The sequence below is a fragment of the Tyto alba genome, unplaced genomic scaffold (assembly GCF_018691265.1).
Source record: "Tyto alba isolate M040663 unplaced genomic scaffold, T.alba_DEE_v4.0 Super-Scaffold_13, whole genome shotgun sequence".
NCBI classification, from domain to species: Eukaryota; Metazoa; Chordata; class Aves; order Strigiformes; family Tytonidae; genus Tyto; species Tyto alba.
Window position 1 is genome coordinate 21,118,541 of NW_024881275.1, and position 119,952 is coordinate 21,238,492.

The 119,952-nt window shown below is 39.7% G+C and overlaps 1 protein-coding gene across 1 annotated transcript; it reads left to right on the forward strand.

The window, feature by feature from the left end:
- The first annotated feature begins 4,907 nt into the window (after nucleotides 1–4,907).
- On the forward strand, nucleotides 4,908–79,660 carry PRDM6 (PR/SET domain 6). The gene is made up of 8 exons (XM_042787876.1): nucleotides 4,908–5,205; nucleotides 5,890–6,423; nucleotides 15,514–15,821; nucleotides 54,565–54,692; nucleotides 58,412–58,536; nucleotides 61,714–62,056; nucleotides 71,605–71,781; nucleotides 78,843–79,660. Exons 2-8 carry the CDS (start codon nucleotides 5,898–5,900, stop codon nucleotides 78,955–78,957), a joined length of 1,722 nt encoding a protein of 573 aa, XP_042643810.1. The 5' UTR covers nucleotides 4,908–5,205; nucleotides 5,890–5,897; the 3' UTR covers nucleotides 78,958–79,660.
- Nucleotides 79,661–119,952: the final 40,292 nt, after the last annotated feature.

Sequence of the window (119,952 nt, forward strand, 5' to 3'; positions counted from 1 at the left end):
GGAATGAAATTAATGCAGATTTGTCATGTTTAAGTTCAACTTTCTTTGTAGCCTGACCTGATTTATTTTTACTTGGTCTTTACAGCTGAGTAATTCCTCTTCTCCTCCCATCTGCAGCGTGCCTTGCTTGGAGCAGAGTTTGTTTTGTTGATGGACATAAATATTTGAATCTGTCTGCAAGGGGGATTTGGTGGCTTGGGGAATTGGTAATAGACTATAGAGCGTTTCACCTCAAGGGTCACTAGTTCACATCCGTATCAGGTCAATAGTGGCAGAAAGTCATTATGCATCTGGCTGGCATCTGCGTGGTGGCCATTGCCAAATCATTTAATAATCTCAGTCTGGTTCCACGTGGCCAGGTGCTTTCTCTTCTCCCCAAAGCAGTGGCCTGCAGCAGACCTCCTCAGCCAGTCTCTCGCTACCTGCTCGCAAGGAAGGATCCCAATCCCCTTTTTTGGGGGACCCCCTTCATCCCCCAGACACCCCAGAGCGGGCCCGGCCAGGGACCAGCCCTGCCCAGGGTCTGCCTCACACCAACACCCCCGGAGGGAGGGCGCCGGCTGCTGCAGAGGCGGGGGAGCCCCGAGCCCCCTCTCCTGAGCCCCCCTCACCGCCCCCCCGGGGGCGGGGGGTCCGGGGGGATGCCCCGCAGCGCCGGCAGCCACCGCCACGCCCGCGGCGGCCCCGGGAGGGATCGCCTCCTTCGGGCCCGTCGCCACGCACGGCGCTGGCCGCCGCCGGCCCCACGCAGCCCTTCCCGCCCCACGGCCCTTGCTGGACGCCGGGGCCGCGCAGTCAGCCAGGGGCGGGCGCGGGGGGAAACGGATTTTTTAATATTTTTTTTTTTTTTTTTTTTTTTTTTTTTTTTTTTTTGGTCAGTGTTACCCACTCCTGCCACGCTTCGGTTGCTTTCTGATGTCGGGGAAGGAGAAGGGGGGAGGGAAGCGGCTTGGCTTCAGTTCAGGGAACGCTCGGGAGGTGGCGGGTGCCGCCAGGCCGCCCCCTCGCCCGCCGCTGCCCGGGGCCGGGGCCGGGGCCGGGGCCGGGGCCGGTGCGGGGGCGGCGGGGGGGCCGCCCGGCCGTGCGGGGCTCTGCGGGGTCGGTTGACCTGCCCCGGGCGGGTGCTCGCTGCGGGTACCACGTTTTAACCACGTGTGTGGAAATAGGTCCGTGCATTGTGTAGAGCCTTCCTCCTCCTCCCCCTCTTCTTCTCTTCGAGGGAAACTAAATCCAAACGGTGAGATGTGGGAGAGCGCGAATCCCCGTGAATCCCATCTGAATAAATGTCTATATTAATGAATTATTAACTCAGCCGCTCATGACCTTAAAACTGGAATGAGGAGACGCCTAGGGCAAGAAGGAAAGCTGCTGAATCCTTTATCGGACTCCTGTCAGAGGTAACCGACCATTTGTCTTCCCCAGATCAGGGGAATTAATTAATATGAAAGGCAAACTTTTTAATTGTGTGTCAAACGAAATCAGATAGGGTGTCCCCGATTCAATCCCTTCCTAAAAGGGGTTTAGCTCCCTTTTCTGCCCCCAGCCTAAAGCAAAACCTTCTAGTTTCCAAAGAGACGGGCATCATTCCTGAGGGTTATTCACAATACAAAAAAACAAACAAACAAACAAAGAAACCCAAAAGAAAAAAAATCGCAGGGAAAATGATGAATTTGGGTAGTTAATTTATCGATCTTGGCTCCTCTTCCCGCTTGTTTTATTTTAGAGGTCATTAATCAATGAAGAAAAACACCACCGTGTTCCCCCTTTGCATTTAATACATTTACTCTCCTTATTTATTTCTTTTGAACAAATTCCTAGCAAATATTCACCAATCGATTTGTAGGCGATGGATTTTTATAAAGGTTTGATCGCTTTCTAAACGGTCAATGTGATTTGTTTCAGTGCTCGTCCTCTAAATAATGAAAAAGCCTGAGAGAAGGGGAAGGAGGAGGCAGTAGTTAAAAACTCCTGTCTTTTTTTCTACAGCTTTACACGCAGAAGTCACATCCAGGAGGGAAAAAAAAAAAAAAAAAAAACACAATAGTTTTTTTAACCCCCTCCCCCCCTCCCCCCCCCCCAAAAAAAAACCCAAAACAAAACAAAAAAACAAAACAAACCAAAACAAAAAAAAAGCCCAAACCGAGAAATAGTAACAAATAGACTGTAAGCAAACTCGGGGGAGACAAAAGGGACGCGGAGGATCCGCTCTGCCTGGGGCGGCGAGACCAGAGGTCAGGGCTGGCTAGAGCCGTCCCGGGGGGGGGCAGGTTCGGGGGCTGGGGTCCTGCTCGCCGGTCTGCCGGTTCCGCTCTTCCCGAGGGGCTGAAGGGGCCGGCAGCGGTGATGTTTCGGAGAGGCTGGTACCGGAGCCGTCTTCTGTCCCGAGGAGACACGCCGCTGCCTCCCCCCGCCGGCCCGCCGCGCAGGGACCCGCGCAGCCCTCCGCGCTCCCCCGCGGCCGCCCCCTCCTCCGCGCCCAGCTCCGGCCGAGGCGGCCCGGGGCACCGGGGCTGCTCGCCGTTAAAAGGACAAAGAGCCACCGGGCGAGGCTGACGGGGTCCGCCGGCCCCCGCCCGAGCGCCGGTGCCGCCCGCCCGCCGCAGCGCCCCGACCTGCGGGCAGAGCCGGCGGGAGCGGGCGTGGGGCCGGGGTGCCGGCGGGACCGCCGCCCTCCTGCCCCCCCTCCCTCCCCCCTCTCTCCCCCCCTCCCTCCCGCCGCCCGCCCGGCCCGGCCCGGCCCGGCCCGGCCCGGCCCGGCCCGGAGGACGGGTGGAGGCGGTGAGCCTTGCACTTCTTTCCTCCGCTTAGGCTGGGTCCCAAAGTGTCGGGGGGAGGGGGGGGGGGGGGGCGGGGGGGAGGGTGTCTATAAATTTTATTCTGCCACCTTGACCACTCGAAGCTCTACTTTTCTCGCTGTAAAAAAAACCCAAACCAAAACAAAAAAAGAACACCAAAAAAACTACAGTAATAGATTAAAGTCCTCCTAATATGAACCCGCATGGAATATTTCCGTTAACAACTCAAGGCAAGTGCAGATATTGACAATGTACTTAAGCCCATTAGCTAGGATCTTTTCCCCACTTCATCACGTTTTTCTAGCGTGAAACGAATTTCTAGGGATTGCTGTCACTAAAAACAATCCAGTATTTTTAAAACATGTCCAGTAAGGAAAACAATACCGCAGAGGCACGCGCTTTTTTTTTTTTTTTTTAATAATAATAATAAAATGAAGAATCAGAAAGAGCGGAATAAGATTGCCACCAAGAAGAAGCTGGCCAAGGACGAGACACTATATTAATGCCGTGAAAACAGAGAAAACACAGCGCGCCCATTCGCAGATGAGTGTGCTCAACAACACGCTATGTGCAGGCTAACGAGTGTTCCAACAGGCTCCCGCCTCGCACCTCTGTCCCTCAGAGGGACGGCAGTACTTCGGAACTTCAGAAGGAGCATTAATGGAGCGAAAGGGCTGAAAATTCATTATATGTTGCACAACGGAATTGATCAAAGACATAAAGAAGGTTTTTACAGCCAACTTTATAACCCATAAAAATCGGGGGTTTTCCTACTCGTGTTTGCCTTTAACTTAGGTGTTATCAATCTATACAGCAGATGACTGATGACCTTGTCAAAATGACGCCAGTCAAAACATTTTTTGCCTCAGCCCTGTTCAAATTTGTGTTAAAATGTCCTGCCTTAGACACAGACAAAGTCTAAACAGCAGCAGCTTTCCCAGGCTCTGCGACAATGAAGGGTGGGAAAGAAATAAACTAGAAAAAGGGTGGGGGGAATGGCAAAAACAGTTCACACGCGCACACGTTATGTTTGTAAGCAAGTGTCCGTTTAGTGGCAGCGTGACACCTGACAAGGGGAGCTTTCCTGACACTAGAGAGATGCTTCGGAGACATAAACGCTTTGTGCAAGTATTTTGTCTTAAATGCATGGGACAGTAAGTACATGCGATATACGTAAGAGATCACAGTTCTCCTCTAGTTTTTCATACGGTGTAGGAAAGAGACTGAAAAAAACTGTTACATACTCACTGATATGTGAGCTCAACAACTGAGTAGCGGGGCGGGAAAAAGAAAAAAAAAAAAAAAAAAAAAAAAGCCAATTTTTAAGCAAAGTGTAGAGAGAAAGTCTCTAGAGATGAGAAGTTTCCCGCCACAGGTTGCATCTCCGTCTGCACGCTTCTTGCTCTGTTCCGTAACCGAGCACGGAAAGCAGGAGGGAGGCGTGCTGGTGCTCGAGGGGACAAGGTCTGAGGAGAAGTTGCAGGGCGGTGAGTTCCCTCACCCGCGCTGGGACCTCCTGGGGCAGATCCCAGGTAGCCGGGAGGAACGGGAGGCAGGTCATCCCGGGAGACGTGTTAAGTAACGGAGGTGGGAGAGTATCAGTACAGCGAAACGGGCCAGGAAGGTTTCTAACATTCACCTCGGCTCCCGAGGGGCCAAAGGCAAGTGAGGCGAGGCCACGGCTGCCGGGAGCCTGGCGGGGTGCGAGGCGCTGGCTTGGGCCGGAGCCGGCCGGGAGCTGCCGCAGCCCGGCGCTGGGACCGCGCAGCGGCGCGGATCCTGCTCGGCACTGCGCGGGGCCAGCGCTCCCCTTCCGCCAGGATAAAAGCCCAGCTCTTCCTGGGAGCGCTGTGCGCCCGGAGCTGGGGAGGCAGAGAGAGAAGGAGGGAGAAAGGGAGGGGGAGGGAAGAAGGGAGGGGGAAAGAAAGGGAGGGAGGGAAGGAGGGAGGGAGGAAGGGAGGGAGGGAAGGAGGGAGGGAGGGAGGGAGGGAAGGGAGGGAATGAAAGAAAAGGACACCTTTAAAAGTTGAGCAAGGAACAAAGTGGGGGAAGTTGCCAAAAAAAGGGCTCTGCATTCAGACTCGCTGGTAACTTCCCGCTCCCTCCCCTCCCTCTCGTACACACCACACACACTTGTATTTTGCGCTGTCGTAAAACCCACGTGTCTAGCCCGGAGTCTGCCAGAGCCGGGGAAAGAGCCCGGGCGCGACTGCGATGCGCAGCCACGGCAGAGGGAGCCCGGCGGCTGGGAGCTAGCCGGCCCGCCGGCCCCCGGCACCTGGAAGAGGATCACCCCGCTTCCCCGTGGATAAAGACCGGAGAAAGCCTCTCCCTGCAAGCCCTCCTCCGGCTCGAAGGCTCCCGGGGCCGCCCGCACCTCCGCACGCCGACCCGGCGCAACACCGCCCAGGTAAGGCGGCGAGGGGCGGCCGCGGCCCCCCCGCCTCGCCCGGCACAGCCGCCCCGCCGGGGCTGCAGCGGGGTGCCTCCGCCCGGGGCGAGGGTCCTGCCGGGCCGCCTCCTCCTCCTGCAAGCGCTGGCGTAGAAAGCAGCGGCGGCTGGGGCGAAAACACGCGCGCGGGTGTGCGTGGGGCTGAAGTTTCCCCCCCCCCCCCCCCTTCTTCCTCCTCCTCCTCCTCCTCCTTCCTGTTGTCAACTTGGAGCGCCGCTCGCTCCCGCGGAGGGAGGGCAGGGAATGGAAGGGAAAGGTTCTGCCTGTGCCGGGGACGGGGTGAGCGGCGCGCCTTTTGGGGCGGCCGGCCGCCCGTCCGGCCGCGGGCGTGGGGGGCTGCCCGCCGCCGCTTTCTTCCTGCCCGCGCCCCGGGGGAGGCGGCGGGGGGGAAGCCTTGTCTCCCCGGCCGGCGCTTCTCGCGTGTCCGCCCCCGGGCTCTTCGGGCCGAGGTTTTCTTCTGCCGAGCCTGGCACGGGCAGGGAAGCGGGGCGGGGGCGGTCCCACCTCCGACCCCGGACAGCCGGCGCGGAGAGCCCACGCGTGGGCCGCCGGGTCCGAGCGCAGAGAGCGCCGCGGGGTCGGGGCGGCCCGGCCGGGGCGGGGGGTCTCACGTCTGCTGTCCCCCTCTTCTCCGCTCCACAGGCAGCGCGATGCTGAAGCCCGGCGACCCCGGCGGATCCGCGTTCCTGAAGGTGGATCCCGCCTACCTGCAGCACTGGCAGCAGCTTTTCCCGCAGAGCAGCCAGCTCAAGAGCAGCGGGGCCCTCGCCCAGCTCCAGCCGCCCGAGAGAGCCGAGCCTGCGGCTGACAGCCTCCGCCAGCGCCCGGCCTCCCTCTCCTCCGCCTCCTCCTCCTCTTCCTCGTCCACTCCGTCTTCCTCCTCCACCTCCTCCTGCGTCGCCGCGGCGGCCGCTTCCCTGGCCGGCCTGACCTCTCTGCCTGTGACCCAGCTCCCTGTCTTCGGGCCGCTGCAGAGCACCGAGCCCCCGGCCGGGGGAGCGCCCGCTCCCCTCCCGGGCAAGGACGTGTGCGGGGCCGGCAGCGGCGGCAGCAAATGCGGGGAGCGCGCTGCCGCTCGGTTCCGGTGCACGGCCGAGGAGCTGGACTACTACCTGTACGGGCAGCAGCGCATGGAGATCATCCCCTTGAATCAGCACACCAGTGACCCCAACAACCGTACGTATCGTGTCCCCTTCCTGCAGCCCCCGGCCCCGCCACCCTCCGCCTCTCCCTGCACCGGGCCGGCCTCGGGACGCTCCGGGCTGGGGGACCGCAGTCAGTGCCTGCACCGCTCTCTCCCCGAGGAGCCTCCTCCGCCCTGCCCGTCCCTCCCTTGAGCTGCTTTCGCGTTCTTCCCGGTGCTTTTGGGAGGCGGGAGGTAACCCCTCGGAGATCGCTTTTTTTTTTTCCGCCGGAGACCCAGGTCCTGGCCTGGAAGGCACACTTCGCCGGGGAGGCTGGTGTGGGGTAGGTTTCTCTCGGAGGGCTGCGTAGGAAAATGGATTCAGAAATAGTTCAGAGCAACTTGCTATAGAGCTGGTCCTTGCCCGCCTTTCTTGTCTCGCTCCGTTCCTGCCTGGAAAGCCTGGGTTTCGCTGAATGCCCAGAAACCAATTACTCTTCCGAGCTGGGCAGGGAAAAACTTGCAGTTTTCATCAGATAGTCTAGGGCAAAGTTTTCCTCCCTCATACCTCGTAGTATCGTTTTCCTTTTAGACCTCCTTAACACCTCGCTGGTTTTAGTTTTCACCCCTATGGAATAGCATGACATGGTCATTGAATAAGAAAAAATGGTTTTCTAGATGAAAAAGGTCATCTGCATTAGTGTCAGAATTCACGTAGGACTTGGTGATTAGAAAACGTTTAAGACTGCTGTCGCAAATTATAGAGGGTTTGTGTTTGTGTTTTTGTTTGGGTGGGGGGGGTGGGTGGGAAGGAGGGCACCCCTATTATTAAACATCTGTATCGACTAGAAGTCTGTAATTTTAGAAATTGGTTCTGCCTGTCTTTTATTCCTGTATCTGTCGATACTACGCAACTGAGGAAATCCATGGAGTGAAAATGACTAGATGAACTATATTAATTCATCAGCTTTATTACTAACATTCAGAGCACACAGATCTGCCCCTGTTAAAACACTGGAACATGGCTTTAGCGTGTGCACTTTTTTCCATTGCTTCAAACGCCCTCTCTTATCATGAGGTTTCTTAAAATTCTTTATTTTTTGTTGTCCTTCCCCCCTCATGCCTATTTAAGGAAAGCTGTTGAACAGACAAACGATACCCCGATTCAGGGATCCATAAGCACATGCCCAAGCAAAATGCGGATTCGTTTAATTTAATTTCAGATGCTGAGATTGTTTTGAAAGTTTCCATGAAACTCTGTTGTCCTAAACTGCGTGAATGCTAGCAGTCTTAATCTTTGTGCATACATCTTAAGGAGCACAAGGAAAGTTGACTCTGAGTTTGGTGGGGATTTCCTCTCTCTTCTTAACATTGCAAGTTTTTCTATATTGGATACCGACTTTGTTTAGAGTGACTTCCTCACTCTTAGTTTTACCCTGTAGTGAAACTTGTTAGTGTATTTTCTATTCTCGTGTGCAGAAAATGTGATCTCATAAATTACATGCACTTAAACTGAAACGCACTTTGAATCGCCACCCGAATCGTTCAGACAATAGATGTTTTACTTCTCGGAGCAGCTCTGTAAATCTGCAAGATAAAGGTTTTAAAAAGAGAAAGGAAGATAAAAAAACAATTTGGGGGCAACCATTCTTAAGGAATGATTTGAATAATAGCACGCTGCAGAGTCGCAAGCGAATCTTCTTCCCAACCGCGATATTAAAGGTGGAGTCGAGAAAGCAAACGGGGCGCTTGCAGCGAGGAGGCTTGTGAATCGCGGCCGGCCGGGACGGGGCAGGGAGCTGCCCTCACGGCCTCCCCCTCTTCTTCTGCAGCGAGATCTAAAAAGTCTTATCACTGAGCGTATTTACGAGGCGACTTTCGCTCCGGCGGCTATTAGTCGTCTCTGAGCAAAACTTTTAATCTGCGCGTTTCAGCCTTCTGGGACCAGGTGCGTTCGCTTTGGGCAACTCGTTCTTAGAAATAAAGGAAAAAAAAAAAAAAAAAAAAAAAAAAAAAAAGTGAACTGTAAGCGAGGAAGGAGTAGAGGCATTGTGGTCGGTGCCGGGCCACGCACTCGCACGGTCAGCGGCGCCGCCGAGCAAGCTGCGGGGCAGCGGCCCGGCCTCCTGCGCGGCTCCCCGGGCGCCTCCGCGGTCGCGCAAGGAGTCCGCGGGCAGGCGGGATTTTCTGCCGCTTTGACTCCGTCCTCGGCTCCGCGTTCTGCCGCGGAGGTGCCCGTCTGAGATGAAGGAGGCCGGGGTTGCGGCTGAGGCGAAGAGCGACCGGCTGCGGTTTGAGTCGCGCTAGCTTGCTTGCTGCCCCTTCTAGCTGCGGACAGCCCCACCGACACTCTGAGGCTGACAAACGGGTGCCTCGCGGGCAGGGGGGCTCACCCCCGCCCGGCGCCCACCCGCGGGGCCCGATCCCCGCCCCGAACGCGGGGCGCAGGGCCGCCGTCTCGGCCTTGCCCGGCGGCCGGCCCCCGGCCGCTGGCCGTTTCTCGATTTTTAGGCGCACCCTGTTCGCGAACCGGGCCAGTGCCCCGTCTCCCCCCGTCCTTCCCAAGTACGCAGCCGCCCCGCTCCCGAGCATCCCCCTTTCTTCCCACTTCCCCGCCGCCTTCGCCCCCGCCCGGGGCCGGGCTCTCCCGCCCGGGAGCGGTGCTGGCAGGCTCCGCCGGCGCCCCGGGCCGCTCTCCGGGCGGCCGCCGCGGGGCAGGGGGCTGGCGGCCCCGGGGAAGCCCCGGAGGCGGCGGCGGTCCCGACTCCCCAGCGCCCGGCCCGGCGCCGGGCGGCCGCCGTGGAGAGATGGATGGGCGGCGGTTTCCCCGTAGCCGCACGCCTCGATCGTCAGATATCAATGAGTACGGCACGGCCTTGGGCGAGGGAGGGGGGCGAGGGCCGCCAAGGAGCTGTGGGTGAAGTGTCTGTATGTAACTGTTTTAAATTGGAAGGGGTTTGGTTGGGGGGCGCGTGGGGGGGGGAAACCCGACCAAGAAACAAACCCCCAATTAGGGCCCTGCAGTCTTTACTCCCAGGGAAGTAAAGGGGATTATGTTAAAACCCTGATAATGTGGCAGGCGGCTGGGGACCGTTTTCTTCCCAGCTCTGAATCTGGAAGGATGAGGGTATTTCTGGGCGCTGGGGGAGGGGCGCTTGCGCGGCGAGGAGGAGATCTCCTGGGGTGAGTTTTGGGGGGCGCGGGGCCGACTCGCTCCCGTGTAGGCTTGCCCCTCGCTGCTGGGGAGAGGCTCTCGGCAGCGAGAAGTCCGCGACTCCTCTTACCTTCACCAGAAAGCGCCAACCTGCCACTGTAATAAATACGCTGTGTAAAACTGAAGTGTCACGCAAGCAAGCAGTTTGCACGCCTCTTCCCATTCAATTTACGGGGAGACAGTGTATATATAACATGCCGTGAAGTAGATCGGTGCGGGGAATATTTGGATTTTTTTTTTTTTTTTTTTTCTCTAGGCTGTTGGTAACCTGTATGATTTAGCTATTTTACATCATTAGTTACCCAGCACCCTTAAACATAGCAGATAGCCATACATTAGATTGAGGTTAGAGAAGGTGGTGACTGTTTATTTAGGGTGATAAAATGGTCCATCAGCAGTAATCTCCATCGATATGTGCCACCAGGAGATGAAGGATGAGGGGACAAGCCACAATTAATTGCCCTATAGTTTTGTAGGAGAGAGTGGAGCCGGTGCGGACTGAACTTCGATCTCCTCTCCCAGAGCCTATTCATCATCTCTACATTGTATATGGGGGTCTCTCAGGGGCAGGGGGTGGCAAGGTTTATCTACACACAATATTCTCCTACCCTTCTCATACCTGACACGGAAATTTAATTCATTCATACCTTCAATCGAAGGCAGGGAAAATCAAACCCACATCCTCCAACCCGCCCCCCACCCGCCTGGCAAAAATAACCCCAAAGCGGCTCTGCGATCGGGACGGTCCCCCCCCTGCCCGCCCCGCGACGCCCAGGCGGGACCTCACACACCGTCTCCCTCCGGGGGGAGCTGGGGTGGGGCGGGCCTGAACCCCTCCACTCAACCCCCTCCACGGCCGGGGGGCTCGGACCCCGCGGCGGCTCCAGCGCCGGTGCGGCAGCTCCGCCCGGGCGGCCGGCGGGGCGCGGCGGCCGGGCCCCGGCCGGAGGGGAGCGGGGGGGGCGCGGCGAGGGGGGGTAGGAGCCCGGGGAAGGGGGGGTCGGGGCCCCGGGAAGGGTCGGGCCGCTCCGCACCCCGGCGCCGCGGCTCGAGCCCCGGGGCGGCAGGCTGGGCTCGGCCCCGCTCTCCGAAATTCGGGTCGAGAACAGGTAAACGAGCACGTGGAAGGGACCGGGGGTGGGGATTGCATCTGCATTTCCCTCCCCCGAAAGCCCTGCCCCAAGTCGGGCAGCCTGCGAGAAACTGAGGTGAATTTCCCAAAATGAGACCGATGTCAGCTGGTCGGTGAGGAAACTGAGGCACAAGGAAACTGCGATCCCCCGGAGAGCTCCAGCCCTCAGGAAAAGAAAGGGTACTGTCTCACCCAGCCCACCCTCCCTCTTAGCTGGGTACCCGAGCCCCGCCGCAGTGATTTATACTTGCAAGTGAGTAATACCGTGTGAAATGATGGCCACTTACACCGGATACCTGCATGCTTGCAGTGAATTATGAAGCAGAGGGTCAGAGGCCACCCTTCTTTAATACCAGCAAACTGCAGGTATCCAGTATAACTGCACCTTTGAAGCATATTATTGCTGAGACAAAAATGTATTTCTTTCATTTATTGTTACAGCTGGTTTGCTGGTTGAAACACTGTGTTGGACCCCACCTTTCACTGACAAAAGCTTTCTCCTCTCAGATTTCCTTTAAAATATTCAGTAGTAGTATTATTTAGGTTGGAGAGTGTCTACAATTGTATTTTGGGGTCAACGATGTCTCCTCTTCCTTTTGATTAGGTTTAGTACTTTTAAGTGTACTCACATGGAGTTATAGTGCTGGCATTACACTGTGTTCATTTTTATGGAGGCAAATAAACGATAACATATTGCACTCCTCCCAAAAGAGCCATACCAAACAGCTCCACTAGGAAATCGTTTAATTTTTTTTCTTGCTTCTTCCTTGCCTTAATCCTTCCATCTATAGAGCATGAAGGCATGAAGTGAGAAACTGATCTCCTTCCAAAGAGTCTGGATGCATCTGGGCCTGCAATGAACCATTCCCTCACCTTCTATGTCTCCCAGTTTTATCAGGAGACACTCTGCTCTGGCTGCAGCCATTCCTGCTTTTTCCATTTTTAGCAAATCCCTCAATTTTCCCACATTTCTTGCTTCTTTGTCTTGATCTGAGGCATGATGGGTGCTAGTACAGCCAGTGGAAGTATTAATTTCAGCAGTCCTTGGAGGAGGCCTGTACTCACACAGCTGCTCTCTGAAGCCAAAATAGGAGGAAGGGCACAGTACATCTCTCCTTGTTGCCCTGTGTTGCAGTCTTCTGGAAAGCTTGCACTTGTCCCACCATGTCCCTTTTACGTGAACTTCCCACACCTGTGTGGGTCTTAACAGTTATCATCCAGTTTGGAGACTCTAGTGATGTCAGAGGACCACAGTACTCTCCCTCTCAAAACCCCCTCTCCTTTTCCATGTATTATTGAGCAAGTTGGTGCACTGTATCACATCTTACTTTGCAGTATCCGTGAAGATGATGCTGTTGATCCTTTCTGTGAGGCAGGGTAGTGTGCAAGCCTTGGAGTTCCTCTTTTTTCCCCCTATCTGTTATGAAGGACTTCTGTCTCTCATCTTCTGAGGCAGAGGATTCGACTAACAGTGACTGTCTTTAAGTGGGTGGTATAACATCACTGTAAGAGTGCTTGGGTCAAAGCCTTCCACATATAATTACACAAAAGTTCATCACAGAATAGGAAAAGATGGATGGTAAACTTTTGACTCAAGGCATGGTGAAACATGTGTAGCAGGGCTTCCACTCCTTATAACATTTATGAGGAATTTTTAAAATTTTATTTGTACAATTGCATAAAAACTAAAGATAGATGTATAAAGCATGCAGCTATGAAGAATTTCAGTACTGCTTAGTATTAAAGATACACTCCTTCCCTCTCATCAACAAGCCATAAACCAAAACAATTTCAGAAGATGTTCCATTTTCCAAATTTTCAGCTTTGGCAGGACAAAGGGAAAGGAGCACAGCAGGAGATCAGATGCTGCCTCTGCCAAGCATTAAGACATTACCAGTGGTTCTGGATAGTGGAAAATAAATATCACCATGTGTGACTTTCTGTAATGGTAAATGACAGTGTCACAGGGTTCATTTATACTCCTTGTCAATGTATTAGTTTCTTTTCCTTGAAAAGGTAGAAATAAAATGTTTTATCCACTTGAATGCACACATAATGTCAGGATAAAGTGAAGAGATCCTCGTACTAAAAGCTGTGTGCGTGGAAAGCTATGCATATGTAGGGTGGCAGGATACAAGAAATTGACACTGAAATTGCCTGATCTGAGTCACGAAGATGCTTTAGCATGTTTAATATAAGTCTCTACAGAGACATAGTGTCTCCAAGAAAACCATTAATAATCAGGTAGTTGGAAGGAGGGTTATGTGTCTAGAAGCTGGTCAAAGAGTGCAAACAGGTCGGATTCAAGGGGCTGCCCTAGGTGCTAATTGATATCATGGTTAGACACCCTCTTTCTGTGCCTTCAGTTTTCCCCTCAGATGTTTTCTTTCTAATTTGCCTGGTAAGATGCTGGATTTGTTTGACGTGTACGCATATGCCAACCTGTTTGGTGTTGTTTTTTGTTTTGGTTTTTTTTTTCTTTCTTTCCTATTTGAGATCTGTTCCTGTATGTTCTCCAGTGCCAAACTCCAATGCAGGCCTTGAGGTCTTTGGATATGCCAAAACCACAGGGTTTCTTGATGACTGGTTTCAAAGAGGAAAGAAAAGATGTTGTGGTGATACCTCACTTTCCAAACTAGCTATGGAAATAACAACAACTAAAATAACCCCAGCATGTACTTGCTGCTTTTTATTCATCATGCCTGGGAATGACTGTAGGAATATCTACTGCATAATAATCTTCTCTCAGGACTAGCCAGCAACCTTTTCCCTGGGGTCCTGCAAATCTTATCCTCCAGCCACCTCTAATTGACATGGCTGAGCGAGCAAAACCCCTCTGCAGTTGTGGCTTAGCCTGACAAAAGAGTCCTTCTGCGACAGGGATTATATTGTTGAGGAAGGGCTTTAACCCTCCAGCCAAAAGGCACTTTTCTGGCCAATCTAAGCACGGTTCTCACCAGGGGGCTTTGTCCTGCGGCAGCAGTGCCAGCAAGGGCCCCCTCCCCTCCCTTCCCCTCCCTTCCCTTCCCCTCCCCTTCCCTCCCGCCTTCCTGCCCTGGCGTGGTGGGGCATGCCAGGGATGGCATGGGGCGAATTCCACACCCAGGCTGCCTTCTGCAGGGGCACCCATCGCAGTAACGCCCAGCTCAGGGCTCGCTCGCTCGCTTGCTTTCTGCTAAGATCTGTAGTCAATGTCACGGATGGTGAACTTGAACAGACAAGCACCAAGTAGGGACGTATGCGTTTGCTGCGAGACTTGAAGGTGTAATAATTTCAAGGGAAATTATCTTCCACTTGTAACTTTCAAATATTTTCATATTGCCGAATGCATCATTTTTGTATGGTACAATTTAAAAGAGGATGACAGGAAATATTCACTAGAAAGTGTGTCTAAAATTGGAGAATGCAAATAGTGTCCACATTTTGAAAATGTAGCTTTTGATATCCTTTAGCAGCTTTTACTGAATAGAGAGGAAGATTTTCCTTTGAAGGCTCTGTAGGAAAGGCCTACATAATACATAGTATACCCACCTCGGAAAGAAGAACAGCTGTGTCAGTGCCCCTGAGAATTGAAACTCTGGTTACAGGCAGCCTAGCAAGTCTAAATCTGTGGCTTAGACCAAGAAGCTTTGGCTTCTATAGTGAATACTGTGTTTTATTAGAACGGGTGTAGGTTGTAGAAAAGTATTAGGGGAAAGATATAGGACTTGCTACATGAGTACTATGGCATAGTTACTGTTTTTCCTTTGTATTTCTGGAATAAATTTATATGAAAACTTTTACTGTGCTACAAAAGTGAAATGTGCAGAAGACGGTAACCTATTTCAACAGATTTATTGTTATGTTAACTCAGCATACCTCAAGAGAAATGGATTTCCTGAGCATGAAACATTTTCCTGGAAGTTGTACACTCATGGCATGTGCAATAGTACGCAGTGGAAACATTCAACCAAAATTTTCTTTGCTCAAAAAAGAAAAATCACAGCAGGATCTTCCCAAAATAGAGAAACATCATCAGCTATTAAGAGCTGTTAGGGAAATTAACATTTTTACAAACTGGTCTTTTTCATGGGAGCTGCTCACAAAAGCAGACATGCTGTTTTTTTTTGTTTTTTTTTTTTTCTTAGCCTCAGCTACATGTAGCAGGCAAAGGACATGAATTCCTATTCAAGAAAAAAAATCCCAACTGTGTGCTAGTAATCGGTAATATTTGCTACGTAATTTCAATTTAAAAATTAAATTCGGCCATAAGAAAGTAAATGTCTATGCGTGCTCCGATTTGTCATTAATGAAGTTCTGCTATATTTATTTTATTTTCTAAACAGACAGGCATGCACACACATGTTAATGTGAACAGTAGAGCAAATGTTCATTTAAAATAGTATGAAATTAGATCTTGTTCCAATTAAATCCTTGGGCTGAGCTGTGGTAAGGCAAACGGGGGAGGCTTGTAAGGTGTTACGACTGTGCTTTAAAATGTCTCACCAAAACACACTGGGATGGTTTAAATGGTCTATTTATATTAGTCAAAAAATTAATCTTAAAAAACTGTGTTAAAATAAATGAGTTTTGGCAGGTCTGTGCACACACCAGGCTTGCAGGATTGTCTGCAGGATTTCTGCTCAGCTTTCGGAATTTCTTACTATGGGCTTTGGCAGTACTATGAAAACCATCCTCGGCAACATGCAAAAGGGCAGGGTGTGTATGAGAAGAACAGAGGGATCTTGCCCGTGGCAGTGACCGCGGTGGTGGCCAGCAGCACCCCACTGACGGTGTTTTTCCCTCTTTGCCCCGCAGGATGTGACATGTGTGCTGACAACCGCAACGGCGAGTGCCCCATGCACGGGCCCCTCCACTCCCTGCGGCGTCTGGTGGGCACCAGCAGTGCTGCCGCAGCAGCCCCGCCACCCGAGATCCCGGAGTGGCTCCGGGACCTGCCCAGGGAGGTGTGCCTCTGCACCAGCACCGTGCCTGGCCTGGCCTACGGCATCTGTGCAGCGCAGCGGATCCAGCAGGGCACCTGGATCGGGCCCTTCCAGGGAGTCCTGCTCTTGCCAGAGAAGGTTCAAGCAGGAGCCATCAGGAACACTCAGCACCTCTGGGAGGCAAGTGACCATCTTTCTTTCCTTGTCAAATTTGACTGTTTTGAAGTAGACATTGCGTGTAATTCTATCTAGTACTAGCACCATTCACTAGCTGTAAAAAAAAAAAAAAAAAATCTAAGTAAGCTGACCCAATGAGTTTGAACACGTAGCTGGTGCAAGCAAAAACCTTGCTGCACTAGAGGTAGCCAGAAAACCAGCGGATGCCTCAAAGCTCCAATTGGTTTGCTTAGAAAAAGCCAAGTGTTGCAGGTGCTGTGATGCAGAACAGAGAGACGTGGCCAGAGAAAGCTGAAGGCTACAACACACAGTGCTCTTTACATTTTGGCCTGAGTAACAAGAGCGGTTGCAGCTCTCAGGTCACAGCACCAGCGGTATTGTTTTACTGTGAGCAGCACATGTGGGTTGAGATGGCGTGTTGCACCATCACTGGTCTACAGACAGGCCATGAAAGCTGCTGAAACAAACGCAGAAGACTATTCTACAGCCCTGCTCTTTGCACAGTGAAGGTATTAGAGTTTGTTCACCTTTTAGCTCAACTCTGACCCTGCACTGGCCGTGCATCCCCCTAATCACGCTTTCAGTGATTTTGTGTGAAAGTCACTTTCGGCATTCTGATGCTCTTTTTTTGTATCTGTCGCTGTATTAGAGAGGGTAGCAATGATAACTGATTTGAAAACGTTCAGGCTGTGATAGTTTGGTCAGTTCTGTGATGAACGCTGGCTGTGGTTTGGCAGAACAGATCATAAGCCTGCTATTGTATTCCTTTGGCCGTACGGGGACATCCATGTCTGCTACTGTTTGCGACCATGTACATTTTCTCCAGCGAAGCACTGGAGTTTTGTGCTAAGGTATACTTTGTATGCCGATGCTAACAACAACAACATCCCCTGTTAAGTTAATTTAGAAAGAAAAGACAGTATATACGCATTTTACACACTGATCTGATAATAGGGAACACGTATAATCCCTCTGTGTGTGTCAGTACTTACTATTTACAGAAACAGCCTACTATATATTGTCTAGTATTTTGCCATTCATTTCTTCGCTTTGTTCTGGAAGGTGTAATTTCTTAGTTCTGCTTAGTCCTCTGTAGCTGCAGCTTCTTCTCAACTCAAGACTAGCTGCTCTGGAGAGTCAGTAGAAATGTGCCTTTAGATCTGCAAGTGATATTTACTCATCTAGACCAAATCCGAATCTTTAGGATATAAGGGGATGTGCTTGCTGGTTAGAAATCCCACAAGGAATCCATGAAGATGCAAAGAGTGTTTTTGCTGTCTTCAGTGGATATACAGTGAAAATGAATGGATTGTTGAAAGATATTTGGTATTATTGAGCCAGGATATTGTGTATAGCACTTGTTCACAGAAAACCTGTGTCTATTTAGGTTATCAGCTGTTTGGCTCTGATGATTACCTCTTTTAATCATTATGTTCTATTTTTGCATACTATCTATTATGTGTGACTTCTTGCTATGAGTGGGAGCTCCTATGCATTTTCTATATGCAAACAAATAGTAAATAACACATCAGGGTCTTTGTCTCAAAGTATTTACTCAAAAGAGTCATTGTGACAAGTGGGGAGATTTTCACATTAAGGGGTAAAAGAATGGTCTCAGAATGCACCTAAATGTACCCAGTAAAGCTGGATGACTTGCAATCATTTGGAGCTTTGTTATAGCCTTCAGTGGAGATAGAATTTCTCTTGTATAGCAGATATTAATAAATTGGACTTAAATCTGTTCCTACCAAAGCCAGGTGATTATAATGAGAGCATTTTGGGATGCATTATTAATAAAATATTTTTTAATGGAATATTCTAAAATTATGTTGGAGGCTTTATTTTCATTGTTAGGAGGGGTTTTGTGGTTTAGACAATTCTAATTAACAGAATATAAAATAATAAAATAAGCTTGCCAGATCAAGTTACGTAAAACATTCAAATTAAGCTAAAATAAATGGAGTTAGAGAATTTTATATTATCCTTAAATATTTACATATTTTTTTTGTTATTATGAATCAGTTTTATGCAAGTTAAGTTGCAAATATTGATAATACCTTTTTTCATTAGGCAAGAATTTTTTAGTCTAATTTGAGATGAACTTAAAAATTGTTTTACAGCAATGAAAGAAGGAAGGTTGTTGGGGGAAAAGCCAAAAGCAAAGAAGAAAAACATGTTAAGTAAGAATAAGAAATAGTACTGATGTATGCGCCAGATTTAGACCATCAATTGGCATCAGCTGAGTTTTTGTGTGGGTTTGCTCTTCTGGTCTTAACACACAACACAGATTTCCTGTTGGCTAGCAAAATGAGTGTGTGTATTTTAAGTGAATTATCTTAAAAATAATAATTAAATTTAGGTTTTTTTGGGGGACGTATTGTGAGCAGCTCACGGTCTCAGATTATTTCTGTTAATGGCAAAAATTGTTAGCAAAGAATCACACACTCTAAGCTCTATCTAAAAGTTTTGGCAATTTCTTATTTGTTTTGTCTTTCAGTTTATTATGTTATATCTATCAGAGAACTCATATTTAATAAAGAAAAAGTATAGCAAAAGAAAGTAGCCAGAAAGTGTGTGTGACTGCAAAGCTGATTTATGAAAATAAATAAAAGCAGTTGAAAGTATGCATCTGAATACTCTGTATTTTAGTCTGTATGGCGTAGGAGTGTGGATTAAATCACTGTAAACATTAAAGGAATGTCTCATCATCGTCCCTGTATAAAGTTGTGGCTTTAGTCAACTCTCTCACCTATCTTTTCAAGATAACTGCAAATACAAGTATGTCCACGTATCACTTATTCAGCATTAGGTCTTCGTGGACCTTACAGAGAGACTTCTCTTTCTTAGTACTGTAAATAGTATTCTAATAGTTTTTTTCTCAGCTGCAAAGTAAAGTTGATAGATACTTGTTTTCATTTACAGTTCTTTGTTTTCAGTGTACACCATATAAATAGAAGGGCTATTGCAAAGACTTTTAAGCATAGTTAGTGATTTGGCTTTTTTTTTTTTTTTATTATTCTCTTTGTTGTGGGAAACATCAGAAGCATTGCATTTGATGTATAGTTCAACATTATGGAAATATGCTTCAGCCTGTCTGCACAAGTGTTCCCACCATGCACTCAATGTTTGCTTTGTATGTAGTCCATACAGCATAATGTGGAGCGATTCAGGGTAAATTACATACCATTCCATTACCTCACAACAGGCCTTGACACCTATGGGTGTTCATGGGAAATTATAGAGTTCTCTTGCAATCAGCCAAGATAACTTTTTATAACTTACAGAAAGATCAGCCCTTCAGAAAGCCAAAAATATTAGTCATTTTCAGTTGTAGTTCTTTTCTTTTCTTTTCCCCTTTGGCCCACTTATATCAAATCCAAAGTTTGCTTGTATTTTATAAAAATACAATAAACTCTGATTTGTTTAAAACAAAAACAGGACTGGGTGTATTAAGTAAACACTCTCTTTGGTAATACAGGCATTTATTCCAGCACTGCTTGATAATATTTCTGATCTTTTTTTTTTTTTTTTTTTTTTTGTTCTTTTCATTTTAAAGTAATGAGAACAATCCTTTTGTTATTGCAAAGAAAACAGAGACTTTCTCAGCAATTAGGTCTTACTGATGAGAATGAGATAATTTCCCCCTAATGTGTTTTCTAATAAAGAAGTGAAAAGGCACGCTTGATTCCAACATATATGAAAACATTATCTCAATTATTAATGTGTCCTTACTCCCTGGAGATAAATTAATCTAGTTGCACATGGTTTCCCCTTTCTGTTTAAGATCAAAATTTAATAAGAGTAGACTTAAAGAATGTATACAATACACACATAAATTCTATTAGAATAAAATACAGAAGTTTAAAAGGCTTATATGTTTTAGTAGTCAAAGCTTTCAGGCTCCAAACTTTAAACTGTGAATTCTGGAAACAGCTAGATTTTAAGTGGTCTTTTCCCCTGCAAATGCAGCTTAGATGAAAAAACTTCTACTAACAGATATATCAAAGGATAGAATGTTACAGTTTCCTTTTCTTCATTCACCTGAAAAAGTTTAAAAGTTTGCTGTCTTTCTTGATTTTTTTTTTTTTTTGGTCAAAGGTCAAATAGTTTTTTTTTTTTTTTTTTTTTTTTTTTTTTTTTTCTCCTTTGAATAGGCCAAGAATGACAAATATATTATTTCTCTTTATTCTAACTTGACTTAATTCAAGTTCCGATTTTCTGGAAGAAATATGTTTTCATATATTAGATTTTTTTTACAATGAGCAAAATATATAAATAGCAGGGTGTTCATTAGTAATTACAAAGTGTTAAGCCTGTGTTACTGATTTTCCCCTTAAACAGACAGGATTAACTGGCACTACTAGAAAGTGTGCATGTCATTTTAATAAAGTACCGTTTGGGTACTTATTGGCCTTTTCATGCCTCAACTGAAGTCAAAGAAAACATTGCCTTTGACTTCATCTGGACTAAGTACAGGCATTTTTCTGGGACACAAGTTGGCCAGAATCCATTTAGCAGTACTGTACGTTTCTATACAAATTAATATGCAGAGAGAATCCCTTACCTTTCAAATGAAGCACTCATTCCAGTTATGGTGATAGATTTGTATTCAGATTCTCAAGGCTGTAGTTTTGGACTAAATTCACTGTTACAGCAAAACACTGGAGGATAGAATTATGTGCATGCTGTAGTTCTATTAAAGTGAAAATTATGTTTCTCAGCAATCCATCATCTAGTATTCTAGACTGCTTGTCAGCCCTGTTTCAAATATGTCATGTTCATGAAATTCAAATAATTTTGTCTTGAAAAAACCCTTAGTTATATTACTATTATATCTTAAATTATGCAGAGTAGCAGCTGGTGACGTTCTGTTGTTGCCTTGTTTTGCCTTTTCTGAGGATTTTGTGTGGTGTACCACCCTTGGATTTATTTTCTACTAAAAAAACACAATAATTTTTACTTTCATATGGATTTTAAGTTCACACACTGCCTACTGGAAATATCCCTAATGTTTTGTTCAGTAGCTGTCTCAGCTGAAAGTTCAGTATCAGCTCATTCAGTGCCACAGCTTCTTTAATTTATGTACCTTAGAAGAAAATTGCGCTAAGCTGCTATAAAGCAGCTTACTTTATTAGTATTTCTGGATCACTTAGTATCACATTTTTCCAGATAACTTTTGTAAGTGATGGATTCCTTATTTACGGTCAATATAAAGTTAGTTTGATCCTAAATATAAAAGCTACTTCATGTTTGATAACTCTTATTCTTAGAAATGTTAAACTAAAACTTGATGTTTCTTTTAGAAACTCTGTGATTTTTATAAGACTTCTTCACAACTTATCTTCATGTATCTCCATGTTTTTGGTACGTTTATTCCATATGCACAAGTTATCTATTGTATGCCTGAGCAAACAAATAAGCTTAAGCACACATACAACAAAATAAATCAAATTTGGGATGGGGACTGATTCTCTTCCTATTTAAGAAAGTGAAGTTTGGAATAAACTTTGGTGGGGAGTTGGATACAGCCCCAGAATCTCAACTGTGTTACTGAAAACAGTAATTCTGTGGACTGCACAGAACATGCACGCACCCAGACACACACTATTCCCAGAAAAAAAATATTTCTAAATTGCCAAACCATGCAGGGACTGTCTGTTTTTCCATGGCACATAATCTCACCTTGGAGATTTTATTATGTAATATGCAAAAATACTGAAATGGAACACAAATAAAAATAAAAGTTAATTTCTGTCCTTATTTGACCGCTACCTTTCCATATTGCTCAAAAGTGATCCAATCACCAATATTACGGAAACACTTAACCTTTTTTTTTATTAGTTAGTAAAAGCAATTTCCATTGTTGGATGAAATCTAGTTTGTAAGGCCTGAAATTGCTCTTAATTTATGATACCATTAACAGTGAATTATTTCTATTGACTTTTGATATAAAGTGGGTGAATAAAGGCAGTACTTTAATGAGATATATAGATGTCCAAAATGTGCTGCGTACCTGATGCCCATAATACATTGGTTATAGATTTGGTAAGCTGAAACTGCAGTATACTCTTCTCAGGGTGGCAGTGATGTTCAATATTTTGCAGAACTGTCTCAATCACTGCTTTATACATTCTGGTCCCCGAGGTTTCATGGCATCAAACATGCATGGACTTTAAAATGCAGACTTTCAAGTAACTGCTTAACATAAAAGCTGGAAAATTCAGCCCAGGGTATACTTTCCTTCCACGCATTTGGCACCTTCTTCAGATAAGTTACAGAATTCCATTATCCAAATTGTTACACATGTGTGACAGAGGTTGACCTTTAGTCATGTCAATCCTTTTTGTGTAGGCCTCGGGCTCCAGCCTAATGGCTCAAAGCCTGATTTACTCACTGTAATAAGGGCAGGAGGTCGAGCAATTGTCAGCTTGCCTGCTCGTACTCGTCTCAGAGCCTGGTTGAAGGCTGTTAACACAAAGCTTTTCAAAGTGAATTTACAACCACCACCACTGACAGAGGCCAATCAGTACACCATAAATGTCAGGTTAGTGAGATTGAGCAGTAAGTAAAGTACTGGCAGCCCACTATTGGCTGAAATCAATTGCTTAAGGTTTGACTGAGAGTAGCAATCTGTGTATAACTACGCCTGCAGAACTGTCTTAAGCGTGGAGAGCAAGTTGGAGAGTGGATTAGGCAGAATTACCCACCAGCAACAGACATGTCACCAAGCCCTGCATTTGTTCACCTTCCATACAAATGGTGCCTGCACTGATGTGATTCATGGTCAAAAAGCTGTTGGACCTGCCTCTTATAGAAATAAGATTATTCTTTTTTATGTATGGAGGAAAAAAAAAATTAAGAAGAAAGAAAGGTGTAACAGTATGCTATCTTACCTGGACAAAGAAGGCTAGGAAATTTTAAAATATATTAGTTCAGTAATACTCAATTATTGTTAGTCCTTGGGTCCAGAAAAGGCTTTTTCATAAGGAAACTGTGGCTTTTTGCTGTTGGTTTGTAACTGGAAACTATCACAGAATTCACTAATGAGTGATTATGTACGTGAAGGTCTGAATATCCATGAGATGTAGTTACCCACAAGACTGAATGTTTTTATCATTTTGTGTAGTGACAGCTTGGACAACAATTCATTTGGCTTTGAAAGCATCAGCATTAAAATGTAGGAATCCATTAAAATGCTGTATGCCAGGATTTATAAATTAGGCAATTTCCTTGATTATTGCAATCATTTACAAAATTGATTGTCCCAGTGTGGTATAGGCAGATTTCAGCAATGATCATTGACAACAGGCACATCCTCTAATATCTATACTCATTGTTCCCTAAAAGAAAAGCCACTCTACTATGAGGTTATTCTCCATCTCAAGGTCAATTATGCATTGAAAAAGTCTACTAACGTAGAAGATCACACATCTTTAAAGGAGAACCACATGAGCTATTTATAGACTGTAATGATAGCCAGAAGACTTATTTTTATTTCTGTTTGTAATTTGTTTTGCTGATGGCCAAGGCATTCACTTGAGTCTGTAGTGCACATTCTCTTTGTGATCCATTATTGAAAGGTAAATAATTTTGGCAAATTGCAGCTGTAAATATTTATTTGATTGAAGATTTAAAAGTCAATAATGTGTTTTATTTGTTGCATCTTAAAGTTCTAATCAACCAATAGATATAGTGTATAGTAACTGGATTTGGGTCAATTATTCCTTCAAGATATAGTAAAGACATTATGTCACAAAACAAATATGTTCTAGAAATTTTCCTATATTAAAACAAATACAGTAAAGCCACAAAATACTAGCCACCAGCCACAAAACCACAGTGCTTTCTACTTGCGTGAAAATAAGCAATATGCACGGTAAAAACCTATAAATGCTAAACCTTAAAATGCAGGCGGTTATAGGAGATTCTTCTTGCAAACTGTAGATGAGGTCCAGTCATAGCCAGCAACAAGCTAATGTGTGGTAGGCCTCATGGAGATCATGAGCTTCCAGGACTAATATCCTGCAGTTGTTAATCAGTCCTTGCTCAGACAAGATAGCCATCAACGTCAGTAGGAACTTCGATTTAACGAGGTCTTCAGGCATGACTGAATAACACAGTATCACTTTAATCATAATTTTAAAATCATTTTTTTTATAAAATAGGCCAAATATTCTTTCAGAACCACAGACCCACCTGCATATTGTCTGTCTATACAACAACAGTAACATGCAGTTAACGTAAAGGTACCCTTGTATAAATGCATCCATTTAACCTAAAGCTAATATTTTACTGTGAAGAAAGAGAGGATTGAATTGCCAGTGACTGTGTAGTGCATTGTATTTAGTTAGATAAATACTAGCATCAAAGAAAAACATTTTTTTTGGTATCTTATAAAAAATCTGTAACTCATACATTTATTGTTTGTACTACATATTTGTTGCATGGATTTAGCAAGATGTACGTAAACAATTCCATATTTTAACAGTAATTCAACCTGGTACTTTCTGTGTAGAGACCTACTGGTGTATAAGCAAGCAAATTTAGTGACCCCAGGGCATTTCTAAAGATGTTTTGGTTTCATCTGTGGAACTACAAAGTAGAGAAAAGTGGTTTTATGATGAACACAAGAACATCCTACTAAAACAGAGGCCATGTGAAGGCTCTGTTCTTCATGTTGTTCACCTGTAATAGAGCCCTGCACTTGGAAATAAAGTAATGGTCAGTATTTGTTACAGTCCTAAACTGGAAAAAAAAAACAAAAACAAAAAACAAAAACCCCCCAAACCTATATTAAGTGAAGTGTCATGTATAAAGCAAATGAAGTAAGTAAATCTAGGGGTCTCTATTTTTACCTAGGCTTATCTTGCAGTTGTGTAAAGGTCAGTATTTTAAAAAAAAAAATGTTTAGATGTACTTTTTGCCTGATACCATGTCAGCATTCACTGTGAAAAGCAGGCTATTAGTTTTTATCAATCTGTCAAAAGAACTTTTACAGCAGTACAGATTGGTGACTGATGCTATTTTTAGGCCACCATTTTACAAAAAGAGCTCAGCATAGAATTAAAAGTATGTTTTAAAAATTGTTCTATTTTCTATATATTGTATTCTATTTCTATTTGAAGTTGGCTTTAATTATGTCCCCATTTCCATTGCTACAGTAAAAGCAGGAGATGAATGAGATGCACATTTACTTAGAGAAAAATGAGGACTCAGGTACTTTTTTTCATTTGTAAGATCAGTTGCTAATAAAATACATCTTAATTTCCAATTGCAGATGTGAGGTATTGGTGAGCTGCATATATTTCCCTGGGTTTGTGTTAATTCATTTTATTGTGACCCGCAAAATTTCAGTGGCAGCTACGATAACAAAGTAACATTTGTCCACCTCTAAAAAAATGAGTTGTCTTTCAGAGCCAACATTCTGAGAAAGATTTTATGTTTGATGAAAAAAAACCCCAACTTTTTAAAAAATTTGATTCTCAACCACAACATAGGGCCAGTCTCCAGAGCAGGAAAGCTGGTGTACAGGTTGTTTAGATGCTTCTAGATGGTATGTATTTGGAAAGTTCAGGAAGAAACACTAACATTTCATAAAAAAAAAAATATGTTTCTTTTCAAGTAATGCAAAAATATCGTCAGAATACTTATGCAAAACTGATAGGTTCCTGAAAAACATTTGATTTTTAACAAGATGTTTTTTTCATGTGGAAAAGTGGAGGTTGCAGATTAGTTTTTAACCACCTCTAGCAGAAACACACAAAAAGTTACACAGGCTTACAGATTTCACTTAAAGCTGCTGTAACCCTTTGGGGTAGTTGGCAAAATTTACCAAGCTAAGACCTCAGCTGTGTTTTCAGCAGTGTTCTCTTTTCCATGGTCCCAAGCCTGCAAATTGCTAAGTACCGTACTCTGGCTCTGGCATTTTGATGGTGAAAGGCATGACCTGAGAAATTTGAGGTCTTGTTTCCATGTTGGGATCAAAACTTTTCACCCAACTGAACCTCTTTTGTTGTTCATATACCAACACAGTTGAGTTTAATTTGCTGTAAATCTTGCGACACATTTAAAAGTTGGGTAAGGAGTTCAGGAAGCTCAGTTTCTGATGCAGTTTTATCACAAAGGTAACCAAAGTGAAGATGAACACTGGCATTTCCTTAGACCACATACTAATTGTGAAGATGTTTAGGAAGAAGATGGGTACCATATTGATGTTAAAATCTTTGTGTCAGTGTTGTCCCCTCTGAATTTCATTCTCTCTTCTTTCCTGTTCAAGCCAGGATCACAATTAAGTTATGTGGAATAAAAGTTAGTTTTTTAGTAATATTAACTTGCTTGTTTGTCCAGAATGGTACCCGGGTCTAGGGATTTGGTGAATTTCCAACAGTGAGAGTTCTCCATCAGAAACTGCATGGCCTGGGCTCAGAGGTGTCTTTAGCCCACCATATGGTGGAACATACATTAAAGTAGGCTATATATCTGAGCTTGGGTGGGCTCAGACAGTAACTCTGGCTGAGTAGCTATTTGACCTTGGGGTCTGCCATTCCCAACAAAAGATGGCTGAGGGTCAGGCTAAGGTCTGCATCCTCCCTTTCCTCCAAAGACTACATTTGTCTGTCTCTTTTCTTAACCTTTGTGGGTTTTTGTTTATTTAATAAAATGTTAATTTTTATACCCTAATTACCTAAAAGTGACATGTCCCAGAGGCAATAATATTGCAGAAGTTTTACTTCTTTGTTTGAAATAGATTTTTCATTTACTTCTAAAATGCTATTCTGTGTACAGTTTCATTGCTGCCAAGCCAAATCAGATGGCTTCTTTTTTAAAGATATAACAACTGTCACGCTGGATCACTTTAAGGACTTCATAGGGTCTTAATCTGCTTAATCCTTCATTCCGAGTTTGTATTTCTTCCACATTATTACTTATCTCTTGTGAAATCTCACAGATCCACATACTATACTTTACATTATTCATTTCTACTCTATGGCCCGCATGTCATAGTGGCTGTATTTATCATCAGAAATAGCTCACAGTGCCTCTCAGGACACTATCAATCACAATCTGAAATAACAACGATTACCACTGAAGAAATTTGCACAAGGCCTTCTCCCCTCTCTGATGCTGAGCAGCACACTGCTCTCATATCACACCCAGTCACTAGTTGGTGGGTAGTTCAGGAAAAATGCTCCTTTCTTTGTCACATGTAACTTTCAGATCATCTGTTTTAAAGGATGAAAAACATCAAGAATTTAAAATTGCTTCTGCATCCATGGAGAAAACAGCTGGGTACTGTGAGAGTCAAGCCATGATAATTCCATATCTTGGCAATAATTTATGATTAGAGCCAACCTAGTGAAGGTACGGACCACCATGGTGTTTGTTTTACTATTTTTCACTTTTTGTTATTTTTGTTTTATTATTTTTATAGTTCTTATTTTTATTACTTTTTATTACTACCTTTTAAATTATTTTTATTTTGTATTAAATTCTTATTTATTTTATTATTTATTACTGTAACAATTGCCTGCTGTGATTTCTGAAAAGATATGCATTTATCTCAGTGCTTTCTACAAAGAGTGCAAACATTCTGGCATTTCCTTTCTGTGTGGAAGGTGATTTAATTTATTTGGAGATTTAGCAGTGAGTTTGCTGTTGAGAGCATCCATTTCTAGTTCTAGCTGTCATCCCACATTAACTGTGGAAAAAATGTTTTCTCTTTCACAGGCAAAGCTAGACTGGATGTACACTAATATTTTGATAGTTAATTCTATTGCTTTATTTAAATAATGCTACAATTACTCATTGCATCTTGATATTAACTTTTCTGGTAAATCTCTAAAAGAAGTAATGTCAAGAAATTTCTATGTGAGAAAGATTTTGTAGTGCTGTGTCCAAGGATCAGATTGCCACAGACTGAAAGTCTGACTTAATTTCTCCCTCCTTCATACTCCTTGAAGGTCTCACCATAAAAATCAGAGAGCAGGATATCTTATCTTCCACTTTTCCTCAGCAAATTTATGTATCTATAGAGGCTGAAAAAGTGGACCTTTAGATCATAGGGAAAATTGGGGCAACAGACAGATGCAGGCTGATAAAACAATGTGTTTGAAGGAGATGGAGAATAGGACAGCAAGGCAATGTAGTGCCAGTGAGTTTGGAGAAAGATCCAGGGCTCTCTCAGGATATGAGTCCTGTAGAAGATTACTGCCATTCTTTCTCTTTGTTCTCAAAGATTACAGGTAATTTTACCACTCTCACAAAGCAGCCTAGGTTTGTCTCATGAGCATTACAGTGCTGATTTATCTATTATTCAGTTTTTGAGCTGGTGCTGTCTGATGATGAGTTGTGGATATCTCACAGAAAGTCACAGGCAAAATGTTAAGAAATGATAGCATTCAGAGTTAGTAATTTTCTCCCTCGTGTTCTCATGGTTTTCTGCTATGGATTTTGCCCACTCTCTTGTCAATTAATTTGGATATTTTATCTAGTTTAAGATTTCAAAAACTTGCAACAACTATAAAAGGTAGCTTTGTGAATAGTTTTGGGCTTTCGAAGCTTTTCTTCGAGGTCTTTTAGTGTGTCCTTAGCACTGCACTAGGAAATATGATACCACGCCAAGGTGGACCAAGGGCAGGCACAACTGGGCACAAGCTTGCTATGTCTGTAGCCTAAGCTGACCAGACAGAAGCCTGCTGTGGACTGGAAGCCATGTGGGAGTGTGTCTGCTAGCACAATGCCATGCCCAGGGGAACAAGTCCTAGCAAGGATTAATTGTCTTATGGGCTGAAACTGGATTGTACCCAAGTAGTGTTAATTATGATTAGAGTGAGCTGGATGTCTGTGCCTTCTGACATGGCTTTGTCCTGTGCCTGCTGAGGAAAATTTCTGTGACTATTTGACCAATACCTTACTACATTTTCTGACAACATAAAGACAAGATAGGCTTCCACTTTAGCTGCAGGTGATTTATCCTAGCAGTAATACTAACAGGGTGTCTTAGTGGCTCCAAGTCAATCATGAGCAAATGGTGTAATTGCAAATACCAGAGAAGGTCTTATATTGTGTGCTTTATAATAGGGCAGTTTTGCACATACACACAAGCCAATTACTCATGTTTGCTAAAACTGTTTACAAATCATATGGTTGAAAGTTTAATAGTTTCATATTAATAACTTGAAAACTCCTAGTAAACTTCACTATTTAAACAAAACAGAACAAAACAATCAATTGCTGTGCCTAACTACAATCAGTTGGGTAAGATATTCTTCTCTTGTGTGCATGACAGCTATAAATAGTACAAATGGAGGCCTGAGTGCTGTAAGCTTACACCACAGTGTCACTGCGTAATTGTGAGCTTTCATTTACTCCTTTCACCTCTGTTGGGAATTGGTGGTGTTGAGAACCTTACAGAAAGCATGGAGTAGCTTCCAAGATCAGGACTCCTGAGCTTTGTCTCAGGGTCACGTTGCAGGATTTTTGAAGTCTTTTCATTCTTATGTTTCATGGTGATTGTACCTGCTAGTGAATAGAAAGACTCCAAGTTTACTCCCCATTTCACCAAAGCAAAAATGGTAGGAGTTTCAAAGAGGGAAAATACTTTAAATTCATACATGAGTCCCCTAAACTTTCCATTCTGGAAAGGCATCAGGGGGTGAGGTGAAAGATCTTCAGTATAGAAATTTGTGTTTGAGCTGCCCATGACCATTGCGAGATTTAACTCTCCAGCAGAGGGGTCATGGTAGCTATAAATTGTATAAAATGAATAGTACATGACTGAAATATCTTTGAAGAGTTACCTTGTGTTGAGAGACCACAACCAGAGAACTCTGGGAAAAGAGAAGAGAATATATGGTGGCTGTGGAGGTGATTAGCTTCTGGAAAAAAAGCCTTTGAATGGAATTCTTAATGGAGCTTAATATATTGTCTTCATTACAGAAGAGGTTGGAGTTGATTTGGCTTCTTTGTATGGACACTTACATATAGAAGAAACCTGAAAGCCTGGCAGGTGGCCATTTCTATGCAATGGGTGAGACCAGATAAACAAAATACCACAGCTAGAAGTTGAAGTTAGAAAAAATTTTGCAATAGTTAAGCATAGGAATATCTTACTAAAAGAGTTAGGTACCTTACTCTGACTCTTTAAAAGGTCATTAGATGTGTTGAGTTCTGCATCTTTGAGTTGGAAGATCCAAGCTTCTGCCTTCACAGTCCATGAACTTTCAAATCCTTTGCTTTACCTCCTAGTCCATACACGAGGAGAACAGGACAGCCTGCATCTTCCTTGTAGCACTTTGCATAAGGCTCTCATCTTTAGTGGGGCATTTACTGGGAATTTCTATCCTCAAATGTCCAGGTAGATTCTGCTTTCTCATTGCTTTTTTTTTGTGGGGTCAGAGAATTGCCACAGGGATTGGGCCAGGAGCAGTGGTTTGGGGTATTAGTCTTTTATTTCACAACTAGTGTATTTGTGCACTGGGCTGATTGCCACCGACCTTACAGGTTTGTCATGATCTCAGCAGCTTCAGATCTCAGCAGTGGCCATCCTGGCTTGATGGTTTATCTGGGCATTTCTTGCCTTAGCAATTCCCTGTCATTATGGGGGCATCAGGTACTCATGGAATGCTGATCCTCTTCTTCTTTTCTGTTCCTTTTCCTGGATGGAAGATAGTGGCCTATGAAGTACAGTCTGGAGCAGATGATCAAAAAGTCCCTTCTGGCTTTAAAACCCATGAAGCTATGAAGCCAACCAAGAAAAGTTACTGTGTAAACCTTATCGAAACTGAGCTCTGCTCATTCTCCCAAGTAAGAGTTTCTGTGCTTATAAATTCCTCTCAGCCTCCTTTTCTGACAGAGTGCAGCACATCAGAGGAATTGTCTGATAAAGAGAGGGAGAGAGGAGAGGGATTATTATAAAAGCCAGCCATGTGGCTTCTGCCCGGAAGTCTGCATATTTCCCTTATACATGAAATGGCATATACAGACTGCAGCTTAACCCAGAGCTCCAGAGAAATAATAATATGGAAGAAAGAGCAACAGTAATTCTGAATTTTCTTGCAATGATCCTATTGCAACAACACTGAATGGACATGCAACCATCTACCACAACCCCCACAGCTGTCACTTGGCAAACCTTTTGATGAATTGGATCTTGATATTTACAGAATCTATTAAAATACAGCCCATCATGTGTTTGTTTATATGTTGACAAGATGATGTACACCCTGCAGGTCAAGGGTGATGTGAACTGTTTTGGTGTTCTTGTCAAAGCAGCTAAAAAAAGAGCATTTAAATAATTTTTGTAGAATAATTGTCTAAGAATGTAAGAGCAACATACAGAATTCTTACTTTGAAAAAAAATCTCTACTGATCTGACACAAAAATCTGAGCTTGTTATCAATCAAAAAGACTTTCCGAGTTCTTCTCTAATATGTTAGAAAATTGGCAGCTCAGATAGAAAAACAAATAGCAAAATTAAGCAGAAAGGAATTGATTTAACTACTTGGGTGGTTTATCCAGTACAATATAAAATTTTTCACTTGGGCTTGTCACTTATTAAATATATTTTTTTTAACAAATGAGGCTATACAGCACATACACTATCTTGCACTATTTTGCTATAAATAATCTAAGTTAGAACTAGCTTTATGATAGTATCAGATGTATTTCATTGAACATCATTCATACGTGTTTGATTTTTGTTTGCAGTTATGAAGAAAAAATATTGCTTGAATTTAAATCATGTCATTCTAGTTGTCCTCATAGATGTGTCTTGTAAATCCAAATGTGGCTGTATCAAAGGCGTTACCTGTGTAAAATAGGACCCCAAACTCATATGCTGAAGGATTCCAGAGCATTCCCCCAGCTTCATGGTATTGTTTTTAGATTATATTGTCATGAAGTGGGCTAAGAGCTAAGACAAGGTATTATAGGAGAATCTCATTCCATCCCGCATATTTATTACATGTTTTTTTCAGTGTCTTGGAGTCATGCACCTCGGAAATAGTTAATTCCTGTCCCAACATAAAGCTAGCACATGGTCATTTTGGTGCCATGAAAGAAATTATGGAAGGGAGCAGAAAAAGATGAGTTTCAAGGGAATAAAAATTCTACGGTTTTCTCAGTTTTGTTATGTCATGTTGCCAAATTGTTGAGGTATCCAAATGCTTCACTGTTTTAGAAAGTGCAGTTGGGTGCATTTGGGGCACAAAATGGAGCTGAGATGAAAAGCCTGAGAGAGAAAAAAGGTGTGTGAAGGTGAAAAATAAAGAATGGGTGGTTAAAGGGTGGGAAAGGAAGAACTGGATCTAGACAGTGTGAGAAAGGAGGGGTCAGGAGTGTTGTGGATGAGGAACACAAGGTGACTGCTGGACTTGAGCTGTCCTGGGATATTGTGCTGAAGAAGTGGTAGAGTTTGCCATCATGTTCCTCATGTTCCTTCATTCCATGAAGAGGGACCTGAGAACATCTTATGCTACTTTCAGATTTCCTCTTCCTAAAGGGAAAAGGCTATGCTGGTTCGACTCTGGTGAAAGCTTGTTCCTGGGCCGTGGATCCCTCAGAAGGTTGCCATTTGGATCAGGTTTGAGAAAGGAAGAAGAGCAGCCTGTTCTTTTATTCATATTACAGAAAGGAGGTTCAGGACTTTTCTGAGCTGAAATACTGATAAGTTGTTTTTTTTCTTCTTCTTCTTCTTTTGTTATATATTTCTAAGACTGTTCTGGCAAAGAAAAGTGCTTATAACTCTTTCAAAATGAAAGCCAAGAGCCTCCTTCACATATTTAGGGACTTCTCTCTTCCTCTTTATTCCTTCAACTTGCCTTAACCTTGTTCCAAAAGCATTACTTTAGATATTCCTCACCCCTCCCCACACTGCTGATTTTTTTTTTTTTTTGACTTTTATGTGGGGACTGCCAACAATAAACCAGTTAGAACTAGGTGAAGCTGAGCTGGTCCACCAAAAGCAAAGGCATGATCATTAGATGCTAGTGCCCTTTGGTCACAAAGCATGTATCTACCCTCTACAATCAAGAGTTGGGCTGAGTTATTTCTATATGAGCTATTGCACCTGCATAGCACAATGTAGGTGAGTTTTCAATATTGATAGTCTGGATGCATCTCATAATGTTAGCAAGGTTTGAGATTCTGCTCCTGGCACCATCCAAATCAGTGATCAAGTCTCTGAACAGAGCTCAGTGGTTAGACTGAATGCAAGGTGTTAGTGTTCTAGGAAGAAAAAACAAAGTGTCCCAATCTGTCTGTTGATCTGAGCTGTTTATTATGATGGTTTCTAATTAGATGCCACAGATCTTTCAGGCACATGGCATGTGCAAACCTAAATAAGAAAATCTGAAAATAGATGGCATTCTTTTTTTTTTTTCCCTAAAACTTAATTTTGAGTGTTGAGCTCACAGCAGAATCAGAAAAAATGTTTATCAAAACAGTGACAAAACTTGTGCTTCATTTTCTGGAACTTTACATTAAGTTTTGATATGTAACTTTTAAAGCATTTAAGCAGTACAGTGTAAAGCAAAGGAAGGAGGTGAATGTGATTTGAAACTGAAGGTATATGCAAAAAAATCCAATTCTTTTACACTTTATTTTATTCTATTTTATTCTATTTTATTTTTATTTATAAACAGCTAATGAAGGTTACAGTGTGGTTTATACCCCTTTAAACTGGTACATGAATTAGAGACAAGTGTCACACTTCCATTACATTTTCCAGATTTTCGAAGTTTGTCAGACTGAATGCTCTTTGGACAATGTTTCTGACAGTTTAATTAATTATAATGGAAATATAACAAAATGCTCATGCCTTTGACTGTATTCTTTGGCAAGTACTACGCTTTATGAAGAACTTCATAACTGTAAAAAGGAAAGAATCCAATATATTAGTTAAACTTTTTCAGTTTTATTAATGGTCTTTGTTATGTGCTTTCTTCTGTGGGAAACAGACTTTCAGGCAAGAAGAATGAAGACAAGAAAAAACCCAAAGAAATGTCTCTTCCAGTGTCATGCTAATGGGCTCTTGTGAGCCTTATGAGCAGATTAGTTCTCATTCAGTGAGCGTGTTTAGAAATAAGGTGCTATGGTTCAAGATTTAGTCAGTGGTTATAGATACGTAATCCTTGGTGTTAGGGTCAGACGTTAAAAAAAAAAAACAAAACCCAAAAACAAAACAGCTAAACTGCCCACTTGTCACTGAGGTTGCTTCCACCAGAGGCTACTAAGCTGTTGTCCGTGGATCCCCGGTGGTCTGCAGGACCTTGCAAAACGTTCTGCAGATTACATGGAGGACTGAGTTCAAAGGAATCTCACTAGGTGGTATATTCGTGAGCTGTATTTCAGCACCATCATGACAGATGCTTTCCTTGACACAAGGCAGGACCGGCACCATGCCTGGTGGTGGCATTCCACTAGGATTTCCACATACGCAGTTAAGGATGTCCGTGTGCTCATCAGACCCTCATTTGCAAATACCCTATTTGTGTATGCGGGCACTCAGTTTGCCCATGAAATCTTGTCATAGCTGAATGCCAAGTGTCGATATAGAGTAGGGGCACACCTTACTTCAGCATTGTAAAAACTGGTCTTCTTGTAGTTTATTGCACTGTCTGGATAAATTAGATTATGGCAAGAGTCACTAGATGACACTGTAACATAGTTTCACACAATCTGTTTCCTTAGTGCCTGTGTTCAGGCTTTGAAGATACACTGTACTGTCACCTGCACTTCAGTTCCAGTTAGATTATACTAGAACGATTTTCTGCCTCATTAAATCTATCTGACTAACTTTGTTGAAGGGCAGGGTTTGTTCTTCAGCTTGGACAAGACTGGATATAATTTACATCCCAAAGACCCAACTTTATCAGCAATGATTTCTCCTCTGTTAAGAAAGCGATCTGCAAAGACCTCTGTCTTTGGAAAACTCAGAAGGTACTCATGTCCACCATGGGACAGTGCTGTGGTGGCAGAGGGACTGTGGGGTGACCTGGTGTGGTGTCTTTGGAGAGAGCAAGTCAGCAAGGAGAGCCACAGTTCCTTTACTGGAAGCCCACCTGCCCTCCCAGTTCAACCTGGTTGTGCCATGGAGTGATGAACTGTTTGGGCCCACTGTCCTCTTTCATGTGGAAACTATGCTTTCCCTTGGCCCTTCTCCCAGCTGAGGGGTAAGAGCCTCTGGCCTTAAGTAAAGCTTTTTTTCTCCTCCCTCTGATAAGGGTGAAATAGTTAGGCACACCAGACTCTATTATTTTATGCTGTCATTTGCAATGTCAAGATTTTGCTGCAATGCAAGCAGTGGTATGCAATTATTGTCAGGCTCCAGGCATATTCATATTCTTGCCACTTGCACATTATCTCAAGGCTTCCAGAGAATGACTTGAGGCATCCCAGCCATTCAAGTCTTGAAATCAAAAATGAATGGAAGTGGCGTGCTTTTAGATGTTGATTTTGTTTTTCTGTTGTTTTTTGTTTGTTTGTTTGTTTGTTTGTTTGTTTTGTTTTTACTTTTAAGTATGTGTCTGAAAAGCTTTCCCAACACAGTAGTTTTATGAGCAATATGTCAGAAATGGATTTTTTTCTTTTTTACTTTTTTTTTTTTCCTTTTGCTTTTGAGTTGCCCTGCTGGAATCATTTACTGGGTAGGAAAGGTCATTTTAGGGAAGCAGCTTTCAGCGCTATTACAACCACAGCTCTCCTAAAAGCTGCTGTTGCTGCTGCTCATTGTATCAAAAAAAAAAAAAAATCAAAAAAAAAACCCAAACCAATAAAAGGAAGAAGAAAAAGCAATAAGAAAAAGCAAGAAGTATATTTTGGAAAGATTAAATTTATAAAGGGAAAAAAAAAAAAAAGGAAAAAAGAATGATTCCTTGCATCATTTCTCCTGATTGGTTGACAGCATGCTTTCATAGTTCAGTCATAATGGAGGCTAAGAATTTTTAAGATGATATGATGCTGTACATTTACTTATAAATGTATTTATGTAAAGAAGCTATTCTTGGTTTGTTAGTCAAAAATACACTAATCACACTTGAATGTTAAGAACATAAAAATTGTTTATACTTTTTTTATTCTTAAAGAGCATGAGAAAACAACCAATATAAAAACAATACAAAAATGATTGACTTTTTTGTGCACTAGTCTTAGTGAACTCCACCCAGGGTGTGGCAATTTATAGCAGATCATATTTGTACTCTCAGTCTGGATACTTGGTATCAGTAACTTAAGTATCTGGTCTAAGTCAGTTGACCTTCCTTATGATGTATTGCTCTGTTTCTCTCCATTGTCTCTACAAGGATACTGGGTAATAGGGTTAGGTTATATACTTAACCTTAGTCGGTAAATGTTATGTGAAATGAATCCTACCTTCAAATAGCTAACAAACTTCATTTTACAATGCATGTGAACAAAGGAAATCATCAATAGTGCCCTGATATTTATTATCACTTTCCCCCATTGTAAATTCACTAAGGACATGTTACATTGCAGCCAAAGATGTGTCTGCGCTTCTGGGCAGCCAACTAGCTTTAATCGAGGTAATTATTTCAGCCTCATAAATAAAGTAACTCCAGCAATACTGGGTTTACCGTGGGTTGCAAAACTCACAATAGAGCATTGTAAATAGCCTTAAGTACAACCCATGCTGCTGTGATTGCCCTGCTGTTGTGACCCAGGTAGGTAATTTACACCTCGAGAACAGATTTGTCTGTGACAGTCCCATCACTTTGATTGCAGTGTTGACATGTTCTAAATCAGCAGGATTTTTAATCTGTGATTACACTTGATATTTATGAAAGCAAAACTGGGCTGGTGTCTTTTCCTATGCAATGCATCTGTTACATCTACTAAAGCAAAGGCCGCTTAATTTAAACATTCTCTTTCGCGAATGCAGAGCCACCAGTATTTTTCTTGGATAGCATTTGTTCCCAATTGTAGCCATCAGAAGGTCAGAAGAAGTTCAGAATGACATGATGGAGTTTATCTATTTGTTTGGAAAAATGATCCGGTTATTGCCATAGCAAGTTATATTAAATTGTTTTGGTTGTGTGATATAGGATTTTTATATTCATGTCATATTTTAAATGTATTTATAAAAAAGCTGAGCTTTTACTCTTATAATTCAGATCCATTCAGTTTTATAACTGAGACATTTGCAAATTTACGGTTAAAATTATTTTGGCAGGGACCAAACATAGATGTATTTTAAAAGAAAAACTTTGGATAATTGCATCATGATGGATCTTTTGAGTCCTGTTCATTTCTACTCCCAAAGATATTAAATCAATACGAATCTCAGAACTGACTGTATGCAATATATGAATGATGTATGTGATGAGGTTTGGATTTTTTTCTCATTTATGTGCGAAGTATATGTAGATGCGTCATTAAATTTGACAGAGTGTTTAAGCAGAGTTGCAATGTTAATGGCATGGTTTATCTCAGGTGTAAAATGGGAATTGCAATACATATCTTTTGTAATATTACAGGTGAAAAGTACTACAAACATTTTTTATGAGGTAAGGTCTTCCTGCTCTTTCTCTCCCATCACCACAGTAATTTAAAAATTTGCCATCTATCTGCTTGCTGCTGGTTATTATTGGGCTGACTTTTAGAGGACTTACACCATAATTAAGAGACTGAAGCATAGATGCTCTGTATTGTGGAGCATGATGTCTTTTGACACTATTTTTAGTCCTTGCATGGAATTTTTTGTGTTAAGAGTTGCTCATGTCAGTATGACTTTGGGTCTGATTCAGATCTTATTTACAATATTAACAAATTTATTACAAGTCGAGGAGTTTTTTTAGTGTTTGTTGATTTTGAACATTTTTAGGGAAATCACATTTTAGTTTGAGAAAATGTCACAAAAAAGACATTTAAATTTTATGAATATGAAATCTATCCACAGTTCAGCTATGTTACTGCTAACGATTTACCTGTTGCAACTGGAACTGATTTAATTAATAGTTTTAAATATAGTACTAGGACGACAGTAATCCTTCTTTCATTTTCACTAAATTTGATGTACTAAGTATATTATTTAAATCTCCTGAAATGTGGAAAATGTAGCTAAAAAATAAATGACAACAGGAAATGTCATTTTCTTCTTTCAGGACTGTCAGGCATTCTGTATAATATAGGATATCCTGTATATATAGTGAAGTCAAATATGAAAAGCATATAGGGCACACTCTTTTCTGTACTGTCGTGGCAACTGTACTTTTCCAAACATACAGCAGCTTAAATTTCCAGAGATTCAAGAAAACATCAACTGCATCTGGACCTATTGCCTGTGCAACTGGTCCAACACATGAGGTTTGTCAAGAGTGAGCAAACTGTACACTGTGACTTTTCTGTTAGCACTGTTCCAGACTTCACCTTCTTACTACTTCACATTTCATGATGTGACTTCTAAAAGTAGTTAAATGCTTTTGGGATGCTGTCAAGAAGATTATTGAAGATGCAGATGGGTATTAATAGGCATCAGCAAAGGTTACTGACCCAATCTGCATCTCACTGTTGAACAGAAGTTACTGGGTTTTTTTTGTGAGCATTTTTTGTCATCACCATTCCTCTTCCTTACATACACATCACAGGGCCAGCTATCCCTGAACACCATTTCTCCTGCATCTGCAGTGAGAGGCTCCACCACACATTTTGCTCTTCCATGTGCTGAACTTGCAGTTATATCAGCAGCAGTGCTAAGTATGCAATAATTGAAAAATATTTAGGTATCAGTGTTACACACTGGCATCAGTGTAGAAGTGGAGATTATTACAGCAGTGAAGGTTTTGGGGACAAAGGACACACATCTATACTAAACCCAGGCTTCATTCATCCTGCTCAGTGAGTAACTAGCCTTAACATTACGGAATGCTCCTGAATGTACCTCATTATTAAGCCTCTGGTAAGTGTCTTTTCCTCTCAGTCAGTTTGTTTATTCATCCTTGATTCCAAGGATTTGCTCAATTTTCTAGTAAGTATAATATATTTCCTATCCAGATGCCACATGGGATTACTAGACAATTTACTTATCTGGACAAAATAAATGTCTTTCCTTTGAAGCCTGGAGTAACTCACATCCTTCTCTGCTCTATGCTGGAGAACGAAAAGTCTTTGAGAAAAAGAAGCAAAATCTTCCACAGTGACATACTATCATATTCTTTTGGATGATCCTCAGTATTTTTTGACAGAATGAGTCAGCAGAGAGTAGAATCATAGTGCATTAACCTCTCCCATTTCACTCTTCCCATACTCCCAGTATCTTGGAGAGTTTTTAGACAAATTTGAACAGGCTAAAATGACAATCCTGGGATTGCAGCAGCTGTTTGGTCTGTCTCAGTACAGTGTCTTATCTAAAGTTGGCTGTGACTCTATAATAGCAGTGACTCCCTAACGCTAAAGTACTTTTTCATCTTCTCCTCTCACCTTTTACTTTGATTTTTGGCTGAAAACACTGGCCTCTCTGGTTTACTGTTGTTAGGTGGAGTGAGTTCAAGATACTAAGCAACCAAGGGGTTTGAGTTTAGGAATGTTTTCAAAATAACTATAAAATATTAAATTTATGTTATCCACAATATGTTGGAGGTCAGTTCGCCCTCAAAGCATAACGTCTGACAATTGTGCTTTCTTAGTGTGGGTTAGAAAAAGAATATAGTAGACTTAGGAAAACATCATAATTTAAGAAGTGACACATTTCAACAAAGACATAAAACTGTAGGCAGTACAGAAAAGAAGCAAAACCTTAGGAAACCATTACTTCATTAGGACAAATATTTTATGTCTTTTAAAAGACTCCTTATTAAAAAGGGTGAGCTCTAGGACATTCATGTTTGTATGAAATCATAAATCTGCCATTTGAGAACAAGAAGTGCTTCTTTCTATGGATAAATTGATTTTTATTACAGCTTCATCAAATTCTTTGAAAATAGTTAATCTGAGTGTATAGCTAAGAGTCAGGAGTCAGCACGCGGTTATTTTTAATATTCTCTCATCTTACAAGTGTAGTGGTGAAGCCAGTTAGGAAATCCAGAACCATACAGTAAGTATGTAGCCTGTGAGGTACAGAAAGGCAGCTGAACAAGGGCTCATTCGCTTGCTATTATCAAGAACACGTTCCTCTTGAGGAACCCCTTACATAAAATATAAAAACGTACTCCTTTATTTTACACATTGTTTAGCTTCTCCTGCCGTTTCTTTAATATGCCTTCCCCTGTCCCTTTGCCCTCAAATGTATGGGCTAATATTTATCTGACTTAAAGTTACATACCTTCCCTATGGACTGGCAGCCAGAGGATATTAGCAGGCCAAGAAAGGGCTTAGATTGTAACTTGGCTGCATGTAGATTCAGGGTTTATTTTCTCCATGAATGGGAGGGAGCTGGTAAAGCTCTGTACACCACTGGGAAACCCAAGGCTTTTCTCTTCTGGCAGAGGGGAAGTGCGGCAATTTGTGCATAGCTCGGGAAAACTGTGAAGTTGCACTCCCTATTAATGTCTTTGTATTTAAGTAGAGAGTTTTTGTGATTATGTGTGAGGGAGAAAGAGACAGGAAAGGAGTGGGGAAAGGTTATGCTTTCGTCACATTTTCTGGGTTTCCCAATTCATTTAACCTTATCTGTGTCTTTTAGATTGCAAGCTCTTAGATGCCATGACTGTTTTTATGTATGCCTTTAATAGACTTGTGCACAACAGATAACTAGTTACAAATTGTTGGGGGTTTCCAGGGAAACTTTTTTTTTTTTTTTTTCTAGAGCATGCTGAGAAACTAAAACTGTTTGCATAAAAATGTCAGTTTCAAGGAAACTTCTGATCAATAAAACTTTGGGGAAAATGGTTCAGAATAATCTAAACATGTTGTTCTCACATTTTCTAAACAGAAAGTTCATTTCTCAGTTCAGAACTCCTTTCACATTTAAAGTTCAGTAAGCTTACAATGAAACATTTCATTATGATTTATAAAATCTTGGAATAATCTAACTGACTTTTTTTAAAATAAGAAAAAAAAGCCTTGCTCCAAACATTTTGTTATTGTTATTGCTTTACAAACATTGTGAAGTTTTGGCTATATCCAGTAAAATAATTTTGCATACAGCTCTGCTAAATAGTAATTAATTTCCCCTTTGTGTTAGACGCTGAGGATGGTGGGAAAATAATCGAAATAAAAACTGGTTTATTTTGTTGTGTTTTTAGAATTTAGACTCCGGGAAAAACTAAAACTCATTTTGGATGAATCATTTTACTGTTAAAATTTTCTATATGGTTTGTAATGTCTGGTTCTATTGGTTTCTAATTAATCCATCCGCTTTGAGTTCCTTCCTAGAAAAGTCAGCATTTAAGGTCAGTACACTTGCTGCTCAAACTACTCTCCTATTTCTAAAATATACCCACTGCATCTGTGTCAGCCTACATAAGCCATCTAAATATTTTCACTTAAAACTGTTTGGGATAAAAAAAAATTGCCCTTTTACTTAAAATTATTTTGGCACAGACAGGAGAGTTGAGAAAGGCTGGAGGGATGAAGGTAAGCTGCATAGTGTTAAAGATGAAACAGAAAAATGCAGAATGGAATAGAGAAAAAGAAAAACACAAACCTTTGCAGTCAGTCCTTGGTTTTCACTCTAATGAGGTGTTCTTGGGTGTTTTTCTGGCGCCTTAATAAAATGAGGGACCGAAAAAAGCAGCATGATGGGACAGCGGCTGGTGGGAGAGTAGAGGCAAGTAAATAGATTTTTGAAAAACACTGGTTAGATATAGAAGAGAAAGTTGTAATTAATAGTAAGAAAATGTCTTACTCTGTTTAGAAATAAAGACAGAGAAGAACCATAATAGCATAAATGATATTCTTGTAACAAAGTGCTATACAGTCATGGGACAGCATAACATGTAGATCCAAATGTAACCATTTATAGAGTATATATACGTGCTGTATATAATTTTAAGAGTGGCAATGTTTGATTCATTCCAGGAACAAGGAAAAATTCCTCCTGTTGAATTGCCAACACTATTACTGTCAGCATCTCTGTGTTGCTTGGACATCTCCAGTCCCAGTACTGTCTTTGTTAGACACCAGATAGCTTCTAAGAATTGACTGAAGCCCTGCAGAATGTAGCTTGGCTCCATGCTAGCCTCTTGGAGAGAAGCTAATTTATATTTATTTGTAAATCTGTATCATTCTACAATTTTAAAAACTGAGTTCATGAGTTACATGTAGTGCAAATGAAGAGTAGGCTACAGCTTTACTGCTTACTTCTAGACCAAATCTTTCTAGTCTGTACTTTGTCTTGTCATTAATCTAGAATGTGGATACCTAAAGGAGAAATGCTTTATTTTTGATATCATCCATGTTGTTTTCCAAAATAAGTGCTTCCATTCTCATCTGTTGAGGCTCTCAGTCAGGTTTGAATTTTCACAGAGTGAAGATGTGATTAAGTACATGAGCAGTTACTCAGATTTGCTGGTCATAGACCGAGATTAATTACAAAACATAGGCTTGAAGCAACAAGCTTGCCAAAATCTATCAAATATTGATCCTTTTCCATGTCAGCAAATATGGAAATGAAAAGGATGAAGGAAAGCTTGAGCTGAATAGCAGTTGGAACCTGTTGTGTTTCATACACCCCAATAGATAGGCAAAACATTGTAATGATGAGTCCACCCTTTATTTACAGTATACACAATTCGTGACAGTGGTTTTTATAACTCTAAAAATTACACTTAATAAATATGAGAAGATACAGGTTTTCTTGATTACTTAAACCTAAATGTTTATTCAAGCTTTCATGAGAAGTTTGTCTTAATTTAAACAGAGCTAGGGCTGCTGAACGGATGCCATTTTTTTGATGTGGACTCAGTACACATGAAACAAGTTTTAATAACATCCACACTCATTTAACCAGTAAATGTATTCTACAGAGGCTTTTCTTTGCTATGATTTGCCTGCTGCAATCAGAATGAAACTGAACCTGACTTTTCATAGGTAGATTATATTTAAGGGTTTTATCCTTCATTTAATGTAATAAAATAATTGCTGGCTTTAATTTAAAAAATCAGAAGAAACGTGCGTAAATATTGCTGCTGTAGTTTAGAGCAATGGAGCATTACTTGTATTTTCCTTTTTGGTGTTGATGTTACGTAGACGTTGGAGACACTAACACATTGTGGATATTGCTGCTGAGAAAGAGAAGGGAAAAAGATAGGCTTGAAACACAGCCTGTGAGATGGCACAAAGCCAATGCACTGAAAAATGGCAAACGTCACATTTAACAGCTGGACGCAGAAATATTTCTCTTTAATTTGGAAGGAGAAAATTTTTTTCACAGCAGGGCACTCTCAAAAGAGCACAACATCAAAGAGGGTGGGTCTCCCCAGTCAAACATCATCTGGCTCCAGTGATGGAGCAAAATGAATGAACTGTCAGGACTTTTTTCCAGTGTGTATGTTTTTGCCAAGTGGAAAGTAAAAGGTTCAGTGGCTTATTCTGATCACAGACCAAAAGCTGATAATGGAAAGCTGATTCCCTAAAGTATTCCTCTGATCAGCTGACAGGCAATGTCTGAAGAAGACCCCAGATTGATTGATGGTCCACTTTGTATTGATGGCCCCTGCCACCCTTAGAGATAAGTGAGATATGCCAAATGCTTAACAGCTCTGGAGGGCTCCTGTGATTGTGACTCAAGCAATGTTCTAATCTAATGTTATAATCCTCACAGAAACAAACTCTCTTCCAAAGAAACTTAACATGATACTTACCAATACCAGACCCACAGTCTGGCAAGAAAAGAAACCCATTTCACATTCTCCACCATGCATCCACTAGCAACACCAGCACTATTCCTTAATGCACCCTTTTCATCTGCTTCTTAACTCTGACTTCAGCCCCAAAGCAATTGCAAACTAACCATCACCATGCTGGTTTTCTGACAATTCTACGATCTAACAAATTTGAAGGAATAATACAGCGCAGTCATTTTTTCAATATAAAAACATGGCGACACAGTTTGTACAGCCATTACTCATTTGTTTTATGAGGAATCTCAGGCATAGTTTATCATATACTTTATTACTTGACCTTTTAATTATCATCTGGGGAACTTGGCATTCCAGACATTCCAAAATATTCCAAACTAAAAATATCAGTGTGCCTCATTATTTAAAACTCACAAAGGAATTAAGTATATTTTCTAAAATACGTCATTTTTACTGAAATTCCTCATTTATGGTGAGCCCTAATAAGACATTTAAAAAAGGATTGAAAGAATTATCTGTGCAGTCCATACTGTAGTAGCAAATGGGTGCTCTGCTGTGATAGGTGTTCTACACACACACTGTAAAGACATCCCCATATTTACTTACAAACTCAAGAATGAAGATAAAAAAAAAAGGTGCACCAAAAAATATCAAAATCCCTGTTTTATGTAGCCACAGAATCAAGACACGATGTTCACATGCTGTAAGTCATGTGACAAACATTTTCTGGAGCAGGAGCTGAACCCTGTCGTCTGCAGAGCAATTACAGTGTCTGAACAGGGATGCTCGTTGCCATTTTAAATCCTGGGAAGTATCTAAAACATACAGACAGGGCTGTCGGGTAAGGCACAGAACATAGGCAGATAGGCCTTCCTTCTGGAGAGCAGTCACTGGAGGCTCAGTAGGATATGAAGGGCCATCAGAAACACTAGTGGAAACTTAAGTTTAGACACCTGAATATCACTTTACACCCTCGTCCAGTGCCAAACTGTGGCATAGTGGTGTGGGTCACAACCATTACACAAGGCAGCAATGCTTTTGTCAGTGTTCTTGACATTGCCTGAAAGTGAGGTTACATGTGGACAGGCTTTTACTTCATGTGTTTTTTTTTACATGTAATTAATTTCTTTTTTTTTCAGTTCCCTTTTTCTCATAGAATGCTCATGGACCATGGGTCAGGAATTTCAAAGTCAAAGTGGTGGAGGTCATTACTATCTTATGAGCTGATGAGATGATCTCCAGAGATCACTTCTAACATCACTGATTCCGCAATTCCCTGAAGTGCCCTTGACACCAAGCAAGACCATAGCCTCTCATGACACATGGAAAGGAAATAGAAGAATTCCCTGTCACAAGTCAAGAAGTCTTGCTTAGAAAGTTAGAGCAAATGATATCTGCTTTTATCTGCCTAAAAAGCAGACAGGCATGTAGAGTTCCAAAGTGTCCAAGTAAGTCCCATTGACTTCAGTTGCAGTTTTAAGTTTAAGTTGCTGAAGGATTTTTGCCTGTTTTACTACAGGATTGATAGTGTCTCTAGGAGCACTGTGCTTGAGAAGATAAGTACCTTTCTAAACAGGTTCTTAAAATGCTTAGGGAGATATGGTGGTGGAGCTTTAAAAAATCCTGAAGGTAAAGAAAAGAATGAGAAGCCCCAAGTGCTTCGAAATGAAAGCAAAAAAAATCCCTGATCTAGCAAATTTCATTTACAGAGCGATCTCTGTGCTATATATTCTATGTGCCATACTCTAACATGTCTGAAAGTATCACTAAGCATTGAGGCTGGGACTTGTAAGTCTAAAATCTGCTACCTTCCCAGAAGTGGTAATCCACACATAGACAGAGTTTTATGCACAAAGCTATGAAAACGGCTTGGAACCATGTTTTGAAAATGTACTCAATAGAAATTACAGGAGTGAGGGATAAAAAACTGGTTTCTCTTTGTGTCATCATCTTTCACTTAGTCAGTAGTAAGGTAAGCCTCAGGTCACTTTTGAACAACAGACCTTCCTTGCTCTCCCTGCAACTTCCTTCCTTCTCACATACTAGAATCAGGGCAATTTAGAATGATTTCCATTTATGAATGACTTTTGCTCCTTTTTGACCTTTCTCTAAGGTCACTCAGTTATCAGTAAGTCACCTTAGGAGCTATGTATCCACTTGTTTCAGCTGCATTGCCTAGCTTGATGCTGAGTGATGAAATCTGCCAAAACTTGTTTTTGTACATGCTTCTTTGGAGTGTTGTCCTCTGTCACATTATGTTCGTGGTTAGCTATTTTGCCCTTTTAATTCTTTGTCCAACTGGATGGGTGTATTGACTATATGGAAATAGGCTGAAAGAACATCTCAGCTGAATGACAGAGGACGCTTCTGGAATATTTGCGTGCTTGTAAAAAAATGAAAAAAAAATGAAACAAACACTTTCTAATTTCACTTTGCAATGTCTAGAGGTTTTTGAGAAGCTGCAAGAAAATGGCCAAAGCTCTGTCATTAACTTGCAAAAGAACCAGTCATGTTTTCAGAGGCACCCGGGGCAACAAAGATCATAACTGTCTTGATTCCCTGGCTCAGAATATCATCTTAGAAGCTTTATTACTGAGTAAGTTTGGTGAGGCTTTCTAGATGAGTGAGAGTTTTCAGCATCAGACCCTTATAGTCTTCTTGTAACTCCCTCCCTGATATGTGTACTGGGATATACATCTACCAGCCAACTGGTGTGAAAGTCCTCTGTTTGGATTATTTCAGCTTTGATCATTTGCCTCCCTGTTTTTAAACCATCTTTTCCTTTTTATTCTGTTGGTGTTTTTTGTTTTTTGTTTTTTGTTTTTTTTTTTTTTTTTTTTTTTGGTTTGGTTTGGTTTGGTTTTGGTTTTGTTTTGTTGTTGTTTTTGTTTGTTTGTTTGTTTTTCCCCTGGTCTCTGGAAACCAAGCACAGATTGGCAACAATTTTTCTCTTCATGCTCCATGTCCCACATAGATGAGACTGCAGAGAATAACTTCAGTCTGTTACCTACCCAAGGTCTTCTGCTACTAGGTCTGCATAGGAATGCAGTGCAGTGAGCAGGGTGGAAATACCAATGCCAGGCAAAAATGTCTCCAATGCAGAATGGTCCATGGCTGGAGTGCCACCACTTTTTTCTGTCCTATCACTGGACCTGTCAGGAGAGTGCAAGTGCACACACCGAGACCATGTTACGTCAGTGGATACTGCAAGAACACTGGTCCTTTACAGACCTGCTTGCATGTGTGCAAGTTTCCAACTTCATGTATGTTTTTTCTGCTCTGTGTCTTCGCCTTTTTGCTCTGTGTTGAGTAACACTGGTTTGTGTTACATGTAATTCTTCCTTATTCCAGGACCTCCATGGTCTAGTGTCAAAACAAACCATTGAGACTTTACTTGAAAAAAAAAAAAATAATGAAGTCCACACAATCAGCAGGGCACTGCTCTCATGACACTTTATGGAATAAGGCCCCAGTCCTCCAACCGCTTACACAGATGCTTGATTTCACACACGAGTAGTCCCATTGAGATCAATGGGACTACAACATGTGTGTAAGTGTTTGCTGGACTGGGGTCTAAGTGAGAGATGAAGCCTTTCACCTAGCACAGACAGTTCAAAACAATGTTTATAGTTTCATATGCTATAATCCTTTGAGAAACATTAAAACTAAATAGTTTTTAATATTAGTTGGCAAGTATTCTGTTTTATAAAATTTGCTAGATGATGCCTGCTAGATTAAAGAGAAGAAACATTAAGCAGATATTACAAGATGTACACTCCATATCAGATATGGCTAATTGTAGAAAATTTCTTTGAATACTGTGAGCAGTTAAAGACCATTGGCTGTCAGGACATATTTCTCTGCATTTTCACAGAGGTGTTGCATCCCAGGGATATTATTGCCAACAAATGCTGGAGAACATTTTAACCATTGAGGCCTCCTGATGTTTCCTCCTTGCTCATTTATTTGAGATTTCTATTATGCTAATAGTTCATAACAGTTCGTAATGTTCAATGCATTTAAAAACATTTGGAAAACTTCATGCTAATTCAAAGTATAAAGAAACTGACACCATTTTGCATGTAATACAAAAATTGTGAAAGCAAAAATCATTCTTTAAATGAACTATTGTATTTTCTATATGGCAACAAAATATTATCCAGTTATTTAAAAAAGTAGAAGCACTTAAACTAGTTATTGACCTAAATTTATTTCAAATACATGCAAAGACTGTAGTAACTAACTTTCACTATCTACATAACAAAAACAAAGCGTTCTTATTTCATCATAAACCAACAAGTTTAGATGTTATCTGCAGCATATTTATATTTTTAATTCTGATATCTGTCCATAAAGAATCTGAAGGCATATTTTAAGTGGCAAAATGAATCAGTTAGTCTTATCAAGAAACAGTGGAATATATGAGAAGTGTTTATAACTAATGTCTTTCAGAAATAATGTCCATACAGATGAATACGGAACCTGTCCAAATGTTTCTGCTTATAGTAAAATGAGGTTGTTGACATGTATATTATTATTTTTTCATACCAGTTTTATGTGTGTAGTTGGTTATTACAGATTCAATAATATTTATTAAGCATCAGAGTTATAGTTATCACAATGTGATAAATAGACATTTCTTCATATTGACGAAGAATAATTTGCCTGTTTACTGTATAGGTAATCTAAAAGATAGTATATCATGTACAAAATTTTTTAATGTTTGAGATGTGGTCTTTGTAAAGAATGTGATTATATAATGTTATTATTATCTATCAACATCAGTGGGTTTTTTTAGTTAAGCTATATTTGTAGACCTTTCCATGAATTGTAGTTTACTTCTGAGTTTTGTTATATTTCATATTTTCTTTGATACAGAGATACTAAGAGCTCTTCTTAAAATGTCTGCTGAACAGCCTGACTTGGTCACTAAGCTAGTGAATGAAAGGAGAAAGATGTGATGACTAAATGCATGATTGTTTCTACACAGCTTTCTCATTCAGTGTGTAACAGGGAGAAGATGCATATTCAGAAGGGCCCTTCTCTAAATCAGATGCCCAGCTCCTAATATTAAACACATTTGAAGTCTAAAAGCATTCATTCTTCAAACAGTTGTTATCATCAAATATGAACCCAGCTGTAGCTTAATTTTCAGCCTAAGTTATGCTCCTTAAATGTAATCTATTCAGGGGATTTTGTCAGTTGTCTCCTCTCTTTCAGTTCCTGCAGCATCTTCTTCTGAACATTTCAAACTTTCTAGATAATGAGGCCCTTTGGCAGTGTGTTGATTTCAAAGGGAGCTAGGCACCAATGTACTACACAGAATCCAATCTAAATGAGTAAGTTATCAGGTCATGCATACAATCTAGTTTGCTTTCAGTTTGACATGATAGGAAACGCTAACAAATGAATAATGTATACATGTCATAATAAACACTAGAGTCCATTGGCATTTTGCTTAATAATCACTGCCTTGGGCAAGTCAAATCACTGAATTTTACTGTGCGCTTACCTGTGTGAGTCTCAGAGCATTTCAGAAAAGTGACTGTTCATTGTTTCTTCTGCTTTACAGAGGAACTAACCCTCCTTGTTATTTATTAAGATGTCTGTAGAGCTCTGTTCTACCAGTAATGTCACTGAACGCTCAGCATGTGTGTATTCAACTTTGCTTACAGTACCAGTTTATTCTAGGGTTTGAATACAATGCTGCAAATAAAAATAAATAAATAAACAAACAAACAAATAAATAAAATGGCCATTTACATCAAAAGAAATAGTCAAACAGTGAGCCAGCCAAAAAAGGACCATATCAGACACACAAATCCTGGGCCTTTTTGCCCCGGCCTTTCATTTCCAAATGTCCAAATGAACAAATGGACAAAGAAACATGGTCTGAGTGGCTAAAGAGTTATGGGTCCTAGGGAGGAAACTGGGCTTTAAGGTTTAGGATACATCAGAAGGATTGCAGTGGGTCTCACTGGCTCTGACAAAGGGACACAAGCAGGGCTGCTCTCTCTAACTTCAAGAATAGGCTTTTTAAGTCCAGACTCAGAATGTAGTTTTCCACAGCTGCCCACCTTTTACAGACTGTCAGCTAAGTACCCAGGCTTATAACCACTGCTCTTTTTGGCATTGTTTTCAACTTCTACTTAGGATACAGTCACCTGTAGAGGATGTTGTAGTATTTTTATGTCAAAAACAAGGTTTCACAGTAGTGGGATTTGCCTAATGTAGAGTTTATTCAGTTCTGATGTCCAAGCTAGCAAAGGAAGAAGCTTTCAGTGTTGCTGTTACTTGTAGGTTCATACACTGTTATAGAAAGAATATAACTTGTATGGATGTTACCATATCTGACAAGTCAGTCTGTTCCATTTTCATCAGATTCTTACAGCCTTATTCTCTGTATTTCCAGTAGTTTAGAGTACACCCATGGTTTTTAAGTACAAGGCTGATGATTTATGAAATGTTTGTACTCATCAGAAGCACTCCTTGCTGTCTTGACTCTTCCCACTGAAGTCAAGGGTAGAATTTATTGTGGGAGGAGAAAGCTAATGCTGAGTGATTTGAAAATTCTATGACCTTACGCATATGATGTCAATGAGAATAGCAGTAAATAGCAAAAAGCAAGATTCACCACTAACGGCAAGAATTAATTTGTGCATATTTTGTGGTTTTCATCACATCTCTTTTGATGTCTTGCAACACAAAAAATGGTTCAAATGTCTACTTTTACAATACAAATGTACATGCAGAAAAAAATTCCACTTTCAGGACCAGAATTTTGTCCCTCTGCCTGCAAGGAAAATGAGAGGTCAATTAAATTGTATGCTAATACCTTTTTTATTTGACTAAATGGAAAAATAAAATGCAGGCAGAATTTCTAAAGACACAATCCTTTAGCAGGCCATGGAAAGAGAACAAAGGAAAGCAACAGATAGTGAGGAAAGAACTCCAACAGCCTAACCATTTTTTCTATCCCTGTCTCTTCTGTGAAATTGTTCTTAATTGCTTCACAGTATGGCTTTCTCTGCAGCTGTGCTATTACATTTGGGCTCCATTATTCTAAAATTCTGTGGCATCTATACCAGAAACTGGAACAGGGGTCTTTAACATGGGAATTACATTTGTCCTCATCTGTCCAAGTGAGCAATACTGACTATGTCAGTACTGAAGTAATTGAGAGTTCTCAGAAGGCTTTTTAGCACTCTGTCTTATCTGTTAATACTACTTAAATCTTACATGGTCCTACCTAGACTTGGTATATTGCCACGGTGACAGATGTTTCAGCAACTGCTGTTTATTTTACTTAGTAATGGTTGTTCATAGATTTTAGAGCATCACTTATATGAGACACTGTGTGCTTTAGAATTTATATTATTATTGCTGTTATGTGTTACTCTTATCATTGTCATTATAAGTTTCAGTATCTACAGCCTCCAAATAATTATCAATAACCAATCCAATAAGTAATAAATCCAGTCCTTCATATTTAATTTATATTTACATGCTGTTACAAGATGAACCTGACCAGTATCAGTACATTGTCATCCTACCTGCTTTTCCTCATATTTCCCAGTTGGAATGTATATGTAGGTCACAAATATCAGTGGCACTCTGTAAGACTTTTATCATATACTTCATGCTTTTCTGTATTTATGTGTTGGGCGTTTGTAAGGAAAGAAATATAAAAAATGGAAAACAGAAGACTTGAATTGTGCTCGTTACACTTTGGAATGACTATATTGGGAAATAAAGCTGTTTCTGTTGTATTCTGAAGTCAAAGGATGAAGCTCATAGAACAATAATATGCTTCACATTTTGAGTATCTTTGTATATAACATAACAGTGAACGACCTGTAAATAGTCAAGAACCTGTTAAGAAGTTAATTGTATGGGAACTACTAAGAAGGAACCCAAAGCATGTCAAATGAGAAGGTGAGTGCAGTCCTCTTTTATCAGACTCCGGTCTCTGCCAGTAGCCAGGTTCATTCCTGAAGATTGGAACAGACCATAAAAAAGAAATCTGAAAGTTTTAAAACATTTAAAGCAAAAGCAAAAAAAAAACCTTAAAACTCGACAAAACCAGTAGTTAACAAGTATTTTGGATCAGAAGAGGGAAAAGATCCAGTAAGCAGTTTAGGTAACACTTCCAAGTGTAACTAAAGTAGAAAAATGAAATAACTGATTTTGTTTCCACTACTTAGATCAATAACTGTTGTGAGATACGGAAGAAAATACATCCGTTCTCCACAGGGAGTTGGAGAAAAGCTATTTTACTTTGCCATGAGCCTCTCGCAATGTGCTATGCCAATGTAGATGGATGTAGTGGTCTAGTGAGGTAGTAAAAGATTTTCAGTAACATCAGTTTATCACAGGATTCAGCAGTAATTTTTTAAATAGATACTATGAGTGTTTAAGTAATACAAATGCAGGCAAATATGTATATCCATGTAGTCTGCTATAGTGTCTGGGTTCACAAGTTGTGCTACAGGTTTGCTTTTCCTCTGTCATGGCAGGCCAGGGTTTGCTACCTCATGATGGTTTCTTTAGGAAGTTATATAGTGTTTGTCAGATTTAGACAACTGTAAAATGAATAAGAACTAATGCACATTGGTAACATGAATAATTCTAACCACATCAGTCGAGCTTTTTCAGATATTAACCTGTATTATGCAATTTGACAAATAAAAAGACACAATGCAGTGTTGCTATTTCCCTTCTAAGGTTCGCGTTTCTGCTTTCTTACAGCTGGCTTTCATTCCTGTAAGAACAGGACTGGGAATGCTGTAGGATGGATTATGACTGTGCAGCTTAATTTGCAATGTCAGTAATATCCCCCTAGGAAGGGAGAGCATAGTGTCACTGATGCACCAGTACCTGCAAGAATAAAGAATTTGAAAATATTTAGTCTTGCTTCTAGTGAAGTCCTTCCTACTCCAGGCCAAGACCTGTGAAAGCTCCAGTCCTGCATTGTTGTGGCAGGTTTTAATTTCTCATGTCAGCTCATGACTGTCCATATACACAAAGTTCTGAGTAGGTCCCTGTGTCTAGATATGGCTGTCAGTACTGATTATGACAGTCTTCTTTGTCTTTTCTGTTTCATATCATCGGGGGATTAGGAAGCTATCAGCTCTTTATTTATGGGAATTGTGTTTGCCTCACGTTAAGCCATATATTGTTATGTTAGTAAGCACCATGCAAATGATCAGATAATAAACACTGTGCTGAGACTGTTTGTATAGATATTGCCAAAATGGTCCCAGCCAAGCACTGTTAGTCATTAATTTTTTCTTCTCTTCCTTTTTGTAGGCTGATTTCCTGTAAAACTTTTCCATTTCCATTACAGATTTTTATTGGTTAGCATATGTTGCCGGTATAGTCAGCATACATTAACATGTTCACATAAGAATAAGTCCTTGCTGATGATCAGCAAGCTACCATATATGAAAAATAAATTAAATTCCTGGTATTGGAGTATTTGTTTGCCTCTGAGGACCTCTTCTGATTTCTCTGACTTTATTCCACCAGTCAGTGCATGTTGGTGTAACATCTTGCTTCTCCAACCCAGGAGCACCTGGCCAAGGCTCCACCTGGTCCTTGTCACAGGCACTCAGGAACAAATGATAAGGATCTCTGCAGACACTTGATTTCCCTGTCTCTCATGCTTTAGCAATGGATATATTGCTCCTGATTACTCCCAGTCCCTCTTGGTCAAAAACAAAAGCAAGGCTGGCTCCTGAATTTGAGACTCTCATGCGGTAGAGTAAAGAACTAGATTCTGATTACTGTGTACGTTTTTGTGTGCATTGTAGGGAACATTATTTTAATAAATCAGAAATATTGAATATAGTCACATAATTTCTGAGATTATTTTCTTGATATTGAAATAGAAATGCAAGATTGTTAATTTATTTGCTCTAGAAATGTTCGATTCAATGTAATGAATTTGCTTCCTCTTTGATTAGCAGAATTAGTATTTTTAAGAAGACATGAATTTAGGCTTATACAATTTCAAAAGGGATAACATTTTTGGGGTAGGATTATTAAAGCAGATGGTGTTTTTGGAGGGGCAAAAGATCTGAAGAACAGGTTTGCTTCAGATAAACACCTAATTATTCAGATGCAATTCTGAAGTTTAACAAAGTAATTGTGTAACAGGAAAAAATCTTGTTAGACCATGTGCTTTAACTGGGATTAGCACTTCCTAGATAACATTTTTTAAGCAATCAGAAGGGCGGGTATGCATGAAAAATGTATCTTTTCATTTCAGAGCCTCCAGAGTAATTTTATTCTTTGACTTCAGAGGGAGCATCTGGTGCCAAATAGAGACATAATACTGTCTTTTTAAAAAAGTACTGTCTCTCTGTCCTTAGCAGGGAATGTCATGTTTAGGAAAACCATGATTCCCTCAGGACTGATTTCTCATTTACTACTTCAAAAAATTATATGTCTCAAGGGAGCTTCTAAAGGCATCTTCAACTCTGTTTTTCCTTCTAGTCTCATTTGTTTTGGTATTATGAATCCTACAACTCCCTAATGTATCATGTGAGGTTGCTGAAGTACATGCTCTTGCTGCAACTGAGATGCAAGGGAAGGGATGCTTGTTCAGAGATTACTACTGCCCCTTGCTCAGATGTTCCAGCCATTTCAATGCATGCTTTACATTCAGATTTTCTTGTTTATCTGGCAGTTCATTATTTAAGGCTAGCCTGTCAAAATAGGTTAAATATTCTTTGGGAAACATGGTCACATCTTTGAGACACCACAAATATGTTTAATACAAAAAGATTGGCTTGATAAAAGAAACGTGATAAACTTGCATCCCCCAAAATACTTTTCTGCTGTTCCATGTAGATTTTTAAGAGCATCAGTAGATAATGACAAATCTCATGGCAATAAATTCCTGGAAAAGGCACAGAGAGGCATCAGCAGAGCAGTGAAAATGATTGTTGATGATTTGTTCTAACTACTTGACCTTGTGACATCTCCCCTAGATATATGATCAAGATGGGACACTGCAGCACTTTATTGATGGTGGAGAACCCAGTAAGTCAAGCTGGATGAGGTACATCCGATGTGCAAGGCACTGCGGGGAACAGAACTTAACAGTGGTTCAGTACAGGTAATGTACGTTTTGATTTACTCAGTGCAACAAACTAAAAACATTTTTAGTTAAAAGTCAGACTATAACTGTCACCAGTACTATTGCCTTTGATTGCAAAGGCAGTAGCAAGGCTTTTGTGAATGTGGTCATCTGGGGCAATATAAAAGCTCCAGAGTGTGTAGTGAAGATGGGTTTAACTATGGTTGCCCTGAGCTGAGGCTGTTCTAGTAAGGAAGTGAGCTGGACCTGGAGCTCCTGGGAAAAAGTACACCCTTGTGTGGCTTGTGTGACCACCACACTGCACGCACTCTGCACATTTTCAAACCTTCTGATCAGAAGCAGACCTGCGCAAGCAATCTTCTGCCCTTAAAGATGCCAGGTACTAGAGGAAGAGGGAAAATGTCATGAGAGGAGTTTTGAACCCAAAGGCTTTCCAAGAGTCAGTCATGAGACATATATATGCCCAAAGCTTATATATTGAGTGCACCTGCTGTAAAAGATTGCTAGTGCTTGTGCCCCTTATGTCGCTGGCTAGAGAAGGTCAAAATGTAAAGAAAAATGTAAAGAAATTAGGGTGCATTTTACTTTGTACTTGCAAACAGGTCCAGAAACCCCAGACAATGCATTACATAAATACATGATCTCAGCTATAAACAAACCTTTTGCCTCAGAATCAGAAGCAACTGCTAGGCCTTATTAAACATGGTAGGAAGCACATCAAAGAATGCCCTGGGCTTGCCAGTCGCAGTGATCAATCCTGATTTTCACTGGTTGCTTTAGAGAGTGGAGTTTCTTTTCTCTAGGAAGAATCTTAAACTTATTTCAAGTACCTTTAAAATTAAAAATAAAACATACAAAAGCAAGCTAAAATGAAATTTATATAAAGTTTGATTATCCCATAGGGTTCCAATTTAACAATGGTGAAATTGTTCAATTGCATTTTCAGCTTTTTTATTCTCTGGCCAGTTGACTAAATAATGCTGCAGTTAAAAAAAATAACAATCTTATTTATACATTACAAAACTTTTATTATACCCTTAAATATCTGATATCTATAGCTAAAATCCCACTGGATTTTAAATAAACACACTGGATAATGAATAAAGATCACTGTGATGAAAGAGTATTTTTGTAGGTATCTCGTGAACTATTTCTCAGTGTGATGGTCTGTGCGTGCACATATATACATATATAAAAATAAGAAAAAAAATATATATGCATACATATATATAGATGACAAACCTAAATGAAAAGTGAGCATGAGAAAGTCATTACACATCTGTCAATATTAAGTGGATTTTACAACTCTCCTTTCATGATGGAGTTTTTACTTAGAGTTCCCTCTGTTGATCTGTTTTCGATTACTTCAGATCTTTATAAAATGAACTACAAAAACACAATTTAAAAAACTGGCATCCATCACCAGTGACTGCATCCAAGTGTAAGAAAATAGAAAAGTTGGATACTGAAAAACCGGCCTAATTTTTATTGTACATGGACGTCCTCCTCACAGAAAGTCAGCTGGTTTAAATTCATTCTGTTATGATTTGTAATATCTAAATGGAATTTTCTTCAAAGTGCTCTTGATTGATTGACCCTTAGCTGAACGTTTTGTTTTTATTTTGAGGCTGACAATAATGTTTGTTGGCATGTGTTCTGCTTCAACTGCGTTGGGACGCCATGAAGCTATCTTTATGAGTCATCCAACCACAATACTAAATACATGTCAGCAAAGGAAATATTATCCGAAAAGGGAAAAATCCCTTTGATGTACTTCAGCATGCAGAGATTTCTGCGAGTTTTGGAAGCTCTGCACGCTTGTAAGGGACGGTGTACGCTTACACTTTTTTTTCCCTGCCTACTCCAAGCCTCACAGACCACCCATTGCTCAAAAACAGTTCTGCTCTTTCAGCGGCAAAGTGTGTCATTTGGTTTTAGCACATTCATTTGCTGGGCTGCTGTGTTTATGTTAGGGGAAGCCAAACTGAGAGATGAAATGTTACAAGGGTGAAGTACAAAGTAGACTCAATTTTTCTCAAGTTAGGAGATGCTGGTAATTTATAGCATGGCTCTGATTTTCATTTTTATGTAACAGTGGAAAGAATTAATGAAACCGACTCTGGGAAGAAAGAGACGGAGAAGAGGAAAAGAGGAGGAGGAGGAAAGGAGAGGGAGAGACACAAAGGGGAGAGTTTTTGTCAGATATTCATAGGCGGGTAGGAAAACCGTTCTGCTTAGCTAGCAGTGCCCTCCTGAGACAGGGTGGCAGTAAGCGAGGAAAATAACAAGATAAATGAAATTTTTGCAGCTGCTAGTAAAATATTGAGAATCTGCACTTTTTTATTGATCTTTATGATCCTGTTGCCAAGAGCCACTTTGCGGTGACAAAATATGTTGACAAGTGCATATCTCACTGCCATGAAAAATGTGGTAAAAGATTCTCCTTATGTCTGCAGTGTTATACAAGGAACAAATTGCATCGCTACAGCCAATTCTTTATAGAAAGTCTAAATTTAAGGCCTACCAACTCTAAACACTTTTATCTTGAACTTCAGGCTAACATTTGTAGCAATTCTTCACTCAGAAAACCAGTTGAGGCCTAACATTTTTTTTTTGGTCTATAGATGGTTTTCTCCCTTACATAAGCTGTTATAAAAAATGGTCATTTCTTGGTACTTTGACTGTATCATTTTGGTATGTAATCCTTCAGCGAGAGTGGAGTGTTCTTCTTGTATATATTGAATTTCTATCCATCTCACAGGCATGTGTTTTACTGTTCCATGTGAAGCCTAAGGGAAAAGCCACTACAAACTGATAACATTTTTCTTTCATCTTGTGCCTGATTCTAACCTTACACAGTTTTTGCCCCCATGTAAATCTGTTCACTGTAGAAGTATCACTCTGAAGCCATTTCGATCAGTGCAAGATCAGGATAAGGCTTTTTTTTTTTATGCTAGACACTCCAGGTTTTTTCCTTTTTACCCCCTCAACTCCCAGTTCAGTTATCTAGGAATATCCACAGTCCTTTCCCACAAAACATTGTGATAAGATATCACATTAATTGTAACACTAATGTATACTTACTGAAGGATCATCGATGTTACCCTCATGTTCCATACAGGGGAACATTTTATGGTTGTATGTTCAGATTAACCCCATTTTTTTATTTCCCTAAGCCAAAGTCTATTCTCCTCAGCAATCCAGGATCTCTCTTTTTGGTGGTGTATTACTGTAATGAAAGCTCACATTATGCTACTACAAATCTTTTTCTAAAAGAATTTATTCAAATTAAAGAACTGTTGTCTATTTACCCCTAAAATATATTAACTTTAGCTTAGATGACAAATGAAAAGCTGTTTAAATGACTGAACTTACTGAACTGTGTGAACCATGCTGATGATTGCACTGTGTGAAGAAAACGTAGCATTTCTAAAATCCCTTCAAAAGGCATGCTGCAGGAAAATATCTGTCTTTTCATAAAATCTTGATGCTTGTAAAATCTTAGTGCTTAAGGTATGTTAGGTATAAAGTGCCCGTAAACTCTTTGTTACTCTGTGCTACTGGAAAAAAGTCCTTCCTTAATAGTAGATTTAGTTTTAAAATAATCAGTAAGTTATTCATGTAGTTATCTGCAGAAATGCTTCCAAAACAAAGGATTTCTACTGTAATACTGTGTATGATAAAAGGAGAATGTTTTATTCCTAAATTAGGCATTTTTTTCTTTTTCTCTTGATTAGGTCAAATATATTCTACCGGGCTTGTATAGATATCCCCAGGGGTACTGAACTGTTGGTGTGGTACAATGACAGCTACACATCTTTCTTTGGAATTCCTCTCCAGTGCATTGCACAAGATGAAAATTGTAAGTTCTTCCTTGCATTTCTACCTGTGTAAACCAGAATTCCTGCCTCATAACTAATCAGCTATATTTCTAGATTATTTTAAGACATATTCAGTGAAAATGTTTATATGCTTAAGGTAAGCTTGATATGTACAAAACAAAAGCCTGAAGCTGATACACTTAAGCTATGTGAAATCATGGTATGGCTCCCTAAGTAAATGGAGGTGTTTGGAAGTGTGCAGGTACGTGCAACTAAACAGCACATTTCCCACCATGGCAGCCCCACATAGCTAGGTAGCATGTAGAATCACTCTTATAAGTGATTCATTCCTAGTCTATTCTTAACCAATTTGCTTGGCTCTCTCTATTGTTATCAGACCTATCACAAGACACTGTCTTGCCAAACCAGTAATATATTGCAGGTCCACAAGGCCTCTGTTAGTGATTCTTCATTCTATTACCACTGAGTATGCTGAGAAAAGCTTTGTCTGACTGATTGTAGAGATAAGATCCTTGTGGTCAAAAGGTAAAAGCCAGCTCCTCTAAATACAAACTGAGTGTAAGTAGCCTGAAATGACAATGAACCTCCATTCCATCCTGGCCATCCCCATTTCCATCCGTTCTTTCACCTCTTTTCAATATTTTATTTTTAGTTTGTTAGGAATTGTCACAAAATTAAGAACGTGATTTGTAACAAAAGACCCAGTGCAATCTAGTGCTGGATACCCTTGTCTGTAATGAGAATGGGTGATCCAAGCATGCCTTTCAGTTTCACTGTTTGTATGTGGAACTTGATTAGAGCTTGCATCAAAATGCTCTCTTCCATTTTGACAGCTATGTATATCTACATGGTGGAAGAAACCAATAATGGATGCCTGATTGACTTTGGTCTAAAGTAACCCTGAGGCTGCCCACACTTAATCAATTATATATGATGTATTTTTTTGGTGAAGTACTTGGATACTTACATAGCAATGCTAGGATGAACTTGTGTCTTGTAGTAACTTAAATACTAAACCATGCAGCAATAAAACAGCAAGATAGCAAGGATTAAACTGTCAAAAATAAACATCCTTTTTCATCTTAAGTTTTCAAATCTGTTGGGCTTGAGAAAAGTTTAAAAGAAATTTAATTACTGGCAGTAATGTTTGCTGATAAAACTCATGCTCCACAGTATATAATATAGAAATATTATTTTTTCTTTCATGAGCTGAAGCTTACAAAACCTTTATTTGAAAAAGCAAAGCATTATGGCTAAAATCTCTAAATAATGTCACTTGCTATTTTGCTGTGAGAGAAACCACAGTTTCATCCACAGAGAGACTGACATGAGTAGATGAAATTCACCTCTGACCATGAAGCCATCTGCAGGCTGGTGTATGACTTAAGTGCTTTTTAAGTCCTCAGAGTAGACCTCCTGCTTATCTTATGCACATGGGTATTTTCACCCACTACAAACTCTGCCTGTGTTCCTTAGGTCTTTAATATCCTGATCTTATTGCTTCTGTGGACTTTTACGTATACAATCAAAAAAAAAAAAAAAAAAATTAAAAAGTGATCTGTTTCTTGTGTGGGAATGTTGGGGCAAAATATAAGTATACAAATTGCTTCCTGTATGGAAGAGACATAGAAGATGTATTATATGTCTGAAAACTTGTGATAGACAGCCCCATGGATATAACTCTACTTAGAAATCAGGCCCTCAGATACTCCAGAAAAGAATAGCCTAAGAAGGACCTCAACTTCAGTAAATTAAATAGCATGTAATATTATAACATTGGAGTTATTATGATGGAAGATATTAGAACACAACTCTGTGAAATAACTCTCATTATTTAAGGTATTATCAACACATTAGTTTGTATTACATATTTACTGTATAATAAATATTTTAAATTTTGTGTATAAGTATTTTTACTGTATATTAAATAATGTTGGATGCTTCCAGCTTCTCATATATTCTCAAATATTCTCATATTTTCTCTTAAAAATCTGTCATCATTTTTTACCTGAACAGAGTTGCCGTTTCTAATCACCTGTTTAGTAAGTGCTATGTACCTACATGTGGATATGTACATATAAACACTTTGTGACAGTAACTAAATATGTGAACTTACATAGACATAGACACGTGCATACAACATATTTGATTTAAAAATCCCCATTAAAATATTACCTCATGAAGTTGAGTGTGACAAAATTAGAAAGCATGAGAAGGTACTGGCCCCAGGTGGCCTAGATTATGCTTCTTTTTGCAGTGGTACAATCTTTCACTAGCTGACCCCATTTTTCAATAGGATCCTTGCTTCATTCACTGCATGATCTAGATGGTATTCAAGGAGTGAGACAGTTGTTCAACTTTCTTCTATACATTTGACCTTCTACCTTCTTTATCATGCAATGTTCAAATTCAGCACTAAATCATTTGTTTGTGAGAAGAGCGTTATTTCATTTCTTGCTGAAATATCTGAGTGCCTCATAAGCCATTGTTAATTGATGATCATAAGATCTTCATAGGACCAGAGACAATTTTTGTTCCTATTTTGTAGGTGGGAAATGGATGCACAAAGATATCTCTGCCAATAGTTTGTGTCGTCTTGTGTTGATCCAACCACTATTAGCCTTAATCATATGAGTCATGGTGAAGTCACTGGCTTTGTACTGTATTGGCTGTGTGACTATCTATAAGATGTAATAGTATAATATCCTTACTGGATGTCATTAAAAATGATAAGAGAACTACTGCTGCAGTAGATATTTAAATCTTGTTGTATCTCAAGGAGTGTCCAAGCAAGGATTTTTTTCCCCATGCTCTCAAAATTCAAGCTTGTCTGTGATATAGCAATTGGATGTGTTGACTGCAACATGCAGAATCAGGGTATCACAAGTGCAGCAGCATTTTCTTTCAGATGACAATCCCACTGTGCAATAAATGTATATCACAGTCAGACTTTTCTGGGTCCTTTTAGTCTCAAACACCCCTTTACATGAGTTTTCATTTCAGTGTCACAGAATCAGCATCATCCATTCAGATCACTGTCTCATTCAAGCCCATTTTTTTGTGCATTGTTAAAATCAAGTTGCTTAATTCTAGTGTCAAGAAAACGGATATTGGTATTTTTTTGGTGTCTCCCAACACTGTATTAGTTTTAAAAAGGCATAAAAAGGGTCTTATTTACTTTTCTTGTTTTCTCCCAGTGAATGTCCCTTCGACTGTAATGGAGGCCATGTCCAGACAAGACACCCTACAGCCATTTAATAAAAGTAGCAAACTATCCCCTGCCACTCCACAACGATCCGTAGTATTTCCACAGACTCCGTGTAGCAGAAATTTTTCTCTCCTGGATAAGTCTGGGTCCATCGAGTCAGGATTTAACCAGATCAGTGTCAAAAATCAACGAGTTCTTGCAAGCCCAACTTCAACAAGCCAACTAAATTCTGAGTTCAGTGACTGGCATCTTTGGAAATGTGGGCAATGCTTTAAGACTTTCACCCAGCGGATCCTCTTACAGATGCATGTGTGTACGCAGAACCCTGACAGGTAAAGCCCAGGCTCTCTTTATTTCTGTATCTACTGATAGCCAGATCCACTGCTTTCTTCTTTTATCAAACTGTTATCATTTCCAAAACCAAACCATTATTAGGAGGAGTCTGTACAACATAATTCATCTGCAGCTGTGTGAAGTAAGCCGATAAAAACCATTGCTTGACTTCACTATTTGTAAAAACATTTGGTGCCTAAATGTGCAGATAAAAGGAAATAGCTAAGGATATAATCTTGTTTTCAGAATGGTTTGGTACATCTGATGGAGGCAACAAAATAGAAGGAAAATTTATGAATATCATAGGTGGAAAAATGAGGTCAAGATAATTAAAAGTCTCTCTGTCTTCCAAAGATAATCTAACTTGCTGCTCAGTGGCTGTCACAGTCATTTCAGGGTTCACCTATAGTGTGCAATGTGTATGAACTTAATTAAGTACTAAGAGGTAATGAATTGGAATTTTTTGCTTAGTACTATTTTTCTTCAGAGCATGCAAACCCATAAATCGTGCAAAGCTGTCAAAAGGAAATACCTACTCCACTAGTGATGTGGAGGAAAACAGATGCCACTTATTCAATAAACTAATATCCACACAGAAGAAAAATGTTGACTAGATACCTCAGAGTCAAAGTTGGTTTGAAAGTTTGTCAATATAGAATTTTATGGCCGTGAACTGAGGATGAAATTTAGCTGAACAAGTGAATTAAAATTTCAGGTACTCTGACCAGTGGCACAGTAAATATAATGGAACCATTATTTATGAATCAAAGCTGGTTTATTTGACAATTTTGATAGCTGGCAGGACAAAAGACAAAAATCAAATTAATTCAATAAAAAAGGCTGCCAATGTTTTGTCTCTTCTTCAGCCATGTGAAGAAAGTTTGAGCAGAACAGCTGAATCCCTGGAAGGGTGTTCCAGAACCAGCATTTAATTGTGAATTATATTTAACCAAAACACTACCAAAAAATAGTCAACAGTCAGTCTGTGCATGTGTTTGTATGCATGTCTATGTCTCTCTGTGTACGTGGTTATCTACGTGTACACATATGCTTGTGTGATTCTGTGGATGTGGAGATACTGGAGCATAAATCCAGTTTTCCAGGAAAAAATGTCAAGCACGGAAGGGACAAACTATTCCACACAAAACTTCATAGAATTTAAACAGTTTACAGTATCATGAATACAAACAAGTCCTTTCAACATTTTCTGAATTTAATGTTGGCCTTAACAGAAACAAATGCCATGTTAAGGAAGCTGTAGGACACAACTGCCAATTTAAATGTCACAATGTAGAACATAGGTCCTGAAATGTCCGGTCTTCTAAATTTCATGGACTCTTATGTTTCCAGTATTAAAGCATCCTAAGCATACTGTAAAGCATAAAATGGTGCATCAGGAAGTCTAGAAAAAATATGTTGTGAGGCTCCCCCACATACATTTTGAAAGATTCATCCAGCCAGGCCTGACACCTCTTTTCCTTCATTTGAACCTGTGTCTTCCTTTATGAAGAACCAAGCTGCAGACAGTAGCTAATGTAAGAAAAGTGTCCCCTAAGGGGCTGTTCTGCACTCTAGGGGATAGTTTCATATTAATTTGGCCAGAGAGAGAAGATGGGGATAAGTCTATGCTACAATTAGGTCTGTCATCTTGGAGGTGAGAGATTTGATTTTTGATTTCTTATTTATTTTCTCCTAAATATATTGTGTCAAATTTTGCCTGAATCACAGGCTGAATTTTGAGTCTTCCCTCTTAGAAGTGAATACCTTCATTAGCAGGTTACTGATGCATGACGTCTTACTGTTTTTTCTCTCTCGTGCCTACCTAATTTGTCCATGCAGAACAGCTTCAACAAGAAAGTGTAGAGCATTTTTAGCTCAGAATACCCTACAGCATAACTGGAAAATTATGTAGATCAGAAGACAAGTTAGCTCCCCCAGGAGCAAAGAGAGCAAAGGGTGATTAAAGAAAGAACTCTGCAGATTTTGGGAGGATTGGGGTTGAGAGGAGGTAAGTAAAGACTCTGAGTTGTAAGTGTTGAATCCCAGAAGTTTTCAGGAAGATTCGAAACATAATAGCTAACGCCTTTTTCTCAATATTGATACTGGCTAATTTAGCTGATTTCCTCTTTAGCTTGTTGAGTTTTGTGGATCCTGTTCTTATGAAACTTCTCTCTCTTAAAATGCTCTTAGAGAGTATAAAACCTAAATGACATTGCAATATACACTTCATACCAATCTGTTGTATAAAAAGTAGATACTGCAGTGCTCTGCTCTGACACCTGTGTTCCCTCTGTATTGAAGAATGGCTTACATCTCTATGTTTGCATTAAATAAATTGTGCAGACTCCTTGTGGAGACCAGTTTTGTAATGCCTTTTTTGTTCCTGTGAGGTGTGCCATCAACATAACTGCTGTAAAAGCATTTCCCCATAAGTTTTCTTTAGAGCATTATGTGGGACGTCAGTCACATGAATCTGTTTAAACTCACTGCAATTCATTCACAGTTTGAAATTACCAGAATAATAATTACTGCAGATCGTATGTGACCTAGGATCTGTGTTCTCATATCCCTGGTTGGAAACATTACATGTTGAGTTTACATCACAAGCAGCTTTTTGTCTTTTAGCAGGTACCAGTAAATCAGCTATTTAGTGATACAGTGATTGGAAAAGAGTTCTCTTTGGTTTCCTAAACATATTGCATTTCTCCAGATGAAAAATTCCTGTAGTGCTATACAAAATTTCCTGGAGAAAAGAAAATAGGGTATGATTTGTGAAAGAATACCTGCTTGCCAGCTTGAAGTACTGGGTACAACTCTCTGGTTTGTATATTCTCAACTATATCTGCAGCACTGCTCCAGCTGATAAACAGCTCCCCATTTATTGTCAGCAATTTGTGAGCACACCAGCTACTGTATCTTTGATGTGACTGAAACAACAAGGCCTGGCTTCTCTAGGAAATGACTTAGACTATCTGTTCTGGCTTAGTATTTGTTTTCAACAATGCTGATTACCTACAGCATGAGGTGAAGGGAAAACATCTTTGAATCTATACAGGAGTCAAAATCATGGACTGAAATTTGAGAAAAGCAGACTACTCGGGGCTTGAGAAATTCAGAAAAATAAATTACTTTAAAGTCACTTAGGTTCAGAAAATATCTGAATTACAACAAACATTTTAAAAAGCTCACAATACACTTAATCCCATTACGCAGTAAGAAAGAAATGGTCCTACTTAACAGGCAGATGATTTAATAAATAAAAATAATTTAAAAAAAATGATTAATCCAGAATAGGGAGAATTATTAAAATAATCTACTGTGTTTGTTATTTTAGATTCAGATTCAGATTAAGATTTCAATTTAAATGAACTGTTAATTATTTACTGGTTTACTTAGAATTTACTTCTCCCTTTCTACCCAGCATTTTTCACTTTGTTATATTTTGTAGGGCTTCTCTTCAAACTTAATGGTAATTGGGGTTGGAGAGGATGTGGGAGGTGAAGATTTAAATCCATCAGGATTTGATTTCTGTGACTTTCTGGTCCTTTGGGACTTGCCCTGATGGAAGTAGTTTGAGCAACTATTTCTTGAAGCAGGGCTCAGAAATTTATTTTGTCTTCTGTTTTCTGTTTTTGTTTTTTTGGGGATTGTCTTGTTTTGTTTTTTTCTTCCCCTTGATGCAGAAGTTCCCAACATTCCTATCTGGGGGGACTCCAGAAAGGGGTAACTAAAAGCCTTTGATCAGAATGACTAATATTTAGAACAATATTAGTATTTTCTTTTTTTAACACCAATCACTTTTCTGATAATAATGCAGGCTCTTTTCATGACATCTTTCTTCTTTCTCACTATGATCACCAGACTCAGGATGTATTAGTGTTGAGGGTAGTCAGATGGCTGCAGTTCTTAAAAGCTGTCTGTGGCACATTTTCATATAAAATATGTATATCTGTATGATGTATATTCTCACTGATTGCCATGTATTTAAGCTGATAATTTGAGGGAAAACCCACTCTATATCTCTGGCTGATAGACTGTGGATCTTGTCTGGCTCTTGCAATTCTTGTTTACTCAAAAGATATGGTTGTACTCATGTTTTGCTGTAGCATCTCAATATTAAATTATGAGGTTTTCTTAAAAAACAGGAGCTTGGAGTTTGAAGTTGACAATTTAATAGATCCTCTTCTCTAAGATTATGGTTCAGCCCATTTTGTATTAATCTTTATAGGTTCTGTGTCTTCATCCTTGATGTTCTCCCCAAGTCCACTAATTAATTTAAACATCTCCCAAAACAGACCTAAAAAAAGTAAATGTTGTAGGTGAATAGTTGTCTATTTCTGTTTATAGAGTGGCTATGGAATATTGTTCAATTAAAGTAAACAGCATGTTGAATTTAATGCTTGTTCTTGCACAATCTTTTCACAAAGGTTTGCAGCCTCCCAGTACTCATAGTTAATACCAACAAAGGGTGTACCAAGCAGCACCTCTCCTGACAGCTTCAGAAGTTTGAAAATGCTTCACCTGTGCTAGCTTTCCACTCTGGTTAGTTTCTCCAGAAACATTTGTAGGAGATGATCCCAGAACTCCCAGTGGGTCCAGCTCTGCCATCCCTGCTGCTGCGTGGTGCCTGGTGTGCTCGGGGCAGTAGCCGTGCTGCTGAAGGGGAACACGGAGGCAGGAGGGGATGTAGAGACCAGAGGTAGTGAATGTAACTCACCCGTGGCCTCGTTGATGCTAGGGATGCTTCTGTGTGCAAGCCAGTTGTATCCTTAGGTGTCACTTTGTTCTCCAACCCCCTAGTACAACTTGCTAGAAGAAGGCATCCCTCCAAAATACCTTTCTGTAAGGATAACTGTGGCTTAACTCCTCTGACTGCAGCTGTGCTCTTAACGCTGTATGTTGTATGAAGGCCTGGCCCTGAAAGCTCATGCTGGCCCCATTTCAATGTGCCCTGCTTTCATTTTTTTTTCAGAGGCTGTGGTGTGACAGCCTTCTCCCTATCATGTTGCGAAACCCACACTTTGAGACCCTGACATCAATCAAATTGGTTTTTTACTTCTTCTTAGTCCTCAATGAGAAGAAAAGCATTTTCAACCCATGTCAGTCTCTTTTTTTTTTTTTTTTTTTTTTCAATTGGTGCTTTTCTAGGTTTTTCTAAGAGTAAAAGATTACAGCAACGTGTTATTTTGTCTCCCTGATCTGACAGTGTTTAAATGATAGAGTTACAGGTATTTAGGAACTCAACCATTACAAGCAAATCCTTTTCTAAGGATTGCTCTGGGATGCCACATGCCCCTTGAAAGCAGCAAATTCACTTCTGAAGAGGCCTTATTAGAAACTTTTTCATCATAAAGGAAAGAATTTTAAAATTCAGTGGAAAATAATTGTAAGATTTTTCAGGATTCTAATAATTCAGACCATGAATTATTTATGATGTAGAAAATAAGTTTATATTTGCTGGATGTCCTTAGGAGTCAGGACTTGGAACATATATTGTTCTTGCAGAGGAATAGTACAAGATAAATAATTAAAGGCTATGTCACTTTTGTTACATGAAAATCTAAACCAAATCAATCCAAATGTATAGTTGTCTGTCAGCAGTTATTCCAGGTGCAAAGATATGGACTTTTCTATGGTTATCCGTTAACATGCTTTGTGTATGGTAAGGGTTCCCCATCCGCTGCATAAATCATGAACTTTGGTGAGTTTCAGTAATCGTTACAATGCAACATGGGTTTTGTACTGGTCCTATACATGATGTAGTTCACCCAGAAAAAATCAGGCACAAAAGTGAGAAAATTGTAACACATGAGAAAACATCAGCAAACATCAAAATCGTTCATGAGATTGTCTAAATTAGGGAGCAAAAAGTATTCTTGACTGCTTTCATTTTGAAAATGTAACTTGAAAAACTTGGAAAAGCTCAAAATCTAAATAACTACAAAACCTAAAACTATTACATTACAGTTACTCCTTCCTCAATTTCACTTTAAATGACCTGTGTTCCTATAATGGGCCATCATATAGTCAGTGACTGTAAGACTAGGGTCTCTAGAAAAAGCTGTTGGACTCCACATATTAGTAAATCTATATAGCTGATTGATGGTATATGGGGATAATGACAACAGTGTAATTTTTCTAACAGTAGAATTTGCTTCTAGGTAAGTAAATTTCCTTTCTTTAAGCTCAGACAGGAAGACAGAGAACTAGAAAAATATCTAGCTAGGTGTTTAATGAAAAACGTTAGAATTGCTTTTGATGGCTGTCAGCACATCATTCTCATTTGCACATTGCTATATATCAGTTTAGCTGTTCTTAAATGTATTTTAAAAATACTATCTGAGAAGATTTTGATCAGGCTTAATTTACATCTGGAAGGGCCTTCAAGATTCTTTGTGGAAAATGCAATGATGAAGACATTCAAAACTATGTTGTTTCTGGTACATGATAGCTGGAGAACAAATTTTTATAGAAAAGAACATTTCTTCAGAGAGTCAGCATGTACTTTGAGGTCCTGGTACACCTGTTTCATCAAACTGATTATTTTCAAGCTTGCAAATCTTCCTGTACATCTGCAAAGGAATAGTTTTGTTATGTAGGCATTTATGAAGTGACTGACATCCAATTTGTTGGAACATTAATTTTCTGGAGTATCAACACACATCTGGGCTGTGACACAGCTATGTTTATATTCACATGGATACCCTGAAGCTCAAGAAGGTACAATATTTTCTCAGTTATTCCAGTGGAAATTAGTTCTTCTGGGCTGGGACTGTGTTCAGTTTAGCAGCACATCTTTGTAAACACAGCCTATGAAGACCACTGTTTTTGTCACTGTGTCCCTGTTTCTTCTGTCTACAAACAACTGCTATAAAGAGGTCACCATCTTAATTCATTGTCCCAGTGCAGACCAAAGTGATGGCAGAAGACATAACGGCTACATCAAAGACAGGCCTGCTCTGCCTGTGTTAATGTACTCACTGAACCGAGCATTACTCATGTTCAGTCCTTCTGCACCACTTTCATTTTTTTTCAAAACAGCATATTGATTTTTTCTGCCAAGAAAAATTTCTAAGCACAGTAAAATGGTTACCAGGGAACAAAATGATAACTTTTATACTTATTGAATGACTTTTTTTGCTCTTGGAAAAAATAGTAATATCCAAAAGTTCTCAAAATTTGGCATATTTGAATCTGCAGTTGTGTAAATTGGATACAGCACTGTTAAGTTGTTATAGTATTTCAATGCATTTATAGGCTTTCTTTTTTAAAATTGGTTTTGTTTAATGTGTGCAATGTATCTAGCTTGAAAAAAATACTTATTTTGCCCATTTTAGTATTAATCAGAATCACCTGTGTATAAACTGGAGAAATACATTCACTGCAGAAAGGAGGGTAACTTCTTTAATAGTTGTTCTCCCAAGATATAGATGAATGGAAAAAATACAGTCAAAGTGATCTAACAGTAGGTGATTTTTTACAGGGCTCTTTTTCTTGAGCATCAGCCAGTGAAATGTATTCTGAGTACATACATTAATATCATTTGTAAACAAGAAATTTGTTTTGAGTCAGTGTAGGGGGTAAAAACATTTTGCTTGGAATCACAATATTCAGTTATAACTGATTTGGAATTTTGACTATTTACAGACAAGTTACAGTGTGACTTTTCACTGTATGAAATTAATCACATTGAGTGTTAAAAAAATAAAAGATTAATTGGTTTTATGTAGTGTTGTATCATTTATTGTGGTAGCTGTTAAAAATAGATAACCAGAGGCTAATAGATGTTAATGGTCCCTTTCACTATTAAAAAAAATCAATGTTTCTTGGATACAGAATATCTTAATGTGTTCTTTTTGCTTAGAAGTGTTTGATTTGAAAATACCCAAGCAAATAAGTCTGCATTCACACATCTTTGTATTACCAACACTTGAATTTTCATGTTGAGCTTGATAAATATTTTCTGTGCAAATTAACTGTGCACTTCAAGAAAGGAGAAGACTGTCCATGCTATGACTTATCTTGCAATAAAAGAAACATATATTCAGCATTTTTTTTTCTTAAAATATTATTTTACATATATTAATATTTTTTTTTAAGGGCCACATCATCTAGATTAAATAACCTTCCCACAGCTTTTATATATTTCTTTCAAACTTGTTGGAGAGCAGTTAGATTTTCAAATGTAGGTAATTAAAATTGTAAGCTATTGAGTTACTGACCAATACTGAGCTATTAATCAAGCTAAAAAATTCTACAATCAGGGTTCAGTGCTCTGAAGCACTGTAAAATAATAGTATTTGTGTTCAGTGATGCAAGTAGCCACAATTAAGCAGTTCACTTGACAAATGAGATAGTTCACTTTATTTTGCACTTAATTGAATTGTACATGCTTGGTCACCATTGTCTCCTTCCCTTTAGTTTTGGTTTCTAGCTATTTAAACATACACATTTATTACAGAGAGAGCAATTATGTTGGTGTTGGCCATTGGCTCTAGAAATGCAGACAGCAAGAGCTGTGCCTTAAACTGTTGTGCAGAGTAAAAATCATTAATAACCCTCCAGAAAAATTCTTTATTTTCTTTAAAAAGTCTGATGAGCATGTAGGACTCTGCCACTAAATTAAATCAAATGTGAAAAGGAAAAAAGCCCTATAGGATGTTGATATTAAATCACTTTTGCCAAACAGAAATATATAGACTTTATTTCTTCACATTTTATTTTGGTCAGCAATGATATTTGCATTTCAGCAGTCCTGTCTTACCTTGCTGTCTTGTATCCTTTTCTTTCTGTATTTGCAGTCTGTTCATTATGATTCTGAATTTGTAACATATCAGTCAGTTTTGTTTGTTTGTTATGTTTGTTTTTAACAAAATGTGGTGTTGAAAACCTAAGTTCTGGGTTTCGTTTCAAGATCACAAAAAAGGGCATTTTCAGTCTGGATGGGAGAAATGTGCTAATGAAATGCAAATATTTTCAATAGCAGTAAGCAAATAGGTAATTGTAACATGGTGGCTATTTTTTTCCAATGTCTCTCACTGAAAAAGGTGAACTCAAAAAGCCTAGATTCCTCCAAAGCAGTATGAAAAATTTAATTTCTAACAGTCACGGAATCCACCTAAGATATAGATATACCAATCAGACATGCTTCTGTAGGTAAGACTGCAGCTGGCACTAACAGACAGAGGATTTCATGAGTCTCTTATCTCTGATGTGTGAGGAGTTTTTTGTGACTAAGGGGTACCACATTGGGTTTGCGAGAAATAAGTCAGGTCTGTGGTGCGTAGTGCTGGCTCACTAGCTTGCTGAATTATGTTTTGTGGAGTATGATGCCCACAGACTCTCAGTCAATTCCTGCACAAGCATTTCACATTTGCTAAAGTGATCATGAAGTTTTGGGTATGTGTCTCCCATGAAAGCCCCAGAGAGGTGCACCTACAGTTCTCTTTGGAAATTACTGGGAAGGCCAGATGTTCCTCCCCATATGGTTTCCTGCTCACATCAATAGAAAGCACTGATGGCATGGCGTTTCTCTTTCCCATTGCAGGCCCTACCAGTGTGGTCACTGCTCCCAGTCTTTCTCCCAACCTTCAGAGCTGAGGAACCACGTAGTTACGCACTCCAGTGACAGGCCTTTCAAGTGTGGCTACTGCGGTCGTGCCTTTGCTGGTGCCACAACACTCAACAATCACATCCGGACACACACTGGGGAAAAACCCTTCAAGTAAGTACTTGAAGCCAGTAGCCTTCACCTGCCGAGGTTAGAGAGGGAAATGCACTGATGCTGTTCACTAGCATCACCCCTCCATACCAGCACACGGCAGAGGTTCCCTTGAAAACCATGGGCAGACGACCAGATAAAACTGTTAGTGGGGTGGCTAAAATCAGAATTAAACCAGGCTTGGGTTTGGGTGCCTTGCAAGCCCTGAGCAATTTTCTGTCTTCTGATGAGAACTGGATTGTTTTAATTAAATGACAAGCTGCTGCCAGGGAATCATAGCTGAAAATACACTGCAGAGCAGGGCAGACTATGCTGCAAGAACATTAATATGATTCTTTGATGTCTGTATGCTGAAGTAGATGGAGATTCATATAAAAGCTAATTTGGATCTAGTTAAATATGGGGAAGAAATATGCATCTTTTTAAAGTTTGCATAGAAAATACACCTTGGGTTTATGGCATAAGTTTGGTCAGATCATAATAATAATTTCATGGTGTTCAGCTGTCCAAGATATAAGAAAAAAATAAAAGTCATCTTGTCAAGATGATGATTTTTAATTAAACAGACTCTGCTTATTTCTGCAGTTTCTGCTTACTGAAATTAAAGCCAAGCACAGATCTGAGTCTCCGAAATTTTCCTTCTGTTTACATCCAGCCATACCACGGCTGATCCATTTGGATTTTACCTTCTGTTGTGCAAGACTCTGTCTACCTAACAGGAGGTGTTCTCCAAGACAGAATACAAATTTTCCGTATTTGTGTCTGTGTCTTTGCTGAGCTTACAGGCACAAATGTTATAGATATTGTACCTGAAACAATCCCATTTTGGAAGAAAATAATGTATTGATATAGATGTATAATGTATTGATATCACTTCTTTTGGAAGCTACCTGATGTTTCTAGGAGGGATGGAAGTAACCGTAGAAGAAGGTGTGTGTCTCTCCCAGTTCTCCAAGGAATGTCTGTCCTCCATCTACTTTCTCCATTTGTCTTTCTTTTCTACTTCTGTCATACTGTGATCTCGGTCTGGTTAATGTAAGAGAGCTCAGCCATGGGGCCTGTCAGAACCCCTCATAACAAGCTTGGTAGAGATACCAGTAGAGATGCTTTGCCTCCATATATGGTTGAAAGGAATCATGGCTTCCATATGTGTCTCTGCTGGGGGCAAGGGGACAGAGCCAGAAACCAAATACTGCATATCCAGTACAGAAGAGCTTGCATACCAGAAATCACAGCGAGGAAAGTGCTGTAGGTGGCAAAACATGGAAACTTAGAGCATCTAAACATAACTCTTCTAGAGCTAGTCTGTTGAATGCTCAGAGCCCATAGGAAGTCAGCCAAAAATACTGTGAACAATCAGATTGATTTTATCTAGTTGCTGTGTAAATAGATTTTAGTAATTAATGGAAGAGGTTTCCAGGTCAAAATGGAAAATAGATTTCTTTTAACGTTAAGGTGTTACTTATGTGTAACCTTGTTGACTCCACTTAATTTTTTTCCTTAACATCCTGTTTTTGTCATGTTTCCAATAGATCTGCTATTTTGCCCCATTTAGAGTCATTATTTTTCCCCTTTGGTTTAGTAATTTTTTTCCCCTTTTCCAAAATGGTCTTGACTACAGCACAGTTCTATTTGTGAAAGGGCTTAATGTATGTACTACAATTAACCAGTGGTCTGGGATTTGTTTGTTTGTTTGTTTGTTTTGCCCTGCTTATGCTGAAGTATTTAAGTATTCCAGGATGTATTCACCCATTCTTAAAGCTGGAGGGCAGAACAACAAGATGTGTGGATGTTTTGTACTGCTTCTTTATGATATATGGTATAATTTCATTCTTGTAAGATATTTATTTAGTTTCTTCCTTAAACTTAAGAAACAGTAGTACCGATTTCTCTCTGGAAGATACGTTGAAATATTTGCAGTAAGCCAATGAATAATTTCACGTGAAGCTAAAACTGGAGCTGCAGATCTTCCCATCCCTGCTAGTCAGATAAGGGAACACATACGCCCTGATCCTGCAAGCTGTTCAGAAGGGAAGATTTGCCTCCCATGCAGGACTGCTTGCATTTGAGAGAGGAGGGGCAGAAAACTTAAGACAGAAATTGATCCACCCTCTCTGCTGGAGGACAAAGAGATAGCTGCAGCTCATCTTGATGTCTCATCACCATTTAGGTCCTCCTTTGAAAAGGAGGGGTCCCAGACCCGGTATTAAGTAAGTTTAGGAAAAAAACCTCAACAAATTCTAGTAAACAAGAACCATAAATGGGACAAACAAGATTTCTGTCTCTTGATCATGCAATTTAGGTTTTAAATATTTGTTTACAAAGGGATTTTGAGTATATGCTTACCAAAAAAAGTGCAGAATGGAAAAGTCCATTGAAATAGGGGTTTTGTACCTCAAAAAAGACTGTATTTGTGGTAATGTACATACTTCTGTTCAATCATATTTTTATTATTAGCAAGAACAACCATGCATGGATAGTGGTAACTTACTTAAATTCTAGTTAAGTTGTTTTTAAAATAACAGGCATATTATTAAAGGTACTACTAAGTTCAATTTCACAGGTGAAAATGGGCAGTCAACTGGACAGTTAACTTGCATCTACTGTGAATGCAATCTCACTATTTCTAATGCAGTAAGGCAATTATGTTTTAAGTGGTATTTGAACAAATTACAGTGTGCATGGTGTAAGCAGACAATGACAAACACTAACTGTATGTTTGTATGCATATTATTTTCAGAAGGTGGTTTTAAAAATGGTGAACAGAGGGTGACAGTATTTTAAAATATTTCATATTAATTGTTTTTTAAGTGGAAGTCTGTGATTGGTTAAAAAGCTTCTTCTGTGAGAAGGCACTTTCTGTGTAGGTCCTAGGTAACTTTGGATGTATGGTGGAAGACTTCTATTTGCTTTTCGTTACAGATAGCAATGCTAAGTGAGGTTATCTGTAGTCAAAGCTTTAGCTGCATTGCCTGGACTGCAGGTCCAGTTAGAAGGGATTTCTTTTCATGTCATCACAAGCTATCAAGTCAGCCTCAACACTGTAAAGTTTTTGTGTATTCTTATCTTACTGAAGTCTCCACTATGGCTGCTAGTCTGGGAGCAAAGCTCTTAAGTAAATTAGAAGGTAGGAGAAAAAAGAAAATTATTGGCCATCCTTGTTTTCTTAAATTTTTACCCCCCAGTTTCTTCCATTTCAGCAAAATTAAAGGATAGTTAAGGGAATTGCCTGCAGAATCAGAGTTACACAAACACCTAATATTCAGGAGTTAATAAAAAACAATTAGAGGAAAGGTTCTTTCATACTGGGATAACCCAAGTGTTTTTCATTGTTTCTTACTGAAACGTAAAACTGAGGATCATTCGTTTCAGGTTGAATATAGATTTACTTGCAGTGACATACCATGTTTGTCCTGTTTTTTGAATTTTTTTTTTAAACCCTTTCAAATGAGTTTAAAATTTAATGTTATGTGTATTTCTTGAATGAAATCTTTAAATATTTATTTTGAAAATATCAAATGAAGATTTTTTTTTCCTAAAACAGTCTGTCCACATTTTCTTCACCCAAAGCCTTTCACAAAGGTTGACATAAACTTGGGAATTAAACCAAACCTGTCTATAATCCTCAATGTCAATTTTTTGAAAGCACTATGAAGCAAACAAGACCAGTGACAATGAGGGCTATCTCACCAAACTCAGAAAACCTGGTGCCTTAGAAATATCCATGTTGTTTGTGAATTTAAGAACCATTTTTTTACTACCCTTGCCCAAGAAAATCATATAGGAAAATCTTGTGGTAGGATAAAGTCTTGTGTTTGATGAGGTTAAATGTTGGAGTACAGGATTGCTCCTTACAATTAAACTGAAGGCACATACACACACTGTAAAGAAAGATAATATGGACCTAATTTTCACTGATGACATCTAATTGTGTGAGGACTTTTAAACTGCTTCCTTGGATCTACATTTTGTCAGGGTCAGTTTAAACTACCCTTAAATGTCATCAGATATCTTAAGTGGAAATTAAATAGTCTCTCAGTTAATAGGCATCATTATTGCCAATACTTATATCTACACTTGAGGTTTAACCAAAAGTCTGATGTACGTCTAATAGCCAGGCTTGGGCTCAGTCCCATGGTTACTTTGTGAGTGGTCATATGAGAGGTGGACTCTCTTTCCTTTCTGATTTTTTTGGCTACTATTCAACCTTCCAACACAACATTAAACATGTATGGCTTGTGGTATAGAAACATGCACACAAAAGTATACACACGCATGATCACCAGTCTCATAGACACAGGTCATTGCAGTGGCTATTCTGCTATGACAGGCTGGGAAACGGTGGTTGACAGAGGGAAGAAGAACATCATGATTCAAAAGAAAAAATATTTCTGCTTTTCCTCCCATTCTTACCTACCATGAGATAGTCATGATGACTGCTGTGACACTGTTACCTTCTCCTTCCCTATCAATTTTTACCTGGCAACAACTCTGGACTACATTCAACAGATTCGTCAGGGACATAATGTGGGTCTGTAAGCCTGTAAGCCAGGTACTTATATATCCAAAACTGTAGTCCTGAAAACATCATCCACACCCTTTGCAAGTGCCTAGAAAATTCTAGGCACCTTGGGTACTATCTGAAAGTTACCCTCGTACGTGAGAAATCCAGGAGAATTAGATGCCTTGCCAAAGGCTTTATTCCGACTTTTGCCCAAGGCCTGTATAGCTCAGGCAGCACAGCCTGACTAGCAGCAGCACTTGGCACCCAAATCCCATCTGTCTAAAGGGTAGATGCTTGTAGCAAGACATCTTTTCTGGTCTTTCTTTAGCATCCCTCTTTCTTGTGTTCTGTATGAAAGTGTCCCAGAACAGCCTGTAGCTGAGAAGTTAGAGCATTCTCATGGCAGAAGCTTGTGTCTAAAGGACAGGAACTTGCATTTTAAAGAAATACAGTGAGCCTTGCTCTGTGCTTTCAAGAGCAATAGAAGGTCCTGAATGAATGTAGAGTCCAGCTCTAGCCTTCCAGACAAGCTTCAGAAAGGGTAAGGAGCTTCGTGGCTACCACTTTTAATGAGTAACTCTGTCTTTTGACCACTTTATAGTCTTTCTCTAATTCACATATGGCTCGTAGGCATCTTGATAGAGTAGATTTCATTTATTTGGCCAGCCACGTACAAGTCGGGTGTTGCCATACCTGATTTTGTAGGTTATTTTGAAACTGTACCACTTACAGCTTGGTTAGGCAAGGATCCAAGCCTCCTATTACTCAGCAAGCAAAGCACTCGTCTTTGTAGACATCAAAATAGCAAAACTATCAAGTTCAAGTAGATGGCAATATCTCATATAGACTAAGTTAACCCCCCAGCCTTAAAATTGATTCTAATGCCTATGTGATATATATATATATATATGTATATAAAAATAATACAATAATTTGCAAGTTTGTCAGGCAATGAAAGGTAGTATATTTTGACACACTAATCCAGTAACTAATCAGTTTTCTAATAAACAATCAGCAGTACACTAATGTGTCATCAGCACTTCAGGAGCTCTGGAGAGTGGATGATCTGCACATGGACGTTAATGAATACCCCAAAAATCATTAAGTAATCAATACTTCTGAGTTATTTTCATTGAGCTGATAGGTCTGATACATTAAAGCTGACATTTTACATTTGTCAAGATCACAGTGCAGTTTTTAACAGTGGAACAGGCTGCTAAAAATATTCCACGAAAGACAATCAAAGAAACACAACTTAAAAGTGTTGACATTTTAGATTGGTACAGTATCTTGGATGAATGACTCTGTAATGTCTATGCTGTATGTTCCTGAAGAAGAACTTTCTTACTAAAAATTACTAATGTGAAGAACATTCCACAATTATGCATATGTGTAAATATCTTTCATGTCTCTCTTTTTTTTCTTTTTCTTTTCCTTTTTTTTTTTTTTGTTTTGTAAGAAGCTAGATCAGTGACAGTTCACTTTCATTCACATCAGTAAAGAGAGAAAGATGAATATGAATTAACTGAGCCCTTTGTTTTCTTCATTTCTCCTTTGAAGGTGAAGAATTCATTGTAACGATGCTTTTATGATAATCTTCTTTGAAGATAAAACATCACACAGAACCATTAAATCAAAGGTGGTTTTTGGAGCAAGCGCCATACAAGAAGAATCTGCTGTGTCCGTATTTGTGACTCATCAAACACCCCTATCTAGTGTTCAGAATGCAAATTAAGAGGGCAGTATTTGGGAGATTAAATAAAATGGAATCTCTTTCAGAGAAGGGACAGGGGATTCATTCCAAGCTAGCAATAACCCTCATCCTATTCCCTCCAAAATTCAATGGCTTTGTTCATTTGCTCACATGTGATTTTTGTTGCAGATTATGGTTCTCTAAAGAGAGGACAGGGTAAAAAGAGAGGACATAAAATACAGTGAAGCAAACACTGGTGACTGTTATGAGTTCTTGCTCAATCCTCACATTTCTTAAATAGTGTGGATGTTTTCAGACAATTAAGTAACCACTAACTCTATGTGCCTATTTAAAATGAGCCCCACTGCATAGTCAGATCAGACAAACAAAGAGTTTTGTCTTGTTCTAGCACTGAACGATTATTGCTTTGTGATTTCTCTTCCTCCAATAGGCAATTGTGGATTTTAAATTAGCAGAAGGTGAAATTCTATTTGTCATCAATTTCTCCTAGGGGTTACAGACCAGAAAACTGCAGACAAGCTTCTTCTTTGATGGCTCACTCCTAAAAATCTCTTTTTGTTCTTTATCTATTTGAACTGACAGTGATCAGAGCTACAGCAGGACAGGCCTCTCTGGAGAAATCACCTTCCCCCTGTCTATTGACAGATTCCTCTGTTCTGAATCAGACAGGCCTTGTCCCATCATAGGCATCAAGGCCTTGGAAGTAGCCACCAATTAAACCTCTTGAGCCAGTAAAATCTGAAGCCACTTTTGAGTGTCTGTTCTGATTAAGCAGGATGAGACAAAGCCCATCACCCCCCCCCAGAGCAGCTCCCTGGTCTCAATTTTCTCTCTTGCCTTCACCAGGTGCGAGAGGTGTGAGAGGAGCTTCACACAAGCCACCCAGCTGAGTCGACACCAGAGGATGCCCAATGAGTGCAAGCCAATAACAGAGAGCACAGAATCAATTGAAGTGGATTAACTGATTGACTGGTTGGAATTAAACTGCAAGGAAAGTCATGATTAAATGTCACGGACACTTAAGCAAAACCAAAGATTTCCTCTGAGCAACTTTCAATCAGTCCCGGAAAACCAAAAGCAGTAATAAAATAAGTAAGATGTTAAGAGATATTGATCCTGGCGTGGAAGTGAGACCAGGAAAGAGATTATTTATTTATGACTAGGGATGAGTCTTATTTCAGTTGACAAGTTACTTGGGACTGTTAACATTTCAAGTCCTGCCGTGTATTGCTTTAATTCTAAAAGCCTTTATAATTGTTATTTAATACCAAAGTGAGGAATCTCAAGGGTTCTTCTGCCCATAGTTATGACTGAGAATGCACATGGACTTGTTTATTGTTGCACCTTTTTTTGTAGCATGACTCAAAGGACCCAGATGTAATCCGTACATTTGGCTGAGCTGGGCTAAGTTGATCTTGACATGGCTATAATAGAGATTGCTGTGTGGGATGCGAAGTGATCAAGAGCTATATCTGGGTCAGTGTCAGCCTCCTCAGACCAAAGGGCATTTCATTTCCATAGTCTCATGCCTCACACTGTGTGCACTTTTTCATGCAAGTAGTTTCATTCAACAACATTGTGTTGGCATAGATATTCTGGGGAAATAAAAAAAAAGGAAAAAAAAAAAAAAGGAAAAAAAAAAAAGAATGTTGTATATCTGCAAATATACATTATATTAAGAAGCCAGTAGGAAAACTATGTTAAACTGATAGAGCTCTCAAATTCAGTCTAATAGCTATGAAAGACAGAGGCAGTAGAAAGTATTTTAAATGTTTAAGATTCCAGTCTACATATAAATTGTATAATAAGTAGCAAAAAACCAACATGATGTTTTTTGTTTGGGTGATTGATTTAATGGCTTGCTGATTTCTAGGAAAACTGATCAGAAATCCAAGCTGTAGTCCATTGATATTTTTACTCTGTTGGTTTGGATGAAACTGAAAATGCTACTGTATTAGATGAAACTTTCAACATACTTGGGCTAAGCTTCAAAACAAAAGCTGAATCTGAACTCAGACACTTTGTAAATGGCTTGGAGGCTTCATAGTACTCACTTCATGGAAAATTGCCTGGTATGGTCATAAATGAAAGGAAGCCAAAGTATTCCCAACATCAATGTAAAAAGATCAGATGTCATTTCATTGGTTCAATTTAATAATTTCCATATTGGCTTTTTTCAAGCTTTTTTCCTTGATGTATTTCAGATTTCATGATTTTGTCTAATCAAAGAATGGTTTTCACTTTTTGAGACCAGCAGTGTTTGTTTGTATATTGATTGTCTCAATGCTAGACCTGTAGTTTGATAAAAATGTATTAAAAAAAAAAAAAAAAGAAAAAAAAAAAAGAAAAAAAAAAAAGAAAACAAACCACACCAACAAGCAAGAAGCAAAACCTAACGAGTTCTGAGGTCATGCTATATCATAAGGTAAAACTGCAAAATAAATTTGTGGAGATTATGGGGATTAAAACAGATTAATTCAGTTTTGTACCAAAACTGAAGTACTGGGTGGCTCATAAGGGCTCAGTTGATTATATTAAATATTTTAAAAACATTTATGGGGATGATTTTAAATATGTAGAGAATTAAGTATCCAGATCTGTAAAGGGCTAGACAGAATCAGCTACAAATTTAATAACAGATTCAGACCATTTTTGAACTCTGCAAAGAGCTCAAGCAGAAAAAGAGCATGCAGTAAAATTCAAATACATTTAAAAGGAACTTAAAAGCTAAGATATCCTTACTTCAGGATGTTCATTTATTATATTGCAGAAACTATACTGCAGAATCTGGAGTTTCCAAAGCTTTGCAGGGAATTACTTCAGGAGTTACTGTATGTGTGTTTGGCCATTAAAAATGTAAAACATTGTTGAAAAAAAAATTCTTTTAATCATTGTTCTATCAAGTACCAGATTATCTCATACAGAGGCTTCGGCCCTGTGGGTTTTTCAGCTCTGTTTATGAGTGCAGAGATATGGGGAGTGAGCAATTCTGTCGTCACTTGTCTGATATTATCCTCCAAACTATGAGAGATCCTTAGCTACTATATAAATGTGTTTGTTTGTTTGTTTGTTTGTTTGTTTTTTAAGCTCAAAGAAACATGGGAAGCTGGGTAGGAAGAATTGTAACTTAAAGATGACTATCTGAACACTGTTTTGTTCCTAGCAAGGGTAATCAAACAGAAAAAAACCCAAAATCTAATCCTAAACCTTTCAGACCCTCTCGTCTGGTCACTTGCACCTTCCTTTATTTAAGAGACTTAATGTAAAGAAACATCTTGGTGGGGCACCATCGCTTAAAAAAATCAGCAGCTCTAGATCATTTCTGCAAGCAAGTATATATTCTCACCAAAAAAAAAAATATATATAAATAGAGTAATTGGGAAAAGAGACATGTCATGCCCTGAAAAGCAAATGTGAGGTATCTGTTAGATCACTGACTTGTGGTGTTGCATTATCTAACTGTGTTCTCCTGTTCAGGGATGTGGTTAGTGGTAGTGCAAGGCATTCAGCCTCTTGGAGAAAGGGACTGATATCTGAATCCTATAATGCTGATAGCACATAAGTATGTGCTTACAGATATTGCAAGTTCCCTGCTGAATATAGTCTTACTCATATGTGTTTAAACATGTGTCTAAATATTATCCTAAATGGGCGTGAAGTAAAGATCAATTATTTCAAGATTTTACTGGATTTTTTAAAAAATGTACCAGAGTAGGATTTCCGCAGAATTTATTTTTTTTCTTCCAAATAATTCTTTCTTGTGTAAATCACTGTGTTGTGCCGGATACCTAAGCACAGTTTCAGTTATTGTATTATTTTATACATGGCACTTTCACAACAGATTTGTCAGCATACAAAAGCACGTCAGTGAAAACCTATGGTTTTATAGTGGATTTTTCTTGAGTAAAATATCTGGCATTCCATTATAATATAGCAAATGTAAAATTAACATGGACAAGCTAAAATGCATCCTAGGACTAAACAGAATCTAGTTCCTGTCTACACTTCCTGAATGATGAGTGAGTTTCTGTTCGTGTATTGACAGAACAACCATACATGTAGGTCTATTATAAATACAGTATGTGTTTGCACACACTAAACTGAAGCAGTAAGTGTAGTACAATTATCTTTAAATGTAGTGATTATGTGCCTGCCATTTCAGAATTTCTGAAGCACTTGGCATATCTGTTTTGTAGTCCAGTAAATAAATACAAGCTTGGGTTTTTTGTGTTTTTTTTTTTTTTTGTTTGTTTGTTTGTTTTTTGTTTTTTTTGTTGTTAGTTTGTTTTTAATTTTTTTTTTTTAATTTTTTTGTCCAACCCTGAACATGTTGGAAGTCATATTTAAAAATTGTGCCTAGTTCTGATTTTTTTTTTCAGTGTGGAATTAAATTTTAGACATTCACTGAGTTATTTCTTTCAGAAAGACATTAGGTCCTTTATCAACTTGCAGTTATAGATCCCAAAGATGATATTTTTAGTACAATTTGATTGTCTTCCCATGAAAGAAAGCTGAGTTGGGAATAATGTAATAAATACAACACATTACATACTCAAAATTTACAAGCAATGATGTGTATATCTTATCTTTTGGTAACATCATTTCTACATTTAATTGCTATTTATTATTTGTGCGGTGCCATTACGTTATGTGATGTGGTCTTACAGCTGACCAAATGATGTAATTTCAGATGAATAAATAGGTGAAAGTCCTCATTGCTTTTGAGAGTCATCAATTGCTATGATTTAAATAAAAAAAAATTACAATTAAAGCACGCTTCTGTTCCATCCAAGTCCTTTCTGTGGATAAGATTCCAGAGAATAAAATATTCTGGACTGCATGAAGTCTTTTTTATATTTGTCTAAATTTTTGAAGTTTTGACACCATCAAACCAATCTGAAAAAGTGCATATATTTATCCAATAGATGTAGAGTCTTCTGAAGGGGTCCTCTGTTGTAATAAAAACAATAATGACACTGTAACTAGAAAGGTAAACAGCTTGCATTTTTTAAACTTCATAAAATTGCATCTTTTTTACTGCAAAGGACCAATTAAGTCATGCATGTAGCTGTATTCTTGTGATATCAACTGTAAAGATTACATTGTGTTTAAATTAAAATAACAGGCACACATTTAAAGAGAAGACGAAGAAATGTAAATATATTTGATTAATAAAACATTTCTATTACCATATACTAAGCCTTTGTTTTATGTTAAGATTAGGTATGGAATTTTGTGAATACTATGCAGAAAAATCAAATATGCTTAAATGTGTGTGCATTGAAGGCAGCATCAAATAATCACAGTGCCTTGGTGTAGATTTCATTATGAGCTTCCAAAAGGGGTTTGAAGATTGGATGTTGCAAACTGATCTGCAATGAGAAGAAAGTGATATCAAGTTCAGTTTTCTTGGTGACTGGACCTCAGTATGCCCATGGATGTAATAATACCGAGGGCACAGTGCAGCTCTATGCTCAAGCAATTTCTCAACCTTGTTTTGGAATTTGTATAGGTTTCTGATGCAAATCATGACATATTGTAACCAAGTTTTTTTTTTTATTCTGCACACTAGTCTGTAGTTTTTTGTTGTTGTTGTTGTTGGTTTTTGTTTGTTTGGTTTTTTTTTTTATGGTTGACATCCTGAGTCTTGTTTAGTTACCTGAATCCTGATTTACAGGGATCACCATCTAGTGGACTAAGATAGAATTTCAAAACTCCAGTTGTGATGTCTGAGCTAGTTTTTAAAAAATCATGCTAAAACTAAAGCTAAAAACACTAACCGTGGTCCACTGCAAGGGAGCTTCAGTGCCTTTTTTTAACATTATTTCACTGCCATTGTATATGTCAAAGAGCAGTGATTAGTTCGCTGACACCCCTTGTTCCACTTGAAAAAATACCACTTGAGTATGGGAAAAATACATCCTTTTCTGTCATTTTTCATGTTATATGACCTTTTACATAAGCACCAGAACCACCATGATAGAATAATTGTGCAAAACTACTGTACTTGAGAAAATACTCAGGTAAATTGACCAGCAGACTGCCTGCTGGTTTGCAAGTAGCAGGGATAGTCAATCACTTGAGGCAAGCTTTTATACATCCAAGGAAAATTCTTTACAAAAAGAAATTGTATTGAGTCATGCTGTATGAGATTATATTGCCAAACCCAAGTAATATGTCATGAGCTAATGAGACACAAATGTCTAAAGGAGGTGGTGGGTGGAGAAGTCCTTTGGCTGATGGCCCAATCTATGATATAAAAGAGTCCTTGGGTCCACCTTCTTGCAACTCTTCGGGTGCATGATTAGAAGGGGTGAGGCTCAGGTCTGCTAATATTTTTCTTTTAATTCATTTACTGAACTTTTCTAGCTGGTCTGGGGCCTAGGAATTTGCTGCCTTCTAACTTTTGTCCCTGTATGTATTCACTAGATCTGGGGAGGAATCAATACAGTATTAAAGTACAAGACACCAGCAGAGCAAGACTGCATTAATTTTATTGTTTGGTTGTTGGTTTTTTTTTTATACAAAATAGGGTGAACACTTGTTTCCAAATAAATACATAAAGATCAGCAGTGTCCAACTCAATACATATACTATGTAGGTAGCATCTTTGGCACCACCGAGCATCTGCCAGTTAAAACAAGTCCAGTGACTTCTCAACACCACAAAACCAAGCTATACTGATGACACACAGATGTTGGAACTGCACTCTAGCCTCTAAGTATTGAATGTTGATTCTCCCTGCCTCAGGCTTACTTCCTTTCCTAATTGCTAAAGGACAGTCAGCAAAACATTTTGGCAGCAAACTTGTTCAAGCTCATCTTCCACAGCCGCAGGGGATCTGATAGCCTTTTGGACTAGACTGATAATGCAGGGTGCTTAACATATCCAGCTGCCTGCTGAAGTAGAAATGCACACCAACCAATGTGCAACAATAATTGGATGCCTAAGAATAAGTTCTGTACAAGCCGGTGCGTTGGATGAGGGTTTTATCTTTCTCCTCAGTACTTTCTGGTGGTCATCCTGAGGTAGATCCCTAACCAGCTAGTCAAGAGATAGCCATAGGTAACTTCTTTGCTCTAAGTCTGGATCATTTGCATATGCATAAAACCAACTAAGACGACCACAGATAGATGGACACAGCCACAGGAGCTTTTCCATCCATGTGAATAAGACAATCAATAATATAATGCTATGGAAGACCTAGATATCAAAACATGACTGGAATTAGTCCAAGGACATAGTGAGGGAAGAGAAACATGCAGTCTCTCATAAAATGGATCAAAATCTTTGCACTGAACTCAGTAGGTCTCATCTTTGAAGACAAACCTTACTTTTTTTTTTTTCAATTTTTATTTTTATTACAGATAACATAACTTGAGAGATACCCACAGTCTTAGAAAACCACATTAGTGAGTCCTATGCCATCCTGTGTAACCACAGTTGGATCACTCTAGATTTCTCCCAAATGTTGTCTTCTTCACCAACCGCAGCAGATGAGTCTTACCAGTAATTCCCCATGGATTTAAACTTTTTCCAGTCTTTAGTCTTCTCCTTCTCCCATTTGGCTCTCATAATTTCCATCTATTTTACTTTTTGCTTCCCCCTTTGACATTACTGCATTCAATCACTCTCCTCATCTCTAGAGTTTTTCCAAATAAGCTTGCAAATGACTAAGGAAAGAACTTGTATTTGTTTATATTGGCACAAAAAAATCACAGAAATACATATTTTTTTTTCCTGTATAATCTCAGCCTCAATAGAATGAGTCAAACTATAATAGCCATGCAGAGCCTTCAACCTGGAATTTTTTTTTTTAGAGAGCCAAGAATTATTTTGGCTTACAGCACACACACTAGTAGTGATCAAATATTCTTCTGGAAGCTATTTAGCTTTTTTCTTATTTTATTAGCCTTTTATCAAGGCAATTGTTTTCTGTTCTTTCCTGTGGCATAAAAGGTAATTAGACAGCCAGCAAATTAAAATTTTTATACAGAAAATACTTTCTATCAAGTAAAAAAGGACACAATTAAATGCATTCACTGAGTTGTACTTGAGTCTGTATGGTTGTCTGTCTTTCTGCACTTTCTCTTTTTTTTACTTTAAAACATAAAAAGCCAATTTCTTCTGCTTACACACAAGATCTTCAAGAATAGGTATAATATATTGCTGTAATACTGCACCATAGTTCTGCACAGTGAAATGCTGTGGTAGCGTCTGATCAGTTAGTGATAAGGACACCATGTAACTCCCATCTCAGGTTTTGAAATTGCTTATATGATGAAGATATATGTTCCATGAATAGGAAGGTAGATGCAATTGAAAAAAGTATCTGATTCATTACCATTGGGTTGTTTAACTTGTTTCTATTTAATGAGCTAATGATAGAAAGGAGACTGCATTGTTCCTTAATACAAGGTAAGCAGATCAGGAAAGAATATTTAGAAGCATACTGTATTTGTTTTCCATCTTACTAGTTTTTCTTTGCTCTGTGCTAATAGTAGAGCTCTTAGAGAAAGATCTTCTTCCAAGTGCACATTTTCCATAAAGATTGTTCAGATTGTTTTTCATTTTTCCATTCCAGAATGTACTTAGAAAAGTAGAGGGCTTGTAGGAAACAAACAAACAAACAAACAAACAAACAAACAAACAAACAAACAAACAAACAGATTTTTCTTCCATAAGTTTTAAGAAATATAATTTAAAAAAAAAATCTCCATAAAATAGACAGCTTTGTGCATGATTGCTCTTCTCAAGAGTTCCTTTTCATCCAAAAAGTATTTTGAGAGATGCTTCCTGTCTAGGTCTAATTACTAGTACAAAAAGTTATGAACATTTTCATACTAGAAATCATGGCTCTCCCTATTGTCTAATGGTTGGTTCTTCTGTGTAATCTTCTTAGTAACATTGTTGATTTTTAAATTATTGTTTTCCTTTTTACTGTGGCTGCAAAGATCATCTATCTCTTTCAGTCTTGCATAGTCATATGGTCTTAATTCACCCCAAGTCAAGTTCTAATGAAGGTACTGCATTGTGCAGTTTATCATATGTGTTACCAAGTCACATTGTAGAGTGTGGAAGAATTTTAAGCTATGTGTAGCCTTTCTCTTCCCTCTCTTTGGTTTGCCACTATGTTTCTGGTTTAGGGTTTTCCTGTGCTGAATAAGGTTGATGGCTAACTCCCCTTCTGCCAGCATCTTAAGTACAAGGGCTCTTTACCCACAATATCCCATGGCAGACTCATGGCTACTTCAATATGCTTCTAGATTGCCTTCAGACATAAAACTTCCCAGATATGCTTCCATCCCAGAAAAAAAAAAAAAAACAACATGGCCTCCTTTCTATTATTAGTTTATTAATTAAAACAAAGTTAAGCAACTCCATGGTAATGACCCAGATGTTGCTTTTGGTTTTATCTGCCTAATTCATGCTTTCTGTTGTGATGTTTATGGTCATCAAACCACACATTTCAGAAACTGCAGAAGAGAAAGAGAACCTGCATCACTGTTTACATGTGGTTAATCTTCACTTCTTTGTGCCATAATTTGGCTTGTATCCCCCTCATCTTTGAATGTGGCATTAACAGCACAAGTAAAATCACAAGTACTGATACAAATTACCAGGTTGAATTAGGATAAAATCCTTAACAAAATAGCACCCCAAATATATATATATAATGTGTATATATACATATATATAGATATATATACAGTAATATAGTAAAAGCATTAAAAAATATAATTAATTTATGTTAGGGCAAAGCAGATGTGTCACTGTACTGGAATTTTTTTTTAATCTTTGCAGCTTTTACATATGCAGTAGATTAATTATCTGTCAAAGTACCTTGGAGTGATGGCTTCATTTTAATTTTTTCTTTTTTTTGAGGGAGGAGATGTTTTTCTCAAAATTCTCAACCTATTCAACCTACTTAGTGAGGCTGAGACGATACAATCTATCCCCAAATCTGTCACAACCAGAGCTGCAGTCATTTAAAATAACCAATCCAATCATCCAGCTCTTGATTGTTTGATGTTCTTTCTAGCTTTACACTTTTGATTAAGAGGCTCAGCAAAGAGGTGAAGTTGCAGAATAGCAAAGGGTTCCTTGACCTAAAGAACTTGAAGTCAGCAGGTCACTTATAGTGACTGTGATTTATTGAACAATAAACACAGCCTCACCAAACACTTTTCTCACTGGCTTGTTTTTGCAAGCATCATATTCTTGTTCAGAGAATGCATGCAGAGAACTTTCAGAAAGATTATTCTATCTTGATATAAAATAAAACATATCTGTTATTCTACCTAACCATAATAATGTATTTTAATAAACAGATTCTCAGAAATGAGATAAACTAATGATAACAATCCATGACACTGAAGATTTTTAGCACCCTCTACTAAAATAAAGAAAAACATCATCTATCATTTAACTACAAAATAGAACTTCAGCGATGAGTCTTTTCTGGAGACAATCACATGAAATTTTTGTCAGAGAGTAAAGAGATTTTTCTTGCATAAGATTTTGTTGCTCAGGTGTTGTGCATAGTACAAGAGCAAGAGTTTGTAACACGGAAAGATAAGCCTGCTTTTTCAAGCTAATTTTTTGGGGGAGTTGGGGAGGGGCATAGAAAGGAAAATAAATGAAAAAAAAAAAAAAAAAAAAACAGGAAAAAAATCCTGATTGTATGGAATTAAATATTTTCACTACTTTCATTCTTGAAAATGTAGTATGATTTATAACAATTTTAAGAGATGGCTTTGAAGCCCAAGTAAATTAATCACACTTTACTAAAGATCTAGTCCAGATTTAAGCAATCAAAACCTATGATGATTTTAATGCTATTTTTGTCTAACACATTTTTCTTAATAAGTGTCTCTTGCAGCGTAGTCTTGTTGATCTGCGTAACTCATGGATGACAAGTACAAGCTCTCTTCCCCTGTGTATGTACAGGTACACATGCATACCTTCACTCTCATTCTTTCTCTCCCTAATCTTTATTAAGTCTTTCTTCTTCAAAGATCCAAACTTTTCATAAGTGAAAAGAAAATGGAAATGGAAGGGAAGGAGATGATAAAGTTGAGTGTTCATATAAACAAGAAGGAAACTTTCTACCAGGAAATATTACTAACTTTAATAAGCTTCACCCAAATAATATGTATATATCACACATAATTTTTTCATTATAATTACTTTTCAGATAAGTGCTTCATTTGTCTCTGGGTTCAACATACTGCATTTTGCCTTGCATTAAATCAAGGTAATCTTCCACATGATAGATCATCTGGTTGCTGTTCTTACACACAGTAGTACTTGCGACTTTTTGACAGTCTTTACTGTACGTTTAAAATTACATGCTTCGTAAAGGAATGAAAAATAATCTTCTTCTAACCAAAATCTTTCCAAGGGAGACAGATGACTTCTATTCTGCTCTGAGAGGTTCCATCCAGCACATGCTGCCTCAGAGAGGGCAACTACACCCTTGCTGCTCTGCTGCCCTGCTCTGGGGGCTCTGCCTAACGGGGTGCCGAGCTGGATAGATTCTTTCCTAAACGTGAAACTTGCAGAGCAATTAAAAGCACAGGAAGAGAAACCCACATACTGCATTCCATCCCAAACTTAACCACACTTAAAATGGACTTGTATATACAGATAAATAAAGAATGCCTTTAAATACCAATCATCTAACAAAGACAATCGTGTTTTCAGCAATGAACAACAAGATTTGGAAGCTCAAGCTTTCTGTTTATTTGTTTGCTTGGAACAGTGTTTTAAATGAATGCAGCTTGATGCAGAAAGCTGGTAAGCCAGAGGCTGACTCTGACACGTTTCATTCAGGGTCTGTTTGTTTTCTGTGTCCACCCATGTCATTACAGATCTGCAGTGCCTGAGAGGAAATGTACCCACCTCCGGTTCTGGGACCACTTGTGTGACATAATTTATGTTCATAGTGCTCTTCCATGGTACCCCTGTGTTTCCAAATGCTTAATGCTGCTAGGAGTAAATGATTTCTTTCCACTACGACTCAAAGTGCCAGAAGGCAGGAGAAATTTAAACACAACTAAGATCAACATTGTGAGTTTACTTGGCCTCCACATCTAGCAACACAGTCATAAATTTCTTAGGCTTCTTATTTGAGAATTTAAAAGGCCCTATAGATTTGGCTAGTTTTCTATAACAATGCTTCTTCTATACGGCTTATAAATGTTGGAGATCCTAGGAACCACACTTTGCATTGTATTTGATCAGAGGGTCACTGTGTGTCCAAGCACTTTCACATTCAGATGCTGTTTCATTACTGACCACTGCAATGATGGCAACATCAAAATACCGAAAGCAGTGAAAAATGGTGTCACTTCAATTCCCAATCTGCTTATTTCAGATACTGTTCCTGCTTAGTAGAAATAGTCTCTCTGCTTAGATGTCAGATCTTTTTGTCATTGGAGTTACTTTCATTTGTTGCCCCTGCTGAGTACACATATATCTAAGACCCTTATGACTGACTTTGCAATACTTAAAAATGCAGTATCCCATTAGAACAGGGACATTGTCTTTGGCAGAGGGAGGCTGGGCATCATTTCTGGTAGTGTCTCTTGATGTGGTGAGGATTATGAAAGATTCATGTCACCTTCATGCTGACAAGTCCTGTCTCCAGCAGTCTTGTATCTGTGTCAGTGCAGCACTCAGACATCCGAACACTGATGGTTATTTCGCAGTCACCAAACTGCAAATCAATATGATCTGTATTGCTGCACATCATATAACTAATGATGTTGTTCTGTGGTGTCTGTGGTAACAGGAAGCTTTTGGATGGCCAACAAATAACACTGGTTTAATTCTGTCAAAGAGCTCTTTATTATAGTAAGTCCATGCAAGCTCCTTTACCCCCAGTTGGATTATGTTTTCCTCTTTAAAAGACATACTGTGGTTGAAGTTAGTGAAGTGTTTTTCCCAAGTTGTGTATTATGCAATATGGAAAGTATTTCTCAAAGGATCCACTATTGTTTGCTGCGAGTGACTTAGTCCCCTAAGGAAAGATAATGCCAGACATTCAGCAGTATAAAGAGTGCATCAGCAGTACTGTCAATAAAAATGACAGTAATGATTCCTTCCCCCCCCCACCATAAGACAAAGGGGAAACATGTTCTAAATATAAGTCAACTTTATTATTGTTACTATTAGAAGTTTATAACTGCTTTAGATAGTGCTATCTCCACTACTGCTGGCCTAGTCCTTTAAGGAATGCAATCCCACAATTACTGGGCCAGCATCATGTTACTACCTAAGAAACAGAGAAGTTTAAAAAAATAACTAAAATCACTGATATGTCTCCTTTCCTCAGTCCCCTGTGCATTTACTGAGGTGCAAGAGAACTCTGACCCATAGACAAATTTTCTGAGGTCACATCTCCAGAATTCCTGAGACCTGTGTGAAATGAAAAGGTTCAGACAACAGATACAGAAAAACACAAAGGCTGTTCAACAGCATCCATTAATTTCTTTCACTCCAATGGCATTGACTTCACTTTTGGCTTCATGAGACACCATTTATGATCTTGGTAATTTATTGCAATGGGCATGAGATATACCACAAAATCAATGAAAACGAAGGCAAATTCAGAACTAAGATCAGGGCCTGTAAGTCACTAATGTTCAAAATTGATGGAGTGAGAATTATTACATGGATTCCTATCAGCGTCAACTGTCCATGGTATAACTTGCCTGAGTGCAGCGTGCACAGACTCTTTATTGTACAGGAATCAAGCTGCAGTCTTTGCTGAACCACCTGGCCTCCTTAGCACTTAAAGATGAACTGCAAATCAATTATGAAAATAGAGTTAAGTCCATATTTATGGGCTGAATGTCCCTACTAGCCAGGCTCGAGGGGACATTCAGAACAGAAATACATTTCAGCTGCTCCTTTAAATAATTCGTTTTCCTCTGTGAAATCCTCTTGACAATTCTTGGTTGCCTGCAGATATTTCTGAATACATCATCCTGTGGTACTGCAAATACAACTAGCTACAGGGATGTGCTGGTGGCACTTAAATGTCTTATATCCATGAAAAGTATGTTCAGAAAGCACAGTTTCACTGTGGAAAGGTAGGTGCATACCCCCTGTACCGGATGCTCCTACTTGTCATTTCATGAGGGTAGTTTGGAAAGACCTTTGGGCCTTATTCACTGTTTATATTTCTTTTTTCAGATAAGCTTTATAACATTACGAGGCTGCTCTCCATGAAAACCACAGATTAGAAGTGTTTGCTGTTCTATCTATTAGAGCAAACTAGAGATCAAAATAGACAAGTCTTGGATGTGTCATTAGAAATGGAAAATCACCAGCAATGAGGCCAAGAAATAGTATAGCTGCATCCCAACAGTGTTATTTATCCTTGCCAGGAAAGTTGTTCTCCAATAACCCCACTCACTAATAAAGTTATTAAGGCTCATATTCACTCTGCAAGACAGAAGCAGAGGAATAAATTGAGAAGACATAGTTCCCATTTTTGTAGCATTTTACTGTTTCTTTTGCTTATTCTCATTTGCTGTCCAAACTGCACGAGGCATGTGCAAACACTCTCTGTAGTGTGAAAGACTACGTCAGTCACTCTCTCCCTCCACTAATCCCAAGGTTCAGTGGGGATTCTGTCACAGAACAAACAATGGCAGCAAGGAGGACAAGGAGAGCTGGTGGTGGTATGAATCTGATGTAAGAGAAGTACTTGTTTCAGAAAGGGAGAAATAAGATATAGGAAATAGATTAAGAAATAGAAATGGAAAAAGTTTGGGCAAGACCATTGAGAAGTGTAGGCAGTGGGCTGGAAGAAAGCTCTTCCATATGTGGGAAGAGTGAGAAAGGTGTACTGTTAGGGAAATTCTCTTAAAGCTAATGTGACAGAAGAAAATAATTTAAAACCTGGTTTAAAGCCTTCGTTAACTTACTAGAGTCTAAAATATTCCTCAGGCTGTGTCAGGGGCAGGTGCCTTGCATGTCATATGCCACAGTTTTAGCCCAATTCTTCATCTGCACCAGGGATGTGGCTGGAGTGTGTGGAGGTGGAAAACCTAGAGGAGAGAGATGAAGAAAGGGAAAATAGGCTGTAAGAGCCTGGACCACATTGCACTTTAGTGTCAGGTGGGTCACTGCTACAGACACCTGACCTGGGAGCTGGGTAGTGTTACCAGTCCCTCAGATTAGTCTGAAGCTTATCATTGGAAGGATCTTGTTATTATTTTCCCCTACAATGCCAGAGAATGAAAGATATTAAGAACTACTAATTCCAAGTGGAAAGTAGCATAAAACCAGTACTTTACTAAGCAAACTCTATTTCTTTTCTTTTTAATCATCTGGATGCCAGCTTTGTTACAGAAGCTAATTGGATCCTTAAATTTGTTGTCATTTAAATAAAAAATGAGAAAATAAGAAAAAACTGAAAAGCATGTCCAGAGCCAAACATTTATCAAGTGTCATAGGACAGAAGGAACCTTGTCACCCATTAATTTTACCTTGAAGTCCCTCTTTTAGGAAAGAAGCAATTCCTACTGACTTCATTGAGTTTTTTTACATTCCCAGAGTTATGCAGCTGAGCTCGTTTGTCAGTAACACAATAACATTTCCTGACTCAGGGCCTTTAGCCCACCTTATTGAAAGCAATGTACATGCTTCACAAAATCATCTGATAACCCCAACAACAACATTAGATTGGTTCATAATGCTGCAGGACTCTGAGGGATGCTTGGATTTATATTTTGCGTTGTAACTGTAAGATCTCTATCCAATATTTTGAGATTATTAGAGGATTTTCATAAGGGAAAACATGCTTTTGGCACAGCCACAACGAACCTTATCCTTTTGCCTTCATTGAAGGTTACTTTTCATATAAATTTGTTTGTTACAGAAACTAAGAAAAAACTAGAGAAAAATACTTTTTGAATATTTTCTTCCAAGTTTTGAGTAAAAAAAAAAAAGATTAAAGGGAGTGGAAACAAATTATAATCAATATGTTTCATTTTGTACTGCAGAAAGGAAAATTACTCTGCTAAGAGACTATGCATAACCTTAAGCAATACCAGATGTGGTACAGAGAGAAGTATTTACTACTCACATTTTGGAGTTTCTTTCAAGGCAGCTAAGAACAGGTAAATCTGATGGGTGAAAGTGTTATGCCAGAAGAAGCCAGCTAATGAAGCAGAGTCAGACCTGTTAAAAAACAACTACAACACAGGCCTCATGCCATTTGTAAAACATTGTCATCCTTTGGAATTACTACTCTGAACAAGAGAAAGATAGATATTATTTTTCTCAGTTTTCCTAAGTTTAGACCTAGCAAAAGGGAAGTTTAATACAATTTCCAGAGGACATGAGAGTGGTTGCATAAATCATTCCCCTCTTCAGCCCCCATCAGACTGAGGGTGTGCTGTTTGTTAACCCACTCGTTTTCAAGGCAGGATCCAAAGTGCTGAGGCTGCAAACTCCACATGGCAGAGGAAAGCAGGGAGAAATCACCCACTGTAACCTGGATCCCTAAGGGATTTCTACTGCCTGCAACTCCCCTTTCTATTCAAGCACTATGAGAGCCTACCTGAAGTGGTGCTGCATTCCTGTGGTGTTTGAGTGATATAGAAGCAATTTGTTATCTGAACTGCTGTTACCATGATATTGCTATAGCTTTGTTTTGGAGACTGTTCACATGCATCTATATATTTTGATGATCTGGGAAGTGCTACTGCAGTGCAAATACTAAATTACATCCTCTATCGTGTTGATTATTTACATGTCATGCACTAGTCTTTAATTCTCACCTCAGATGGAAATCAGCTCAGATGGTGTTTAGCAGCTGCTTCAGATCTGTCCGAAACACAGGCTCTTGTAAAAATACATAGCCACAGAAATCTTCCCTTGTGCCTGGGTATACAGAGAGGTGCCGGAGAGCTTTCTAAATTCTAGTGTGTTTCACCCAGACAAAATAAAACATCAACAACCACCAAAAAAACCCCAGATCCACCCCTTCCCTTAAATGGCAGACTTCTCTGGACAAACTTTCCCCTTTTCACTAGTTCTAGATTGTGCTATGAATACTACAAAAACAGACTCCAGGGAATGATCCTTCACAGACAGGCAGACAGGCTAAATGAGGTAAGGCTTTTGCCAGCTGTAATTTTTCTGATCTGTGATCTGTGCAGTATATTCTGAAAATCCAAAAATATCCACATACTCTCAGAGAATAGGTCAGACCTTGCTGGAAGGCCAAGAAAACTCCACAAGTTTCAACTTCAGAGCTAGCCAAGATAAGGGAGCTCAAGCTTATTTGAGCTCCAGTTCTCACACTCAGTTTCTTCGAAGTCCCTGTCTGCAGATTGCTCGTCTTTTCTCCTGTCCCATCCTGCATGAGCCACTACAGACTTCCTCTGTTTTTAACAAACACTGAGCTCAGCAAAGTCCTAAGAGCTGCTGGGCATGGGAAGTGGTATGAAACTGAATGATAATGCAAAATTAGAGTAACTCAAACATGGCTAGAGAACAGCTTTTAAAACTCATTTTATGACTTCCATAGGACAGCAGTCAGTGAACACGTCTGCTCCAGTCCCAGGGCTTGACTCAACCTTAATAGAAGTATGGACTTGGAGAGTTACCCCAAGGGTGGACTTGGCTGTATGTGCAAAGCCTTTTTAAAGGATTCTCTCATATTTCCTCTGTAATTTAAAAAATTCACCCTAGTGCATTTTAATATTGTTGCAGTAGGTCAGCAGCCCAGCAAAACACATGGAATCCCACTAAATGTAAGGAATTGGAGTCATCATTCCCTACATATATATTTGTGACAGGCCTGTATTTGTGTGGTCCTGCTCATAGTTGGGGGAATGTACTAAATAATTCCTGTGTATTCACATAACTTCACTGCAGCCAGAACTTGTTTACCCATTGACCACTCCCAATGTGTTACGTAGACTGTATTTCTTTCAAAAGGTTCATTTTCTGTCTTCCACCTCACACGTACATTTGAGAAGTGATTATTTTGATTCATGTTACTAAAGCTGTTATCATCCTCCTACTTCTCTGTGGTTTTGTTTAAAGAAAAATTAAGATCTTTATATAGGAAATTGTATCTAAATGGTATTCAAGATACTCAGCCTAAACCCTGCGGTCCCCATTCAATCTTTATCCTGGCACAGCTCTTATTGAGGTCAATGGGCATTTAGCCTGAATAAAGACTAAAAGCTGTGAGATGGGGCCCACTGGTACTAGAGATGGACAAATTAGTTTGGATAGACTAGCAATGAAAGAAAATCTGTGCTCAAAACCTACACCGAGCTGAAGCTGGTCGTTCATGTTTAGCTGTCAGTACACCTTTTGTGAATATTCATATTCACAGCTTGGGTCCCTCCTTCCTGGCCTCAAGCATGTGTAAATTTGTACAGCCATCCTTTCTTCCTGCCATAGTGACCCCATCACAGGAGAAGGCTTCCTCCCTGCAGGAGCTCAGCTCGGCAGACAGGCAGTTATGGGACATGGACAAGGCAGTTGTCACTGAAGGACCTGGGACTGGTCTTATGCCTGAGGAAACGCTGAGCTTTTAAAAAAAATGTTTAAGACCTCTCAAAAAAACAACCATGTGGATTTATGGCAAACAGTGAAGTGTACATCTCTTCTAATTGCTGGTTCTGTTTTTCTTTTGCTGCTCACGCAGCTCTGCCATGCCCCAAGAGGTGCCATCTCCAGGACCCTCTCCAGAGGTCCATCCATGCCTCTGCAGCTGGGTACCTACAGCAGAAAATTTGCTTTTTTCTGGGTCAGGGTGAGGGAGAGAGCTCTTTCCCCTGCAGCCAGGGCACAAGAGGGCTGTGGTGATGCATTGCCATCCTGTGCCAATGTGAGGTGCCAAGAGATTTTCTGTCTGAAGCAGCCTGGCACACTGCTTTGCCCTTTGTGGCTGTCTTTTGTGTGTTCAAGAGGACATGCCTCTGCCCACGAAAGTTTATCTTAACTTTGACATGGAGTGTTGAACCCTGAAACCTTTATTCACATACGTACTCACCTTTGTGCCCAGGAGTAGAGGTGAGATTGCAATGTGCTTCTGCTGACAGCAGGATCGTCCACAACAGCAAGATTTCTTTGCAAAACCTAGACATTTCAGATTAAATCTTGTTGCTGTGAGAAGTCTAGCTGTATTTTGTGATGAAAAATGTTTAGACAGGCCATAGAAAGAGCATCAGACCTATGAGTATTTAAAAAATTTCATTCCACTATGGCCTGACTTCTGCATTTGTGCTAAATATTAGAGTACTCATTGTCTGGGTGCTTTATAGTTAATAAAAAGACTGCCTCAGCTAATCTTCATGCTCTCCTGGTGGAGCAAAAGGACAGCAGATCATTTATATAATTTCTAGTCAGAAATTTTCGTTTAAATGTCCGATTTTGTGGTTGAGTGACTGAAAAACATTCATTAATATTTTTTAAGGTATTGGAGAAAAGTACCATAAATTTGATTTTCAGATGTTATGGATCTTTGGTGATAAAATTTAAAAATAAATAATAAAGCATCTCCTCTAGATTATTTAAACTGCAAAGGCAAATGTACCTGCTATATATTAACACTGTCAGCCACCTAGGCATTACAGTGGATTTTTAATGTGTTTCATCAAAACACTTAAAGGCACTTTTTAAAATATATGACCCACTAAATAAAAAAACATAGGACGTAATCTTCAAGGCACACTGATTAATGCAAAATTGACTTGAACAAATGCAGCTTATGGCCATAGTCCAGGAAGCTCTCTTGGTGCTAAAGAGTTTCATACAATAGTTTTCCATTTTCAAAATCACATCAATTTTTACTTACAACATTTTGAAAACAGGTACAGCAACTTTCAATCAACTGCCCAGCAATAATTTAAAATTCCTTACTATTAAATTGTAAAAGTTTGAGTCATGAGAAGATGACAATGCTGTAGAGAGCTGATTTCCTGACTGTCATCACCCCCAGAGCTGTCAGCTGCAGTGCAGTATTGCCTGTGCAGAGATGGAGTGGGCCAAATTATTCATTGCAAATAAGTTATGTGATGAATTTGTGTCTTGTTTTTTTTTTTTTTTTTTTTTTTCCCGTTCATGGGCCAATACTGATTTCTCCAGATATTGTCTTGGCAGATAGTCCCAAAATACTGTTGCGAGCCAAACTCAGAGTAGCATTTGTACATGAAATACCCATGTGTCAACTGATGCTAAATGAGTATATAACAGTAATCAAATCACATGAGATGCTCTTTGCCTTACCTATGTAGGACCTCTTTGAGGAAACTATCTGTAATTCTTTTTGTAATTATTTCCTGTATTAACCTTTGAATGTCTGCATTTAGTAGCAGACACCCAACCACCACGTATAACACAAGCAAATACAAACACTGGCTTTCTACCTACAACAAAGATTTAAACTGCAAAGAGCTTAGCCAGCATACAAACAGTGGGAAAATATAACCAAATGCTTCCTGAGTAACACCTTCATGTAATAAGGCACCCACACTATATGCACCCTTGGTCAGTCCTGGGGCTTCAGCCTCAGCAGTGAAATCACCAGCAGTTCTGCAGGCTGCAGCACAAGGCAAGGTGGGGCTCAGCCAGTAGTGGCAAATGGCTTCTGGTTTCCACTTGGGAAGGAAAAATTATTTGGAACAGTAAATTATGGCATCTGCTCTGTATGTTGCCTGGAGCCTGACAGAAGAACCTTGTGATGATATCAGTGCAAGCACTTCACAGAAAGGATATTTTTCCTCTTGAAAAGCCATCAAGAAGATCATTCAGTGTATGCACTACTCATGGTGCTCTCTCCAGAGGTCTTGACAATGCTAGAGGAGATTGAAGTGCAATTTTTCTCCCCAGCCGATCTCATGTTCTTCCTCTCCCTTGGAGGAAACAGAGGCCTGATGAAGACATCCCTCTCACAGCTTCTAAGAGTTCATGGCTGCCCGGTGACCTGCTGGTGGAAATCAGAGATAGGCAATATGGAGGTGTTATTTGAGGCACCTCACCCATAAGTGGATCAAAAAGCATTAAAGCTCTCATGAAAGTGTTCACCACATACAAAGAAAAGAAAAACAGGAAATGAAAAGAGAAGCAGAGAGAATAAAAGTTCAGTCAAAGTTTTGAGGGTTCCAGCATCAATATTCTTTTTATAAGACAAAAAAGTTTGAGTCATTTTTCATGAAAAGAAAAGCCTGTTTTATTGACTGATGAAAGCTTTATGATAGCTCTATGATCTGGTCTATAATTTCTAAATTGTTCCTGAACTTCTCCCTCTGGAGAGTCTCTGATTGCAGCCTGGGGAACTCACAGCCTCAGAGTCTAACAATGTCACAGCCACAGCCATGCCTCTGAAAGAGGGATCAGGGGTAAAAGCACAGCTGTGTCTTGCTCATTTAACCTGTACTGAACGCAGTGTAGAAAAAGACATGGACAGCATGATGTTAAGCCAGGTCTTTGCCAAACAGGAATGACCTCTACTCTTGGTAAGTCGAATTGCTGCAAGGCTGCTGTAGAGTTTAGTCTTCCAGGAGACTGTTTCCCATGCAAAGAAAGACTCATGTTTCCCATGTAAGGAAAGATGGACACATTAGAGACAGGGAAGGTGACCCCCTCTCAGATGAGCTTTGAAATAGGGCTTACAAATGGCTAACACTTTCCATGATTAAACAAAACAACATATGTGCAGTTATGGCTAATCAGAGCCGTTATCTTGCAAAATATAGGCTGTGGCTATTTAAGCAATTTCAAGAATGAAACTAGCTACTTTAAAACCGATGGAAGGACATCTTATGCAAGCAGCATGTGTTCTGGGAGAATCACAGCCTACAAAGTTCCCATGTCTGAGGACCAGGAAAGCTTTAAAACCTAAATTTTAAGTCTATAATGAAAGACTTGCCCTCACTGGGTCAGGCCTTTCAAAAAACATGCAGTAAGGACATTTTCTACTTCACAGTGATTCACAGCTGCCTCTGGGGGCCACTGCAATAAACTGGAAGAACAATCTCGCACATCACAGCCCAAGTAGTGGGTGGGAAACAAGGGTCATCTCATCAAAACCCCTTTCTCAGCTGTGCTGGATCACAAAAGCTGAATGCTGGAGTTGATGCAAGAGCTACAAAGCTCTTTTTTGCACAAAATGTGTGTTTTAGATCCCCCCACAACTGTGATATATGAACAGTTCCAAAGAAATGACACGGAGGCTCCTATGTGGCTTCAGCAAAATGTGTAGGGGGGAAGAGAAGATAGAGATAATATATTTTCCTGCATTTTCCAGTAATAAGTTTCCAGTCTATGGGAAACCATTAGGAAGAATTTGTGCACACATGGTATGAGAATGAATGCATCTTTCCTCACAATGAAAAGTTACTGCTTCTTGGTGTTGGCACAGTAATAGTTAGGTTAGTCTTCCAATTTACCCCAGTGCTCTATACTTTTTTCCTGGTGATCTGAGTTCCTCTGGACTTTACACTTGTGAAAAACTGGTAATGTTATGCATATTCTGCCCATTATTTTATATAGGGAGGTTAATGAGTGCATGCAACATGATAACTATGGCAGTGGACCTCTGTGGGCCGTTGCCAGCTCAAACATCAGTCGATCCAGACCAAATAAAGTTGTTCTGTAGCATCTTGAACTATATGATGCACTTAAAAAAAAAAACCTCCCAAAAAAAAAGCAACCCAAAGACGCCCACATTTCCTTACAGCAAGGAGTTTACAAAGGGTGTGAGATTTCTAGGAATCTTCAGGGGCCCCTGGGGCATGGCTCGTGTCAGGGTGCTGAAGTGCAGTCCAGCATGGATAAGGACTGAGAACTTCAGGGTAATGGCGTATTTGGCCCCAAGGCTGTAACTGCTGAGGGACACTGTTGGTGTTGTCCATCTCCACCAAGCAGGACAACAGAGGGCTTGTGATGCAGAAAAAGGTCAGGGCTGCCTTTCTACCTCCCTGCTGTACGTGCACAGCACCAGCCTCTTCACAGTGCTTTTGGCTCCTCTGAGCTCAGTGAAGGGAGCAGCCTTCAGCTAGTCAAGGGATTAGTTTTTTTCCCAAGGTTTTTATTACCTTTCACCCTATAAACCAGTTTTCATTTCAATGTAGGACTATAGGCATGGATTAAAGACTCTTTTGGTGCAGCTTGATAAGCACATGGGATGGTTCTTATGCTCAAGACAGTGGTCTTGAAGCTCCCTCCAAATTTGGCTTGGGTTGCTGCTGAGACACCTTTATGGGCGTTATTTCAATAGGGAAAAATGAGCTGGAAGTAGCTAAGCTTGTATAATGTTTTTCTTTCCTCCCCCTGCCCCCATTCCCTCCAAACCTTACATACTTCTGCGTTGTTCAAGTTCCCCAGTGCTTTATATGAGGATTCAGAAGTCTGGTTCTCTGGAAACAATTGTTATGTCAGCTGACATTAACACAGCAAGCACTTTAACTATTTTTCCAACATATCCATCAAGTGCAATGGCCAAAACATTAATTCTCATTATGCTCAACAAAGTTTCTCATTTTCCTCTAATTCTGTCACCAGACTGCCTCCATGCAAGACTGCTTTACAAATATATCAAGCCATTTAACTAAAAGGACTTTGGGAAGCTTTATTTTTAGTGACTTTGTGCCTATATGTTTGTGAATGTTCTAGGTCATTTATGACACAAATCTGAGTCCCTCCTGTCCTAAGTTAACAAAAACCATGTATGCTTTAAATCAGCCAAAAAATGTAAAATTATATATTGCCATTACTAGCTTGGAAACTAGGCATTATCCTCTAGGATCATCAGAAAATACACAGAAAAAAATACAGAAGAACTCAGCTGCTGAAACCTGGATCAAGACTCTCTTGCTGCCCACAAGCATAGGGTGATGTAGGTTATCCCTAAAGATTCATCAGCCAGTTTCAGAAGTCTCAATTCTGAATTTTTGCTCATTGGACAAAGGAAGACATTGTTCAAGGACATTGTTGCAGAAAGTGTAAAGGAAAAATGAAATTTTTTTTTTTTAGTCGTTATTAAACACAGATTTGTATCATTTAATACTGAAGATGAGCAAGTCTAATGATTGAGAGTCTCAATGTTCAGGGCTATGACAATGTTGTAACTGAACTGGCTTAAGGTCATAATGTATATGAAAACCTACCCACTAATAAATAATGAATGTCCACTATAAGATATCACAGTTTCACAGTGGGCAGAGGCTAAAAAATCACCAATAATATCTCAGATATTGTTACAATAATTTTTAAAAGTTCCAATTTTAAAACTATAATGTAATAAACATCCTAAACAGAGTCCGTTGTTACTTTTTAAATGAAGCATGCAGCCCCAACTGACTCACCAAATTGCATTTTTACCTTCAAATATCACCCCAAAAATGTGCAAAAGAAATACAGTTGAAGGAAGTAAGATTCTGGTCATGCCTCTAGAGAGAAAAATCACATCAGATTAACTCCCACGTCCTTTCTTGGTGTGCTGAAGATTTATAAAATAAATTCCCACCAACATTAACAGAGGTTAGTATAGGTAATTGACCTTGTAAATCAAGAATAGAATAGACCCTATAATGTATAATATTTTGAGGTATTTATCACTTTGCTGAGGCAGACAGAATTTGAACGTGTAAATCGTTATAATGGTAATGGTAATTCTGCATCCCTGTGCCTGCGTGGCAGTGAGAGTGCCCCTGCAGCTGCGAGGAGGGGGGGCGTTTCTCTCTGCACCCCCCCATGCAGCCCTGGCACTGCTCAGACTGAGGGCTGGGAAGCACTTTCCCATGGTCAACAGAGACCAGCACAAATAGGACAAAGCGGTATGCCAAATTGCATCGCCTTTTTCGTTACTTCTGCAAGTGCACATCTAATTTTCTATGCCTTTTGATCTGCTCACTATTCTCTCTAGATTTCTTCCCAGCTCTGCAGGATTTTCTTTCCTAAGGAGAAGGTATATTTAGGTTATTCTCAGTTCAATCCCATATCATGATAGAAAAACGACATAAGCCATGGCTGAATATATATTCAGAAAATTTCAAAACGTTTGAAGTGGGATAAAATAAATAATCCTGAGGCAAATGACATGCTAAAGTCTCCAATTCTGCTAATATATTCCAGAAATGCACAATGACTTTAAGAATACATTGCAGCCTTCAGATAATTGTTAATGCATGTAAGTGTTTTGCAGGAAAAAAGACATTTTGTGTTATCTGCAAAAAGCCCTCTTGAGTAAGAGTCCATATCTCCAGGTATTTCTTTTAAAGGGGAACAGTTTAATAAAAATAACAAAGCTAGAAACCAAGAACATTAACTTTCACTTTGCCTAGCTACATGCTAGTACTCTCGCTGTAATTATAACACAGAGGTCATTCCAAAGGAATTACCAGCCTTCAAATGATATGAGACAATTATTCTCCAGGGAGTTGGACAAATTTGTAAGACAAATACAGTTGAAATTTCAGACATCAATCTCTTTTTTACCATAGCATGGGAACAAGGGAGCTGTGAAATGTAATTTTACCCTAAGGCCCAACAAATGATCGCATTAAAATGATTTAAAAAAAAGGCTTTACATCTATTATAACTTAGAAGTGAATGTAGCGTTAGATTTTTCTAAGGCTTCCTGTGAATAGCAGTATTTAATAGAATCTGTAAAAAGCACTTTACAGATGCCCATGCTGCTCGCTAGCCGACAGGCAGGCCGGCTGGGCAGTCACCAAAGGCAGCCCCTGGTGTGGTGGCACGGGTGCTGGGTGCCGTGCCGGGGAGCAGTGCGGTGCTGGGACCCCGCTCCCGCTCCCCATGCCGCCTCCCGGCCGCGGGGGCTCAGGTCAGACCCCGCTGCACCGCTGCCCGGCTGCCGCTTACCTCTTCTTGCAGTAGCTCCTGTACGGGGCGGAGGGGTCCCAAAGTGGCTGTGTTTAACGTGCCCCAGTATTCCCCAAACTGGAGGAAGCTGAGCTGGCCTCACGCGCACCTGTGGCGAGAAGCTGTGCTGGATGGAAACCTCATTTCCCTGGTTCTGAAAACCGCGAGTGAAAAGCTTAAGGGAAAAAAACTTCCATCCATCTCAGAAGTACCTTGAAGGGCTTTCAGTGATCACCCCCAGGTGACTGTGCACCACAAGGGCACCTATCAATGGTGTGCATCGCCTGAGGGTACAGGAGAGGTAATAAAACCCCAAAAGGCAGTAGGAGTGAATCCACTGCTTCCTATGCTTTAATCCATCAGCTTTACGTTGCCTCCCATCAGGTCTGTTTGACAATAACCCTGCACAGCTCAAGCCCATCCAGCAGAGAAATTTACAATTAGTAGGACCCATCCCCAAAATTGACCCCCGCCTCTCATGGGACTTGTGTGCCCAGGCACATCACTACCAATATTTGTGTGCAGAAAACAGCAAACCCACCAGCTCCTACTTGCATGGAGTCACTCAACCTATCTTCTGCATTTACACAGTTCCAGCCATTCCAGCATTCGAGTGAACTACTTCTGTGAGCTGAGCAGGATTTAGCCCCATGTGTGTGCCATAGTCAAAGTGGTGAAGTGGAAAATGGATATTAAGGAACTGCTCTTTGGCTAAGGTTTGATTTACAGAAACCTATATCAGTCTCATTCTTCAGATAAGTGCATTTCTCCAACTGCTATTACTCAAGAAAACAGGCTCCTTAGAAATCTTTACAGCCGACACATTGCAATGTGACCTTGCACAACTTGGCAATGCAACTTGGCATGTTTTTATTGTATTTAAATAGTACCATTAGTTTTATTCATATGTAGAAGTTAAATTTTAGCTTCAGCGTCATTCTTGCATTGCACATGAGTTGTGTCCATGTGTGCCCATGTAGGCACAAGGTTTCTGCAGAGCAGAAGAGAGAAGTGGTGTGTGAGGAGGATGTGCACATTTGTGCATGTACTTGCATCCATTTTTCCAAGGATGGATTCCTGTCCTTGTGACAAATACTGTCAACAGCCGCCTGAATGATCTCATTAGGCATAGCCTCTTCAAATATTTAGTTTTACCTACTGAATTCCGCTGATAGTACAAGAATATTACCAAATGGAATCTGGCAAATTAATGAGAACTGCAAACACATCTTGGTTTAAATGAATGCAAAGCAGAGCAGCACCTGTCTGATTGATGAGGATGATTGACTGTAGAGAGCTGTGCTGAACTTCTTTAGTATTTCTGGTGGGGAAAGTGCTCAAAACATCATGTTTCCATTTACCAGACCAAATCATCTCATTCTACTCCCACAACAGTTTTCTAAGGTACAGTAATTTTCCCAAGAGATATAATGAATTGCTAGTAAAAAATAGAAAACCAGCATGATGAGTGATAGGCATCTCAAAATTGTCATGCGATGTCTCACCAGCAAACACTTTGTTCACCTTATTGTGGGAACACTTTGAGTGCCCCAGCAAGTTCCCATAAGTATAAAAAGTTATGAGTCCCCGATGCTACATAGTTTCCTAAGTTAACTTTAAACTAACACGCTGTTTTATTATTAGACAGGCAAAAATGAAGGGAGTAACACAAGTCAGTAAAAAAACACAGAAATGCATATACATATTTTGTACATACATATATCTTTTATTTGACTTAAATTGCTCTTACCCCATGACACAAGTGGCAAATCTTTCATCATTTTCCTCTTGTCTGCATTTTATTTTAAGGGCACAGGAAGTCCCATTTGCTGAATTTGGTGCCAGTACACTCAGCAGCCTTGAGGACTGGGAAGAAAGTGGTGGCCTCTTGGCTAAGAGAAGGACAAAATGAAAAGTGAATGTCACTATATGTCAATGATAGAACACATATAGACACCTGAGGGAGGTGTCACATGATGTTCAGAGATGATAAACGAAAACTGTGTGAAGATTCTTGTGTAGTAAAACCAAAACTAAACTAAAATCAGGTTCTCTTGTCCATGCCAGATAAATAACAAGTTTTAAATAATAAACTGTGTCATGCTTTTTCACTGTCCTGATTAGGAGGGATAGTTTCCTACAAATATGAAGGAAGTCCTTGCTCCTTACTCTTTCCATCATTATTTAATTTAGGAGAATCTTGAATTATGTATCTATCACTTTTATTGCATGTAATGTTATTTCTTCATGACCATTGCACACTCCCAAATTTTTACATCACCTTTTACTCTATTCATATGAAATACTCGTTTGCCATGAGACTGATTGTGAGAGGGGGAATAACCTAAAAGCTCTGGAAAAGTCAGTCTTACAATAGTCAGGGCCACGTATGTCCATAAGGACTCCAGAATTCAGTAGAAAGCAAAGCAGTCTAAAGGAACTGGTTTTATTTCTTTTTCTGGTAGAAAAAGAGGAAAAACTGCAAAGAGTCATTGGAAGACTGTTTTCACTGTAAATCAGTACAAACAGATTCAAGAACTGCTGTACTTGGATCAAGAGTGTATCTAACCCATAGTCAACCCAACAGTTTAATTTTCAAAACTTGGCTTCCAGTACTGGAAGCATGAGATCAAGCCAAGATACATCCCCACTAAAAGGCTGGAGCTCAGAGCCAGTGTTGAATTACAGAACCCAGAAGGTTTACGGAAGTGCTTAGTGAAAATTGTTTGCAAATGGGTTTACAAAAATTTTCTGCCTCTTGCTGCCTGCTTCAGGATCTGGCCCTGTCAGAAGAGCTGAAGAGCTCTCCTCATGTCATCCAGGTGGAGATACAGAGGATCTGCATGTAGACAGGCAGGATGCTTAGTGCCCAAACCAATGTCCTAAAATTAAGCTCGAGGGTCTTTCTGGAAGATGTGTTTTAGCCAAGGCAAGTGTTATCCAGCCAAAGAGGCTACTGGGCCCCATCCAGGCATAGCTGGATGAAATGTAAAGCCCTCTGATACACAAGAATGAGGTTGCATGATCTATTGGTCCCTTTTGGAATCAAATATTCCACCAAAACTGGCATATTTAGTGCTTTTTTTTTTTTTTTTTTTCCCCTGTTTATCAGATGCACTGTTAAGTGGAATAGTTCTACAAGGAATAGGAGTAAACTATGAACATAGGATTTTGCCCTGAGCAAAGCATATTTGTATTTGATTTCTCAGCTTTGTTCTTGTATCTGATATCCATTTAAAATAATTTCATGGGGCCTGCAGGAATTGTGCTAATCAATGGGCAGTAAATTTATGCTTTTAAACAATTTTGTTGTCCCCATACCCAGTGCAGTCATCACTTACATCAGGACTTGCACAGGAGTGGTTTTGGAACTACCTCTGTTTCAGGAAAGCCCTGGAAGTAGGTGGTTGTTGTTAAATGTATAGTCTCAATTTGTTTCAGAGCAGAACAGAAATACAGATCCCTAGCAGGATAAGCAGCTCCTGGAGGTCACAGGGAAACATATTTGCATCTCACTGAGGTGCACTTACTTCTATTCCCTCACTCAGGAATACAGGCAAGTGGTTTTTAGTGAAACTAATTATACTCATCTTGTAAAAGCATCTGCTGATTTGTGATTTCTGCCATTTGTTTTTTTTTGTTTGTTTGTTTGTTTGTTTGGTTTTTTTTGTGCGTTTGTTTTGTTTTGTTTTGTTTGTTTTTTGGTTTGGTTTGGTTTGGTTTTTTGTTTGTTTGGTTGGTTGGTTGGTTTTGGTTTGTTTTTTTTTTTTTTTTTGGGGGGGGGGGAGGGGAATGTGTACCTTTTTTTGCTACTTTAAATTTTTTTGAGATTTCCTGCTTTTCTTTATACTCACTGAGCTCATGCATTTAGTTTATGCGGGGGGCAAAGTATTTTTCAAAACCTACTTCTCCCCCCTAAAAAAAGCCTTGAGTTTGATGCTGTATCTAACATTCATAAGAGCACATTCACTGTGCTGTGAAGATAGAAACCTTATTAACTGTGGATGAGGTACCTTCTGCCAAAAGTCCCAAGGGAATCTCTCGGAAGTGCTGACATAGCTCAGATCAAGGTTTTTCTATGAGGATTTCTTAAAATAACTCTGTCAACTCCCTGAAATCATTCAGCTGGGTCCCTTTGGCTGCAAGAACTATTGTATTGGGAGGTATTATTGTATATGGCTTAATTCTCTCCACTTCATTTGTTCTGCTAGGCCTGTTTAGCACCCATTTGTTTCTGAATGTGATGTCCCTAGGACCCCAATTAATAGAGGAGGGTCTTGGTATACTGACAACAGTGCAATAGAATTTCTAGGATTTTTTCTTACTGAAAGACTGAACATTGCACCAGTGAAAGGCAGCTGCTGGTACCAGCCATGCAAAATGAAGTTCTATTCATATTCTTGGACAGGTATAGGGAAATGTGCTGCAAACACCCTGCCAGTATGAGTTACCAGGGTCTTATCCCATTCTTTCCTCATTTTTTTTCCTGAAATTCTCCACATGGCACCAAAGCAGAAAGGAGAGTCTAAGGTGCAGATATTTGTACTTCTTAAACCAGACCAAGTGTTACCTAGTCTGGCTAGCCTAGCCTGACATCTGTCATCAGCCTGGCCTGTGTTACTTTGAGGGATGTAAACCACTGAGTGTTTTGTTTCTTGCTCAGCTTGTTGTGCAAAACAACTTCTGTAAATGATACAGTTTTCACTCAGGGTGTCATCGAAGTATCTTGGGCTTTTTCCACTGACCACAGTCTAAAGGAGCTTCCTAGGAACTCAGACAAGTGTCTGGGGGGATGAGGCATCAGCACTTGAGCTATGGACTTCTGCTGCAGTCTGGGAAAAAGTATTTTAACCACTCGACCTCCACTTCTCTGTCATAAAGAGCTTACCCGCCTCTGACCCTAGGCAGAATGCAAAAATACAGCAGAGGGGAACTGTGCACTATCAGCACAAAGCAACAGTAGTGGGCTTTGAAAACCAAACGTCAGCTGGAGCCACACTGCTAAATGCATCCTGGCGATTGCCATGTGGTGGCATCTGTCTCGCCGCATCCCTGACCTCGCCCGTGTGATGCTCAGCATTGCTTCGGCAGCAGGGTCAGCCCCTCCTCTGGCTTTCTAAGGAGAAGATGCAAAGAATTCAAAATTAGTCGCTTCCCTCTCCAGCAAAGAGTTCCTTGCTGAAGAGGAAAATCCCAAGGCAAGAGCATCCTTCCACATGAGTAATCAGTGCTGAGCTGATTAATGCTGGACAATCTCTTAAAGCCAAAACTTTTTATACTTACAAAGAATAAAAAAGACTGTCCAGTGACACTCCGTATGTTTAAAGCCAGCTGTGCACTTAAGTGGTTTCCTAAATAATGGGTCTTAAGGAGGCTGATAGTGCTTCAAAGATTCACTCACTGATCACAAGCATGTTCTGCTAATGCAGTATTTCTCTTCTCATTGAAAAAAGGCATATCTGATACTACATGAAAGTTAGGTTTAGACTTCAGTGATGGGCTGGCTGACCGCCCGCTGTTTTATACTGAAAAACACATTGCATGCTTACCTGTAGTACCGTTCTCTCTAACTGATTCTTTCCTGAAGGTATTTCCCACTCCTCCACCTCCTTCCTTTGCTCTGATTAACAATTGTAGCATGATCTCATCAGGCCTCGACAAGTATTGATGGGCCACAGTATCATGAGGCTAATAAAGTGTGTTACCCAGTATTTTCTGGTGACACGTAAAAACTCCCTTATGAAAGATGCAGGAGACAGAATATAATATAAATGCTTTTTTAGTAACAGCAGAGTACCGCAGGCTCTGCAGCACCAGGCCTAAATGCAATATTTAATGGAGATCCGTGAGGCAGCAGCACCCGAAGGTGTGGTGGTGGGAAGCAGAGGAGGAGGGATGATGGGGGCCCTGGGCTGGGGACCCTGCTGTGCCGCAGACGTTGGGGGGGGGGGGGGGGGGCAGACAGACAGACAGGGTTGGGCAGGATCTGGAGCACTTTGTGGAAAAGCAAAGCCCCCAGACACCCTCCCTGGGTGCTGACCCAGAACCTGATCGAGGCACTCCGAGATCAGCACACCTCTGAGACTCTGTGTGTCCTGCCTCCACTTGCTGTTGCTGTTTTCCTCTCTCTGTTACCTCCACATTGCCCTGTTAATATGTGAACATTATTAGAGTATGGTATCAAACATTCACTGTGCAAGTCCATTCCTTTAAAAAGGAGGGGTAGAAACATCCAGGTATTTTGCTGAATTAAACTTCCTCCTGTTTACAATTTTTCCCTGAGCATGTGTCATATATTAAACAGTAAGGGTAAAAACACTAAATTATTTTCCCTTCTCTGCCACCTCATGACACAAGTGTCAAGCCCAGCAAAAACACGTTATGAGCACAGCTATGTCAGTTCAAGGCCACAAGCAAAGCCATGGTTGCAGATCTGCAATTCTCTGCTGACCCCCCTGGACCCTCAGCTGCACTGGGGCTGGTGGGTGCTGGTCCCCACCCTGGGGCAGGGTGATGGGCCAGGGCGATGGGACAGCCCCCCCCCCCCCGCCTCCAAAGACTGGGTGAGCACCTGGCACCTCTGCAGGTGTCATGCTTGCACCAACTTTGCTGGGGTGATGTGCTTCGGGGTGATGAACTCATGGAGCTCCAGGGGAATCTGAGCTGAGCTACCCTCCCCGGACTCCCCCTTTGGGGGGTACCATACAGATCTTCCTTAAAGGTAACCCCAAGCCTCTCTCCTCCCTTCATTTGCCAGTGAACAGATTGCTCCTTATTTTAAAAAAGTGCAGAACCTGATATTCCCATCTCTGAGTGGAAGGCAGAGGAGAATCACTGGGTTAACAACTTGGAGGCTCACTGGGGACACTCTTGTAACAGAACAAAGGAGGAAAAAAAAATCCAACAAGAGGTGCAGCAACAAAGAAAATCCCTTTTCTATCAAGCCCTCTTTCCCCAGCCTCTGTGAATGCTTCACTTCCTGCACAGTCTCTGAATATAAACTTTGCTCAGCACACTCAGAGTAATCTTTTCACATCATAAAACTTATAATCCTCCTAAAGTGGTTTCCTAGGGTTTGAGGTATGATGCACTTATCAAATAACTGAAACAAATAAATCAGCTTATTTAGGCTGTGGTCAGCGTGTGTGTAGCTCTGTGTACGCAGGGAGGAAGCCAGCGCCATACCAGCATTTGTATACATTAGTGACAAAGCTGTCTGTGACAAGCTGTCCTCTGCACAACTAAATATTTAGTTGCGTATCATAAGTAACTTCTTAAGTGATTAAAGCTTAAGAGAGGGTGCTTTCTGTCTGCGCTGGCGTGGGGAGCCAGGGTGTCGGGGAGAGCGCTGTGGCAGGCCGGGGAGGTGACCCCTCGGCGCGGTGGGGCGGACGCGGGAAGGGAGGATGCCCACACATCCTCCTGTGCTGCTCAGGGACAACCCCGGCTCCAGCCAGGGGTGCGCAGCCTCGGGCACGCTCTGCTGTCACCCATCTCTGCCTAGAAACTGGCTCCGAACAGGGTTCACGTGGCTTTCTTGCATATTTGTATAGAGTTCAAGTTTTCAAATATTTGTTGCTAGCTTTTATTGGTGTTAGAGCAAAGTTTATTTTTAACCAGGCCTGTATTTATGGTTTCCCGCAGTTGCATATTTTTTGCATGTGCAAAATTAAACCAATGAAGTAATTCAATATTTAAGAATTATAGAATATATGTTTCCCCTTCAATATAAACACCTGTTAATAAACTGAAAACCTATTAGCTTGTAAAAATTAACTTTAAATGATAATAAGCTAGAAAAGCTATCCTAAACTTGCTCCCTGTATGTTTTTCTGCACCATCACAACAGCGCTCACTTAAAATGTTGGGATTTTTGGGATATAAATACATGCTTAACAGAATACCTTGAATTTGATATTTTACCTAGGGAAAAGAGAAGGAAACCAGCCTGCCTTAGGTACATGGGCCCAGATTTTGGATGTAGGCATCCCTCCTCCTCCTGCTGCCTCCTGCCCCTTCCCCTAGGCTCTTGCTGCCTGACTTTTGCTCTCTGGAAGACATTTTCTAACTCTGAGGGGGAAAATCCAGAGGCAATTCGAACTATTTGCAAGAAAATTGACATTGTTTCTGTTTCAGAACATGCCATGTGCAGGCAAAGGGCAGAGCATGATTGGGCCATCGCCCTGTGTGGATAAACCACACGTAGGAAGAAGTCTGGAGCGCTCTGATGGTGGCACCTCCCGGGGAGAAAGGATGGGGCTCCCCTGCACCCCCCAGTTCCTGGCACATCATCCCATCTCCCACCATCCCTGCAGGGGAGCCTCTTCCCACCCCAGCCTTCCCTTGGGCACCTCAGCCACCAACGATGCTCCAGCTGTGCCAGGGCTACCCTGGGCGCCTAGCGTGCATTTTGCAAGGGTCAATCAGGGATTTGGGCAGCAGCTCCCATGGGGAGCACAGAAACCCAGCCCCTCTGTTCTTTGTAGAGGTGCTTGTTTACACCCAGCTGCCGGACTGACAAAACAGCTTCAATTACCAAAAAGAAATGGCTAAGACTTTGGTCTGGTGTCAGTGGCACAGAGAAATGTTTCAGACCTTGATTCCATGAAACTTTTCTCCGAGATTTTGTTACTTGTATTTGGGAGAGCGGCATGAGGAAAACAGTAGCACTGTCATCTTCTTTTCTAGAACATACTGGGTTAATAAGAAAATTAAAGCTCACATAAATATTCACCAGAAAGTAATTTCAGTCTGTCATGGAAATAATCTACATTTATAAGTTACCTAAAGTAAAGTGAGCTGTACTGGCCTCCAGCAGCTCTGAAACCATTATGAATTATTGAATAAGTCATCTTTTTTTTTATCGTTATTGACATAATAAATATATTTGCTTGAAAACATCCGGAGCTGCATAGGCATAGAAGTATTTATGAGCCTGTGCTCTTTACAGCACTGTTTTACAGGGTGCTGTCAACTGTGGAGGGGAAACAGAGAGAGAAGTAGGTTTCACCTCTGATGTTCTTGTCAGCAGATACAGTGCTTCAATCAGCCCCATCTCTTCAGGCCCTTGTCCTCATGGGCCACAAAATAAAATAATAATAAAAAAAAATCGAGGTGCAAATGGTGCATCTGGATTTACTATTTTTTTAATGGTTAACTTGTGAATCACTAACAAATGTGCAGTCCTGCAAACTGAAATAATACTGCTTTTGGTAACAGAGCAGCTTAGGCTTTAAGTTGCCACCAGATCAGCTCTGGAAGTCATAAAAAATTAGAGAGCTTGGGGCCTAAATGGACTGTGAAAGTGATGGGAGATTTGTCGGGCAACATTGAAAATCTTTGCATGCAGCAGCTGGGGAGAGGGACGGCGCCTGCAGCCACAGCAGAAGCTGCCACCACCAAAAACACTTTCCCAAGTGTTGGGTGGGATCTCCTGTGTTACAGCACGCATTTCCACAGGGGCAGGTCTGCCCAAAACACATTGAAACACTAGGTAAAATCCTGTGGCGGGAATTGCTATGTGCAAGAGCCTGCCCACACGCAGAGAAAGATGAATCAGTCCTGGCTGGGCACATTTGCAATTAGGATGTTGTGGCTAAACCCCATTTGGGCATCTGCTGGGTGCTTGAGCACCCCTGGGGTCAAACTGTGGCATCTCACAGGAGACTTCAGACACCCCTCTGGACACTACACAGAATTTTGGGGAAAAAACTTCCGCAGCAAAGGCTTCATTATAATTTTTGCCTGTCTCCTTAGGCAGTAAATATATCATCAGTGGCTCTTCAACTTCCCTAAGTAAAAAAAAAATCAGCAATTACTAGCTATGAATTCACAGGAGTGTTTACTATAAACAAGAAAAAACAGCATCATATTTTAAAGAGCGCTTCCCCCTGGAATGCAAACCCAGACGAAGATTTAGCCTGTTTTTTTAATTTAAGTCTGGTGGAACAACATGTCATACCTCGGACACTGACAACAAATCAGCCTTTATTCAAGTGTAAAAATTAAGGCATAAATTGCTGGCTGCTTAGCTCTCAAAACAATGTCACATTACAAGAAATGTGATATTTTGAAGAGAAACAGGAAAAAATTTATCAAATTTTTGTTATTATTGCATTATCCTCCCGCTTGATCTACTAGCTATAGATACTTGGTGTCTGCTTAAGTGCTTTCTATTCTTCCCATAAGCAAATTCTGGTTGAAAACTATATATCACTTTACTCTTGATCACTGCTAGTCTCAGTACCTCATTACAGCAGAGCACTTTTTGAAACTGAGCTATAGCCCAGATAAATGATTGTATAAAGTTTTAAATAAACATACAACATTTATGTTATGTTGTTTCACAGGGATGATTTATAGTCATTTTCTTCTTCCAGTCCTGAGCTCTGGACATAAAAGACACTGAGCTCTCTGCTGTTTATCCAAGCTAAATCCTCTGTTTGTTCTGCATAAGCGTTCTTGATTCTTTAATATATTGCAGGCTTTAGCTTCAGGTTTATTCCCTCTGGGATGGTGGAATTAGATACATTAACTGACAAAGATAAGGTACGGACATTGTAGCTTAATAGCCATTAAAATAGATACTGTGATAACAAAAATGGAGCTAGAAAAGGGAGTTGAGGTTGTGGTATTCTAAAATATGTATTTATGAGCCTCCGATGAATAAATGCAAGATTTTGGAAATCTCCATAACGAAACCTCCAAATGATGGTGGGATTTTGTTTCATTGTTTTTTATTTTGTAAGTATAAAAGAACCAGAAATAAAAGATATTGTGAACCAGATTACACATTGACTCTTATGTCCCCAAAGACAATTTTGTTTCTTCTTACTAAAATGACATTATGTAATCTGGATGCCAAGCCACTGAAATACTGCTCTGTGCTACAGAAGAAAATTAAGAAAGTGTTTTAAGACAAGTCAAGTTTCTCTGCCTTAAGAAAACCTGGATGGATTCTGTTTACCATGTTCCTTCTTTCATCAGCGTATTCGATACACATAAATATACCTTCAAACCACATAGGGGTAGTCTGTTTACTTCATACTGCTATCCCACATCATAGCCCTTGTTCCTCTATTAAAAAAGCATACAGAACTAAATGCCTTTTCACTCTTCTTTTGTGAGCTTAAATAGAACAATTTTTGAGCTAAACCCACTGAAAGTCGCTCTGTAGTTCAACTTGGTATTCATTCTTAAATATTTGTGCAAAAACACAGTGTTAGCCTTTAAAGATCTAACGTCTGACACAGAAGAAAGATTTTAAGATTTATAGTATTTAATGTGACATACCCTAAATCATCTCTTACCACAGTATAAAAGTTAAGCTAAGATTTTAGAGGCCCTAAATGGATTTCCAGTTTTTTCTAAGTCAGGATTAACTGGTGTATAAGTAACAGACTAGGTGCTTTCATTGCCAAAAATTATCTAACTTAAAGTTTGAATTTGGCTGTATAAACAGCAGCCCTGCCTGTACTCATACAAGCTTGTTATTTTGTGGTACACAAGTTGGTACGTTGTCCATGTTCTGCAACAGATAGCATTTCATAAAGCATGAAATGCATTTTTATCTGGAACTTGAGTGGTAAAATAAGCAGCAAATAAAATAAAGAGATATGCAGTAATTTATTTATTTATTTTTATTCTACAAGTACTTATTTTAGCTAAGATACTTTCCTTTTATAGTGGTGGGATATTTCCAGGAGTAATAGTGCAGATGTTGTGAATGACTTATTAAATGAGCAGCAAAGGAAGGACAGAAAAGAAAACTCAAAAAACTCCTCAGTTCTTTATGAAAGACTGCTTTAAAAAAACCCTGTGAAGTTATGTTCTGATAGACACCGTTTTAAAAGAATTATCTGATCAAGGTTGCTTTCAGTATAAAGTAACATGTAATTTCTCTGTGTATTTAATTACCAATTTTTAAATTGTTTGTTGTAAACACACCACCCCAATATATTTGTTCACTGGTGAAATTTGCTATTCTCTTCATCATGTGCATGTATGGTAACAGGAAAAGGAAAAAAAAAATAAAAGGGGCAAGGGGGTGAAGTGTGGCAAGAGTCCACTCTGGCAAAAAAATGGGAATTTGTTACTACACAGGGAGACATTTAGGTTTTGTGAGCAGCAGCAATAGTGTCTTGTCCCTGTGGTGGCAAGTGTAGTGGAGCAAAGCCGCTGCTTCCTCCTCCAGCTGCCCTCGGTGGCCCAGCAGCCCTGAGTTTTAATGCTGATCTCCTGACCTGGACGGAGAATTTGAGACTGTGTCATGGGCACAGCCACGTTTGGCAGGGCGGGTGCGAGGGTCCTGCCTGGCAGCAGCCAATTGCTTTCACGGCATTTGACAGTTATTTCACTAAGAGTTGGCCTCTCCTCACCTTCAAGACTCATTTCCAACAGTACCTGTCACATTTGTTAGGATAATAGGGATTTGCTTTTATTAGTATTTCAATACTAATAAGTCACGAAATGATTTTCCTATAAAAGTTTTCACTAAAACCCTTGCAATTACTTATTTGTTCAATAGATGGGATATGGCAAACAATGCTTGACCTTTTATTTTCCAAACAGCTGTAACAACCAAGCATTAACTAGCTATTCATCAAATCATCAGTATAATGAGGAATCACCTTCATCTTACCAGGAGAAAGACAAATGTAAACAGTACTGCCACATACCACATACAGCCTTATTTGCGGCAGACCCAAAAATTCAGATTTTTGCGTTTTTTTCTGCCCTTACCAAGTGATTTTATTTAACTCACCACTTAAGAAGAATATTAATTTAGCCTTTCTTGGAAGGTCGCAACCATGGACTCCCTTTATTTCACTCAAAATTAGAGTTATACATAAGGATTGAAGTACTTCTGCTTTTTTCTAAAGCTTTTGGATGGATTGGTAATTAGCCAGAGGAATGAAATAAGATACTGATTTATCTACTAAAGACCAAATAGTTTGTACTCATTTGCTGGTGAAGCAGCCCAGTGGCAGCTAGTAACTACCACTTTCAGGGCATTAAGATGACCATATCCAACACCAGTAGTCTGAGTTTGAAGCAGTTTGTGAACCACTTACACAGAAAAGCGTTTCCCACATTATTCTCATTTTGCTGATAGGAAGTAGAGGCCCAGAGCCCTGTTCAAGATCACTCAACACCCCTACAACCAAGATGGGAAGAGAAACCACAGACTTTGTGCCCAACCTTCAACCTACCAGTGGGAGCCCCTTCATAAGTCAGTCTGGAGGGACTTTGCCATGTTGCACCAAGTACTGCAACACAAGCTTTTGGGCAGGATGGCAAAGCATTGCTTTTGCCTTAGACAGCGTTAGAGAGATAATGCCTTCTTCTGCGATGTCCTCTTGCTAAGCCTACCTCTTTCTACCTAGGCTATTACAAGCCACTTGCACTGATGACAATATATGTAAATGAAATAGGAATCAGTAGCATGAAAATGCTTATTCTCAGGTAAAACTTCAAGACCACTTTAATGATTTGTTGTATGTATGCAATGAGAAGATACAGTCATGGAGTAAAAATAAATCCATTTGTTCTGCAAGATGTAGTAGGATGGGACATGTAAAACTCACTGTAGAGGCAGATAAGCATGTTGCTGAGGTGTGCAAGTTTTTCCACAAATAGCAGTGCCCTCTCATGGAGATATAGCTACATAGATACACCTACGAATTGCCTGTGGTAGTGGTGTGGTCTTGGTCTCTGATATTCTGATTAATTTTTTTCATTTATTTGGGGTTATTAACCCAATTTCTTCGGTGCCATAATTGGATTATTATCAGAAAATTTGAGATAAATCAATAAACTAGAGTATTTAAACCATCATATGCATCCACATCCAGGAAAACTGCAGTAACAAACATTGTTATACATTGCTATAGCAAACATTGCTATACAAGCATCAAAAATGTTATATAGTCCAAACAACATATCCTCTACATTGCCTCAGCACTTCCTGGAGAAGCAGGGAGGTTCTGTGGTTTACACTAAATATGCCTTGATATTCATTAAAACATACCTGCAGTATTGGCTTAAAGTGCTGGCTGTAAGAACAAACTATTAAGCTGTCCAATTTATTTGGATCAGAAGTATCACATCAACTTCATGCCTGGTATGAATGGGACTCAACCTTCGTGCATACATGTGTGATTACAGAGCAAATAATAACTTATGGTGCCTTTCAGTCCCAATCTGTATGACCTTTTGTATTACAATATTAATTCTGTTGCCAAAAATAGTCTTCACAGATGAATATAGTAGTGGTCTGCTGTCCCATACAACCAACATTACTTAACACGACATTTATAAAATTATTTTCTATATATCCAGAGGTGAAAATCAAAACAAATAATCTCCCTCACTTATGCTATTAAGCAAATAGAAAAATGTTGAAGACTTACCATTATCACATAAATCTAAGTTCTACAAAACATTTATTAGCTTGATTGTCTGCTCAACTCAAAATCCAGTATTTCAATTTTTCTGCCCTATTACATTTGAATTTGTAAACAAAACTTATGATAGTCATAGTAATCCATAACCATAGTTCTTCAACAACAATTTTTAACAGTTTTTTTTCATAGTGCAGTTAAAGCTATAAGCAAAGTACCATAAGTGTTGAAACAGTATTAGGCTGGGGACTGTTCTACTAGACTCCATCTGCCTCAGTAAACCCACTCTAAATTATTATTTTGTCAGTGCTGTTATGTCTCAGTAACTGCATCAAAACCCTTTGGTCAAACATTCAGTAACACACTTCCATAATCATCTACTCTGTCTGTATATTGTTAGAACAAAACTTTTTGTAGTAATACATAAATTGTTTAAAATGATGTCAAACTACTACAAGTATTTCACTTGGAAAAAAAAAATAGAGTACTGGACTACAAAGTAGTGGGTGTCACTTTTCCAGAAGCATTATTAATGGGGACTATTTTAGTCTTCAGTGATGGGGAACGACAGGCTGTAACGTTTCTTCAAGTTAAGAATAGAAAATAACTGTACTTGCAAGAATTCAATTACTCTGCATTAAAGCTGCCATGGGGTTACTGTACATTTATACATCAGAAAGTCAGTAAATTATTTTTCTATAAATTAGTCTCTCAAAGTTGACTTTTTTTTCCTTTCTGTTCTGAATGCCAAACTCCTGACTGCTTCTCCACCACAGAGACTTCATATCTGGATAGCCGACATCTGTAAAAACATTTCTAATGAAAACACTACTAATACAACCCCCTGGAGAAACAAATGAAATGAGATCTAAGTATGCAGCCGCCTTTCTACAGTTCTGTCTTTAACAACAGCAGGGCTAGTGCTTCCAATCCAAGCCTTGACACAGGTCATGATCATTTAGGCACAGTAGTAGCAAAATAAATAATTGCATAAATATGTAATAACTGGTATAAATACTTCAGTAGCACTCAGAAGATATGATAAAGGACTTCCATCTTTAGTTGTGCATTAAGGTTTATCTCTGTGGATGGAAGGGAGAAGCATTTAAACTGAAGTGAGGGAGAACTGTGGATTGAATACTTGAAAGCTCAGTGCCAGACATAACATTGCTTCTTTTCTGCAACAGCAGTTTTGAAAGTGTATTAGTGTTAAAAGTCTTGGATAACTGCTAAAATATTATAAAAACAGTGGTTATAGCTTCACCCCAAAAAACAATATACTGAAAAGATCAATAATATAACTATGTATTTAAATAATCCAGAATCAAAGCAAAGCAGTGCCATCCTATTAAAAAAAATAAGTCTTATTTTTTCATAAAGCATTCCATTGCTTAAGTAAATAAGAATTTAGAGACAGTTTTTCTGATGAAGTCTAACAATTAAAAGGTGAAAAAGGTCCCTTTATTTTGCAAAAGTTCCCAAAATATTAGTTAATGCTCAGGTGAACAAACATATTACATCCAGTTTTGCTGCCTTACTTTTAAACCTGTACAAAATTTGAGGCAACTCTTTGGTAATAAAGATTGGTAAAGCAAGTCCACACCACTATAATTAGCACATATAGAGACAGGAGGGGATCCTCTGCCCGAAGTTTATCAGAAAAAAGATCAGTTTTTCTAAATGCCCTC

Coding starts and splice junctions, on each gene's coding strand:
- PRDM6 (XM_042787876.1), top strand. CDS start 5,898: ATGCTGAAGCCCGGCGACCCCGGCGGATCCGCGTTCCTGAAGGTGGAT. Junction 15,822..54,564: donor ACACTCAGCACCTCTGGGAG/GCAAGTGACCAT, acceptor CATCTCCCCTAG/ATATATGATCAAGATGGGAC. Junction 71,782..78,842: donor ACTGGGGAAAAACCCTTCAA/GTAAGTACTTGA, acceptor TGCCTTCACCAG/GTGCGAGAGGTGTGAGAGGA.